The sequence below is a fragment of the Diabrotica virgifera genome, chromosome 6, assembly GCF_917563875.1.
Source record: "Diabrotica virgifera virgifera chromosome 6, PGI_DIABVI_V3a".
NCBI lineage: Eukaryota > Metazoa > Arthropoda > Insecta > Coleoptera > Chrysomelidae > Diabrotica > Diabrotica virgifera.
Genome location: NC_065448.1, coordinates 99651338 through 99795516, shown reverse-complemented (window position 1 = coordinate 99795516; position 144179 = coordinate 99651338). Strand labels below are relative to the sequence as shown.

General features: G+C 33.6%; 1 protein-coding gene and 2 long non-coding RNA genes across 4 annotated transcripts; 2 read left to right on the top strand and 1 right to left on the bottom strand.

Moving 5' to 3' along the window:
* Positions 1-17361: 17361 nt before the first annotated feature.
* Positions 17362-20222, bottom strand: LOC126886659 (uncharacterized). Its single transcript, XR_007698738.1, has 3 exons — positions 20035-20222; positions 19335-19488; positions 17362-17536 (listed from the first exon to the last, which is right to left on the bottom strand). It is a non-coding gene; the product is annotated as an uncharacterized LOC126886659 (long non-coding RNA).
* A 17431-nt stretch (positions 20223-37653) lies between these two features.
* Positions 37654-39056, top strand: LOC126886668 (uncharacterized). The gene is made up of 2 exons (XR_007698746.1): positions 37654-37878; positions 38876-39056. It is a non-coding gene; the product is annotated as an uncharacterized LOC126886668 (long non-coding RNA).
* A 2109-nt stretch (positions 39057-41165) lies between these two features.
* LOC126886653 (zinc finger protein 664-like) lies at positions 41166-117838 on the top strand. 2 transcript variants are annotated; one of them, XM_050653650.1, is made up of 5 exons: positions 41166-41537; positions 42760-42970; positions 75830-75955; positions 103934-104059; positions 115090-117838. In XM_050653650.1, the coding sequence occupies exons 3-5, from the start codon at positions 75832-75834 to the stop codon at positions 116277-116279; spliced, it is 1440 nt and encodes a 479-aa protein (XP_050509607.1). In that variant the 5' UTR covers positions 41166-41537; positions 42760-42970; positions 75830-75831; the 3' UTR covers positions 116280-117838. The 2 variants fall into 2 exon arrangements, with proteins under 2 accessions (XP_050509607.1, XP_050509606.1); XM_050653649.1 differs by lacking the exon at positions 42760-42970 and having other exon boundaries at positions 41169-41537; positions 115090-117837.
* The last annotated feature ends 26341 nt before the right edge of the window (positions 117839-144179 follow it).

Genomic DNA, 144179 nt, shown 5'->3' with positions numbered 1-144179 from the left:
TTTTTAATATAGGTTATCGAAAGATAACACAGCCATTGTAACGGCTACAGAAATGTCACAAACTCTGAAAGTTCCAATTCTCTTTGGGTGACAAATGTTCGTTATCGACAACAAGAAACTTTATGTCGAAATCGAATGTCAATATTGTTCTTGTCTTGGAAACCTATCAAAAGTACAGTTTTCCTTTAAAGTCGAATATCGGAGCAAACGAATAAAAACCCAAGAAGTACTGTAAGAGTATATTTCTATAAATATAAATATGTAACAATCTAAAAAATAATCAAAAAAGTATTATATGAATCGTTACAATTACACCGATTTGTAACATTACATACACTATACATTCAGTATCATTGTAAATCCAGGATGTCCACCGCTATAAAATGGCGGATTACATATTTTTTCACAACTACTTCAACATGGGTATCAAATGAAAGGGTTTGACTATTTATAAAGAGTTCATTATAGAAAATCCAAAATGGCCGCCAAAAAATGGTGGGTTACATATTATTTAATTTCACAACTACTTCAATATGGGTATCAAATGAAAGGGCTTGACTACTAATAAAGAGTTCATTATAGAAAATCCAAAATGGCCGCCAAAAAATGGTGGGTTAGATATTTAATTTCACAACTACCTCAATATGGATATCAAATGAAGGGGCTTGATTAGTAGAAAAGAGTTCATTATAGAAAATCCAAAATAGCTGCCAACAGAATAGTGGATTACATATTTTCGTTGGCATACTGTTATATCCCCATCTACTGTTTTTTTATTTTTATTGACTTCTAAAAGGCATTTGATCGTAGTAAATATTTTATATTGATCGAGGTTTTAAGAATCATTGGCAAGATTTTCCCAATTATCGCCCCAATTATGTCTCCAACAATTTTTAGTTTGAATAGTATTTTGATTTTGTTTGCGTCGTGTAAATCAGAAATTGTCGTGTATAGAACTCTTTATATATTTTTATTTCGTAAAAATAGGATATCTTGGAATGCGATGACACCCGGACAACATCTGTTTTGACCTGGTTGGCCCTTCGGAGACTTGCGTCTGTTATGAAAAATACATGCACTGACACCAAATTTATTATTTTTATTTTGAAATAGGTATCCTTTGGTTGGAAGAGCGAAGTTTAGTTTTTTTATGCATTACGTAGGGGTAATGTATGGAAATGAATCACTTTCTTCATGATTTATTATCAATAATATTTAATCAAGTCAAATTAATACTATTAGATACCTAATAACTAATATGTAAAAATTACAAAGCAATAACAATTACCTGTTATTATTCTTAGGAAATCTAAATAAACTTATTTCTCTTCCTGTCGCAGAGGAACATCCGTGAACCACACACGAGTAACCAGACATTTTAACTATTATAATTATTATATAAATGCTCAAACTTGTTAAATCAAGTATTTACCATACACGCCTACGGACTATCGTAAAACAACCAGAGTGGCAGAATTAGCTGGAATTAGCATGTGTTGGGAACACTTAAAGCAACCAGGTTCGCGCATGCGTCTTCAAAAACGGTACACGTTTTGAGTACGGTCGTGTCATTTCTCTGTGGTTATTGTTCTCTGGTACAACATGCACATAATGTAATAATTCGAGGTAATAGAAATATCACTAATGTATTCCAAATTATTAAAGTATAACATTCCAACCCAACTGGCTAATTTGATTTTCTGCCTTCTAAATGACAGAGAGCTATTTGTCAAAGACAAACTGGGACAAACCCATGGCCCAAGAAAATCAAGTCTGGGACTACCCCAAGGTTCCCCATTAAGCCCTATCCTCTTCAACCTATATTGTCTTTCCCTGTATAACATAATCCCCTCTTCATGCAAACTAATTCAGTATGCAGACGATTTAGTTCTTCTGATTAGAGGGAGTGATATTAATGAATTGGTAATTAATGTAAATAAATTCTTGATTCAGATGGAATCATGGTTGCTAGATCACAATTTAAATATTTTTCAGAACAAATCTTCTGCAATATTATTTACAAAAGGAAACACGAACATCTCTCCCCCCAACGTAGTATTTTGTAACCAGAATATTGGTTGGGTGGATTCAGTCAAATACCTGGGGGTAAATATTAAAAAAAAATTAAAGTGGAATTCATATGTAAACTCAAAAGAACTAAAAGTAAATCGTGGCCTGAATGTGATGAGAGCTCTTTGTGGGACTTATTGGGGAAGTGATCCAAAAACCTTACAAATTGTACACAATGGTCTGATTCAGAGCCATCTGGACTATGGCTGCCAGGTAATTTTCGATTGCCCAACTTCCTTAATTAAAAGATTGGAGAAACTAAAATACAAAAGTATCCGAATTATAACTGGATGCATGAAATCTACCCCAATCCATGCTCTCTTAAGTGAAAGTGGTCAGATCTCGCTTAAATCTAGATGGGAATGGCTTAGCTCTAAATTTATATTAAAAAATTGAATGTTAATTGGCAACCCAATTATTTCCGCTCTCGACCTATTAGACTTGGCAATTCAAAGGAACCAAAATCATTGGAAAAACAGAAATATTCCATTTCTAGTGGTTTAAAAAAACAAATTTAAAAGTACTTATCCCAACTTATATTTAAGTGACTTGTACCCATGCCATAACTTTGAACTAGACCATCAATTATCAACAATTCCAATCATAAATATCCAATCTAATCGTTCAGATGAACTTGCCTCAGTTCAACTCCAAAAAATAATTCTAAGTAAACCTAGTCACATCAAATTCTTCACGGATGGCTCGGTTGATGGTGAAGGATCAGCAGGCTTTGGTGTCTTTAGCCCAGAGATCAACTATTCTTATACCAGTAAACTACCTAAGTATACCCAAATATGTACGTCTGAGATTGTCGCAATTAATCATGCCCTCCAAATTATTTTGAAAAATGGGATTAAACAAGCAATCATCTGCTCGGACTCTAAAAGTGCCATACAGAAAATAGGCTGATCAACCTATTCTATGGAAACAGAACACTCATCGTTCATGACCAAGAGAGGCATCATTGAAGCGAAAGAAAATAACGTTAATATTAGTCTGGCATGGATTCCAGGACACTCGAATATTAAAGGGAACATGGTGGCTAATAAACTAGCTAATATAGGTAGAACCTTAAATGTAGCTGCTGGTATCACTCTTCACTATTCCAACTTTCTACCAGACATCAAGCATTCCATCTGGAATCGGTGGAAGCAAGAATGGCAGGGGAAAAATCGAAATAATTCGACCTACTCTAAAATTGTAGGTCAGCTAGATAAACTCCCCTGGTACCACAATTTTGCATACCAAGACAGAAGACATATAACCACCATTATTAGAATGAGAACAGGTCATTCCTTAATAACACAAAACATTCCAGGAATGTTCCTAGAAGTTACACACAGGACATTGAAAACATTCCTGGAATGTCCCCAAAAGCACACGAACGTCCCTGGAAAGTCCCAAGAAAGTGCTGTCAGCATTTTAAACATTCCTTGAATGTCTTGTTGGAACATTCCATGAATGTCTACGAATGTTCTTTGAACATTCACAGTATATTGTTTAGACTGAATGTCTTGTTGAAACATTCCATGAATGTTCTTAGGACATTCAAAGTATATTTTTTAGACATTCTCTGAAATATATCGTCAGTGATGTGACAATACCTCCTATATGTTTTTTCATGAGTTTTGCAGGAGACGAAAAACATTTTTTACGGTCACCTCCTGTTTTCATACGTAAGTTTTGACTTGTTTTGTAGTAAATAGATAGTTGAATTTGCTACAAAACAAATCAAAAAATATATGAAAACACGAGGTGGCCCAAACAAGTTTTTCATCTCCTACAAAATTCATGAAAAAGCAGATAGGAGGTATTGTCACATCACCGACGATATACCAGAAGTACAGTAGGAAAAATGAAAGAATACCTATGAACGAAGATATAAAACACGCTGTATTTTCCTGTCACCATGTCACACAAAAAACTGGTCAGCACAAGTACATGTAATAATTATTGTTACTTGCACTGGACAATTTTCTTTGTGACACGGTGACAGGAAAATACAGCGTGTTTTATATGTTCATTCATGGGTATTCTTTCATTTTTCCGACTGTATATGTATAGCCATACCAAATAATACATCCTTGATAAATATAAACATTTTTATTGCACAAAATATTTTCATATATTTTTTTCCATAATCATCACTACGATGACGATTCATTGTATTGAATTGTTCATTAGAATTACAATCTGGTCATAACTCTGACCAATGAGCAATTTTAATTTAACCTAAATTACTACTGTTCCTTAAAATGAAGAGCTTACCCATAGCGTCTCTTATCTAATCTAACAGGCACACAAGCAGTATGCTCTGCTTTTCTAACCGCACTATTCTAACATACACATGCGCACAAGCATTATGCTTTGCTTTTCACTATCACTCAAACTAGTTCAAAAGGATTTATCCTCTTTCAATCTTCTAGTTTGCCCAGTAGTATCCAGGAGATGGATTTCCTCAATATTCTTGTAGGTACTTACGAAGTTGTTGCTTGTGACTTCCAACTTTACTCCAACTTTAAAAACAAATCCAGCTGTAAAATATTTATGTGCCTGAAGGCTTTTGTATGCTTTCATCTATAATAGTAATTTGGTGGAATGCACTTTATGGTAAAATCCAATTCGGACTGAATTGTATATGGATCTAAATCCCCAATTATTTTCAGCTTCAATAAATATCTAAAACAATAAAAGAAATAATGCTATTGCTTGCAAAATTCATCAATATTGAGAAATAACAGAGAAAAATGAACATTGATAAAAATTGTTTGCCCTACCTTTCTCCAAACATCTGGTGTCTCCAATAATAATTTCCTTAAATAATCACTTTGCAGTGTGGTAAAGTTTATAAAGTTCACAAAATACAGCAAACGAAATCCAAATGAATCCAAAATATGACGATAAACAGTGAAATGATGAAATGAAATGATATTACAAACATAACCTCTGTAACCTGTATGCCATGCCAACCAGAACCAGAAGTCACGTGGTTTGATTGCCTAAATACATATACACGCGCAGCAAATTTGAAAATGAATGCAAATTGAATAGTAAATGGCCTCTATTAAAATATAGGACATTGGTAGTATGTTCATAGAATGTCTTGTGGTAACATTCCACGAATAACTTAATCAGATACTCACCGAATGTTCCTTGAATGTCCAGTACATTCAAACATTAATAGAACTTTGATAGTACATTCCTGGAATGTTTTGTGTTGTTAGGGTTGTGCTACTCCAGTTCACCTCTTCAGGATAGGAGTAAAAGACAACCCATATTGTGACTGGCCAAGTTGGGTCCTTAAATCATCTGATTTTTGAGTGCCCTACCCTAACAACACAAAACATTCCAGGAATGTACTACCAAAGTTCTATCAATATTTGAATGTCCTGGACTTTTAGGGAACATTCGGTGAACATCTGTTTAAATTATTCCTGGAATGTTACCATAAGACATTCTGTTAACATACTACCAATGTTCCTATATTTTAAGTTGCCAAATAATATATACGTGTAACAGATATTGTCCTTTTCATGAACATTTTTCAGTGCGTAACAAATGATAGGAAAAAGGGTAAGTCCGTGATAATACACATTTATGACATTTATTCTAACATGACATTTTAGTTAAATCTGACAGTTGTCACATTTTATTTTCAATTTGGAATAAAAACAAATCAAATGTGTTGCTTGCATTTATAAAATGGTATTTTCTTTGATTTGTATAGTCTTATAAATTATACAGATTATATTTGTAATATTATTATCTAATTAAAAAAAATATTTTTTTAATTATGGCGCCATCTATCGACAACTAGAATAGCTAGAATAAATGTTGTAAATGTCTGTAATCAGAGACGTACGTTTTTTTCTGTCACATACAATTTAATGCGTTAGAAAGAAATCGAAAAACTGTGACGCACTGAAAGATGATCATGAGAAAAAGAATACAACATTACTTATAACGTACCAGACAAACTAAGTAACATTTTAGGCCTACAGTGCAATAATATGTCAAATTTAAAGAGTTTCCCAAGTTCAATTAACATTTTATACAATATTATAAACATACAAATGTAATAAAAATTATTGTTCGCTAATATCCAATTTGGGATGCGATTTTGTTAATAAAAAAAATACTTATAACTTGTGCAAAACCGAAGAGAGGCATTTATATTTATTTCTTTTGCGTTCATTTTCAAATTCGCCGTGCATATATTTTTGTGCATGGCGCTTGAGAGGGCATCACGTGACTAAAAACGACCAGGACCACAAACCATACATACTTAAGACGTTTCACGACCATGTTAATCTTTCGGATCGAATTAACGCCATCTCTTGATTGGAATGGGAACTAAATTGACAAATTTTAGTTACGTGAGAATTTCAAATTATAAATTTAGCGGGATTTTTGATGAAATTTGGCAGGAAATTAAAACAACAGAAAGACAATTCAATGTTTTATTCCATATTTTACTGAAAACTTCAAATATTCCAATTTGTTTTCAAAATGCTAAACACTACTGCTACCCTAATAGCACACGACGTCCAATGGACGTCCAAAATAGGTCCATTTTTGGTCCTAACGTCCATGGACTATAAATGGACGTCCTTTGGACGTCCCACGTTGGACGTCCTTCGGAAGGAATAAATATGGACGTCCTTTGGACGTCCGACTTTGGACGTCCTTCGGACGGAATAAAAATGGACGTCCTTTGGACGTCCGACTTTGGACGTCCTTCGGAAGAAATAAATATGGACGTCCTTTGGACGTCCGACGTTGGACGTCCTTCGGACGGAATAAAAATGGACGTCCTTTGGACGTCCGACGTTGGACGTCCTTCGGATGGAATAAATATGAACGTCCTTTGGACGTCCATATACTGGACGAAATACGGACGTTTTATGAACGCTTCCCTAATAGCACACGACGTCCAAAATAGGTCCATTTTTGGTCCTAACGTCCATGGACTATAAATAGACTTTCTTTGGACGTCCGGCGTTGGACGTCCTTCGGTGGACTAAATATGTACGTCCTTCGGACGTCCGACGTTGGACGTCCTTCGGTGGACTAAATATGTACGTCCTTCGGACGTCCGATGTTGGACGTCCTTCGGGTGGAATAAATATGAACGTCCTTTGGACGTCCGTACTGGACGAAATACGGACGTTTGCTGATCGTCTATATTGGACATATTATACGAATTACGGGATAAAATAGCAAAATAATTCAATAAAATATTTTATGTTAATAAAATAGTTTACATCGAAAAGATAATTATATTTAATTCAAAATTGCACAGTTTAATATTCTAAACATGTTTTTGTTTTTTTTTTGTAAAGTGTGAAAATCTTATTTGTAAATTATTTGTTACAATGTTTTATTATTCTAGTTACCAAGATCACATAAGTTTGCTAATTAATTCTAGTAAGCAAAAATATAATTTTTATCAATGTATCCGTACTACAAATGAATCTTAAGAGCATCTTTTTGAAGTTGAATATACGTGCTCAAAATAGGTCCAGTCTTAGTCCTAATGTCTATGGACTATAAATGGATGTCCTTTGGACGTCCGACGTTAGACGTACTTCGGGTGGAATAAATATGAATACGGTGGACTAAATATGTACGTCCTTCGGACGTCCGATGGTGGACGTCCGATGGTGGAATAAATACGAACGTCCTTTGGACGTCCGTACTGGACGAAATACGGACTTTTTGTGGACGTCTGAAAATCACCCCCACTACTTGGTTCCTCTGTTGACAAAACTATAACGATAGGCGATAGATTTTCGATTCACCCACCGATATCAGTATCAGTTCGAAGTTGGAGAGTTGATCTCTCAGTCGTTGTCGTCGTTAGGGCTCCGCGTAGAGTTTTATTCATTAACCACTGATTTTCATAATGTAAGAAATTATATTATATACGAATTAAAGTGTAATATACTTATACATATACTATATATTACGTAAAACTATGAAGACGCTGTTTCACAACATAACACAGAGTCCGACCGCCTCATCGGGCCATTTAGAGCATCAATGCATAAGTCCATCCAATGGATTATTATGTGCCCCTTTGACATAGGCGCACAACATTTTAATCTACCACCCTGAGGATTCCTGCTCCTGGAGATTTTCTGAAGTGCCGAAACAGTCTATGTTCCTGATTCCTCGATCAGATGAGAAGTTTTCGGAGCCATCAACCCCAGACAGCTACTGGAGCTCCACGTTGCAGCCAGTCACTTCTTGGTAAGTGAACGCCAAAGAGGAAGCATTCAGACTCTGCTGCTACCACCGTCTGGACATAGCCTATCGATTCCTGATGGCCTAGAGGACAAACTCGCCGAGAATGGTGGACAAAACCACCAGCCAGGACAACTGGTATCCAAACATTGGTATTATTTACGTTTTTTATTACATTTACATATTTTTTCATGCTCTTTGATATATTTCTTATGCTTTCTGGTATATTTTTCATACATTTTTCAATCTTATGGGTGTTTGGTAAAGAATGGGCCATAGCTTAACCTTGGATTACTGAGCTTAAAATAGGTCGATTTAAGCTAACTTACTTTAGTACGAAAGATGATAATAAACCGAAATACAGGGTGTCAAATTTAAACTTTTATTTTATTCTTGATTATTTCCTGGGCAATACATCATTTTTGGTGTTGAATTTAGATTTCTTGTCCCAAAAAACCCCCGCTTACCAAATTTCGTGATATTATCCCATGCTTGTTAGGAAATATTCAAGAATAAATAAAATAAAAGTTTAAATTTGACAACTTGTATTTCGGTTATTATCAACTTTAGTACTAATGTAAGTTAACTTAAATCGACCTATTTTACCCTCCGAAATCTAAGGTTAATCTACCCTAATAGCACACGACGTCCTTTGGACGTCCAAAATAGGTCCATTTTTGGTCCTTACGTCCATGGACTATAAACGGACGTCCTTTGGACGTCCCATGTTGGACGTCCTTCGGAAGGAATAAATATGGACGTCCTTTGGACGTCCCATGTTGGACGTCCTTCGGAAGGAATAAATATGGACGTCCGACGTTGGACGTCCTTCGGACGGAATAAATATGGACGTCCTTTGTACGTCCGACGTTGAACGTCCTTTGGACGTCCATACTGGACGAAATACGGACGTTTTATGAACGCTTATATATTATATTGGACACATTATACCAATTACGGGATCAAATAGCAAAATAATTCAATAAAATATTAACTTGGGCGTTAACTTTACGTTAATGAAATACAGTCAAACCTGTCAGTAACGGCCACTAAAATGAAAGAACTATTGGCCGATATAGAAAGGTGGCCGTTATTGCCAGTTTTTGTAGTCTAGATATACAGTAAAACTTGTGTTACTGGCCACCTGTACTAACGGTCAGTTTAAAAATTCCCCAAACCAATTATATCTAGACTACAAAAACTGGCAATACCGGTCACCTTTCTATATCGGCCAATAGCTTTTTCATTTTTAGTGGCCGTTACTGACAGGTTTTACTGTAATTGGTTTGGGGAATTTTTAAACTGACCGTTAGTACAGGTGGCCGGTGTTTGCAGGGGGCCGGTAACACAGGTTTTACTGTAGTTTAAATCGAAAAGATTAAATCTTAATTCAAAATTGTATATACAATTATTACAATTATAAACTATAGTTTAATATCCAAAACATGTTTTTGATTTTATGTAATGTAATGAAAATCTTATTTGTAAATTATTGGTTACAATGTTTAACAATAGGAAATATTCAAGAATAAATAAAATAAAAGTTTAATCCTAACAACACAAAACATTCCAGGAATGTAGGTACTACCGTTCTATTCCGTGAACATCTATCTGATTAAATTATGGGTGGAAAGTTACCACAAGATATAAATGTCTTCCTGGAGGGGTAAAATTTTCCATTACAAGATTTTAAGAGAGGCCATTTACTGTTCAATTTGCGTTCATTTTCAAATTTGCCGCGCGAATATCTATGTAGCGTCGCGTGGTCATTGGTCATCACATTTCATATATTTCTTCTTCTTCTTCTTCCTTTATTGGGTTATATCCCTCGGGATAATTCGCCCAGCTTACACCAGGGAAATACTCTTGTCTTGCTCTGGGCAGTCGAATATTTCCAAATATATATGTTAAAGCCTCAATTTTTTTTTTTTTTTAAATATATATTAGCAGGAACATCTTCGTATAGGGCCAGACAGTCCCTACAGGAAAGGCAATATTATACCATAAGGGTTAAGGCTTTTATCATTTGGAGGTCCAATATCTTTTTATATCTTTATCTTCTTAATTTTTTTAATTCAAATTTGGGAATTGATTAATTTATAAATTAAGTTTGGCTAAGTTAAGGAATTTAAGGATCAGGTTAATCCTACGTGGATTAAGGTTGGACATAAGTAAGCAAATTTCAATGGGAGTAGGGATATTTGTCTTGGCTAATTCTTTATATAGGTCAAAATTGGGTGACATATTTATAGGGCACTCAAAAATCAGATGATTTAAGGACCCAACTCGGCCACAGTCACAATATGGGTCATCTTTTACTCCTATCCTGAATAGGTGAACTGGAGTAGCACAATGACCTGTCCTCATTCTAATAATGGTGGTTATATGTCTTCTGTCTTGGTATGCAAAATTGTGGTACCAGGGGAGTTTATCTATCTGACCTACAATTTTAGAGTAAAATGAATTATTTCGATTTTTCCCCTGCCATTCTTGCTTCCACCGATTCCAGATGGAATGCTTGATGTCTGGTAGAAAGTTGGAATAGTGAAGAGTGATACCAGCAGCTACATTTAAGGTTCTACCTATATTAGCTAGTTTATCAGCCACCATGTTCCCTTTAATATTCGAGTGTCCTGGAATCCATGCCAGACTAATATTAACGTTATTTTCTTTCGCTTCAATGATGCCTCTCTTGGTCATGAACGATGAATGTTCTGTTTCCATAGAATAGGTTGTACTGCCTATTTTCTGTAAGGCACTTTTAGAGTCCCAGCAGATGATTGCTTGTTTAATCCCATTTTTCAAAATAATTTGGAGGGCATGATTAATTGCGACAATCTCAGCCGTACATATTTGGGTATACTTAGGTAGTTTACTGGTATAAGAATAGTTGATCTCTCGGCTAAAGACACCAAAGCCTGCTGATCCTTCATCATCAACCGAGCCGTCCGTGAAGAATTTGGTGTGACTAGGTTTATTTAGAATTATTTTTTGGAGTTGAACTGAGGCAAATTCATCTGAACGATTAGATTGGATATTTATGATTGGAATTGTTGATAATTGATGGTCTAGTTCAAAGTTATGGCATGGGTATAAGTCACTTAAATATAAGTTGGGATAAATACTTTTAAATTTGTTTTTTAAAAGCACTAGAAATGGAATACTTCTGTTTTTCCAATGATTTTGGTTCCTTTGAATTGCCAAGTCTAACAGGTCGAGAGCGGAAATAATTGGGTTGCCAATTAACATTAAATTTTTTAATATAAATTTAGAGCTAAGCCATTCCCATCTAGATTTAAGCGAGATCTGACCACTTTCACTTAAGAGAGCATGAATTGGGGTAGATTTCATGCATCCAGTTATAATTCGGATACTTTTGTATTTTAGTTTCTCCAATCTTTTAATTAAGGAAGTTGGACAATCGAAAATTACCTGGCAGCCAAAGTCCAGATGGCTCTGAATCAGACCATTGTGTACAATTTGTAAGGTTTTTGGATCACTTCCCCAATAAGTCCCACAAAGAGCTCTCATCACATTCAGGCCACGATTTACTTTTAGTTCTATTGAGTTTACATATGAATTCCACTTTAAGTTTTTTTGAATATTTACCCCCAGGTATTTGACTGAATCCACCCAACCAATATTCTGGTTACAAAATATTACGTTAGGGGGAGAGATTTTCGTGTTTCCTTTTGTAAATAATATTGCAGAAGATTTGTTCTCAGACAGATTTAAATTGTGGTCTAGCAACCATGATTCCATCTGAATCAATAATTTATTTACATTAATTACCAATTCATTAATATCACTCCCTCTAATCAGAAGAACCAAATCGTCTGCATACTGAATTAGTTTGCATGAAGAGGGGATTAAATTATACAGGGAAAGACAATATAGGTTGAAGAGGATAGGGCTTAATGGGGAACCTTGGGGTAGTCCCAGACTTGATTTTCTTGGGCCATGGGTTTGTCCCAGTTTGTCTTTGACAAATAGCTCTCTATCATTTAGAAGGCAGAAAATCAAATTAGCCAGTTGGGTTGGAATGTTATACTTTAATAATTTGGAATACAAGAGTGATATATTGACATTATCATAAGCAGAAGAGATATCTAGAAATATGCCAACAGTGTATTGATTTTGAGCGAAGCCTATTTGAATTGTTGAGGTGAGGTATGTAAGGCATTCCGTACAACCTCTACCCCTTCTAAATCCTAGTTGTAGTGGATTAAAAATCTTATTATGTTCCACAATCCACTCTATTCTATTCTTTATAAGAGTTTCGAGCATTTTGCCTACACATGAAGAAAGAGCTATTGGTCTAAAGTTTAACGGATTATTACAATCTTTATCTTTTTTGATTATAGGTAAAATTACTGATTGTTTCCACTGAACAGGAACTATACCCGTTCTAAGACTTTCATTGAAAAGTTGAATTAATAACAAAGATCCAACAACGGGAAGATTTTTTAACATTGAGTAGGAAATCTGATCCAAACCAGGAGCCGAGTCAGATTTAATTGAGAGGGAGTTCTGATACTCGTCGAGAGCAAATGGCGGTTCTAGGGCTTGAGGAGATCTAACCAATACTTTATTGACAGCGGAAAGGGGGGTTAAGCAACATAGAATTTCGTGGGATATAGGAGTAGAGGGCAATTGTGTATATATTGAAGGTTTCGAAGCCGATACCTTATTAATTTTCTCCCACACAACTTTTAGAGGAGTGTTTCTATTTAATTTACTGCAAAATAGTCTGAAACTATTTTTACGTTTTGATTTTAGGAATTTTCTTGATTTGGCTATATTCTTTTTAGCCTCGATATAGTTTTCCATTGAGGGGATATTTTTAAATTTTTTTAAGGCAGACACTCTCGCAGAGACGACTTCAGCACATGAGTCATCCCACCATGGAATGTGGTATTTGGAATTATTAGGAGGGTGAAGCCAAGGTATTGTTTCATCAGCTACCGATGATATGGAGTTAGTAAAAAATTCGTAATCTTCCCTGGGAGAAGCTAAGAAAATGCTGTTTAAATTGTTATGATAAGTAGACCAATCAGCTTTCTTTAGATTTCTTCTTTTACATGAATGCGGGGGAGATTGAGGACATACACCTATCTGACATATTATGGGGAAGTGGTCACTAGTTCCAGTATCTGAAATAGTGGACCACTTGCCCACACTGGCTGCCACATCGACTGATGCCATTGTTAGATCTACTACCGACTTACTGCCTCCTGGGGCCACCAGTCTAGTTGGGGACCCATCATTGAGAAATACTAGCTCAAGTTCCTCCAAAGAATCAAAAATAATCCTACCATTGTGACTGTCTCTAGAACTACCCCATGCCTTATGATTACAATTTAGATCACCCATGATTAAAAATGGCTTATTAAGTAATTTAACAAGGGAAAACCAGTTGGATTTGGAGATAGAGTTGTCTTGTGGACAGTATATATTAAGAATATTCAAATTAAAGTTAGGGAGAAATGTGAGTTGGAATTGGACATCATGATTGAAGCCTGGATTGGCAATTTGAATTTCCCTATAATCAATATTATTTTTGATAAGAGTAATTAATCCGCCATAGCCATCCTCTCGATCTTTTCTGATTATTTGATACCCTCTACATCTTATAACATGTTGGTTTGAGAGCCAAGATTCGCTAATAAGGATTATATCTGGGTTAAGGTTTTTTATAAGGATTTTTAGATTGTCAGAATTAGTGTTATACGAACGTATATTCCACTGAATAATAGTTATCGGAGTGTTAGGATTCATTATAAAGAGTATGTTTGCTAGACCAAGGAGTCAAAAGATCTCGAATCCTCAGGCTCGAGATCCTCTATTCCCCTCCGACCCTGGTTTACATTTGTATTGAAAGGTGATTAGTGTTGCCACGAGACGAGACGAGACGAGACTTTCACTTAGTCTCGTCTCGTCTCGTTAACTCGAGACGAGACTAAGTTAAAGTCTCGTCTCGACCTAATGCAGTCTCGTCTCGTCTCGTCTCGTATGGTCTCGTATGGTCTCGTCTAGTCTCGTCTAGTCTCGCCCAGTCTCGACTAATGATTTTTATTTCATTCCCACATTTCCACGTATGAAGTACAAATTGTCATATTCTCCGAAAACCCGCACAATCTGTTTCTATGCTTTATGGCGGAAGCACCCGCTAGAGACCGTCTTAAATTGCATCAATAATGCAAAGTATATTGTAAATTCTTCTCAACCTTCCTAATGCGACTGGCCTGTACTTGCAATTACTCACTGGTCTGGCCCTTTGGCGGTAGGTCATAAACCACACCAGCTTGCAGATGTTGCAGATGGGAATTTCCCAGGATAGTTTATGTTTCTGTTTCCTGTGTTTCGTCTACCTGATAATTCGATGACTAACCGCATGGGTCCTTCTCTCTTAGCTACTTCTTATCTTTTGGGTTCAAGTCTCAGTCTGTTTTTAGCTCTTGCAATCGCAACAATTTTTCAATCAGCGAATGCGAGTGCGAATACGTCGAATACGCGTGTTACATATTGATTGTAAGCATTTTTAATGTGTTTTACAACTACGGTATATATATTGTATTGTGTAGAGTGAATTACAACAATGAAACGAAGTGCCAGGATTGAATCAACCACTGTAAAACGTGCAAAACCACTAGTTGGAGACGAAGCTGCAGACGAGATTCTCGAAGAACAAGATCCATATTGTGCTAGTGATGACAGTGACAAAGACAAAGATTTTGTCCCAGAGGAATGTGAAACCACGAGCATGTCGTCCAGTTCTCAGTCATCAGTTTTTCCGGAAGATGAATCTTACTCCAGTGCTTCTACATCACGTGTTAATGCCAACTCGCAATCAGAAAAATTTAAAAATCTCTTCGCCTATTTGCACAACAATTTGAACCAAAAATATGCAGAGTGTAAATTATGTAAACTGCAGGGCAAAAATGTTCAGTTAAAAATGAAACAATCAAACACGAGTGGATTAAAGAAGCATTTACGAGCTCGACACAAGAAGGAATTTTCTCAACTATATCCTGCCGACAACACACATGGAAGAGGCATAAATGCAGCAGCATCGACATCGGCTATCAAACAGCAAACAATCTCCAATATGTTTCGGAGTTCTCAGCATCAGGTAAGCCAATGTTGCCTTTCTTTTTTTTTCGTATCCTTACTATTTGATTTTCTAATTAACGGTAACTAGTCACGGCCTCATCGTCTCTGCATAAAAATTCAAAAATTATTAAAAATACATAATATCAATTGCCACGTAAGTCTGTAAATTCAAAAAGTCAACAAATTTTATTATTTTATTTTACGTTTATCGATTATTCAGAATGTTCGGTTTAGGCACTTGGCAACTTCGATATTTTAAAAAGAACACCATGTACTTACATATATTGGGTAATTCCGGGGGAGATGACCACATTTTCAAAAGTGCCAATATTTTCTTTAATACGCTTAATTAATTAAGTTATAAAATAGCAAACTACGCAAACTTTATTGCACATTTCATAAACAAAATCAGAATTCTAAAAAACAACACATAGTATTCAATAAAAAAACATAAACAAAACGTTCTAATGGTCCAACTAACCCAACCGTTAAGGGTTACATGAACCACCATATACGGTCTAGTTGGACCACCTAGGGTGAGACGGACCCCAAACAGTTTTTGGTAAAACAGGGTAGACACTTTTTTCTCAAAATAATTTTCCCTGACTTTTCCAGACTCTCTCTTCCAGACGATTTTTCAACTTTTCCCTGACTCAATGATAATATTTTTACAAGGGTTGGCAAATATAATGATATTTATATAAACATCGATATAACATTATACATACTTAAAGAATATTTTTGATAAATATCTGACATTTTATATCCAAACTAATATGATTGTGTACGCAGTGTAACGTAACAAAAAAAATTCAAGAAATAAAGCAAATTTAAGACTTAACCTTAACTTAACTTAAGCACGTAAGAATCTAAAGCAAAAATTTCTAGTTTACCTTAAAAACAGAAATTTGATAGAAGTTTAACAAGTAAAAATTTATAATTTTGAAGTATAAATTTCCAGTTTAGTTTAAAAGTGTATAATAGTTTAGTTGTTGAAAAGTTATTAAAAGTTCCGACTTTAAAAGTAGAAATTTCGTCTTTAAAACTGAAATTTCTAATTGAGTTTAATGACAGGAAATACTAGTTGTTTAAAAACAGAAATTTGTATTTTAGTTAACTTTAAAAAGTCATTATCAGATGTTTAGAAATGAAGTGTGTAGTTTAAGTTTAAATGTAAACATTGCTAGTTGTTTTAAAATGGCAATACCCCTAATAACACAAAACATTCCATGAATGTTCCTAGAATGTACTCACAGGACATTCCAAACATTCCTGGAATGTCCCCAAATGCACACGAATGTCCCTGGAAAGTCCCTGGAATGTGCTGTGTCAGCATTTTAAATATTCTTAGAATGTTCTGTTGGAACATTCCATGAATGTCTACGAATGTTCTTTGGACATTCACAGTATATGTTTTAGACTGAATGTCTTGTTGGAACATTCCATGAATGTTCTTTGGACATTCACAGTATATTTTTTAGACTGAATGTCTTGTTGGGACATTCCATGAATGTTGGAACATTCCATGAATGTTCTTTGGACATTCACAGTATATTTTTTAGACTAAATGTCTTGTTGGAACATTCCATGAATGTCTACGAACGTTCTTTGAACATTCACAGTATATTTTTTAGACATTCTCTGAAATATATCGTCAGTGCTGTGACAATACCTCCTATATCTTTTTTCATGAGGTTTGCAGGAGACGAAAAACATTTTTTAAGGTCACCTCCTGTTTGCATACGTAAGTTCTGGCTTGTTTTGTAGTAAATAGATAGTTAAATTTACTGCAAAACAAGTCAAAAAATATATGAAAACAGGAGGTGGCCCAAACAAGTTTTTAGTCTATCTTACAAATCTCATGAAAAAACAGATAGGAGGTATTGTCACATCACTGACGATATGTGGCCATACCAAATAATGCATCCTTGATAAATATAAACATTTTTATTGCAAAAAATCTTTTCATACATTTTTTTAATGTAATTTACTGATATTCCTATAAAAAAATGTGTCACATTTGCTTTGTAAACCTTTCTTTTGCCTTTCATAGCCACATATTCCATTTCCTTCCTGGTTTTTTGTAGACCACTTCTCTCAGCTGATTCTAAAAGAAAATAAAATAAATGGTAATTTTTCTATCCTTTACAATTAACAATCAGAAGAAATATTTACAGGTAATAATATGCATATAATAATAATAATAAAATAAATAATAAATTAAATAATATTTAAATAAATAATAAATAATATTTAATAAAGAAAATAATAAAACATTTTGTATTTTGACAACGACGTCCGATGTGGAAGTAGAAACCATAATAAAGTTATTTTTTCAAGTAAATTCTGGCTTATTTCCCCATTAAAATAGTTACAATAATTACAAAAATGCCACAAAGAAATAGCTTTTTCACAAACTAATAAGTATTTTGTTTTATTATATTTATTGTTTTTATTATTTACTTTAACTTAAGATTATAACTTAATTGTTGTTTTCTATTTCTGATGTTTTTATTTATTTGCATTCAATATTAATCTGTTTTCTTGTATAATCTACTTCGCAATAATTATGTGATATATTGGACTTAAAATGAATTCAAAAATTTTTTGTAATTGGGCAACAATGTCAACTTAGATCTCTGATGTAGATAATGAAGAACAACGGTATCTACAGTTGGAAAAATGAAAGAATAGGGCTTTTCATCAATTGTCATTTGTTTCGAGCTTCTGTCATGTGTCACATAATATTAATATATCTACGTCATATGTCTTTGGTTTGTATCTATTATTGTATATACCAATAACGTATGTAGTAGATATATTAATATTATATGACACATGACAAAAGCTCGAAACAAATGACTGTGAATGAAAAGCCCTATAGGGCTTTTCCTAGGGGGTTTCGAGCTTCTGTCATGTGTCACATAATATTAATATATCTACGTCATACGTTATTGGCATATACCCATGATACACACCAAAGACGTATGACGTAGATATATTAATATTATGTGACACATGACAGAAGCTCGAAACAAATGACAATCGATGAAAAGCCCTATACCCATGAACGATCACATCAATCACTTATTTTGTATTTGCTATCTTTTTCTATTTTAGAACAAATAGAAAATGATATAAAAACATTAAAAATAAAAAACTGGAGAAAAAAAGCACGAAACAGATCAGAGTGGAGAAGAATCCTGGAACAGGCCAAGACCCAGAAAGGGCTGTCGAGCCAATGATGATGATGATCTTTTTCTATAGGTAACAAACGTTTGTGATTTATAGAAAAAGACAGCAAATAGGGCTTTTCATCAACTGTCATTTGTTTCGAGCTTCGGTCATGTGTCACATAATATTAATATATCTACGTCATACGTCTTTGGTTTGTATCATTGGTATATGCCAATAACTTATGACATAGATATAGTAATATTGTGTGACACATGACAGAAGCTCGAAACAAATGACTGTGAATGAAAAGCCCTATACAAAATAAGTGATTGATGTGATCGTTCATCGTTATAGGGTTTTTCATTCAGTCATTTGTTTCGAGCTTCTGTCATGTGTCACATAATATTAATATATCTACGTCATACGTTATTTATATAATCAATGATACAAACCAAAGACGTATGACGTAGATATATTAATATATGTGACACATGACAGAAGCTCGAAACAAATGACAATGAACAAAGCCCTATATTGCTTTTCATCGATTGTCATTTGTTTCGAGCTTCTGTCATATGTTATATAATCTGTGTATAATATTAATACAACATGGATTATACGACATATGACAGTAGCTCGAAACAAATGACTGTAAATGAAAAGCCCTATTCTTTAATTTTTCCAACTGTATATTGTAATTGTATTCTTAATTGGGTTAAGCATATTACCTGTGTGATATAAGCTATTGGAACAGCACAGTCTCTCAAACGGTTGAAAGTGAAGTTCTGTCAATATCTTTTTCTAAAAAATGTTTTGAACATACTGCTCTATTAACAAATCTGATCAATACTTCATGCCTTCTTTGCAGGATCTTCTGGAAAGCTAAAAATACAAAATATATGCATTACTGAGCATTATTAACAAATTTTAGTTTTAAATAAAAAATATGATTAATGAACTCACAAAATATTATAAAAAGCAGCTTAGAAATTGTTTATTAGTATAGTCGTTTCCCTAGCCACAACTGGCTAGTGATTTTAGTAGGTAATTTTTTTGTTTTTGGCCATTTTTGCCAAAATTACTAACTATTTAGTTATTTTTTTGCCAATTTTACCAAATTGTCAAAATTATTTACTAAAATCACTAGCCAGTTGTGTCTGAGACTAAGTTTAGCGAACCGACTGTACTATTCATACTGTGTATTCATTAGTTGGTACTATTATAGTGTGTGGTCTACCATCCTGTTTATAAACGCATACATTAGCAAAAACGCAAAAAAAAATTTAATTTTACAAATAATCCGTTTGTTATTAACTCTATTTACTATTTTAGTTAGGAATAAGCAAGTTTGTGGCTTATTCGCAATTATTAAAATAATAAATGGATATTTTCTGAAATAGGGGCATGCCTTTGTTTACATATACTAACCTTTGAAACATTATTCCTGCAGATTTTTTATCTACATTGCTTCTGCTACTCCAACTGATTTTATGCACTATATTAATAATACTATTAAAGTTATTATAAAAGTATCCGAATTAAAAAATATTCTTAAAAAGCACAAATAAAAACAAACAACGATCACGCACGGCAAGGTGGCCAAGGCCAAGATGCATGTCAAGTCAAGATGGCCGAAGCACCGAAGTCTGAAGTGAGGTCATTGGTCGTTTTTAGTCACGTGATGCCCTCTCTAAGCACCATGCACAAATACATGCGCCGTGAATTTGAAAATGAACATATAGGAACATTGGTAGTATGTTCACAGAATGTCTTATGGTAACATTCCACGAATAATTTAATCAGATGTTCACCGAATGTTCCCTAAATGTCCAGGACATTCAAATATTGATAGAACTTTGGTAGTCCATTCCTGGAATGTTGTGTGTTGTTAGGGACCTAGTTTAGTTTAAACCAAAAAATTCTAGTTCAAAGGCAAAGTAGAAACTTCTATTTATTTTTACAAGTAATGTAGTAACTACTCTTCTTGCATATTTCATACACGAAGCTTCCTTAATTATTGTTCAAGGTACACTATACATGACGCAATTTTTTGATGCTAGTTTCATCAAACTGCATGTAGCCGTTTCGTCGGAAAAAAATCGAGAACCTAATGCATTGGCACCTAATGCATTGAACGAAATGCATTGGCGCCTATATGGGCCATTCGATCTTTGTCAGGTCGTAACTCCGTTTGAAGTGCGGCGAAAATTAATTCGGTCTGCCGGATTTTGTCACTTATCACTCGATATCTCGAAAACGAGGACTCAAATGAAAAACTTCGTCCCTTACAAAATTGTAGCCCGAAGGCTTCCGATGACAACGGTGCATTATTTACATTTTTTGTACAAGTAATAACCTAGGTACCCACCTAAGTTAGAGGTACCTACCCATTTACTAGTAAATGGCAATTAATAGATGTACGTTATAGTAGCAAATGCGTTCGCAAACCCTTATTCGCACACCTGTATTCACTTTTCAATTAGTTTGGATTTTATAAATGGAAACAGAACCATTGTCAAACGCTTTAAAGTTCCTTATCACTCTAAAAGTTGGCCGCTATAACAAACATCACTGCTGTTATTCATAGGAATTTTTCATTCAAATATTTATAACCGTTGCTACGACTAATTTGCAATAGTAATTATGTTGGTAACTATTACTACAATAGATCCTAACCAGTACTATCCAAATTGCGCTCACAACAACAAGCAATTAGCATCATTTACTGCAACGTAATGCACTGAAGTAATGTAGTACCTTCTCTTCTTTGGTATTTCATTCTGTAATACACGAAACTTCCTAAATTATTGTATATTCCACTCCACCACTTTAATAGGAAGGCAGTTTTTATACAAAAACAGTAGAAACAAATTACAATTTGCTTGCTACAAATTTGCGCCACAAATTTCTCACACATTTTTTTCCGTGTAGTTTTAATAATAATTCTTAATTTGCAATACCCAACTGTATGACTGTAAAATGAAAGCAACATTTATGCTCTGTGCAACGCTGATGTGCTCACTTTTTAACGTTTCTTCATTCATTTCCAAGGTGTTTCGATGTTACAATTAGGAAGGGTCTGTAAGCGTAATTTTTCCCAAAAAAACCGGTAAAACGGTAAAAGTTAGTAGACCCTATCTTCCACGTATGCTTATCAGAGCCTGAATAAAATTCAACGAGCAACTGAAAACTGAAATAACATGTAGGGTGCACAGCCCCAACCCGAAATTCTGTACAGTCAAAAATACAGGGTGTCCCTGAAATAAGCGGCATAAATTTAACCACAGATTCTATGGACCAAAATAAGTCGATTGAAGCCAATTTATCTGTATACAAAGTTGCTTCGTTTGGCCGTGAGAGGGCGCCAAAGTTTATTTTTGTTTTTAGTTTTTCTGTAATAATTCATACGCGGATCGTTAGATTTAGATGAAAATGAAACTAGATACCTGGATACTGCTTAAGATGCTCTAACATCTGATATGCATATCAAGGTCATTTCGATGCGATAAGGGTATAAACCACCCCCACCCTAACAGAAACCGTGGTATAACTTTTTTATGGATTGGACATTCCAGTCAATATTTTTTCTGGTAAAATAGCAACCTATTCTGCATGTTTTTTGTCTCCTACAAAAAATTAATATCTGCAGCCGTTTTCGAGATAAAAAATATTTTAGTAATCGCAACCCCAAATTTTGTAGTATCAAAAATTTTTTTTTGCTCATTTGAAAAAAGGGAAACGCAGGTTTAGATTCCTTGGACCAAAATAAGTACATTTTACTTATAAGAATTTTGTCTTAAAATGCTTCGTTTGTCCGTGAGAGGGCACAAAACTTAGAAATTTTCGTTATAAATTCCAATAGGTCTCACAGAAAAACCAAGCATTTTTCGACAAAAATTTATTGAATGAAATCAACTTATTTTAGTCCAAGGAATTTGTGTCTGCGTTTTCCTATTTCGAAATGAGCCAAAAAAAAAAATTTTAGGTACTGCCAAATTCGGGGTTGCGATTACTAAAATATTTTTTATCTCGAAAACGGCTGCAGATATTCATTTTTTGTAAGAGACAAAAAACATGCGGAATAGGTTGGTATTTTACCAGAAAAAATAATGACTGGAATGTCCAATCCATAAAAAAGTTACACCACGGTTTCTGTTACGGTGGGGGTGGTTTATATCCTTATCGCATCGAAATGACCTTGATATGCATATCAGATATTAGAGCATCTTAAGCAGTATCCAGGTACCTAGTTTCATCTAAATCTAACGATCCGCGTATGAATTATTACAGAAAAACTAAAAATAAAAATAAACTTTGGCGCCCTCTCACGGCCAAACGAAGCAACTTTGTATATAGATAAATTGGCTTCAATCGACTTATTTTGGTCCATAGAATCTGTGGTTAAATTTATGCCGCTTATTTCAGGGACACCCTGTATATCTATTCTTTAAAATATGAACAATTTGATTCGGTGTAACTTTCGTTTGAAGCTTTTTTATTTTTTTTACGGGAACGCAGTTTTAGCACGATCCGTCTTAAGTGCCCCAACCTGTATGTTTGTCATGTTTGAACTCCAAAAAATTGGTCTTTAACATATTTATTTGGTTTATTGTTTACAGTTTGGTAGCGCGTGCGCACCCATCAGTCAACCTGAATTTGATGAGCTGGTTGTAGAGTGGATAGCTGTCAAATACCTTCCTTTTAATTTTTTTGAAGACGATTTCTCCCAAAAGCTTTTTGGCTACTTAAATAAACAACTGGTGTATCCCAAACGTACGAGCCTTAAGATAAAAGCTATGGATCGATTTAATAAAATGCAAGAGAGTGTAATAAGGATTATGAATGCCAATAGTTCAAAAGTCTCTTTCACAATAGACGGATGGACATCTGTAGCCAATAAATCGTTCTACGGGATAACCGCTCACTATGTAGACGATAATTATACGCTCCAGTCTCTGGTGATTGACTTTGTACCATCACACGGACACCACACAGGACGGGATATAGCTCAGTTCTTTTATTCAACTTTAAAAAAGTACAACATTGTTGAAAAGCTTCAAGGCATTACAGTCGATAACGCCGCCTCTAATACCCGATTTATGCACGAATTATCTCAAATAATGGCCGACGATGTTAATGTGAAATTTGATCCTGTTGATCAACATTTCAGATGTTTCGCTCACATATTAAATCTTGCTGTCCAAGACATACTGAAGTTAATACGAGACGAGCCCAAAAATGATTATGACGATTATGGGGAAGATGGTGGATCTGAGTCTGATCAAGAAGAAGATGCGGGTGAAAAACAAAAACCGTTGAGTAAGTTGCGAACATTATTCCTAAAAATAAAACGAAGTGAACAGTGGCAAAACAAATTTAAAAGTTGTTGCGACGTAACGAACATTAAATGTTTAGCAACAAATGTGGATGTTTCCACTAGGTGGAATTCCACCAATGACATGTTGGCTGTTGCAATTAAACTGAAACCGGCATTAAATGCCCTATGCGAGAACAATGCCGAATTAAGTTCGTTAAAAATACGTGAGGATGACTGGGCAATATTTTCCCAAATCCAGAAAATATTGAAATATTTTAAATCACTGTCTGTGTTACTGAGTGCAGAAGAATATGTCACGCTGCCGTTGGTGGTAATTGGTTTCAATATGTTACTTGACAAACTAGAAGAAGAAATTTTCGCTCTAGACTCCAAAGAAAATAGAACATCAGTGGATGAAATGATACTGCTCGCTTTCCAGGCAGCTCGTAATAAATTAATTAAGCACTATACCAAAGCCAATTGGATATATTGCGTGGTATTACTGTTAGATCCTCGACACAAAAAAGAAACTTTCTATTTGACAGATTGGGGCAAGGAATTACTTAATTCGTCGATGCAGAAATTTGAAGAAATTTATAAGAATGAATATTATGCACCAGAGTTTAAAAGTAATTCCACTCAGACTACCGAACATTCCACTAGAGAAGAGGATGAAGATTTTGATTTATGTTGTCTTTTTGAAATGAAAAATCAAAAATCTGCGGAGAGCACATGGCGTAACGAAATAGATGCGTATTTCAATAGCCCGAGAGCCCCCAGAGATGCGAACATTTTGCAATGGTGGAATCAAAATGCTTCTACATATCCAACGTTGTCGAAAATGGCTCGAGATTATTTTAGTATTACTGCTACAAGTGTGCCAGCGGAGAGACTTTTTTCGCGAGCCGGATTAACTATTCGAAAACATAGAAATAGATTGAGTGCGGACTCGGCTAGATGCCTTTTATGTATTAATTCATGGTGCAACAATAAGTTGTACAAGTCTATTAAAGAAAATGAATAACTTTTTATAACCAGAATTGTTCCTTTTATAGGTAGATGTAGGCATTATTAATAAGTACTTAATTATGTTAATTACTCATTATACTACTTATAAATTTATTTTTTTGAGATTAATGTTACTTTTTTTAGAATGTGTGATTCTGTTGTTTCATCGGCCATTTTGTACAAAATAAAATTTTCGTCTTTATTGTATTGTTTCGTTTTAAGTACAAAGCCATACCTAACACAAATAAAAGAATGTGTGACAACTGTAAATGCAAGCCTCTGCGGAGGATTTTTTCTTGCAGCGCAAATAAACTTTAACCGGAAAAATAATTTTTTCTGCGATCAGTATGATAAATCACTCATTCCGTGGTTGCTAATAAATCAGAAATTATAGGCTGTGCAATATCAACGCAATAAAGAAATAGGCGCAACGCGCAAACGTGCAGAAAAGTGCTTCGTATAGGTAAGTGCAGCATTATGTACTGAAGCACACCTTGACCTTGAGCAAGGAGTCATTTTGACGTACGAATCCATGTTTGGAAAACGATGCGTTTTCCTCGACTTTCCCGAAGGACTAGTGCGCCAAAATGACTCCTTATTCAAGGTGTGCTTTATAAAATTTTTATCTATTTTGCATATTTACAGTTCACCTTAGTTGAATTTTATTTATCCGCCACGCCACACTTGATTTTTCAATCATAATGCTACATTCAATTGTTGTTACAGTGCAGATCTTGATTGAGTTGAAGAGATACACGTATTTATTGAAAACTTCAAGACTAAATTGAGAGTCTCGTCGATACTCTCGTTTGGTCTCGTCGAGACTCTCGTTTGGTCTCGTCGAGCCTCTCGTTTGGTCTCGTCGAGACTCTCGTTTGGTCTCGTCGAGACTCTCATTTGGTCTCGTCTCGCCGAGACGAGACTTTCGTTGGGTCTCGTCTCGTCGAGACTAGGCGAGACGAGACTGAACCACGGTCTCGTCTCGAAAAGTCGAGACGAGACGAGACGAGACGAGACTAGTCTCGGTCTCGACGGCATCACTAAAGGTGATACACTTTTGTTTATGCTAGTCTTTAGATCTGCCATATTGTAAGGAATGGAGTATGATTTTGAGTTTATTAAGTCCCCAATGAAGGTCATGACGAGCTCCCTGTGAGATTGGTTCAGCATAGACATGGCCTGATTGAAATCCAAATGAAGTTGGGATAAAGATTGTGAGTTAGTGATTTGAGAATCAGAGTGAGCAGGATTGAATTTTGAAGTCGAAGGCTCATTTATTCTTCTACCTGATGGATTAATAAGTAGTCTTTGGTGGGAGATTTTATCATAACCTGTATTTTCTTGTATTGAAGGTCTTCTTCTTTTTGGTGGAGATTGAGTGACTTGACTAAAAGGTTTTGAATATTGAGCTGAGGCTGCAGACCTCCTCTCCTGTGGTAAGATGCCATTAGAATTATTCTGATCGCTATGTAAGGGGGGGAAATCGTTTATGTTTAAAGATGAAATATTATGGATCCTAGGAACCTGCTGACTTGCCTCATAGAAAGATAGATTAGAAAAGGACATTAGATCCTTAATATCTTTTTGTCTGACTCTCTCTCTACAATTACGACTATTTGATTCATGGTCAGAAGATTTGCAGAAAATGCAATATTTTGTACACGTATTAGATGAAGAATCCTCATGAGAAGTTCCGCATCTAGCACATTTCTTTTTTCCTCTACATTGGTTCGTAGAATGGCCATAAAGTAAGCAATTTCCACATTGAAGAACAGGGCTGATGAATGGTGTGACCCTCATTGGTAGTTGATATATGGAAATTTCTTTAGGAATAGTTTTTCCTGAAAAAGTTATGCTAATAGTTCCCGTGGAGACAAATTCAACCTTTGAATCCACTTGTACTCTCCGGTTCATTCGCTTTACACTTAATATCTTACATAAAGCCAAGTTGGTTTCTGATGCCTCCTTTATTTCTTCCTCTGTGAATCTTTTGTTAACTCCCCTTACTATACCCCTACAAGAAATCTGATGAAATGGAATGAACACGTCATACCCTAGGGCTTCCCAATCTTTCCTCACAACGAAATCGTTGGCTGCTTTTCTAGTGGCAAATAATACCCCTATCCTGTTTTTACCTTTTCTACTGATTTTCGTGATGTCTTTAATTTTTAAAACAGAAATAGATTTAGCTATACTTAACACGTGGTAATCTCCAATATTTTTATCCTGACCCTGTACAAATACTTCATAAGGACCTATGTCGGTCTCCGAAAATAGTATTTGTTTTTTTCCTTTAAGACTTTTCTGAATAATTGGAGGTTGAGATTGACATTCATGTTGGTTGATTTTATTAGGAGGGTCAGGTGGTGGAGGAGGATCGGGAGGAACTTCTTCCTCCATCTTATGCGGCAGATTGACGAATTTAAAATCTATGCCAGTCGATGCAAATTAGAAATTAACAGGGAAATATAGATAGTTTTGGCCCTTACCCTTTGGATGAGTCGTCCGTTCACCTCGAACGATAATCACAGATTTGTCTATTTTAAGTTTTCTTCCAAAAAATCAAATGTCTAACACAACAAAATTCACAACAGATATTCACTGCGAAAAGAAGCCGAGGCTGTTCATCCCAGCGGACCTCGACTTCTTATCAACGATAAATAAAAAATTAACAAGAATTAACAACTGTTTTCACACTAAATTAGGTTTGATGAGGTTTTTTTAGCAAAAATTAAAAACTGTCAACTGTGACGTTTTCTAAATTACTAATTCTCTCTTTCATATATTTCATTTTCGTTATAACCGATAACCTAAAAATTTAGTAAAAATTTTGATTGGAAAAAAATGCATCGATAAGGGGGTATGGGAAATGGAAGAAATTAGTGGCTTTTTTGCTGTACTGTCTACTAGTTTTTGCTCTGGGCTCTGGCTGGATCTCTTGTTTAAACAATTTTGTAAGTATTATAAAATCCGTTTTCAATTTTCTTTATTCTTTATGAAACGAATCATTTATGCATGCATATTATTACCTGTAAATAGTATCTATATCTTTTGATTTTTAATTGTAAAGAATAGAAAAATTACCGTTCATTTTAATTTTTTTTAGAATCAGCTGAAAGTGGTCTACAAAAAAAACCAAGAAGGAAATGTATAGCCTTGTGGCTATGAAAGACAAAAGAGAGATATAAAAAGTGTATTGGCTAGTTGGAAGAAAGTCCACATTGTCCATGCATAATAAGTTATTACTTTATCAACAAATATCAAGAAGATAGCAGGAAGTCACGAGCAACACGAGCAATTGAACAACTTCATAAGTTCAAGAATATCGAGGAAATCCAGCTCCTCGATACTACTGGGCAAACTAGAAGATTGAAGAGGACAAAGCCTTTTGAACTAGTTTGAGTGATAGGTGATAGTGAAAAACGGAGCATAGTGCTTGTGTGCTGTGCCTGTGTATGTTAGAATAGTGCACGATCTTGTTAGATTAGATAAGAGACGCTATGGGGTAAGCTCTTCATTTTAAGAAACAGTAGTAATTTAGGTTAAATTAAAATTGCTCATTGGTCAGTTATGACCAGATTGTTTTTTTATGTTTGGCAAAAAGGACTTAAGTCAGAATTGCACATTGATAATGTTTTGATGATTTCTGGACCAGAAAAAAACTGTTGTAGATGTAAACTGTATGTACAGTAGAATCTACTACAGTACTGTAGAAATCATCAAAACATTATCGATGTGCAATTCTGACTTAAGCCCTTTTTCCCAAACATCAGAGAATTGTAATGTACAATAATTCTCCTATCTGCTTTTTCATGAATTTTGTAGGAGACGAAAAACCATTTTTAGGATCATCTGCTTTCACATGTAAATTTTGACATGTTTTGTAGTAAATAGATAGTTGAATTTACTACAAAACATGTCAAAAAATATATGAAAACAGGAGGTGACTATAAAAAAAGTTTTTAGTCTCTCTTACAAGACTCATGAAAAAACAAATCGGAGGTATGTCACATCTGTGACTATATCCAGGGAATGTCTAAAAAATATACTTTGATGTCCCAAGAACCAAATATAACCTACAGTCCATCTAATTTACTTACTGTTGCACGTCATTATCTACGCCAGAGATCTAAGTTGACATAGTTGCCAAAGTATAAAAAGATCCTGAACCCATTTTAAATAAAATATATCACATAATTATTGTAAACGTGGATTATACAACAAAACAAATTAATATTCAATGTAAATAAGTAAAAACTTAAGAAATAGAGAACAAGAATTAAGTTATAATCTTTTAAGATTTGCAGTGCAAGCGTTTTTGCACTGCATTGTTAATAATTAAAAAACGGCTCCGAACTCTTGGCAAAAAGCCGGTAGGTTTCTTTGTATAAGTATGTCTACAATAACAACTAAAAAAGTTGTCAGATACCTCGATGATTATTCCAAGTCGTTATAAAATTAGGTGAAATTTATATTTTTATAGTAGAGGATCTTTTTATAGTAAAGTAAATAATAAAGACAGTAAATATAATAAATAAAACAGATACTCATAGTAAAGAATATAAACAAATATGAAGTGTCATCACCACAACTGTCAAATAAATGATACCAATTTATTCTAAAATGTCACCTCCGTTCGATTACAGTTACAGTGTGATCCGAACAAATCTGCTTCATAAAAACGCTTTATAATCCATTTATACAAATTAAATGAAACATATTATTGTGTATTTCTTTAGGTTAACATTAATAGAAATCTTCAAATATTATTTCTACGCGTATATAATAAAATATGTCTAGAGTCTGTATTTCCAGTGTACTCAGCAAAGTGATTCTAAAAAAGAACACACCTACCGCCTAAATATGTCGTGTTGGTATCATGCGACCTCACAGACTATGACGCGGATGACGCACAACAGTTAGTAAATTAGACGAAGTATGTAGATATATACAGGGTGTAACAAAAATACAGGTCATAAATTTAATCACATATTCTGGGACCAAAAATAGTTTGATTGGACCTAACTTACCTTAGTACAAATGTACACACAAGAAAAGTTGCAGGCCTTTGGCTGCAACTATCTTACGAAAAAACTATAGTAAAATTTGGACACACCATAAAATTTTTATGGGGGTTTTGTTCCTTTAAACCCCCCCAAACTTTCGAAAAGTCAATTTTTATCGAAATATTTTGAATATTTGTCAAATCCACCACATATTTGTATATGGTTACGTACGATTATGGAGACTTGGTAATAATATGCAGACTTATTTATGCTTTACATTTTTAGGTATATTTTGAACCATATTAAAAAAGAAGCCAGATCTCGATAAAATGTGCCTTATCGAAAAAATACAAAGAGGCAAAAAAGTTTTAAAAACATTCTGTTTAACTAATGGTACCTCAGTAATAGTTTAATTGGAACGTACACAAACATTTGGGGGGTTTAAAGGAACAAAACCCCCATAAAATTTTTATGTAGACATGTTAAAAAAGAAGTCGCAACTCGATAAAAACTTCCTTATCTGAAAAATACTAAGAAACAAAAATATTGAATTTAACTAATGGTAACTACCACAATAATAAAATTGAATTGGAACGTACACAAAAGTTTGGGAGGATCTAAGGGATCAAAACCCCCATAAAATTTTTATGGGGTGCACAAATTTCACCATAATTTTTGTTTAAGATATTCCTGCCATAATACTGCCACATGTCCATTTTCAATAAAAAATCGCTAATAGTTTTCGATATAATCGAAAAAATCGATTTTCATTTTGTAATTTCAAAGGGCTGTAACTTTTTTTATGTGCATATTTGTACTAAGGTAAGTTAGGTTCATTCGAACTATTTTTGGTCCCAGAATATGTGATTTAATTTATGACCTGTATTTTTGTTACACCCTGTATATACAGCCGATTACGCACCACCTTAAAAATTGGGCATTTTTGATGTCTCGAATTTCCTAAACCTGTTGTTGCATCTAAGTGATTTTTTTATAATATTCTAGCCTAGGCCCTAGGCTATAGGTTAAGTACCTCCTTATGCTTGTCATGCACGGGGAGCTATACTGTAATATATATTATATCACATCGCTCTCTATAGTAATGAGTGAGCCTGTACATACGGAACCATTTGTTTAAGGTTTAATACCCCATATTTAAGGTGGTGCGTTAATTTCTTGGAGAAGTGTATTGTAATTTAATGTAAATAATGTAATATCCAATAATTGTAATTTAATATAAGATGTAATATAAGTTCCTTAAAAAATATATTTTTTATTTCCCACGACATTAGATGGATGTTCGGCAGCAAGACATTGGACCAAACTGGGACGTCCTATGAAGGCCCAATTGACGTCCACCGAACGTCCCTTCGGATGTTAAGTGGACCTCCATTGGACGTTTGGCAACGTGGCATTTGGACCAAAATTGGACGTCCTGTTAATGTCCAATTCACGTCCCCTAGGACGTCCGGTTAAGGTCCAATTTACTTCCGATTAAGGTCCAATTTACGTCCGATTAAGGTCCCATTTACGTCCGATTAAGGTCCAATTTACGTCCTATTAAGGTCCAATTTACGTCCGATTAAGGTTCAATTTACGTCCGATTAAGGTCCAATTTACGTCCGATTAAGGTTCCATTTACGTCCGATTAAGGTCCAATTTACGTCCTATTAAGGTCCAATTTACGTCCGGTTAAGGTCCAATTTACGTCCGATTAAGGTCCCATTTACGTCCCATTAAGGTCCAATTTACGTCCTATTAAGGTCCAATTTACGTCCGATTAAGGTCCAATTTACGTCCGATTAAGGTCCAATTTATGTCCTATTAAGGTCCAATTTACGTCTGATTAAGGTCCAATTTACGTCCGATTAAGGTCCAATTTACGTCCCCTAGGACGTCCGATCAAGGTCCAAATTACGTCCGATTAAGGTCCAATATACGTCCCCTCGGACCTTAGATGGACGTCCAATGGACGTTCGGTAGCGCGACATTTGGACCAAAATAGGATGTATAAAGGACGTTCCTCGGACGAAAACGGACGTCCAATGGACGTCCCTAAAGTCCGTGAAGGACGTCCAATGGACGTCCATTGGACGTCCTTGTGCTATTAGGGTATGGCCTATTCTTTACCAAACACTCTGTATAAGTACATAATTGCATTCTAGCCAATCTTTTTGATTTTCTATAAAGTATAGACTTCCTTGAATTTTTACTGCAATGCAACTTCTTGGATTTGAATTTAAAATTTATTGTTAAAGGAAATTTCCGCTAGCTCGGTGGCCCCTTTGTTTGTCTTACTACTTACCTCTACCCAACGGTTCTTTTGTCAAACAGATTGGGTTGGTATGTACCTGGTAAGCAAAAGGTATTTATCTCAGTATTTTATAATCTATTTATAATATTGAAATATCTAAGCGAAGGCGGATGAAAAAAAATTAGACAAAAGTTGAATGATTATTATAATATTATAATATAGTATTACACTATATAATAAGTATACATAGATAGAATATTTTCTTTTTAAGAAATTGTCCATTATCTCCAAATGAGCAAGGTGTCGATTTGAAATATATGTATAATATACAGCCCATTACGCACCACCTTAAAAATTGAGCATTTTTGATGTCTCGAATTTCCTAAACCAGTTGTCCCATCTAGGTGATTTTTTTTATAATATCCTCCTTAAGGTGATACAGTAGCGATCAACAGGTAGCAAAAACGCGTTCCAAGATTGCGGCTGTAATTTTGAATATTTTTTCGAGATATTTGGCACACGTATTCGTAATATAATAAAGAATGGCGGTACAGAGCCCAATTTGAAAAATATATTAATATGTGGAAATTACTCTGTAATTAAATACAATATTAAAAAAACAAGCCTGTACCGCCATTAAGAAGAACAAAAAATACACTTTCTTCAAATAAAGTTTTTTATGCGATGCCTAGATTTTGTGTCATTTTGGAACTACTAAAATTTTTTATTTCATTAGTAGTTCCAAAATGACACAACATCTAGGCATTGGATAAAAAAGTTTATTTGAAGAAAGTGTATTTTTTTGTTCTTCTTAATGGCGGTACAGGCTCGTTTTTTTAATATTGTATTTAATTACAGAGTAATTTTCACATATTATTATATTTTTCAAATTGGGCTCTGTACCGCCATTCTTTATTATATTACGAATGCGTGTGCCAAATATCTCAAAAAAATATTCAAAATTACAGCCGCAATCTTGGAACGCGTTTTCGCTACCTGTTGCTCGCTACTGTTTCCTCTTAAGCTTGTCATGCACGGGGAGCTATATACTGTAATATATATTATATCACATCGCTCTCTATAGTAATGAGTGAGCCTGCACACACGGAACCATTAGTTCCGTGTGCCACATCAATGAGGGTTGTTTGTCTCGTTAATTTATTGACTAATACGAGATCTGGTCTATTATGCGCCACTGTTTGGTCTGTGAGAACAGTGGGGTCCCAGTATAGCTTGTAGTTGCCATCCTCAAGCATACTCTCAGGGACGTATTGATAATATGGGAGATGGTCGGTTTGGAGATATGGTTTTATTATTATTATTATTATTATTAATTATTATTGTAGTACCATTTAAACACAACGTTTTAAAAACTTTTTTGCCTGTTATTGCTTTTTCGAAAAGTTAATTTTTATCGAAATATTTTGAATATTTGTCAAATCCACCACATATTTGTATATGGTTAAGTACCATTATGGAGACTTGGTAATATTATGCAAACTTATTTATGCTTTACATTTTTAGGTATATTTTGAACCATATTAAAAAAGAAGCCAGATCTCGATAAAACGTGCCTTATCGAAAAAAATACAAAGAGGCAAAAAAGTTTTAAAAACATTCTGTTTAACTAATGGTACCTCAGTAATAGTTTAATTGGAACGTACACATTCAAAATTACTGAATAGAGAATTGAAAACCCTTTCAACTGAGGTGCCACACAACCCCTATTCACATTTAAAAAAATCATTGATTACGTCATCACGCTCAGATGGATGACATCACTAGTATGAAATATATGTCAAAAAGTTGTAATTTAAACACCAAAAATCGACCTGTTTCCGGATTTTTCTCTATAGTCGTCCATTTTAGAGAAAATTAATTTATTCCATAATTTAGGCCCTCTCTGTATATATTATATCACATCGCTCTCTATAGTAATGAGTGAGCCTGCACATACGGAACCATTTGTTTCCTGTCTGCAGGCTCACTCATTACTATAGAGAGCGATATGATATAATATACATATATTACAGCATAGCTCCCTGTGCATGACAAGCTTAAGGAGGTAACCTATAGCCTAGGCTATAATATTATAAAAAAATCACTTAGATGGGACAACAGGTTTAGGAAATACGAGACATCAAAAATACCCCATATTTAAGGTGGTGCGTTAATTTCTTGGAGAAGTGTATTGTAATTTAATGTAAATAATGTAATATCCAATAATTGTAATTTAATATAAGATGTAATATAAGTTTCTTAAAAAATATATTTTTTATTTCCCACAATACATTCTTCACAGGTCTAAATATCAACTATAGACGTCCACCGAACGTCCTCCCAGGACGTTAGATGGATGTTCGGCAGCAAGACATTGGACCAAACTGAGACGCCCTATGAAGGCCCAATTGACGTCCACCGAACGTCCCCTTGGACGTTAGGTGGACCTCCATTGGACGTTTGGCAAAGTGGAATTTGGACCAAAATTGGACGTCCTGTTAAGGTCCAATTCACGTCCCCTAGGACGTCCGATTAAGGTCCGATTTACGTCCGATTAAGGTCCAATTTACGTCCAATTAAGGTCCCATTTACGTCCGATTAAGGTCCAATTTACGTCCGATTAAAGTCCAATTTACGTCCGATTAAGGTCCAACTTACGTCCGATTAAGGTCCAATTTACGTCCGATTAAGGTCCAACTTACGTCCGATTAAGGTCCAATTTACGTCCGATTAAGGTCCAAGTTACGTCCGATTAAGGTCCAATTTACGTCCGATTAAGGTCCAATTTACGTCCGATTAAGGTCTAATTTACGTCCGATTAAAGTCCAATTTACGTCCGATTAAGGTCCAATTTACGTCCGATTAAGGTCCAATTTACGTCCGATTAAGGTCCAATTTACGTCCGATTGAGGTCCAATTTACGTCCGATTAAGGTCCAATTTACGTCCGGTTAAGGTACAATTTACGTCCGATTAAGGTCCAATTTACGTCCCCTAGGACGTCCGATTAAGGTCCAATTTACGTCCGATTAAGGTCCAATATACGTCCCCTCGGACCTTAGATGGACGTCCAATGGACGTTCGGTAGCGCGACATTTGGACCAAAATAGGACGTATAAAGGACGTTCCTCGGACGAAAACGGACGTCCAATGGACGTCCCTAAAGTACGTGAAGGACGTCCAATGGACGTCCATTGGACGTCCTTGTGCTATTAGGGTATGTGTCACGTGAAAGCACAGATGTGTACCGAGTTGAATGAAAATTTTTGAAAGAATCTTGTACATAGGATGATTGTTTAGATAAATATTACCTTATAATCTTTTACAAACTTCCAAAAATATATAGTTCCGAAATGTTGATGACACACTTGTCTATTGGAATAAACTGTTTCAGGATCTATTATATTGTTTTTTTTAATGTGGAGAAACACAACACGGGATGATCAATGTAAACTAAAAATTCTACTCATAAAAATGGAAAGGAGGTTAATACACTTATTAAAATTGTGATTAAATCTAATTAAAAACGTAACACCACTATAATAAAATAATTAAGCCACAAACTGTAAAATAACAAATAAATTTAATTGTCAACTGTCAGTTGTTAAATATGACAAGATAATTGACTGACAGCGACATCTCTGGATTGGAATGGTAACTAATTTGCTGTCTTGACCTTGACAATTTACGTGAAACGTCTATGAGTATGTATGGTTTGTGACCAGGACCAACCAACGACCTCGCTTCGGCCATCTTGGCCACCTTGCCCGGCCTTGCCAAGGATCGTTGTTTATGTTATTTGTGCTTTTTAAGAATATTTTTTTAATTCGGATACTTTTATAATAGCTTTAATAGTATTATTAACATAGTGCATAAAATGGTGTCCTGTTTTTAACGCAGTTGGAGTAGCAGAAACAAATGTAGATAAAAAAATCTGCAGGAATAACAAAGGTTAGTATGCAAATATGTGAACAAAGGCATGCCCTGTATTTTAGAAAATAAATTAATACTATTAATAGCCTAATAATACTATTCATAAAAAATCTTTTAAGTAACGTAGATATAACAAAGTGAATAAAAGGCATAAATCAGAAGAATTATTTTATTTTATAAGACCCGTTTGCCATTATACTAATTTCAGTACTGATTTCAGTACTAAAAATATTGGTTAGTTGCGCGAGTCGATTTAGTATGAAAAAGTCAGTTTGTGCCAAGTTTGTGTTTGCAACTATCCGAATTGTAATCAGCATATAGGCATGCGCTCTACCTACTAAATTTACATGAGCTTTACTCAAGGTTCATAGATAGGAGCTTTACTAATTGAGATTGCAAGTTGCAAGCCATTAACTTATTAACAATAAAAGATGGGAAGAAGTATTTTTGCAAAACTGGCAAACTTGGCTTTTATTTCTGCTATTAGAGATATATCCACACCTAGTTTGGCTAATTCTGCCTTTATTTCTTCCAAAACTTTAATTCGTGCGTTCCTATTCTATAGAGAGGGTGCTTTGGCACATACAAACATTGATCATTGATTCGATTTGTAAAACTCTATTAATGTTTCAATCTGCCTTTTTCTCCACATGTTGAAAGTTGAAATCACTATTATTATGTACCTATAAAAAAAACAAAAGTACCTAATATCCAATACAACCTCACTTTTTAATATTGTGTCAATTTCAGTACAAGAAATTAGAACATGTTTTAATTTTTAGTACTAAATCGGCGCGCGCATCTAATTTGTAGATACAATATTTTTAGTACTAATTTCAGTACTAAATTTAGCATAGTGGCAAGCGGACCTAAGTTAATAATTGGTCATATACATTTATTATTTTAATAATAATTGTGAATAAGCTCAAACTACAAACTTCGCTTATTCCTAACTAAAATAGTAAATAGAGATAATAACAAAAGGATTTGTAAAACTAAAATAATTCTTTTTGCGTTTTTGCTAATGTATGTGTTTATAAACAGGATGGTAGACCACACACTATTGTAGTACCAACTAATGAATACACAGAATATTATAGTCGATTTGCTAAACTCAGTCTCAGTACTACTGAGTCTCGGACACAACTGGCTAGTGATTTTAGTAAATAATTTTGCCAATTTGGTAAAATTGGCAAAAAAAATAATAACTAAATAGTTAATAATTACTAAATAGTTAGTAATTTTGGCAAAATGGGCCAAAAACAAAAAAAAATACCTACTAAAATCACTAGCCAGTTGTGTCTGAGTTTGGGGAACCGACTATACTAATAAACAATTTCTAAGCTGTTTTATAATATTTTGTGAGTTCATTAATCATGTTCTGAAGCTATTTCCTTGTGGCATTTTTATAATTACGTATTTTTTATGGGAAATAAGCCACAATTTTACTAAAAACTGAATTTATTAACGTTTCGAAGCCCAAATCGGGTTTCGTTGTCAAAATACAAAATACTATTAATATTCATTAATCATATTTTTTATTTAAAACTAAAATTTGTTAATAATGCTTAGTAATGCATATATTTTGTATTTTTAGCTTTCCAGAAGATCCTGCGAAGAAGGCATGAAGTATAGATCAGATTTGTTAATAGAGGAGTATGTTCAAAACACTTTTTAGAAAAAGATATTGACAGAACTTCACTTTCATCTGTTCGTTTGAGAGACTGTGCTGTTCCAATAGCTTATGTCACACAGGTAATATGCATAACCTAATTAATAATATAGTCCGTACAATATAGATACTGTTGTAATTCATTATCTACATCTGAGATCTAAGTTGACATTGTTGCCCAATTACAAAAAATTTTTTAATTCATTTTAAGTCAAATATATCACATAATTATTGCGAAGTAGATTATACAACAAAACAGATTAATATTCAATGTAAATAAATAAAAACATCAGAAATAGAAAACAAGAATTAAGGTATAATCTTATGTTATAGTTATTAAGGTACCAAGGGTATCATAGGGATAATAACGCTTGAGGTCAATGGTGTTTTTAACAAGGGCCTTCGGCCTGAGGGATATACATTGACCGAAAGCTTTATTATTATAATACCCGTGGTGCCTTCAACGTTTAATGTCCGACTAAATTATTCTTTATATGCGAAAAATTTGAATGAATTTTGAATTAATTAGTTTTTAAATAAGTACATTTACCAGTAACAATAGTAACGTAATTGTGGTAACCATAGTTTTACTTAGGTTAATATTTGTCAACTTGACAGTATCTAAGTCGTTATTTAAATTTAATGCCCAAGGGCGTTATATCGTACTTAACAGACTTCGAAATGTCATTATTTGTCAAATAATATACCAGTCGGACATTAAAGTAAATAATAAAAACAATAAATATAATGAATACTAAATACTTATTTATTTGTGAAAAAGCTATTTCTTTGTGGCTTTTTTTGTAATTAACTATTCTAATGGGGAAATAAGCCACAATTTACTTGAAACAATAATTTTATTAAGGTTTCTACTTCCACATCGGATGTCGTTGTCAAAATACAAAATGTTCATTATTATTATTTTATTTATTAAATATTATTTATTATTTATTTAAATATTATTTAATATTTATTTTTTTATTATTATTATTTATGCGTATTATTACCTGTAAATAATATTTCTTCTGATTGTTAATTGTAAAGGATAGAAAAATTACCTTTTATTTTATTTTCTTTTAGAATCAGCTGAGAGAAGTGGTCTACAAAAAACCAGGAAGGAAATGGAATATGTGGCTACGAAAAGCAAAAGAAAGGTTTACAAAGCAAATGTGACACATTTTTTTATAATATTTAGGAATGTCAGTAAATTACATTAAAAAATGTATGTAAAGATTTTTTGCAATAAAAATGTTTATATTTATCAAGGATGTATTATTTGGTATGGCCACATATCGTCAGTGACGTGACAATACCTCGTATCTGTTTTTTCAAGAGATTTGTAAGATAGACTAAAAACTTGTTTGGGCCACCTCCTGTTTTCATATATTTTTTGACTTGTTTTGCAGTAAATTCAACTATCTATTTACTACAAAAAAAGTCAGAATACGTACGAAAACAGAAAGTGACCTTAAAAAATGTTTTTCGTCTCCTGCAATAAACCTCATGAAAAAACATATAGGAGGTATTGTCACATCACTGACGTTATATTACAGTGAATGTCTAAAAAATATACTGTGAATGTTCAAAAAACGTTCGTAGACATTCATGGAATGTTCCAACAAGACATTCAGTCTAAAAAATATACTGTGAATGTCCAAAGAACATTCATGGAATGTTCCAACAAGACATTCAGTCTAAAAAATATACTGTGAATGTCCAAAGAACATTCGTAGACATTCATGGAATGTTCCAACAGAACATTCTAAGAATATTTAAAATGCTGACACAGCACTTTCCTGGGACTTTCCAGGGACATTCGTGTGCATTTGGGGACATTCCAGGAATGTTTTCAATGTCCTGTGTGTACCTTCTAGGAACATTCCTGGAATGTTTTGTGTTATTAGGGTATAAATATGTCACCCAGTTTTGACCTATATAAAGAATTAGCTAAAACAAATATCCCTACCCCCATTGAAATTTGCCTACTTATGCCCAACCTTAATCCACGTAGGATTAACTTGATCCTTAAATTCCGTAACTTAGCTAAACTTAACTTATAAATTAATCAATTCCCAACTTTGAATTAAAAAAATTAAGAAGATAAAGATATAAAAAGATATTAGACCTCCAAACGATAAAAGTTTTAACCCTTATGTTATAATATTGCCTTTCCTGTAGGGACTGTCTGGCCCTATAAGAAGATGTTCCTACTAATATATATTTAAAAAAATTGAGGCTTTAGCATACAGCGTGTCTACTTGAGTTGGAAACATATGGGAAACTTTTTTATTATTAATTTTACGAAAAAAAGTTATTCTTTATAAAAAGTTCTGCATGCCCCAAAACCTAAGATTCAATTATCAGATATCAAATTTGCTCAAAATTATACGAGGTATGTCAAAAAATATGAATTTCGGCTAAGGGTAAAGTACCTTTATTTCTCTCAATATCGAAAATTCTTATTATGAAAAGTTGTTTGGAAATAAAAACCAAGCTCAAATATGTAATTACATGCTTCTAATTGGAAAAAAATATTTTCGAAATTTTTCTCAAATTTATTGATACTAACTTCGTTTTTATTCATTACACATACGATAACTCTTTTATTATTACTTTTACGAAAAAAAGGTATTCTTTGTAAAAATCTCTGTATGTCCTAAGACCGAAGATTCAACCAACAGATATGACATTTTATTAATTTTATACGAGTTATGTCAAAAAATATGAATTTCACTCAAGAGTAAAGTACCTTTATTTTTCACAATATTGAAAACGGTTATTAAAAAAGTTGTTTAGAATTAAAAACTATGTGTCAATATGCAATTACATCCTTCTAATTGAAATACTGTGAAATATAAAGGTGCTATAATATTGAGCGAATTTCATATTTTTTGACACACCTCGTATAAAATTAATAAAAGTTGATATATCATGGTTGTGTCTTAGATTTTAGACCATGCAAAGTTTTTTATGAAGAATAACTTTTTTTCGTAAAATGAATAATAAACGAGTTATGATATTTGTAATAATTAAAAACGATGTTGGGTATCCATAAATTTGAGAAAAATATTTTTTTTTCAATAAGAAGCATGTAATTGCATATTTCATCTTAGTTTTTAATTCCAAACAACTTTATCATAAGAATTTTCGATATTGAGAGAAATAAAGGTACTTTACCCTTAGCCGAAATTCATAATTTTTGACATACCTCGTATAATATTGAGAAAATTTGATATCTGATAATTGAATCTTAGGTTTTGGGGCATGCAGAACTTTTTATAAAGAATAACTTTTTTTCGTAAAATTAATAATAAAAAAGTTTCCCATATGTTTCCAACTCAAGTAGACACGCTGTATATATTTGGAAATATTCGATTGCCCAGAGCAAGACAAGAGTATTTCCCTGGTGTAAGCTGGGCGAATGATCCCGAGGGATATAACTAACCCAATAAAGGAAGAAGAAGAAGAAGTTTATTGACATTGACGTTGACGTTATTTATCGTGATTTATCGTTTATTTATCCATTTTTCACAGTTTTGTTTGTTTTGTTGCCTAAAGTTGGTTTTGTTTTCTGAATTAAAAATTAAACATATATTTTTTATTCAGTTGATTTTTGATTTATTAGTCATGGAGTTTAATACTGAAATTGATGAAAAGTTTGTTGAATATAACCAAAAATATATTCTTACTCAGCTATCCACATCAAGGGATTTGAAGAATGAACCAGAAAAATATAAGTCAGGTATAACAAGTAATAATTAGTGTTAAACAATGTAATTTAGCTCATATATATTTCGTTTTAATAAATATTTAGAGAGTGGCATTTTTCCTATGGAATAAAAGAGTTCCTATATTAAACCTCTATTAAAATCTGGATTATCACTTATTTGGAATTATAGATCTATTGCCACTCTATCTGCTATTCCTAAAATTTTTGAAAGTATTGTGTGTGATTATTTGAGCAGGGAGTTATCTGGTGTGATTACTACTTACTACTAAACAGCATGGTTTTTATGGGGGTAGATCGATTTTTACAATCTTGCAGCGTGCAAGAGAAATCAACTTGAGGGCCTTCGAACTGCAGCAGGTTAACATATGCACAGATAGCCAAGCAGCCATTGGGGCTCTTGTTAGGTGAACTCTAAGCTAGTGTGGAAATGTCGACAAGAACTGGCACAACATAATAGTGTTATACACGTATGGGTTCCAGGGACAACGAAAGCACTGATGCACTTGCCAGGGGAGCATTAGCTACAAAATACCTGGGTCTGGAGCTGGCCGTGGTAGTGCCAAAAAGCACCGTCCACAAACGTAAAAAAGGCTGGATCCCAAGCCAACACAACCCACACTGGGAGGGTATACCAGGTCAAACACATGGCAAGATGCATATTGGACGGATATGTGCTAGTAGGGCTGAATTACTGCTGAAAACAAGCAGGAATCAGCTCTGAGTCAAAACAGGTTTCCTCACTGGGCATGCGCCAATTAAGGGTCACCTGCATACAATGGGGCTCTATAACAGAGAACCTGAAACAGTCAACCATATCTTGCATGACTGCGAGGCATTGGATCAAAGGGGGCAAGCACTTTTTGGAGACATCGAAGTGACTCAAAATATATCGCACCCACCCACTAGATCTGTATAAGCTGGTACAGGGTTCCAGAATTCCAGAATGCGTTTCATAAAGAATGGAAGATGTACAATAAGAATAAGCCGAGTGGCTGCAGTACGACTGGTTTACAACAGACGGCTTCCAGGTAAAAAATGGGGGTAGATCTACTGCAACTTCTCTGTTGATTTTTACTGATAAAAATGGTTACCAAATCGACACAATCTATACAAATCTCACTAAGGCCTTTGATCAGTTCCATCACAGCTTGTTATAGCAAATGTTATGTTCATTAGGATTCGACAGCAGTGTTTTTAACTGGCTTGTTTCTTATTTTTCTCATTGCTGTTGTAGGGTGAAATTAAGAGGTACTACATCTGATGAATCATGTCTAGATCTATCCAGTATGCCACAGGGTTCCCACCTGGGACCTTTACTCTTCATCTTATTTATAAATATTGTAGTACAATGTATTAAAGACTGTGAAATACTAATTTATGCTGATGATGTTAACTCTTTGTGGAACGAGATTTTCTAGACCCTTCCAGCACGGAATCATTCAATTGTACGTGTAAAATTACCTCACTTTTCAAGAAACAACTGATAACGATTTGCATTTGGCTGGTAACTAAACCGTGCGAAGTTTACAAATTAATGATTATAGGGTCACCTAGGGTTAGTGTGATGTAAAATATGCAAATTTGATTTTAAAATAAAAAAAAATATTTGCTTTTAATTGAATGGTTTCAGATTTTTAATGAATACCTACTTTCTAGCTAATTGTCACAATCATTGCACAGTGAATAGGCATGTTGCATTTTTAAAATTCCTTCTACATTATGTTTTATTTAAGAGGGTAAGGTGTCACACTATCCCTTCATTATGGGGTTACTGTGACTAGGATTAGGGATAGTGTGACAACTAGCTTTTTTTGCCATTTAAAAGCACCTAGGATTGAATGTGCCTTGGTGTGACAAAGAAAGACTACAAAAATATTGTAATTTTGGCACTTAAAAATTCGACAATTTTAGAAAAAAAAAATGTGAAATTTCTTATTTAAAACACCAATTTTTTTATTAAACGTAGGTATTTTATTGAGAACCTTTTCTTATTTTACAAATTCAGTAACATCTAACATTCAAAAACATCGACTTTTCCATTAAAAGTATACCGAATTCTTTCACCATTCTTTCATCAATATTCTTATAATCTGAGACATTCTTATAAATGAACTGTATTGTTCATTAACAACAAAACACTTAATCCTTATCAACATTTCTTAATCCTACCACTTCTATTTCATCTTTAGTGTCATCAAAGATTTCAATTAGATACACACACATACCTAAAAGCAGTTCTACCACGCTTCCCACCCATAAAAGTTGCAACTGCCTTGTTTAATATCTTCCTCGTTTACAGGTTTTAGTGTCGCAGTTTCCTCTAAGAATTCCTCTTCTGCTTCGTCACTTTCCCCTAAAGACATATCTTCGAATTCCTCTTCTGCTTCGTCACTTTCCCCTAAAGACATATCTTCTATCTCCTCATCACTATCTGATTCATATTTCTTTGACTTTTTCTTGATTGTTTTTGGACAGGTTTCCTGTTTTCCTTTACTCAGCCTTTTTGTTTTTAAAGAACTGATGTACATATTCTTCTTTTGTTATTATTTCTGCAGTATCAAATCTTCGTTTAACTTTCTTTTTTACGCTAGTTTGAACTATCTTTTCCAGAAGCATATGCTCAAACACTTTCCCTGGTGTTTCTTGCGCAACAGAAAGTTCGGTGATTCAGTGACACCTTTGTAATGGACTGGAGGATTGGCCAGTGATTTGATGCTCTTTTAATAGAGTGATAGATGATGAACCAGCAATCCCTTGCTCTTCTGATGAACAGTTGCAAGTTACTGTCAACCATACCCTGATCAAACTAAGGTAGTAAGTGGTGATAGTGTCACATGTCACACTATACCCATGTTTCACTGTCACAAAAACCCCACATTGTGAAAATCTGTGGGGTTACTGTGACATGCCTAAAAAAATAATAGATAAAGACAATTAGGCCTTTAACCTTTAACTACCCGTGCATCAAGTTATAACATAACTACACGCGTGGCATACTTTGTACGCCACAAGAAAATACACTTAAAAACAGCGGATTTGTTTAATTTTTTTTTTTTAAATACACTTAGTTGTTTGTTATAAATCTTATTCGGCATCAGTGAATACTTGGAGTTCCTTTTCAGTAAGCCAATTGGGATTTATAACTGGAATCATGGAATAACTGGATTCCATGATAAATAAAATTACTAATAAAAAATTTTTTTAAATGTAATTTTTTACAGGAGAAAAAGTATTGTTTACAAAGAAAAATATATTTTTTGCCATAATGACTAAAAAACAATTAAAATATGTACTTATATTACGACTTATAGTAATATAATCCTGAAACAACAAATAATAAAATGTAAATTACGATCTTTCCAGAACGCCGATTATAACAAAACTAAAGCACCATAAACTAAACCAAATTGTAAAGCACATTCCAGTGATAGGCTAGAAAAATAAGCAAGGTCAAAAATTAAATTTTTAAATATATTTCCAGTAGAATTCTTATATCTGGCGTACAAAGTACGCCAGCGCGTGTAGTTAAATGTTAAAATAAGTTTAAATGTTTAAAATAAGTTATGCAATACTATGCAGACAAAAAATCATAATTAAATACAAATAATTTTGAAGAAATCCAAAATTTGGACTAAGTAATATATCAGAATTTCAAATTTGAATTAAAATACATACATAAATAAATACTATGGTTTTAACCTAAAAACAGAAGGGACTGAAACAATTTTTTTTTAATAATCTGTTGAAATGCAATAAAAGTGTAATATAACATCATATGTAAAATAAAAGCACAATATAAATTAGTATTTAATGTTGTCACACTAACACCGCTGTCACACTAATCCTAGGTGACCCTACTTAGTAGAGACAGAGGGAATAAGTAATACAAACCTCTTGTGTAGGTGTAACTTGATAAAAATAGATTAGTAAGTAGTTCATTTTGTGGACCACTGTGCAACATGTAGCAAAAATTTGGTGGTTCAAAATTCAATGCGGTGTGCCGAAAAGAGTTAAATTGTTTCTAATAATTGAGAAGCCACCTGACTGTATTTGATTGCAGGATGCATTAACATGTTTGCAAGACTATTGTTCTTATCTCAAATTAAATTTGAATCCCTCTAAATGTAATATACTATTTTTGTAAAACTTTTCATAAAAATGATTTTTCTTATGTTAATCGGCACTCATATACAAAAAAGTATCTGGTTATAAAGATCTTGGTGTTATATTTCAGTGTGATTTATCTTTTGGTGAGCATGTAGAATATATCTCTGCTAAACACTGAAACAGCTTGGATTTGTTAAAAGACACTCATCTGATTTTAATAACTTGCAGACATTGAAGTTGCTGTTTAATTCTCTGGTTAGGACACATCTAGAGTACTGTTCTGTTGTTTGGTCACCTTACACTTTGGTCAATACTGAAATACTTGAGAGAGTTCAGTGTAGGTTCCTCATGTATTCTTCTTTCAAGATTTCCATTCCTTATTCTTACACAGGTATGCTTTTGTTAACTGATTAGTTATTTGTCTTCTAGTAGAGAGATATTAGATTTTCTGTTTGTATTTAAACTTTTTAAAAACTTAATGGATTGTCCTAAACTCCTTCAAGATTTAATGATTTATGTTCCACCTAGATCTCTTAGAGCTCATTCCACTTTTGCTTTACAAGCAGACTGAACCAATTATGGATCTGGTATTGGCTTGGTCAGATTGCTTAGGAACACTAACAGCTTACCAGCGAGGTGTACCTAATGTTGATATTTTCAATTCTTCCTTAGATCAAGTAAGGTTAACAGTTAGGAAGTTATAATGTCCTTGATTGTTTGTGTAACTTGTATTTTTTATATCTTGTATCTCTTTATTCTAATTTGTATTTGAATGTTTTGATTTTTTTTGTAAATGGTTGTAACTGTTAGCCCAGTAAATGAATGGGAAATATGGCGATACCGTGTAATTTTCAGGGCAAACTCTGAATTGCATGAACATTTGGCTTAAAGTTCTCCTACACTTCAAAATTGAGCTTGTGCCATTGGTTGCTTTTACTTGATGGGTGACAGTCGCCCCTTATCAAGGGTAAAAAAGCGCGTGTTTAAAATAAGCCCGGAAATGGATAAACTGACTAATTCTAAGTAAGTTTCGTTCTATAGAGTTTTTTAAGTAAGGGAGCGTTCAAGTATTACGTAACGCAGTTTGGGGGGAGAGGGGGGTTTTGTAAAACGTTACGGCGCGTTACATGGGGGGGAGGGGGGTTCGAACAGAGCGTTACGTAACATTATTTTTTAACTTAAATAAAAAAAAACTACATAATTTCTTTATGTTTTAATTGATCTGTAATTAAATTGAGTTGATCTGGAGTGGATTTGGATCCCACGTGTTGGGAAACCTGTATACCTTACCTTAGGGCATTATCCTGTTTGCCATGTGACCATCACAGGCCTTTTTATTGAAGTATGTACTTTTAAGGCATCTATATTTTATGTAAAGGGTTTTTACCCAGATATTTTTCTTTTGTGGCTCAGCTAGCATCCAGTTTGTAAGTATAACCAACTTGCTCTAACCTTTGTCAAAATTTAAATAATAACTTTATATTCATTAAATCGGTTATACTTATTTATAGATTGAACACTGATGATGATTTTTTATAAAAATCGAAAACGTTTTGTTATGATGTAGCCCTTTTAAGGGATTTTTAATTAAAAAAATTTTATACCTTTTACAAAGGATTTCTTTCCAATTTTATTATTATTGTAAGTTTTGAACATATTTCATGTCATGGGACATGAAATTACGAGTGGCAGGGATAACCAGACACATGAACTGAATAGAAGAATCGTTCTTGGGTGGGCAGCATTTGGAAAACTGAGAGAAACTTTTAAAAGTGAGTTGCCCACATGCCTAAAGAGAAAAGTATTTGATCAGTGCGTCCTCCCAGTCTTGACGTACGGATCAGAAACACTTACCTTAACTAAAGCCTCGGCTACCAAACTAAGAGTAACGCAGAGAAGAATGGAGCGCTCAATGTTAGGAATAACTCTGCAAGACAAAATCAAAAACGAAGAAATCAGGAGAAGAACAAAGGTGACTGACGTCATCGAAAGGCTAGCCAGGTTGAAGTGGAGATGGGCAGGACACATTGCCAGAATGACAGATGGGAGATGGACAAAAAGGTTATTGGAATGGAGGTCAAGCGAAGACAAGAGAAACGTCGGTCGACCGCCTACAAGATGGACTGACGACTTAAGAAAGCTAAATAAAAACTGGATGAGAACGGCGCAGGATAGACGTGGTTGGAAACGAGGGGAGGAGGCCTATGTTCAGCAGTGGACATTTAAGGCTGAATGATGATTGCAAGTTTTTATTATTACCTCAAATGCCATTAAAATAATAACAAAGTTCTTGTACCGAGTTTCTGGTACTTTTCGCAACCTCGTTTTCCATTTAATTTCAAATGGCCACTTGGGTGTTACGTAACGTTTAGGTAGGGGGAGGGGGTACAGAAAAACGTTACGGTGCGTTACATGGGGGGGAGGGGGGGTCGAAAATTCTCAAAAATTGCGTTACGTAATACTTGAACGCTCCCTAAGTCAATACTTTTCGAATTATTTGTGGATGAAAATGTTTATTTTTCGACAAAAAACCACGTTTTCAGGCGGGTTTTCGCAAATAACTCAAAAAATAAGATTTTATCGGAAAAAATATTTTTAGCAAAAATATTGCATAGAAAAAAAACTAAAAAAATTGTTGATGGATTCGACCGTTACTTGATGGAAGTTCATTTTATCTAACAATAAAACACTGAAAACGTTTGTTTTCTATACTTCCACAAAATTTATTATAACTAAGTGACTACAGCTGTTTCGGCGGAGTGCCTTTCTCAAGTGATATAGTTTACAATGTGTTTGCCTTTTTAAGTCTTCAACTGAAGAGGTTGAGGAGTGGGGAGCTGTTTGTCTCGAGTTGGTCATTCAGAATTATATCTGTATTTTTCAGTTTATTAATTTCCATAGATTCTAAAAAAGATAGCTTAAGGCCTTTATTTTGAATATGTAGAATTTGAAACTCTTCATTGAAAGAATGATTATGATCTAGAAGGTGAAGTGCGTATGTAGAAGTGTCTGTTTTTCTATTGTTGAATGCCCTTTTGTGTTCTGCTATCCGTTTGTCAAAAGTTCTGCCAGTTTGACCGATGTACGTTTTCGGACAGTCACCACAAGTTAGTTTGTACACACCACTCTGTAGTTGCTTTCTCTTTCGGCTTTTATTGTTCTTAATATATTTGCTTAAGTTGTTGTTAGTTCTGAAAGCTGGTGTTATTCCTTTCTTTTTTATGTATCTGGCTATCTTTGTTGTTATCTTGCCAGTATATGTGAGAGAGCAGAAGGTACTGGGTTCTTTCTGTGGTGGTGGATACACTAATTTTTAGAATCTATGGAAATTAATAAACTGAAAAATACAGATATAATTCTGAATGACCAACTCGAGACAAACAGCTCCCCACTCCTCAACCTCTTCAGTTGAAGACTTAAAAAGGCAAACACATTGTAAACTATATCACTTGAGAAAGGCACTCCGCCGAAACAGCTGTAGTCACTTAGTTATAATAAATTTTGTGGAAGTATAGAAAACAAACGTTTTCAGTGTTTTATTGTTAGATAAAAAAATTGTGTAAGTCTATAGACCCAGCAAAAGCAAAGTTACAGCTCATGAAAAATACGTTTTTATTCGTCAAATTCCAAATCGAAAATTTCAACGTTAAATAACCAAAAAATGGAGCACTTTTCGGGAAAAACCCATTAAAAGTTTTTTAGTGTTTAAAAAAAGCTTTATTCTAATTTTTTGTTAAAGTTTCTGTTTCTAGCTTAATATTACGCGAATTACGCTCAAAATAAAGTTGGCCCCCTTTTTTTTTGGTAAAACAATCGTGAAAATCTCCCCCTGCTTAGCACCTCAAATGAAATTAATTATTGTTACCGCTTTGCAAACAATTTATTTTAGGGCAGGCAGGGGAAAAACGAGGCTCGGGGCAGAACGGGAAATGCATCGGTGTGCATAACTTATAGTCGTCATAATATCGGCAATAGCGCCATTGGAACGAATGTGGGTTGACTCACTTCAGTCATTAGAAAGAAACTTCTAGTCACGTAGTGTGCTTTTTTACAGACATAAAATCCGTTTTGTTTTGTTAAAAAGTTTGGTGATATTTATAGAAGTGCTATAAGGCGAGTAAGCAAGTTTTATCACGTTTTTCATTCAAATATGATAGATATGTTACTGATTTTTAATATTGCGTGCTCTGAACCATTTTATACCTTTTACGTTAGAAATTACTAATTTTATTTGAAATGATGTCTGTTGGGGCAAAGCGGTCTGGGCAAGACGGGATATTATCCCATCTTGCCCCGCTCTTCTATATTGCCACTACTTTACAGCATTTAAACTTTGTAAGAAGAATCTGACTAAAACTTAAACTAATAAAAAAAATCAAAGACAACTAAAGAAGAAAACGAGATGGACTCTGATTCATCAGAAGATGATGAATATTGTCGTTGCATCTACTGTGGATATTGCAGATGAACTGAAGGATAGGTAGTGTGTAGTTTCTGCCATGGATGGGCTCATAATTCCTGTGCAGTTGTTGAGGATGAAGTTGCCCCGTAACCGGGGCAAAATGGGATTTTCGGACTGATAAGTTAAGTTCTTTATAACCAAATAACTAAGCAATTTTAATTATAAATAAAGTCAGATACAGGAAGTTTAATAGCAAGTGATCATGTCTGACTTTGTTATTTTTTAATACACAGTTTAGTTTTCTTTCTTAAGTGTCCCGTTTTGCCCCGGTCTCCCCTACTTATGGATTTTTTATATGCTCTGTCAGTGTCACCAGTTTATAGCGCTTATTTTTGAAAGGGATATAGTTGAAAGGACTTGAACAAGTCACTAATCACGAGTGTATGCAAACTTAACAGCCATATCTTAACCAATTTTTGGTTAAAAATGAAACTAGCAGATTTATAAAAGCAAAACCTACACTTTTTTACTCTTTGAGATTTCTCGTATCACTAATACTTGTTAAGTTATTTTGAAAAAAGAGCATTTTCCCAAAAATTTTTTTACTATAAAAGCAAATTTTTAAAAAATAAGCACTTTGAACCTGTCAAACTTACAGATCGTATAAACAATACACATACATTATCACGTAAATGGTAAAGCAGTAACGATTAATTTTATTTAGGGTGCTAAATAGGGGGAGATTTTCATGATTTTTTTTCTCAAAGGGAGCCAAATTTATTTTGAGTGTAACTCATTTAGTTTTAATGCTAGAAACTTTTATGAAAAATAAAAATGAAGCTTTCTTTAAACACTTTAAAAGATTTTAATAAGTTTTTCCTGAAAATGGTTTAATTTTTTGGTTATTTCACGTTGAAATATTAGATTTGGAATTTAAAGAATAAGAACGTATTTTTGATAAGCTAAACTTTGTTTTTTCTGCGCTTATAGATTTCATTAATACACAATTTTTTTAGTTTTTTTATAAGCTACATTTTTGCTAAGAATATTTTTTTTGATAAAATATTTACTTCTTAATTTATTTGCGAAAACCCGTCCAAAAACGTGATTTTCTTGACGAAAAATAAACATTTTCAATTGCAAATAAATTGAAACGTATTGACTTGTATAAAAAACCCTTCAGAACGAAAGTTTCTTAGAATTAGTTAATACATATTTCTGGACTTATTTTAAACGCGCGTCTTTTCACCCCTGAGAGAAGAGGAGTGTCTTCCCCCAAGTAAAAGCAACCAACGGCACAAGCTCACTTTGAAGTGGAAGGTAAGTAAAACCTAAATCCAAATTTGCATGGAATTCGGAGTTGACCCTGAAAATTGGTTCCATGACATCTCGTAACGCGACAGTTCGTAACCCGACAATTGTTAACGGACAATTCGTAACGGTGACACTTCGTAACGGCGACAGTTCGTAACTATACATATTCGTAACGGACAATTCGTAACCCCAACATTAATTTTTTTTAGCAAACTTAGTATTACTGAATTTATACTAAATGCATTTTGCGTACATCCCTATATACTAAAAGTAATCGTATTTTTAAGGCCACTTCTTTTTAAATACAGGTGTTTGGTAAAGAATGGGCCATAGCTTAACCTTAAATTCCTGAGGTTAAAATAGGTCGAATTAAGCTAACTTACCTTAGTACGAAAGTTGATAATAACCGAAATGCAGGGTGTCAAAGTTAAACTTTTATTTTATTTATTACCTATTCTTGAATATTTCCTAACAGACATGGGATAATAACACAAAATTTGGTAAGCGGGAGTTTTTTGGGACGAGAAATCTAAATTCGCCACCGAAAAAGATGTATTACCCAGAGGGCGCCACATACGCCTTTAAGCGCTCATTTAATAGGTTCAATTTTTTTTATTACCCACTCTACATTTTTTTTTAAATCAAAACTGGTATTCTCTTAATATTTTTACAAAAAAAAAATGTATACTACATTCATCTCGATAAATTCGACCGTTTTCGAGATAAACGCATTTTAAATCTGTGAGGCAACATAATTTTTTGCATATCATTGTAGTCACACCCGAAAAATAACTTTAAACCATAAAAATTTACAAAAATGTATCGCAAATTTCTCCAAATGGAATTTGCGATGCAATGACATAAATATGAGAACTGGCACAATTATTATGGTTTAAAGTTTATTTTTCGGGTCTAACTACAATGATATTGTAACAAAATAATTATTGACCTACCCTCGTATACCAGCTCCCGTCTTAGCACAGGCAGAACACTATCGATGTTTCGAGATACGCCGATGCAGCGCCGATGACGTGCAAGCGGTCACATGGACATAGCTGGAGATATATAGATATTTCTGGAATATCTGTATCGCATATATAAATAGGACATATTTGTAAATAGAGTTAGTCTTAAGCTAAAGTTTGTAAAGTAAACTTGTATAAATAAAAATAAAGTCGTATATAAATTACGAACCGCTAGTCTTATTGTAATTAGAAGTAATTACACTAATAACCGCTACAGTGGTGTTAACGGTGTGGAGTGTAAATAAATGAAAAGTGAAAAAAAAAAAGACTTTTGAACTTTATTCGTCGAGAATAATCGGAGTGCGTTAATTGTTCGGTATTCGGAAAGACTTTTAAAAGACTTTTGAACTTTATTCGTCGTTAATAATTGAAGTGCGTTGATTGTTCGGTATTCGGAAAGACTTAGACATTTTGAAAAGTACGTGTGTGCCGACCAAAGATGTTGCTACAAGAACTGACCATAAAACAGCTCCGTGAACAATTAGAAGAGTACGAATTAGACAGCAGTGGGTGCAAGATAGTCCTACAAGCACGACTCAAGGATGTTCTCACGAAGAACGGAGATGACCCAGAGACGTTCCACTTCCAGTCAGCAGAGCAAGTAATCTTATCGAAATTAAAAACTGTTTCTGAAACGATCGATGAAACTTCTAGAAAAAACAACGAAAAACTTGAAGAAGTTAGTAGAAAAAGCGGCGATAAATTCGAAAATGTTGCTAAAAGATTTGACGAGACTTCTCAAGTAATTAAAGAAGTTTATAGACAGAGCAACGAGAAATTTGAAAGTGTTTCTCAAGTAATTAAAGACGTTTGTAGACAGAACGACGAGAAATTTGAAGAGGTTTCTAGAACATTCGATAAGATACAGAAAAGCGTAGACGACAGTAAAGAAATGTTAGAAGATAAGATCAAACAACTAGAGACTATGGTAACCAATACGAAAGTGCTACCTTCAGTTAATGCAGTAGTTTTGGCCGTAGAAGAGAAGATCAAAGAATTAGAGAGCATGATAACCGATACAAAAGTGCAACCGTCAGTTCATGCAGTAGCTTTAGATCCTGTAGTGAAAGATGAACTACCGAGAGAAGAAATGTCGCATAATATGAGATTCAAATTACCACCATTTGATGGAAAGTCCTCTTGGTCCATATATCTTAGACAGTTTGAAGCTATTGCGACCGCCAATCATTGGACCGAACAAGAAAAGGCTGTTTCCTTGACTGCTGCTTTACGAGGTGATGCTGCAGATATATTAAGGTCAATTCCCAAGGGTCAAGAAAATTGTTACCAGACCTTGTTCACTCGTCTAGAAAAACGCTATGGAGATGCCCATCTACAACAAGTATACAAAGCACAACTGCGAAGTAGAAGTCAACGAGCAAGTGAGAATCTGCAAGAATTTGAAGCAGATGTGGCTCGTGTGGTGCGGTTGGCTTATCCAGAGGTGCCAGACAGCGTTTTAGAAGAAATTGCAGTAGATACCTTCGTCAATGGGCTGAAAGATAATGAACTACAGAAAGCTTTACGACTAGCAAGACCGAAAGTTTTAGATGAAGCACTTGCTATTGCATTGGAACACGAAACGGCTAGTCAAACTTCACGAGGCCATAGAGTAAGAACCATTGAAGAAAGTGACGAACACAACGATGAACGTCTGGAGGAAATGATACGGAGAGTATTAAGTAATCAGATGCCAAAGAGACGCGAGCCTAGATGTTGGAATTGTGGAGACGTAGGCCACATTCGTCGTAATTGTAAGAAGATCGTACAGCCGTCGGAAAACTAGAGCGGGTCGACACCAAGGGGCAACTGCCGACCTCGAGAACTAGAGCCCCCATAGTAACTGTCAACCTTACGTCCTCCGGTGGAATCCACAACTTATACATCGAAGGTCGTATCAGTAATAGATGTAGATCATTTTTGGTGGATACAGGTGCAACGAGAACTATCGCACGTCCAGATGTAGTACGAGACCATAATAAATTATCACCTGCAACAGTAAAGCTTAGAACAGCGACTGGTGAGCTAATTAATACATATGGCGAGGCTAATATGTCAGTATCCATTGGCCAGACCACAGTTGAACATCAAGTATTAATTGCCGAGATCTCCGACGAGTTCATATTGGGGATGGACGTACTACGAAAAGTGGGGGCAATATTGGATGTTCAAAATGGAGTTCTCAGGATCAATGGTGAAGAGTTGCCCTTTCACGACGACAAAGAAGATGCCATTCGCCTACTAACTAGATGCGACGTAACCATACCCGGTAATAGTGAGAAAATTCTGATGACCATGCTTGATGGACACTGCCGAGAGGGAAGTTTAAGGATGGTCGAAGATGTAGAAAATGTCGAGTTCCTAACGGCGAAAACTTTGGTAAAAGTTCGAGATGTCATCCCTGTAAGAGTTATGAATTTAAGGGAAACTGCTATTAAGTTAAGTAGAGGAGCTTTGATCGGACAGTGTGTTCCCGTGGCTTCAATTTGCTCTATGAATACCAATGAGAAATCATCAAAGTCAAAGTATCCAAAAGACCTTGTCGAGATGATCATTGAAAGATGCCAAGACCTTGACTATGAACGAACGGAAAAAGTAAGGTCTATGCTGATAGAGTATCAAGATGTTTTTGCTATTGATAAGAAGGATAAGGGCAAAACAAGCATAGTAACGCATAAAATAAATACCGGAGACGCTCAGCCAATCAGACAACGGCCTAGACGACTTCCATTTGCGAAAAGAGATGAAGCCGAAGAGATTATCAAGGATATGGACAAACAAGGGGTAATTGAACCATCGAACAGTCCATGGACATCACCAGTAGTTCTGGTAAAGAAGAAAGATGGTTCAACGCGTTTTTGTATCGACTACCGCCAGCTCAATGCGGTAACAAAAAAAGATAGTTATCCTTTGCCCAGAATAGACGATACATTGGATACTCTCTCCGGTTCTCGTTGGTTTTCCACACTCGATTTAAAAAGTGGATATTGGCAAGTAGACATGGAGCCAGCCGATCGGGAGAAAACCGCATTTTCGATAGGATCAGGGCTTTGGCAGTTTACGGCTATGCCGTTTGGTTTATGTAATGCCCCTGCCACATTTGAAAGATTAATGGAGGCAGTTTTAAGAGGTCTAACATGGAAAACATGCCTGGTTTACTTGGATGATGTAATTGTGGTTGGAAGGTCCTTTGATGAACATGCCAAGAATCTAATAGAAGTCTTTCAACGATTGAGGGCAGCGAACTTGAAGTTAAGTCCGAAGAAATGTCACATGTTTCGACGAGAAGTTAAGTATTTGGGACATATTGTATCGAGTAATGGTGTAACAGCTGATCCCGAAAAGATTGAAGCAATTAAAGATTGGCCAGTACCAAAAGATAAACATGAAATTAGAAGTTTCCTTGGCCTATGTACATATTACCGACGATTTGTCAAAGGATTTGCCAATATCTCCAAGCCCCTAACAAAGTTGACGGAGGAGGGCAAAGAATATACATGGAGTGAAGAGTGCCAAAAAGCTTTCGAACAACTACAAATGGCTCTGATCAGTGCACCGATATTAAGCTACCCGGGACAGGCAGGAAAATTTGTTTTGGATACCGATGCTAGCAACAGTGCTATAGGAGCTGTTCTCTCCCAAATCCAGGACGGACAGGAAAAAGTCATCGCTTATTTCAGCAAAGTCCTGTCGAAACCGGAAAGAAACTATTGCGTTACCAGAAGAGAACTGCTGGGTGTAGTGAAGGCTTGCGAACATTTCCATAAATACTTGTATGGCAGAAAGTTCCTTCTTCGCACCGATCACGCTGCTCTAAAATGGCTCATACAATTCCGTAATCCAGAGGGCCAGATGGCAAGATGGTTAGAACGATTACAAGAATATGATTACGAGATAGAACACAGGGCCGGAAGAGTTCACTCAAATGCTGATGCCCTTTCGAGACGACCATGCAGTGCGAATTGTAATCACTGTGCCAAATTAGAGGAACGATTTTGCCCCGTGAGACGAACCACCGTAGTTAATGAACAATGGCAGCCCCAACAGTTACAACACGCCCAAGAAGATGATCCATGTATAAAAAGAGTATTGGATTGGATGCGGCAAGGTGAGAGACCTAGTTGGCAGAACATTAGTGCATGTAGTCCAGAAGTCAAGGCCTACTGGAGCCAATGGAATTGCCTGGTACTAAAAGATGATCTTCTGTACAGAACCTTTGAGAACGATGATGGTACAGAATCTAAGCTTCAGTTAATTGTACCTAAAAGTAAAGTGTCAGAAGTATTGCGTCAGTTGCATGACGGTACATCAGGTGGACACTTTGGTATTACGAAGACTCTGCAAAAGGTTCGAGAACGGTTCTATTGGGTGAACTGTAAAGATGATGTAAGAAGATGGTGCCGAAAATGTGAACCGTGTGCATCTGGTAATGGTCCGGTTGGTAAAAAGAGAGCACCCATGAGACAGTACAATGTTGGAAGTCCTATGGAAAGAGTAGCTATCGACATTGCAGGTCCATTTCCAGAAACCGATGCTGGAAATAAATACATCCTGGTAGCCATGGATTATTTTACAAAATGGACTGAGGCCTATGCATTACCAAATCAAGAAGCTGCTACCGTTGCAGAGGTACTTGTTAAAGAATTCTTTAGCCGATTTGGTGTTCCCTTGGAGATCCACTCCGACCAAGGGCGAAACTTTGAGTCAGCTCTTTTCCAAAACGTTTGTAAATTGATTGGTGCCAATAAGACCAGAACAACACCCCTGCATCCTCAATCAGATGGGATGGTCGAGAGGATGAACCGAACGATGGGTAAACACTTGTCCAAAGTTGTATCTGAACATCAGCGAGATTGGGACCAACACATTCATTTATTCCTGATGGCCTACCGCTCGGCCGTAAATGAAACTACAGGTCAAACACCAACCTGCCTGATGTTGGGTCGTGAAGTTCGGTTGCCCTGCGACCTAGAGTTTGGCTGCGGACCTTCCGAGGAACATGTTGCAGGCGAAGACTACGTTGACCGCCTGAAATTACGAATGAACAACATTCATGAACTTGCCCGACAACACATCCAGATAGCCAGTGACAGAATGAAAGATCAATATGATTCTCGATGCAAGAATGAAAGCTTCTAAGTAGGTGATCTTGTCTGGCTTTATAATCCGCAACGTCGTCGAGGCTTGTGTCCTAAACTGCAAAGACAATGGGAAGGTCCGTATGAAGTTAAGAAGAAAATAAATGACGTAATATATAGAATTAAGAAGTTGCCAAACGGTAAACCAAAAGTTATTCACATAAATCGTCTTGCACCATATGCTGGCTCAAATGAAACAGAAGAAGCACGAGTCCTCCAACAGGAGATGAAAGATGTCGCACAGCCAAGTTTTAATCAATTTATGTCAAATTACGCAGAAAGAAAGAGTGCTAGATTCAGCGTGACCACAGAAGTTCAGCAAGATCTGTTTGGTGTTCCAGAAAACGTCTCTCTAGCCCACTGTGTTGCACAAGACCTCGAGATGACTAAAGGAATCTCGTCCGTATTCAATAGAAAGTTCGGCCGCCTGGACGAGTTAAGGAATCAACAACCTAAAATTGGAAGAGTATTGCGATTGGAAGATGGTCCTCGATCTTTGCTGTATATAGTGACCAGGAAGTCTTATACGGACACGCCAAGCTACGAGAACATATGGCGTGCTCTAACTAATTTAAAGAAAATGGTCTGTAATTATGACATCAAAGATTTGGCTTTACCAAAAATTGGCCATGCAGTAGAAAATCTGGATTGGAAGATTGTGAGAAGCATGCTGGAAGTGATCTTCAGAGAAACTGGCGTACGGATTACTGTGTGTTGCATGAACCCGAAGATGTCATACCCTTCAAAGACAGTAGACTGTTACTTCTTTTCTAGGGGTGTATGCAGAGCTGGAGAATCCTGTAGATTCCGCCATCCTGGGCCATCTAGAGTTGCTGATCGGGACGCTCAGATCTTAAGAGGGGAGCAGTGTAACAAAATAATTATTGACCTACCCTCGTATACCAGCTCCCGTCTTAGCACAGGCAGAACACTATCGATGTTTCGAGATACGCCGATGCAGCGCCGATGACGTGCAAGCGGTCACATGGACATAGCTGGAGATATATAGATATTTCTGGAATATCTGTATCGCATATATAAATAGGACATATTTGTAAATAGAGTTAGTCTTAAGCTAAAGTTTGTAAAGTAAACTTGTATAAATAAAAATAAAGTCGTATATAAATTACGAACCGCTAGTCTTATTGTAATTAGAAGTAATTACACTAATAACCGCTACAATATTATGCAAAAAATTATGTTGCATCGCAGATTTAAAATGCGTTTATCTCGAAAACAGTTGAGTTTGGCGAGATAAATGTAGTATACCTTTTTTAAGTAAAAATATTAAAAGAATAAAAATGTTGATTCAAAAAGTACGTGGAGTGGGGGATAAAAAAAAATTGAACGTATTAAATGAGCGTTGAAAGACGTATGTAGCGCCCTCTGGGCAATACATCATTTTTGGTGGCGAATTTAGATTTTTCATCCCAAAAAACACCCGCTTACCAAATTTCGTGTTGTTATCTCATGTCTAGGAAATATTCAAGAATAAATAAAATAAAAGTTTGACTTTGACACCATGTATGTCGGTTATTATCAACTTTGGTACTAAGGTAAGTTAGCTTAAATCGACCTATTTTAAGCTCAGGAATCTAAGGTTAAGCTATGGCCCATTCTTTACCAAACACCCTGTATATTTCACACACATTTTTGCATATTTAAATTGTTTTTAATATTATTACAAATAGAGAATTTTTTAACTTTTCACAATCAACTTTAAGTTGTCACTTTAAAGCAGTAAAACTAAGTGTAGGAAATAATGCAACAAATAAAAACAGTTTAGTAATAATGTATTTACTATAATAATTATTAACCCATTCATGCCCAGCGTTGCGTTTTCGCAACAGTTGACATAGCCCACTATGGCGTCATCTTTTGGAAAATGACATGACTTATTCGGGCGGTCAAGGTTCAGATTTATTTCACAACAGTTTCCTATGTATGTTTTAGTGAAAATTGGTCGCAAAATTTAGGTTTCTATTAACAGATGGCGTATTGAAAGTGGTAGGTTAACTTTGACTTCTGTAAACACGTGTTTTTAGTTAGTAGTAAGTCGTTTGTGTATAAATTAACTGGATAAAAATTTGGGTTTTGATAGCAACGTATTGTTAAATCATTGAAGAAGATATATCTATCAAGTAAGTGCTATTATTTTTTCTGTGTTAGTTGGTACAACTGCCCAATTATCAGTGTTGCGTTTTCGCGACTCTGGGCACAAGGCATATTATTAGTACAAAAAATCATTTTTGTTCTAGAAGGTGGAAATAAGATGTCAAATCAACTTGGCTCGACCAGTTTTGGTCGTACTAGTAATAATAGTCGTCCTAAAAAAATTTTATACGAATCAAGAGCACATAAAATTATGTCCATGCTGGAAGAATCGAATCTTATGGAGTCGGCTTCCAATGCAGATGTTTTCCTAGCACCTCCTGACCCCACTGAATTGACTGATGAAGACTGTGGAGGAACATTCAATAACCTAAACAAAAATATGTTGGATGCGGAATCAGAAGCGGTAATTCATCAAGAAGAAGAAAGAAGGATCGATGAAGCAAATATAAATCTATATGAAAAAGAGGCCGATCTTCAAAGCGTGACGCAAGTTCAGGAAGAAGAAGATACGGAAGAGATTGAGATGGAAACAGAAATAGAGACGCAAAATGAAGAAAATCAAGACATTCAAGTGGCATCTATTCGTGCAAAAAGTGTAACTCTCCTACCACGGAAATGGATTCAGGGAGATTTACCAGATGAAAATTCCCTTTATTTGGACATTGAAAATAAAAAAAACTGAATGGAACACATACGCTCCTTCATTTTATTCACGACCACTCACTCCTTTACAGATCTTTGATTTTTTTTTTCAATGAAGAGCTTTTAACAAATATTGTAAAGGAGACAGTTCGTTATGCTCTTCAAAAAGGTACTGCTTTAGAATTTGGAGTAGACGAGTTAAATTTTACTAGTTAGTGGGTACTGCACGAATCCAAGAAGACGCATGTACTGGGAAGAATCTGATGACGTTAAAAATATACTAATTTCAAGTAATATGCGTCGTAACCGATTTGAAACCATTATAAGATTCCTCCATTTTAACGATAACCTAAACATAGATCGTTCAGACAAAACATACAAAATTTCTCCGTATCTTGAAAGCCTCCGCAAATCATTTACTGAATACACTGTATGAGAAACCGAATCTAGCGTGGACGAGGCCATGATACTATACTATGGGCGTCATGGTATGAAACAACACATAAAAGGCAAGCCCATACGCTTTGGATATAAATCGTGGTGTTGGAATCAGAAATCTGGTTACCTCATAGATTTCAATATTTATCAAGGAGCCAAGGGAAAACCCAATGAATACAAAAAAGAATTTGGCCTTGGAAGTGGAATAATATTGCAGTTTGCTCAACTTATTCCTAAAATACAATGCGATAGGGTTATGCCTCATTGCTTATATGCTGATAATTATTTTACCTCTATGAAACTAATTGATTTTTTAACATCGAAGGGAATAGGTTACGTAGGAACCATACGATCAAATAGAACAGAAAAAGTGTCCATTCAGTGAAACGTTCAAAAAATCTATACGTGGAATTTACGAAAATTGGTACGACGAGAAAAATAAGGTGCTTTTATGGAGGTGGAATGACAACAGCATAGTTACTTTGGCATATAATTACCATAAAACGACGCCAGTTTATCAAGCGAACAGATACTCCTTTGCCCAAAGCAAAAAAATCAAAGTAACACAACCACATCTTATTCGGGCTTATAACGAAAATATGGGAGGACCTGATCGGATGGATCAAAATGTTGCCTATTACAGAACAAATATAAGATCCAAGAAATGGTATTGGCCTTTATTTATCTGGGGTCTTGATGTCTCCACACAAAATGCTTGTTTAATTTACCGTAGAATGAGACAAATTATTATCCCTGAACAACCCGAAATGGATTTGCTGCAGTTTCGTCGAAATATAGCCAAAACCTTGTTGACGATGTTCGGAACTCCTCCAAGAAGACCTGGTCCATCTCAATCTTCCATAAACAACATTACACAAGATGTTCGATTCGACAACATCGGCCATCTTATTTCTACCCAAGAAAAACGAACCCGATGCGTCTTTTGTCACTCAACAACCAATAAAAAATGTATTAAATGTAAGATTGCATTAAATGAAAAATGTTTTATTAAATTTCATAGCAATACGCAATAATTTTTTTATATTATTTTCATGTCAGTTTATTTAAAACGCTTTTATATGATTTAATAAAATATTCCAAACAACGTATTATTAAAAAAAAATTTACATCCTAACTGCCCAGTGTTGCGTTTTCGCAACAGCCAATTGTCAAGAAAGAAGTTTTTCATTTTTTAAACATATATTTTTGTTAATTTTGTGACTTTTAGAACATAAATTTTTCAAAAATTAAAAAAAATAAGCATAAATAGTTCTGGGCATTAATGGGTTAATACAATTTACATTACTAGATTATACACTAACCAGCACAAAATTCCGCCACTAAAAATTTTTGATTAAGTTCGAATCACTTTATTATTTTGTACTCCGATTTTAAAGATTCTTGCATCAGTTTGTAGGTACATGGTACATGTATTGATATCGTTGTTATTATTCCGGTAACAAAAATTTTTTGCTTAGATGGCATTATACGGGGGTGAATGGAAGCGTTGTATTTTCTCCTAACTTTAAAAAATTCAGTGGAAAAATAATTGAAGGACTGATTTTGTTTCATACTCCTAGTACGATGGCGAATAGCTATTTTCAATTCATCTCATAAATGCTCGATAGGATTGAGATCTGGACTGCATGTGGGCCATTCTAATCTTATCGATCCAACCTCTATTTAAACTATTTATGTTTACGAGTCAATCAGTGTTTTTATTTACAAAAAATTGCACAGCTCTTTCAAGAGAAGAGATATTCGGATAATTCCAAAACCAACATCTTATCGATCCCTCTGGAATAATACGAAAGGACTGTGAAACAAAATCAGCTTTTCAATTTTTCCACAGAATTTTTTAAAATTAGGAGGAAATACAACCGTTCAGCCCGGTAATGCCATTTAACCAAAATTTTTTTGTTACCGGAATAATAACAAATGATATCAATACATGTACATACCTACAAACTGATGCAAGAATCTTGAAAATCGGAGTACAAATAATAAAGTTGAAAGTTGTCAAACCTAATCGAAAATTTTTAGTGGCGGAATTTTGTGCCGGTGAGTCTATTTATTTTAAAACATAATTTTAAAAGTGTATCCTGATGCTGGTTCGTTAAATTGATAAATATAATTTCAATCTTAACTGTAATTAGTTTTGGAAAATTCTCGAGAATGAAAAATCAGAATATTCTCGAGTATATTCTCGATATGGAGAATTTTCTGAGAATGAACCCTATGACGCGCTTAGGGATATTGTGAAAGATGAAATAGGGTATTAAAAATCATGAAATTATATACACAATTATGATGAACTATTTTAAATGGGAAATAAGCCACAATTTTATCAAAAAAATGAATTTATTAATGTTTCGACGCCCAAGTCGGGTGTCGTTGTCAAAATACAAAATAATACTAAATAAACAAAAATGTTGTTGCTTAGTAAAAATTCTTCTAATAATTTATTTAATCTGACTCATTTATATCGGCAATTCAGGCATGTATATTATACATTTTAAAGTAGAAGACTTTAAAATGATATTGCCAATATTGATAAGTTGCGTTCCTGGGACGACTTTACTAAAAGATAGTTCATTCGATTACATGAAATCAACCCCAACTCAAGAATATCCGCCACAAAAATCATAGCATGTGATCTGTCTTTAAAAAGACAACAAATGCAACGATGACAGTAAAATTCTCGCGCTAGAGATTCCATAGTAAATCACGAGGGAAAACCAGGAAAAAACCTCGTGATACTATCCCGACATCGTAAGTATTTGGGCTTACATTTAGTTTACTCTCAAAACTAATACCAAATTCTGACTTTAATGTATGTATGCTATTTTAAATTATAAATAATATTAATAATACATATATATTATATAAATAAAACTAAAATATAAAATATGTACTAACTCGATATGTTAATGACTTACTAATCGTGGTATTTTCTTTCTATCGACTTCCTCTTTTAGTATGGGTAACCACATCCTACTGCATTCTACCGAGGAATTTGCGACACAATTGTTTTCATTTAGCATAATTAGAGCCGCTTCTTTGATTTTTCTCTTTTTACTATCTGTTTCTTTCAGGACTATACTTGAATCTCTCCACTGAACTCTATGTTCATTATCCCATGCGTGTTGACATATTTGAGATCTATCAAATTCTCTATTTTTAATATAAGACTGATGTTCACTTATTCTAACGTCTAATGGTCTTGATGTTTCACCTAAATAAAATTGTTCTCATTCACAAGGTATTTTATAAACACAATTCTTTCTTCTTTCTTGTTCATTGTTAGGTTTAGTTTTAGATAGAATAGATCTGAATGTGTTTGTTGTTTTGAATGTTGTTGAAATGTTGAATTTATTTCCTATTGTTTTAAGTTTCTCGGATAGTCATTTTATATATGGTATTGATATTTTCCTCGTATTATTTCTTGTGGATGTTATAGGATTCCGTTCTACGTTGTTCTGTTCCATTCGATCCAATCTTGACAATTCCTTATTTATAAACGATAAAGGATAATCATTTTTTAATAACACAGATGTTAACAAATGTTTTTCTTCTAAAAATGAATTTTCGTTAGAACAAGTAATTTTGGCTCTATCATATAAGGATTTAATAATTCCATTTTTAACGTTGATGTTGTGATTTGATTTGTAATTGATATATCTGTTAGTGTGTGTTGGTTTCCTATACACTTGAGTCTCATATCCAGTATCGTTCTTTGAGACTAAAACATCGAGGAAAGGTAGAGTGTTATTACATTCCTTTTCCATTGTAAATTTTATTGTCTCTTCTTGATCGTTTATAATATTTAGAAATGTATCTAACAATTCTGATCTATGAGGCTGTATTGAAAACACATCATCTACATATCTCCACCATACTGTGGGTTTTAAATTTTGTTTAGAAATGATATTAGTTTCGAAATCCTCCATAAATATATTAGCCAATAATGGAGATAAAGAAGAGCCCATTGCTAGACCAAAATTTTGTTTATAGAATTCATTATTTAGTTGAAAATAGGTATTATTAGTACATAATGTCAATAACTCCATTATAGCTGATACATTTAGTATTGTCCTAGTTGTCAATGTATTATCATTCTCTAATTTCGTTTTGATTATGTTTAAAGTTTTATCTAATGGCACATTTGTAAATAAACAAGAGACAATAAAATTTACAATGGAAAAGGAATGTAATAACACTCTACCTTTCCTCGATGTTTTAGTCTCAAAGAACGATACTGGATATGAGACTCAAGTGTATAGGAAACCAACACACACTAACAGATATCTCAATTACAAATCAAATAACAACATCAACGTTAAAAAGGGAATTATTAAATCCTTATATGATAGAGCCAAAATTACTTGTTCTAACGAAAATTCATTTTTAGAAGAAAAACATTTGTTAACATCTGTTTTATTAAAAAATGATTATCCTTTATCGTTTATAAATAAGGAATTGTCAAGATTAGATCGAATGGAACAGAACAACGTAGAACGGGATCCTATAACATCCACAAGAAATACTATGAGGAAAATATCAATACCATATATAAAAGGACTATCCGAGAAACTTAAATCAATAGGAAATAAATTCAGCATTTCAACAACATTCAAAACAACAAACACATTGAGATCTATTCTAACTAAAACTAAACCTAACAATGAACAAGAAAGAAGAAAGAATTGTGTTTATAAAATACCTTGTGAATGCGAACAATTTTATTTAGGTGAAACATCAAGACCATTAGACGTTAGAATAAGTGAACATCAGTCTTATATTAAAAATAGAGAATTTGATAGATCTCAAATATGTCAACACGCATGGGATAATGAACATAGAAGTTCAGTGGAGAGATTTAAGTATAGTCCTGAAAGAAACAGATAGTAAAAAGAGAAAAATCAAAGAAGCGGCTCTAATTATGCTAAATGAAAACAATTGTGTCGCAAATTCCTCGGTAGAATGCAGTAGGATGTGGTTACCCATACTAAAAGAGGAAGTCAATAGAAAGAAAATACCACGATTAGTAAGTCATTAACATATTAACTAGTTAGTACATATTTTATATTTTAGTTTTATTTATATAATATCTATGTATTATTAATATTATTTATAATTTAAAATAGCATACATACATTAAAGTCAGAATTTGGTATTAGTTTTGAGAGTAAACTAAATGTAAGCTCAAATACTTACGATGTCGGGATAGTATCACGAGGTTTTTTCCTGGCTTTCCCTCGTGATTTACTATGGAATCTCACATGCCATGATTTTTTGTGGCGGATATTCTTGAGTTGGGGTTGATTTCATGTAATCGAATGAACTATCTTTTAGTAAAGTCGTCCCAGGAACGCAACTCATCAATATTGGCAATATCATTTTAAAGTCTTCTACTTTAAAATGTATAATACATGCCTGAATTGCCGATATAAATGAGTCACATTAATAAATTATTAGAAGAATTTTTACTAAGCAACAACATTTTTGTTTATTTAGTATTATTTTGTATTTTGACAACGACACCCGACTTGGGCGTCGAAACGGTAATAAATTCATTTTTTTGGTAAAATTGTGGCTTATTTCTCATTTAAAATAGTTTATTATAAAAATGCCACAAGGAAATAGCTTCAGAACAACACAAAATTATGAGGCGAAACAACAGTGTTCTTTATATATATATATATATATATATATATATATATATATATATATATATATATATATATATATATATATATATATATATATATATATATTGCATTTGCGTCCCTCGTGGCTTCTGTATAGTTTTGACTCTTCGTGACTTCCGATCAATATACAGCGTGTATATTAACAAGAATTATTTCATACAGTTAGCGCTCGCTTTGGCATCCGTTATACTGGCAACAATGTACTTATGGTATGAAGTAAAATATTTAACCTTGGTCGTGTTTATGTGAGAATTTAGTTGAAGAACCCAGACAAATTCTATTTATAACTTTTGCCAACTAGGTGGTTTTGCTCGGATATACGATAAGGATTTGCTGTAAATTGTTTGTTTTCGTTTTTATACTCTTAAATCAGGTTAGAAAAACTTATTTCTTGGGTGTAGTTATGGATATTGTATTTTCTAAACTTTTAAATTTTCTATTTTATTTCGATGGAAGAAGATTATGGATCTCGGAAGATTCGATGGAATAAGTTATAATGTAATATACTTAACAATACCACTATATACCCTTGACAAATGTTTATTTTTTAAAGTTAAATTGTTTGATGAGCCTTTCGATAGGTTAGGTTTATTATTAAATTTTATTTTTTTATTTTGATAAATAATCGGTATTGTTTCTCTCTCTCTCTCTCTCTCTCTCTCTCTCTCTCCTCAGCGCATCCTTTTCTGTTTTATTCTTTCGAAATTTGCTATACAAGTATTTCCATTGCTCTCTGTTTCTCGCTCTCTGTTTGACTTCTCTCCATCTCAACGCCAATTCTTTCATGATCTCTTGTTACAGTTCTTCTCCAGCTATTATCAGGTCTTCCTCTTCTTCTTCTTTCGTCTGGTTGGTATTCGAGTGCTTGTTTGGTTATATTATTTCGATCCTTCCTCAGAGTATGTATAATCCATTTTCATTTCCTTATTTTAACCGTGACTGTTATTTTCTCTTGTTTTGTTCTTCTCCGTAGATCTATGTTTTTTATTTTATCTGGCCAGTATATTTTTAGGATTTTCCTCAACTATTTATTTATAAAGGTTTGTAATTTTTTGCTAGTTGTCTCTTCCTCTCTCTAAGATTCTGCGCCATACAACAATATAGTCTTAAAACAGCTGTTAAAGATTTTGATTTTGGTTAATTCTGATATATCGCGTGTGTTCCAGATTTTCCTTAATGCATTATATGATTATATAATGAGTGCATATTGTGCCTTTACTATCATTTTTTCTACATCTGATCTACTAGCGCCTTTTTTTCCATAATTGATCCCAGATATGTAAGGTTATCTACCTCCCGTATTTGTCTTCCTTTTATTTTAATTTTAGTTTATTGGTTACTGTTTTTTTAAGTTTTGTTTTTTTGTCTTTATCTTCAGGCCCATTACTCATTACCTTGGAGTATTTTGCAAGCGTGTCGATCTATTTTTGCTTATGGCTGCTATGTTCGGTTAGGGGACAAATGTCATCTGCGAACTACAAATCCTCCAACTAGTTATGCAATTTCCATCTAATACCTGTTTTATTATCGCTTACTTTCTGCATGATCCAGTCCGTTATTATTAGAAATAATGTCGGGGATAGCACACATCCTTGTTTAACTCCGCTTTGTATAGCTATATCTACATACTACCATTTTTCCCGCATGTTCTAGTCTGGCTCTATATTTCTTGTAAAGTAGTTTGATTAAGTTGATGTATTTTATCGGTAGTCCATATAGTTTTAGAATCTTCCACATTTGTTTTCTGTTTATACTATCGAAGACCTTTTCAAACTCAAAGTCAAAGTAAACATGTTTATATTTTTTTGCCATTCACTAGCTTGTTCCAAGATAATTGTAGAGTACAAGAGATACAGCGGTACAGGTACAAGATACAGAGGTACAGATAGAGTACAAATGTGGTCGATAGTGGAGCGTTTTGCGCGAAAACCTTCTTGGTTGTTTCTTAGTCTTAGTTTCTTGTCTAGTTCTGGCTTCAGTATATTCAATATGATATTTGACATTATTTTGAATGTGGCACTTAGCAGTGTTATTGCTCGCCAATTCTAGCATTTATTTAAATCGCCCTTTTTTGGTATCTTAATGGTTACACCCTCGTTCCATTTCTGTGGGAGCTCCTGGTCGGCCCATATCTTGTTAAAGAGTTTGTGTAATATTTCTACTGATTCGTTTGCGTCCGCCTTTATTAAATCTATCGGTACGTTGTAGCTTTCAGCGGCTTTGCCATTTTTTAGTTGATTCAGTGTGTTTTGTATTTCTTCTTTCGTAATTTCAACTGTTCTAATGTTTATTTCCTGTATTACATTATCTTCGTTTATATCTGATGTTTGGAGTATATTTCCTCGCAGTGTTCTTTTCAGCTTTGTATTATTTTATGTTCTGATGTAATTATATTTCCTTGTTTAACTTTGATTTGTTTATTAATGTTTAGTGTTTTTGCCCTGTCAAATTTCGGATGATATTGTACTGTATTTTCAGGTCGTTTTCTTGCGCAGCTTTTTCTGACGTTTTTACCATATGATTTGCATAGTATCTTGTCTTTTCTGGGTCGCTTTTTAACCGCTATATCTTTTCTTTGTATTTCCTTTCTACTGCTTTTCCTTCTTCGGTTGCTTCTTTTTGTAACATTTCTTCTTTAAGTTTCTTTCTTTCTTCTCTTAGTTATAACATTATAACATTACTACTATTACATTATAAATATAACAATGCCCGTCAGAGTTCGGACGAGAATTTTAGTTATTAACAAATAAGGGTCAAATATGACAGTTTTTTCGTTTAAATCGCTACAGGTAAAAATAAGGTAATTAAATATCTTATTTAGATTATTCATCTCTTAGTAGATGAGCAAAGGTTTAAAATGGAAGTTTTTAAATTATGATCCGATTATTTGTTACTTGAAACCGCAAGGTAGAAGAAGAAGAGGTAGAAAGAGGAAAAGTTGACAGGCAGGAATAAACAAAGTCATGGATGAAAGAGGTCTGAAAGTAGATCAGTGTGCGGACGGAGAGGAGTGGCGAACGGGTATCGGAAGACGGAGAACGTTATAAACCGATAATACAATAATAATGTAAAAGTACCAGCCTTTTAAATCCTAAAGTCTAGGGATGGCGGTTGTTGAACAAAAAACCGGTTTTCGGTTATACCGTTTTTTTTTACTTACGGCTTAACCTGGCGGTTAAAACCGGTCAAAAACCCGGTTGTTCCAAAAACCGGTTTTCGTTTTTTTCATCAAAAGCAAATACTCAATAGGTTATAATGTTACATTTATATTGCACTTTAGTTTGCTCAATTTTCCTCCCGAAAAATTCCCCAACCAATTCAACCTATAAAAATTTTCCCAGGCGCTTTCAAATTACCCTAAAAATGGGCGAAAGTACCCCAATCTCTGATTCGTCGCTCGTTGTAGACGGCGTCGGCGTATATTGCGTTGTCAATAATTGGGATATTCCCAAAAGTGATGATCCTACCGATCTACCGAAATGTCCCTTGGATCTATCAGGTTTAAAAAATATCCAAATGACATATTTTACTTAAAAATAAATTCGATAAACCAATTCATTATTTACTTCTCTATTGCCATCAAAAAATTTCAGTAGGTAATATTTTTTAATACGTTCGTATAATACCTCCTTTTTATATCATAAGAATTATTTATTGTTTAAAAATTACATAATGGAGGTTCCTAATCGGTTTTCGGTATTCAAATTTCTTACAAACAAGAGTCTCAAGTCTCAAGTACTCAAGTATAAACAATTTTTTAGATGATGGTTGGAATATCAATTTCAAGCAGATCACTTACTTTTTATGTAAATATATTATCATCTAAATCTAAAAATAACTATTCCCAAAATTGTTTCATAAAAGCTGATGTGACACTTTCGTCCAGTTCTCTATTAGCAAATAAAAGTTGAATTATGGTTGTTTGGGTTAATTACTTCGCATATTATTTATAATACATATGATTGAGATCGAAAATAGATAGAAATTTTTTCATTTTTCTCTAAATAAATTTTTTTTCCACAGGTAACTTTTTCGGTTTTTCACCGGTAATTACTTTAAAAAGAAAAAACCGGTTATAACCGGGACAAAAAAACAACCGGTAAAACCGGTTGTTTCGAATTAAAAAAACCGGTTTTAGGTTATAACCGGTAGGTCTTTAGCATCCTTAAGTGGATTAATTTAGTTTGCAGTCAATACTAACAAAGTTATTCAAATTGTTTATAAGCCAAAAATGACTCTATTTTACTAAAATATTTTCGGAATGATAAAAATGACTTTTTATTATTTTTTTAAAAACTTTGAAAACATAAGTATTCTGTTTTCATGTGGTTTCCACAAAATTGCTGTATCATTATTATTTTATGAAGAAAAGTATGCTTCATCATTGCAAAGAAAAGGCTTTTTTTTATAAACAAATTGAATAAAATGTAAACTAATCGACGAATCGCCTTGAAATTTTTTGTATATTATCTGGACTGGACATGGACTGTTCGACCCAATATTTCATGTAATATCAGTCTTAAGTTTATTTTTGCAAAAGCTATAGCAAATTTTTTATTTTCGAAATTTAAGTTTTATTTTGCAATTACCGAAGCAACAAATAATCGTACGAAAATTCAAAAACTGCCATTTTAAACCTCTGTTCATCTACTAAAAATGAATACTTACTCTATCTGATATAAGATATTTAATTACTTATTTTTACCTGTAGCGATTTAAACGAAAAAACTGCCATTTTTGACCCTTATTTGTTAATAACTAAAATTATCGTCCGAACTGTAACGGACATTTTTGTATTTATAATGTAATAAGTATATAGTGTCCAAAAAATCCATTTGAAACCTGGCCGGTCAAGTGTTCCGAACGTATATTTTTGATATATTTCTCTGGAGTACAATGTGTTTCCGGTTATCCATTTCTTTTCTCTTTTTTTCATCCCTATAATTTCGTTTGCAGTTTTTGCATAATGTCCTTGAAGTTCTTCCATATTTCTTCCACTGTTTCCTCATGTTGGGACAGTGCTGTTCGGTTTAATTTCAGTCTTTTTGTGAATTCGATTCTTGTGTTTTCTTGTTTAAGAGCTTCGACATTGTATCTTCTTCTTGTGTTTACTTTCCGGTTTTTGTCTTTGACTAATTTCATCTATATTTTGGCCCTTACTCGCATGTAATATTTAGTATTCGCCATAAGTGTCTCCACTTGACCTTGTCGAACGCTTTACGATAATCTATAAAGCATATATACAGTGGAATATTGAATTCCCTAGATTTTTCGATTATCTGTCTTATATTCAACAGGTGTTCTCGAATACCTCTACCTTTGGTAAATCCAGTTTGCTCTTATGGAATTTCTCTTTGAAAACATGTTTTTATTCTCTCATTGATTATATGTAGCATTATTTTAATTTTAATGGCATGTGATATAAGAGAAATAGTTCTATAATTGTCGCATTTATGGAAGCTGCCTTTTTTATGAATCGTTGTTATTGTAGATTTTGTCCAGTCTTTAGGCCATTGTTTAGAATGCCGTATTTGGTTACAGAGTCGATGAAGTAATTTTACGCCAGTTTCTTCTGTGGCTTTGAGTATTTCTGGTGTTATCATATCTGGACCTGGTGCTTTATTATATTTGAGCTAAATGATCGCTAGTCTTACTTCATTTTCAAGTATATCAGGTTCTTCTTCTACCTCGTCAAAGATTTGGTTAACAGGTTCTTGGCGTTGATCATCTTTATATAGGTCCCTGCAATACGATCTCCATGTATCTGCTATATCTTCTCTGATTGTTCTCAGAGTTCCAGTGTTGTCTTCAATGGCCCAAGTTCTGGCTTTGAAGTATCTTGTTAAGTAGCGTATTTTTCTAAATAGATCTCTCGGCTGATTATTCTGATCATGTCTCTCAATTTCTTTGCATATATTTTGATAGTAGAGTTTTTTATCTGCCTTGAATCTTCGCTTTACTTCTTTATTGAGGTTTCTTAAACTAGCTTTTTCCCTTTCACTATGCATACCACTTTGACAAAGATTTCTTCTATTCTCAATGATTTGAAAGGTTTCATCTGTTATCCAGTGTTTCCGTTGCACAGGATTATTTATCTTTGGATGATCAATTGGTGTTGTTACACAATGTTTAAAAGTCTCCCATATTTCTTGTGATGTTCCGTAACGAATAGAGGGCATTATTTTATGTACTTCCTGGAGAAGGTCGTCCTGCTTTCTTAGTTGTATCTAATGATCTATCTGATTCTATCTATGATAAAGGTGGTGACATCATAATTGATATATTATTATTATAGTATGAGAATAGAAAAATTATATAATTAAAAATATTGTAATAAAGAATTATATCTATATATCTATAAGCGAGGTTCCTATAGCCTCTGCTACTTCTCGCATTTCGACCGCCATCTTTTTCTGTCCATCCATTCGTCTTCTTTGATGGCTCTATCTTTTATGATGTGCTGTACATGTTCTTCCCAGGTAACTCAAGGCCTTCCCCTTCTTCTTCTTTGTTGTGGTATATACTTTAAAGCTTTCTTTGGCCATCTATCTTCATTCATTCGTTTGACGTGACCATACCACACTAGTTGTCTCGTTTCAATTCTATCTACTCTGGAATATACAGTTTTTGTCCTCCTAATATCTTCATTCCTGATGCGATCTTTTTTGGATATACCACACGCTCTCCTTAGATAATCCATTTCTACTACCTACTTCTACTCTCTTTCTATCTTTTTTCGTGATCTGCCAAACTTCTGCCCCATAAGTCATAATAGGCTCTACCAAGGTACTATAGATTGTCGTTTTTTGTCTTATCTTTTTAGACCATAGCTGAGAGCTTAGAATGTTTACCGCTATTTTGCCCTGCTGTGTTCTGTTTTCGATGTCTCTTTTGCCTTCTTTAGATATTATAGATCCGAGATATTTATATTCTTTAAATGTTTTTGTGGTTCTAATTTCTAAATCTGGATTTTCTAATCAAGAATTAAGAACTAAATTCTAACACTTCTATAATATGTTACAATTGAGCAATTAGACCACCAGTTTCGGCAACTGGTTATGATAAATTCATCAATTTTAATGAACATACTTTTTAATTTTTTTTATTTTTGTAATAAAAAAATACATTGTTAATTATACAAAGAGAACATCATTAATCTGTCACAACAATAATTGTTTTAACATACTACAATAATCATTTATAAAAATATCCGAAGTCTAAATACCAACATTTGAGGTGGCAACAGCGTAGTAGAAGCCATGAGGACATAAACTGAAATATACGGATTCCGCGACAACCTTAAACTGAATAAATATATATTTGGACGTCACCAAAACCGTTAAAGTGATTTTAGATATACAGCAAGCGAACGTGGCGCGCCTGATGGCAACTGCTCCAAGTAATGTGTATATTATTATACAGATAACGTGTCTGAGGACATCCGGCCAATATTTTGTTCAGGCATTGTAGGAAGTGGTACCTTTCACCGGCGATAAATTTTAGAGAAAATCCTCGTGGCAACCGTATATCGGAGTCCACGAAGATCTGGACGCCACGAGAGACTACAGTTTAACATGGGGGGGACGTCATGAGAGGCTAAAAATAAATATATATATATATATATATATATATATATATATATATATATATATATATATATATATATATATAAATACAAACACAACAGACAACACAAAATTTATTTATTAAAAATTTTTCTTCTTTGTCTTTCTTTGAACAGCAAATAATGGTTATGGTAATCCAATCTGAATAAGATGAGGTCTCAGATTCAGAATCTATTTCCATCATTAGCTCATCCTCGTCACCTACATTCTGCATTTCAATGTACTAATAAGTTGTGGGATTTTGTTTTTCACGAGTCGCCAGCTCAGTCATTGATTGATATGTCTAACAATTTTAAATTGTGAGCAATAAAAGTTATCTTACCGGCCCGTTCAGCAGTAAGCCGGTTTCTTTTAAAGGAGTGGATAAAAACATAAGTACTGAAACTTCTTTCAGTAGCTGCACTGGATGAAGGCATGCATTACTTCGATCGATTCTAAATATTTGCACGTTAATATAGCACCAAAACAATAAATACTGACACTGTAAACACCCAGCTAGTGGTTCATGTGATTTCCCAGCTCCGGCTACTTCGATTTTTGGGATTTTATCTAAAATCGCGTGATTCCTCGGCCAGCCAAAGCAAAAAAGCATTTCGTAAGCGGAGCGGCAAGTAGGTGTTTGGGCTTCTAGAATAATAATGTTTGGAATGCAAATAATATACTAGATGAATTGGCAAAACCAATATACATTTTTTTTTAATTATAATAATTTGACCCCTAAGTATCTAATTTTTATTTTTATTTCGGTTTTTGTAAATACGAATAGAACAGAAATATTAGCTGACAGTTTAGAAAATTCTCGCCGAGAATATTCACTTCTTATATCACTACCTGTAATAAAAGTTAGTTTCCACGTTAAAAAAATAAACAGAATACAGTGGAACCTCGATTATCCGTCTCTCCATTAACCGTCACCTCTGTTAACCGTCAGGGTCCATACATAAGTTGTATTGACTACATAAGAAAAAATTTGAGTCATCAATTCATTTTTTTTAGCATTGCGATAAGCCAAACGAAATTCGCTGAAATGTACACTGCGGTAACAAATGAAGTTATGGCTGAATCAACTGTTTTGTTTTCGTTGTCTAAAAATGACATAAACGAATGGTTAATTTGTGATGAGGACGCAAACGGCTATCGATTGCTAACAGATGATGAAACCGTTGAAATGGCAAAACAGAGACTGACGAAACAGGCTCAGAAGCTGAGACAAACTTGAAATTTGACGGTGGCGATGTCGTTGATGCTTTTGCAACTGACAAAGATTTGCCTAAAGAAGCTAGAGAAGCTGCATCGTACATGCAACCATTCATCGAGTGGTATTCTCGACAAGAAGAATCCAATAAAATAGATTGCATGATCTTACGCCGATTAAGAAATTCAGCCCTTGCAAAATACGAAGCATCAGTAAAACAAAGATTTCAGAATATTTTAAACCAAATTCGACAATATTAGCACGAACACAAATTCCTCTTATATTATCAAACAAATTATAGAAATAAAATTTGAGAGTTGTATTATCAACTTTTAACTTTTTTTAATGGTCTGTTAACCATCTTTTCGATTACCGTCATACCTTTGGTCCGGTGCCCTGACGGATAATCGAGGTTCTACTGTAATTCAATTTTGACCTTACGAATTGTACCGTTACGAACTGTCGCCGTTACGAATTGTCCGTTACCATTTGTGCGGTTACGAACTGTCGCGTTACGAAATGTCTGGTCATGCTGAAAATTACACTCCAAAACGGTCATTTACTGGGCTGATAAATAAAATATATTTATTAGCAATGGAACTAAAACTCAAAATTAAGGAAGAGTCTGTTGAAAGTGGCCAAAGATATGTAGAGAGTCAGCCATGCACATCTCTAGATCATAAAGAGTTGAAGAACGAACCAGAAGAAAATAGCTCAGGTAAGACAAATAAAAAAAGTATATGGGTGATTTCATTTCAAACCACTCAATTTTGGACCCAAACAACTTTTGGATCTCCGATTTGTCTGAAAGTTGGTGTATAGCTTCTGCGGAACATAAAAATAAGCTCAAGCTGAAGCATTTAAGCCCGAACAGTCTTTTTCTTTTTTTTTTTTTCAAAATATCATTTTTAGCGATTTTACAGTAATTAAGTATTTATTTAAACAAAGTTGTATATTTTATCATGAAGTGTCAGTGGAAAAAACAATTTTTTAAGTAATAGAAGGAACTCAAAAATGTCATAAGGCAATATAACAAGTTATTTTGATTCAAAAACAAGTTTTTGATCAAATTTTAGTGTAGAAAACGTTTAAATTTTCCTCCATTCCCAAAATACGTAATCTTAGATTTGGCTGAAAATTTGCCCACATATAGCCAAATAACATGACTTTAACTGGTTAAAAGGATTTTTATAGTTTTACAATACAAAAAAATTTATATGCAATAATGTGAGAGTCAAAAATATAGGCGTCTACTATAAGTACAATTAACTCGGAAAATATCGACAGCAAGATAAAAATTGTTAAAAAGAGATTGTAATAATTGTAAATATGATTTATTTGGAACAATTTCAGTTCCTACCATTTTTTTAGAAAAGTTGAAAATGTCGGAGATATTGAACAAAAACAACTGCTATAAAACCAGGTCTTATGCTAGCGCCTTTACCGCATACGTACTACCTTAAATATTGGTTTTAACAAAAAAATGATAGAGGTTAAAATTGTATAAAATTTAATTCTCTTCATTTTTGTATAGGTACCTACATTTTTATTGTAAAACTAATAATAAACGAGATAGTTCAGTAATTACGCTCTGACTGTCACTATTTCGCCCTTAACTCGGAAAATATCGACATAAAATATCGACAGCACAAAAAAATTGTAATAAAAGAAATTATAGGAAATCGTATTTTCAACAATTTCAGTCCTTACACTTTTTATCGAAAAGTTGAAAATGGCGGAGATATTGAGCAAAAACGGTTCTCCTTTATAATCAAGATGGCGGCTAACGTAACGGCGGAATTCACTCGCGATTTCAAATTTAGACTACTATTGACACCCCTAAAGATTAGAAAAATAAAATTTTGGGCAGCTCGGCACGCAAGGTCAAATGCTATCCTGCAGTGGCGTACCGATAGATCAGCGGGCGCTGGTTCCAGTTGGGGGATGCGGGCCCACCCGCCCAATAAAAACTCACATTGTATAACACGAGTATCGAGGATATCTCAGTTTCCGAATTTCTGCAACTTTGTAGTTTACCTACAACTTATTCATGGATCGTGCTAATATAAATAATACAAGTGTTTGAGTTAGCACGTGTAGGCAGGCACCGGCGGTTAGTCTTTAAACAAGGACTTCGGCAAGCAGGTAAAACGAGCAAGGAGCCTTACAAAAGCGTTCACTGTGTTTCTTAATAAATTTTGATTTCAAATATTTTGATGAATAGTTATTCTTTGTTTTTATTAATAAGTATCTACACAAAAATTAAAATTTATTAAGCAGTTACATTTCGTAGTGTGTACTTGTGTAGTTCAAAATATCCCCATCAAATTAGAAACAAATGAAGCAAAAAGCGCTTTAAAGCGGACCCCTGCGGGGCCCGCGGAACCATGCTCAGTACGTCACTGCTATCCCGACTGGCTATGTATATGTTACGGTCAATGTGATAAGTCCGGTCTGTATTAAGGCCGGCCGTTGTATGAAAGAGAGGTCCCCAAGTCGCAGTGCAACAGAGAGAAAAGATTCTTTCCCGAGAGATGCTGCCTCTATCGGAGAAATAACGCAATAGATATCTAAGCGAAGCCGCGGACTCCAGACTTTATAGTCAACTGATAGTTTAGTTTCAGTACAGATTGGTATGCATAGGCGTAACCAGGATGATCCTAAGGGGGGGGGGGGTTACAACTACCTGAAAGGGGGGGGTTACAACTACTGGAAGGTCTCTGAGGGCTATGGTGTTAAGCGTATAGAGCTCAAAGTACATCCCAATGGGGGGGGTTACAACCCCCAAAACCCCCCCCTGGTTACGCCTATGTTGGTATGCAGGTGCGGTCTCGCTAAGATGACTCGAAATCGTTTTATATATGAGGTGCGAACTTTTCATTTTCTAGGAGGTTTAAGGACGGGGTCTCGCTGAAAATTTTACTCGGATAAATACTGTGCTCGTATCTCGTGGTAAAATCTAAACCAAAAGTATTGGAAAAATCTATTTCGCATATTGGTTCATCATAGTTTGTTACCTACTTCTCATGTCCCAATATTATAAAATTATACCAGGGAAGAACAATTATATCACTCAAATTTGTCTAATTGTCTAATTTAGAATGAAAATGTAATTAATGTTTAGAACATTTAATGAAAGCTTATAACCAAGGATGGTACTAAAGATGAGCAATTTGGTCCGTCGGTCTGCCTGACCGCGAATATAACTCCTCCGTCACTGTACCAGGTAGAATAGCGAATGAGGTGTCGAATGAAAGCCTATAATCCAAGGATGGTACTAAAGCTGATAAATTTGACCAAGGCTGTCTGTCCATCTGTCCGCCCGACCGCGAATGTAACTACTCCGTCATTATGCCAGGTAGAATGACAAATGAGGTGTCGAATGAATGGTTATAATCCAACGATGGTACTAAAGATAAGCAATTTGGTCCGTCGGTCTGCCTGACCGCGAATATAACTCCTCCGTCACTGTACCAGGTAGAATGACAAATAAGGTTTCGAATGAAAGCTTATAACCGAGGATGGTACTAAAGATGAAAAATTTGACCAAGGCTGTCGGTCCATTTGTCCGTCCGACCGCGAATGTAACTTCTCCGTCATTATGCCAGGGAAAATGACAAATGAGGTTTCAAATGAACGATTATAATCCAACGATGGTACTAAAGTTGAGCAATTTGGTCCGTCGGTCTGCCTGACCGCGAATATAACTCCTCCGTCACTGTACCAGGTAGAATGACCAATAAGGTGTCGAATGAAAGCTTATAACCAAGGATGGTACTAAAGATGAGAAATTTGACCAAGGCTGCCTGTCCATCTGTCCGTCCGACCGCAAATGTAACTTCTCTCCGTCATTATGCCAGGGAAAATGACAAATGAGGTTTCGAATGAACGATTATAATCTAACGATGGTACTAAAGATGAGCAATTTGGTCCGTCGGTCTGCCTGATCGCGAATATAACTCCTCCGTTACTGTACCAGGTAGAATGACAAATGAGGTGTCGAATGAAAGCTTATAATCCAAGGATGGTACTAAAGATGAGCAATTTGACCAAGGCTGTCTGTCCGTCGGTCCGTCCGACCGCGAATATAACTCTTCCGTCACTATACCAGGTTGAATGACAAATGAGGTGTCGAATGAAAGCTTATAATCCAAGGATGGTACTAAAGGTGAGAAATTTGACCAAGGACTTCCGGTTTTACAAATGGGACCGGAAATACCTACTGTTTTAAAGTCACCGGAATAGTAAAAGTGATATATTATTCGACGAACCTTCGCAAGGCGAGAACAAATATATACTTCCGGTTTCATGAGTGTCTTTCCGTCTGTCCTCCTACATACAACTCCTCCGTATTAATACAGATATAATGACAAATAATGAGGTTTCGAATAAAAGATTATAACACAAGGATGGTATTAAAGATGAGTAATTTAACATCGGACTTCAGTTTTAGAGTTGCAACCGCAAGTATCTGTTTTAAAGTGACTCAAAGTATGATATGAATGTAAATGAATATGATCCAAAATTAGTAAAATCGTATATGAATCGACGCAAAGTTACACGAAGAGTTAAAATATCGACTTCCAGTTCTACTTTCGATTACTTTGGATGAAAACCTAGGACTTACGAAGTCCAATTACTTGTTAACACATGCTCTTGTGAACATGAACGGAAAGAAATAACACGAGTAGCGTTCATCAGCAAATCATCAACGGCTGATAGCAAAACTCTACGAAACTATATATACGTTATAGTCTAAGATCCGAATATAGGTCGACCTGCACCCATCTGCTTTCCGGATGAGACATTTTTTTTATTAAATTTCATACATAGACAAAAACGACTTCATGGCTTGCCTATCAAATTCGTGTCATAGCTATCCTTAAGGTGGGGTGAGCTTAGAGTTTGAAATAAATATTTCAAGCATATTTTTTTGAATTTTTTTTGAACTTATAATAGAATTCTTAAAATCCCATGGACTGATCGGGTCACAAATGAGGAGGTCCTTACAGAAGAATGGGGAAAAACCGAGAAGTATTAACCACCATCAAATCTCAAAAGTTGGAATACTTTGGACACATTATGCGAAATGAATCCAGATATGCCCTCCTACAAGCCATTCTGCAAGGAAAAATATTTGGAAAGCGAGGTCCAGGAAGAAGAAGAACATCCTGGTTAAAGAACCTCAGAACCTGGTTCAACTCAACATATGTGAAGCTTTCCTGCATTGCTGCAGATAAAATAAAGATGCCATGCCATGGTGATCGCCAACATTCGTCACGGACAGGCACAGCAAGAAGAAGAGGATAGAATTATTTTATTTTTAAATTAAATAAGCATATTCACTATAATCGTTGATTGATATATTGGACGGCCTCTAATATCTCAATCAACGCTATAATTCAATGAATTAAAAAAAAAATAAGGAAAAATATTAAAAAATAAGCCAACGCTCAGTGAATCATGTGAAACGAAAAGATCAAAAATATTTTATTAGCTTTATGAGTATTATGAGTTTATCGAGCATAACTCTGTCGAGTTTTTTCAGTTATAACGATTTTTGACTTTTTGGTATTACTCAGAAGTCAAAACAACCAAATTTTTGCTCACGAATGGGTGAAAATCAACATATTTATTATAATAAAAAATAAGCATAAACAAAAAAAATTGTATGTGCAATTTGTATGCACGTTAAAAATTCGGTTAAAATTCACATTCTTATTCCAGTCAAAACACAATAATTAACAAGTCGCTGATGTGGCATTTCGATCATCGACCGAGAAACACATTAAATTTTTATTACTGGTGTTGATAACGTGAACGGTATCAAATTCACATCGTGGGCAGCTGTATTGATTTTAAATAATAAAAAATGTGGCAGAGTCTCGAAGAGTTATAACGCCATTGATGATGATGATGACCAAATACTTTTGAAATTACAAAAATGAATAGGTTTTTTTGTATTACAATCAAGATTATCGTTTTCAGGACAAGCAATTATCATCACAAATAGGATGTTTTGAACAGGGTTATTCAAAGCAGAGTGCTGCATGCACGATTTTTGAAAGAACTCACAATTGGAATTCGATATTTGGTAATCGAAATTACAATTCATGCTTAAATTTAATTGCTAATCACTATTTTCGTACCAAAAACCGGTTTAATGGCGATTGCTATAATAGCCCTATCTATACCTATAACCCATCTGCACACTAATGGAACGCAGATTCAGATAGAGCGCGTTAAACAGTCTTGCTACCTGGGAACTATTATAAATAATGAGCAGTAGAGCAAAAAAGTTGAAAATGGTGGAGGTATTTAGCATCAACGGTTCTCCTTTAAAATCAATATGACGGCTAACCCTTCAGCGGAATTCAGTCGCAATTTTAAATTTACACCACTATTGACCTCCCCTAAAGGTTAGAATTATAAAATTTGGGGCAGCTCGGAAACAAGATTCAATTCAATAATTATGCTCCCCACCCCTTTTTAATATATTCCCGCTAACTCGGAAAATATCAACCGCACGAAAAAAATTGTCAAAAAGAAATAATTGTAGGAAATCATATTTGAAACAATTTTAAATATTCGTAAAAAAAATGAAAGAGATCAAAATTCAAAATTATGTAAAAGTTAATTCTATCTACTAAGTTCTATTTTTGTATTATAGGTACCTACATTTTTGTCGTAAAACTCATAATTAACGAGACAATTCAATAGTTATGCTCTAACTCTAACCTCTAACTGTCACTATTTCCCCCCATAACTTGGAAAATATCGACATCATAAAATAGTTATTTTCCTAACTACTGCGGAAAGTGATAATTTCACGCACGAGACGCCGTTGACCCGAACGACGCGATAGCGGAGTTCGGGCAGGCATTCGAGTGCGAGGAACACACTTTCCGCACGAGTTAGGAATAATATTTATTCTAGGGCCGTACGTTTGGAAAAAGCCACAAAAAATAGAGTTATATCAATTTTTATTTAGAAGTGAAAATACACAAATCAATTATTTGACAAGGTTGTCAAAAACAAACTTTCAATATTAGTTTATTGCATGTATTATAATATATTATAATGCAATATTACAAGGTATTTTACTTTCCCGCACGTCGTGCGTGAAAGTGGAACTTTCGGAAAGGAAATGCGTGCGTGAATCTTTAGTACCATGGTTGGATTATAACCGTTCACTGTACACTCGTCACCTCATCTGTCATTCTGCCTGGCATAATGACGGGGTAGTTACATTCGCGGTCGGACGGACCGATGGACAGACAGCCTTGGTCTAATTTCTCATCTTTAGTACCATCCTTGGATTATAAGCTTTCATTTGACACCTCATTTGTCATTCTACCTGGTACAGTGACGGAGGAGTTATATTCGCGGTCAGGCACACCGACGGATCAAATTTCTCATCTTTAGTACCATCGTTGGATTATAACCATTCATTCGACACCTCATTTGTCATTCTACCTGGCATATGACCTTGGTGTAACAATTACTGAAAATTTGAGTTGGTCGGAGCATATTTCAAACGTTACTAAAAAAGCGAATAGTAAGTTATACCTTCTTAGTAAGACTTTTACAAAAATATCATTTTCGGGTTCTATCCGTTTGTATAAAACTTATGTCCGACCCCTACTGGAGTACTGTGGAACGGTTTGGTGCCCAGAATTAGTGCGCGATAGAACTCTTCTCGAAAATATCCAAAAGAAGGCCACCAGACTATCTTTCAAACGAAGAAGGCCAGATTACCAACAAAGACTTTCTTTAGCAGGGTTACCAACTTTTGAAGCTCGTCGACTCCGTGGTGACTTAATTATCACCTTTCGAATTTTAAAGTATGGATATGGAGATTTGCAAAACTTGTTTATTTTAGATGATCACGGCAGACTACGTGGACATAGTTTGAAATTGAAGAAGGAACCCTTTTCATCGATAAGGCGCCAACATTTTCTGTGTAATCGTATTTTTAGTATATGGAACAGTCTCCCAACGGAAATTATAAATTCTCCATCTATAAATGTTTTCAAAAATCAACTAGACAGTTATCTGTTTGTAAACTGATTAGTGTTGTGCACAATCTATTAGTCTATAGTTTATTTGCGAAACTAATTTTTGTAATGTAGGTACTATTTCATTTATCTTGTAAATGGGCTTATGGGTCTCCATGACCCCAGCCCTTATTTCTATGTAATAATAATAATAATAATAATAATAATATTGACGGAGTAGTTACATTCGCGGTCGGACGGACCGATGGACAGACAGCCTTGGTCTAATTTCTCATCTTTAGTACCATCCTTGGATTATAAGCTTTCATTCGACACCTTATTTGTCATTCTACCTGGTACAGTGATGGAGGAGTTATATTCGTGGTCAAGCAGACCGACGGACCAAATTGCTCATCTGTAGTACCATTGTTGGATTATAACCGTTCATTCGACCCCTCATGTGTCATTCTACCTGGCATAATGACGGAGTAGTTATATGCGCGGTCGGACGTACCGAATATTTGTCAAGTACCGAAATTTCCTAAGGAAAGTTTCAAACGGGCCATTACGCTCCTGAATTTTTGATGTTTATTTAATTTTTTTCGTAGCGCCATCTTATACATAATTGCTACATTAACAGAGCTTAGATTCTTACAGATTCCTATACTTTTTGTGTATTATATGTACAAGATTTACGTTTCACATGCCAATTTCTATTAATTCCAGAAATTTATTTTAAAAGTACACCACGCAAAAAGTACTTTATTAATTCACATTTTTTTAACGTTACATCCTTCCGTTACATATAGGCTAGTGCTAAACGGACTTTTATCATGAAATTCATTTAAATACTTGAGTAATTTAGATATAAACGCTCTTATATTTATTGAGAAAAAAGCAAAACTTTCACATTTTTTTATAAACAATACACAACAGGTAGGGTAGCAAAAATATGGCTGTAATTAGCGAGATATATTGTTAGTAGGTTAAGCATTTTTCGGTATACATATTATATGCTCTAGATTATGAGTGGTGTACTTTATAAAGGTGATGGGATCGCCTATACTTGTAACATTACCAATGGCCGGCCTTAATAATAACAGGTCTGTATTAATAATAACCTTAGCAGTTGGTCAATGTGATTAATAATGCCTTTATAATTAGATTAACCGGTTATTATTAATACTATCCTAACAGCTCTGGTAAATGTAATAAAAACGCATTTTGGGCTTCGCTACGGTTTATTTATGAAACTTGGTAATAAAGTTAAACACTTAAACAGAACTTATTAATCAGAAGCCTAACTAGACATGTAATAAGTAAAAACAGACTCGAATTTGGTAATAAAGTTAAACGCCTAAACATAATTTATCAATCAAAAAACCTAACTAGACTTATATTTGGTAACAAACAAGTAATAATAGACTTGTATTTGGTAACAAAATTAAAACACTCAAACAACATTTATCAACAAAAAAAAAATATTTAACTAGACTTGTATTTGGTAACAAAGTTAAAACACTTAAACAACATTTATCAATAAAAAAACATAACTAGACATTTAATAAGTAAAAATAGTTAAACACTTAAGGGGAAAGGCGCAAAATGTAGCCTGTTAAATAGTGTTAAAATTTTCAATGTGTTTTAAATGTATTCATTTTTTTGGAATCATGAGAAAAGTAATAAGTATTTTTAAAAAATTTAAACGCAGAATGAAAGATTACGTTATTGCCGAGGGCCTCAAGTCCATCAGAATAAAAAATTTCTTTTGAATGAAATATTTGCAATTAAAAATAACTGTAACTTATTAAAATAAAAATTATAGAAGTTTTCAGGGACTTTCGGCCCTCGGTAATCATGAAGTCTTTCATTCTGCCTTTAAATTTTTCAAAAATATTTGTTAGTTTTCTTAGGATTCGAAAAAAATAAATACATTTATGGAATATTGAACATTTTGTCAGACGACATTTTGCGCCTAGGCCCTTAAACAAAATTATCAATCAAAAATCCTAACTAGACATTGTAATAAGTATGTATTAACAAACTCGTATTTTGGCAATACATTTAGACAGTTAAACAGAACTTATCAATCAAAAAACCGAACTATACTAAATTTGCAATCAAGATGCAGTAGAAATTTACAAACCAAGACATGTTAAATACTACTAGGAGCACTCCCGAATCATAATTTACAATGTATAAACTTTGGAAATCATGATTTAGGATTTACAATGTATATGGGTACATTGTAAATTATGATTCAGGAGTACTCCTAGTAGCATTTAACGTGTCTTGGTTTGTTTATTTCTACTGCATCTTGATTGTAAATTTAGTATAGACATGTAATAAGTAAACCCTCCTCCCCACAAGCTTCTAAGAACTTATTGGTATTCAACATTTATCACGTTTACCGTTTGCATCTAAACATTCCGTATATATATTTGGACCATAGGAGTTTTCTATTGGTTCGCTGCAGCACGCGGTAATATTTTAACCAATAGGCGGCGAGGTCCCAAACGCATATACTGAATGTTAGTCGGTCCCAAATTCATATACGGAATGTTAAATATCGTACACCGAAAAAGATAAGTTTTTTTAGAGTCTTTTAAAAGGAGATTGATTTTAAAATACTTGTTACTGTATTATTAAATAAAAATAAAACAATTATAGCATTTCGAATGTTATTTGGTGCGAAATTCATATGCGGAATGTTAATATTATTCGTAGACCAAAAAATGGGACTTTTTATTAATCAGTTAAAGGAGACTGATTTTAGAATACCTATTTTATTAATGTATTAAAGAAAAATAAAACAAAATATAAAGGAAAAGATTCCTCTCATTGGCTGTATACCATAATAAAAACTTACTAATGAAGTAAAAACCTCACATGTAGGTAGGTGGTGTGATAAATGTATAGTAAAAAGTAGAGGAAGGTCTTGCTTGTTGAATATAACAAAGCTAATAGAAAGCAAAATGAAAATGTTTGTGGTCAACAAACTGACAAGAGACAAACATGCCTAAACCTACCTCCACAAAGGATAAGAGACCTGTAAAGGCACACACATATCTGCCAGTCCAATGATCACAAACACTAATATCAACAATTTAACTTAGATGAACTGAAGGATTGTATATTAGAGGTGTCCAATAACCACCAGCAACCGAACCACAACCAAAAAACCTGTGTATAAGAATAAAAGGTAAATAGTTCAGAAAAATATATTGTAAATGGATGGAGGGTTTGTGAAATGTATATTAAGTAACATGTAGTTAGAATCCACATCTTTACCTAACTACATGTTACTTAATATACATTTCACAAACCCTCCATCCATTTACAATATATTTTTCTGAACTATTTACCTTTTATTCCTATACACAGGTTTTTTGGTTGTGGTTCGGTTGCTGGTGGTTATTGGACACCTCTAATATACAATCCTTCAGTTCATCTAAGTTAAATTGTTGATATTAGTGTTTGTGATCATTGGACTGGCAGATATGTGTGTGCCTTTACAGGTCTCTTATCCTTTGTGGAGGTAGGTTTAGGCATGTTTGTCTCTTGTCAGTTTGTTGACCACAAACATTTTCATTTTGCTTTCTATTAGCTTTGTTATATTCAACAAGCAAGACCTTCCTCTACTTTTTACTATACATTTATCACACCATTACCTACAATGTTAATCTGAGAACTATTTTGCCAATTTGTCATGATTATTATGTGATCATTGAGCTGACGGATATGTGTGTGCCTTTGCGTGTCTCCTATCCTTTGTGGAGTTAGGCTTAGGTTTTCATGTCTCTGTTGGTCCAGTAACCACATAAAATGTTCATTTTCTTTTTAACTTTAATTTAATTTCTTTAGGGGAAGTATGCCTGAGACGGCATACTGGCTGAGATGGCATATCATGCGTTTTTCGTAAACTATTCCAAATTTGGTGCCTAGTGTGACAGTTTTCAGTTCCTCAAGTTAAAATTTGTCAACATTGTTGAACTTATGAATGTTAGTTTTATTTTGACAGCAGTAGCCTTTGGAATATTAATTAAGTAGGACAAAATATTTATTGACTTTTTTTGTATCACATTATAATTCGCGAGTCTTTACACCTGAGTTAAGTTTTTAAATTTTGTGATGTTCCTTTACCTTATGCCTATCACGCGTGTATCGATTTATATCTTAAAAAGGTGCTTAAGAAAAATTAGGTTAAAAAAACGGTATGATTGCAATGTTGCCTGAGATGGCATAGTAAGCAGGTGGATAAGATGGCATAGGTATGCCATCTCACCCTTATGCGTTTTTACACTGCATTAATTTTGTTATATGATTGAAGTTTGTCGTTACAGTTATGGATCGTTTTAAGAGGAATTCGAACCGACAAAATCGATTCCGTCGATATTGAGACAAGTGACGAGGAAGATGCTGCTTACATTTTTTGTAATGGCCTCTTTTCATTATCTCGTTCTCGAAAAACCTGACTAAGATGTGCCAAATGACTAACCTTGCCAAATTTGTGGCAAGTGGTCATATTCCGAATGTGCCGGTGTACCCAAGACTACAAAAAAAATTATTTGTGCCTTATGAGTCGAGATTAGTGCCTTTATTTCAAGGGTATGCCATCTTACCCACATGTATGTGGGTGAGATGGCACATGTAATACTTTACAATTTATTTTCTCAGAAAAAAACTTTAATATGTACCTTGTTAAAAATTAATGTTTTATTTATGTAAATGTTCCTAGCACTGACTTTGATTTTTATTACATGTCTAACTCTATCGATTATCGATTACAAAACATTTAAAAAAAAGTATGCCGTCTCAGGCATATCTCCCCTACCTAATTTTATTTTCAATCTCTCTTCAAGTTAGACAACCATTAATTAAAGGCCTACAATTTTTGTTTTATTTTATAATGCATCATTTCTACCTTATTTTCACCCTCGTTTTATTCCCTCTATATTTTTATTTTTAATTTTAATTTTATTTTCACATAATTTTCAAACAATAATTTGGCATCATATCATTATTTACTTCACACCATATTAACTTTCACTTATCGTTTTCTTATTTACAGTTCACAGTACTTTCTCTTAAATAATACATCCATTTAGTACTTTAATCTCAATTCCGTTAAACCATAGTATTTTACTTATTTTCTTTTTATTTTATTTTTATTTTTCTTCAGTTTATTTTTCTTTTTGTTCTTCTTTTTACCAAGTGACGTCATTACCTGTTGGCAAAATTTTCGCTTTCACCGCCATGAAATTTTCATAAATAATTTCATGTGACTATTAATTTAAATTGTTTATTCTTACTCATTTATTTAATATCTAATTAAATTCATTCAGTTAAGTAAAAATATTTTTTATATTTTTTGCATTTCTAAAATACAATATAACTACATACACATAAAATTCCCTAGAAGGTCTTGTCAATATCCGTTCAATGTCATATTTTAGTCTGTCAGTTTGAGGCCAAGATGAAGACCACTTTGTAATACCGTTGCAATTTAATTTCTTGTGACATCGACTTATTGTCGACATTTTTGTAGCCTAAATGGCATAATTATTATTACATTAAGGTCTTTTGACCTAAATATGTAGCTAGTTCCAACTACTTTGGATCTGAAGTAAGTAACCACATGTTGTAATTTTCCTAACTTTCAGACAGTCAAATTTCATCTTGGCTTTTTTAATGCAGTGGTTTGCTTATTTTAGGTTTCTACCACCTGATGATGGACTGATTGGTCCGAAAACGTTTGTGATTTTATCCATCTTGGATCATTTTTAGAAAAAATTTTTTAATAAATTATATACCACCTACCTACATGTGAGGCTTTTACTTCATTAGTAAAAATAAAACAATGATTAGGTACCTATTTGGTGCGAAATTCATAAATGGGATGGTATAGATTTGAGAGACATATTTCTTTATTTGACTAAGGTTTCGCTTTCTCAGAATTTTTAATGACTTGCACGTGTTGTTAAGTATGTTTAGATCTGTTTTGGCTGTGTTATAATAGGTCTGGATCCCGCGTATGAAAAAAAAGTTGATTAATAGCAAGCTGAAAATTTGTTAATAGCTTAAGGGTGTCTAGTCGGATAAACTTTGATATATGGGAACACTGGAACAGGGGCAGTTTTAATTGTGGAACAGGTTAAAAATTTGGAACGGTCACACCACGAAAACGGCGCATTTATTTTGTCCGACAAAACAGACTTAAACTCTCCGAACAGAGATTTAACTCTCATGCAAAAATCAGACTGCTATTTATCACCTGTCATAATTCCTGTCATTTGACATATTCTACATGTTTCACTCATTAAAACGCCCATTTGGTGATAAATAGCACTCTGATTTTTGCATGAGAGTTTAATCTCTGTTCGAAGAGTTTAAGTCTGTTTTGTCGGACAAAATAAATATGCCGTTTTCGTGGTGTGACCGTTCCAAATTTTTAACCTGTTCCACAATTAAAACTGCCCCTGTTCCAGTGTTCCCATATATCAAAGTTTATCCTACTAGACACCCTTAAACTATTAACAAATTTTCAGCTTGCTATTAATCAACTTTTTTTTCATACGCGGGATCCAGACCTATAAGTGTGTGTGATTATATTCAGATGAATATAATCTTATAAAATGGTGCAAAGGTTTTAAAATTTTGATTACGGTTAAAAAAAGTTGTAGGTTATACTCACGTGATCTTACATGCTAACCAACAAAATATTTGTAATTATGTAATATATGTAAATAAAATTTGTAATATTAGGTATATTTTGATGGTTAGCATGGTAAGGTCACGTGAGTATAACCTACAACTTTTTTTAACCGTAGTCAAAATTTTAAAACCTTTGGATCATTGTATCATTTTAGGAAGGCACTGATAATGATTGGTCAAGGTCAACCAATCGAAAACTAGTTCTGTGATATAGCCCTTTAGGGATTTTAAATAAATACCTTTTATAAAGGACTTTATTCGTTTTTTTGTATTATTCAATAATTAAAGAGAAATAACACAATGCAATAGGAAATAAAACAAAATATATTTACAGAAATAATACAGTAACAAGTATTTTAAAATCAATCTCCTTTTAAAAGACTCTAAAAAAACTTATCTTTTTCGGTGTACGATATTTAACATTCCGTATATGAATTTGGGACCGACAAACATTCCGTATATGCGTTTGGGACCTCGCCGCCTATTGGTTAAAATATTACCGCGTGCTGCAACGAACCAATAGAAAACTCCTATGGTCCAAATACATATACGGAATGTTTAGATGCTTACCGTTTGAATACGGGATTTATTAATAATAACCGGTCAATGTGATTATTTCTGGTATATTTATTACTTTTACCTAGCTATTCGGGTTGTATTAATAGTAACCGATAATTATTAATAATTCCCATTTAATCACATTTACCGTAACATATATACTTTTGAGTCTGATATTATTGCATGTAACTTTTTTTGTATTGTAAAACTATAAAAATCCTTTTAACCATTTACAGTCCTGTGTTTTGGCTATATGTGGGCAAATTTTCAGCCAAATCAAAGATGATATATTTTGGGAATGGAGGGAAATTAAGAAAACTGTATTTTAACGTTTTCTGCACTAAAATTTGATCAAAAACCTGTTTTTGAATCAAAATAACTTGTTATAATGACATTTTTGAGTCCCTTCTATTAATTTTTTTTATTGATACTTTATAGTATAACCCACATATTTGTTTAAATAAATACCAAATAATCCCTGTAAAATCGCTAAAAATTATATTTTGAGAAAAAAAAGAAGACAGGTCAGGCTTAAATGCTTCAGCTTGAGCTTATTTTTACGTTCCGCAGAAGCTATAAACCAAGTTTCAGACAAATCGGAGATCCACAAGTTTTTGTCTGAATGATTTGCCATGGAATGTAATACCATATTAAGAGGAAACAGTAGCGATCAACAGGTAGCAAAAACGAGTTCCAAGATTGTGGCTGTAATTTTGAATATTTTTTCGAGATATTTGGTACACGTATTCGTAATATAATAAAGAATGGCGGTACAGAGCCCAATTTGAAAAATATATTAATATGTGGAAATTACTCTGTAATTAAATACAATATTAAAAAAACGAGCCTGTACCGCCATTAAGAAGAACAAAAAAATACACTTTCTTCAAATAAACTTTTTTATCCGATGCCTAGATTTTGTGTCATTTTGGAACTACTAAAATTTTTTATTTCATTAGTAGTTCCAAAATGACACAAAATCTAGGCATTGGATAAAAAAGTTTATTTGAAGAAAGTGTATTTTTTTGTTCTTCTTAATGGCGGTACAGGCTCGTTTTTTTAATATTGTATTTAATTACAGAGTAACTTCCACATATTAATATATTTTTCAAATTGGGCTCTGTACCGCCATTCTTTATTATATTACGAATACGTGTGCCAAATATCTCGAAAAAATATTCAAAATTACAGCCGCAATCTTGGAACTCGTTTTCGCTACCTGTTGATCGCTACTGTTTCCTCTTAATACGCCAGTCAATGAGAGCAAGAACAGGATATTACCTCCGAATTCTATCCTACTGCATGGATTTTAATGAAATTTTGGGAATAGCCTCTACTTATCTCATAATTCGAAGTCTATCCTATATACTATGACGCTTTTATCTTGGGGGCGGTTCCCACCCCTTCTCGGGGGTGGAAATTTTTTTGGTTAAAATAACCACGAAGTGACTAAAGAACCTAATTCTAAGCAAAATCTGTTCTATATATATTTTTTTTAAACTCAATACTTTTTGAGTTATTCGTGGTAAATTATAAGAGATGCAGTAATGAAAACCAAAAACAAAAGTTTTATCTAAAAAACCCTACATTTTCGAGCTACATGGAGAAAAAGGAAGATTTTCAAGAAAATTTAAAAATGCGCTGTATAATTTGACCTTGTTTTTCTCAAAAACCATTAATTTTAAACCCGTCCAACTTTTCAATACAGGGTGATTGATTAGTAGGGTAAAGCTCAATAGCTCCGCTATAGTAATAGATAGCACTAAAAGTTAATAACAAAAATTTTAGCCACCTTTGAGCTTCACATTACAAAATTAGTTAGAATGTTACAGGGTGTTCGATAACACAGTGGCAGACCTAACTTATGTTTTTTTAAATGGAACACCCTATATTTTATTTTATATTCGAAATCCTGTTAACTTCTCCATCACAAAAATATAAAGGTTTGTAATGTTATACAGGGTATTTACAAAGTTATAACCAATTTTGTATGAAAATCGTAACAAGTTCAACTCCCTGTATAAATAAAAATAAGCACAAGAGCAATGGTCTATTAATGCCATATTTTTTAATTTATTGTCAAAATTTTTAAGAATTATTGATATTGCTAATTTTCTTTATATCAAATACAGGGTGAGTCAAAACGCAAGTACATTATTTTCTCAGTAATGTTAAATGGAACACCCTGTATTTTATATCATTATTGAAAAGTAACATTAACGTACTTTATTTTTATATAACATTCCCTATGCCCAAATTTATTAGTTTTCGAGATATTTTCATTTTTCAGAGCAAATTATTTTAGGTGTAAATTTATCTAAAGTTTAAGTAAGCCATGACTGAATTGACAATTGAAGATTACCTATTATCAATCCGGTAATCAATGTAACACTGTAGAATAGAATAGAAATATGCTTTATTGTCATGAAAAATTTAACAGTTTTATAGACAAAGCTTACAATAATCATAAATAAAAACAATAACAAATACAATTTACTAAAATTATACAAATCGTCAATATAAATAAAACATGATAAAGTGAAATAAAAAACAATCAGTAATAATCTATTGCAAAATAAAAAACATTTTTGAAAATTGCGTAATCTACCTTAAGAAATTTAATAAGTAATTTAATAAGTTATGCTGCTGCATATGACACTCAAATATAGATTAAGATTCTACTTGTACATAAGAATACTGTAATTTCTTAGTTATTGGTTAAGAAACTCTGCTATTGAATAATATGGTCTTTCAGATAAATAAGCTTTTGTCATTTTACGGAACTTGGGGAATACTCTGGGCTAATTAGCAAAATTCATGGAAAAGTTATTTACCAGCAATTTTATTGCTGGAATCGAATAATAAGATCCTATATATTAATAATATAGGTATGCAAAGTCCGCAGATAGTGTGCTACTTTTTTTATAAACAAAATGGCGCCGACAAATCGTATTTTTTTCAATTATTGCTCTATAACTCCGAAGATTTTAACTTTACGACAAAAACACCCAAATAAAAATTCACCGCAATTAAATTCTGCATAGAGATATGTTTTTCACGATTTGCTCCGACGAAAATTTTCCTCGGAAAATGCGGGTTTTCCTAACAAAAACTATAATTTTCAAATAAAGTTTTAGGTAAGTAATTATTAATCAATAATTAAATAACTTAGTGACATCAAAGACTTCTTGGTATAGATTTTAATTCCAGAAGCCGGTGAAAATTAAACGAACATTTTAGCAACAATTCAATTGTTAATTAACAATTTACGATCGCAATAATAACCAAAATAATCATGATACATTGATCAAACTTATAAAGATTATAAAGATGAGATGCTTGTTCAATATTTTACCGACAAAATATAAATTTTTCTTTTTTTTGCATAATCTTTAAATTTTGAAAAAAAAAATTGTTATAATACGTTGGTCTAATTAGTAAAGTACAAAGAAAGTTTATTTACCAGCAATTTTATTGCTGGAATCGAATAATAAGATCCTATATATTAATAATATAGGTATGCAAAGTCCACAGATAGTGTGCTACTTTCTTTATAAACAAAATGGCGCCGACAAATCCTATTTTTTTCAATTATTGCTGTATAACTCCGAAGATTCTAACTTTAACCAAAAATACTCAAATAAAAATTCACCTCAATTTAATTCTACATAGAGGCATGTTTTTCCCGATTTGCTCCGACGAAAATTTTCCTCGGAAAATGTGGGGTTTCCCAACAAAATCTCGAATTTTCAAATAATTTTTTTGGGCCAGTAATTATTTATCAATAATTATATAGCTTGGTGAAATAAAAGCTTTCTTGGTATAGATTATAAATTCAGAATCCAGTTAAAATGAAACGAATATTTTAGCAACAATTCAATTGTTGATTAACAATTTACAGTCGCAATAACAACCAAAATAATCATGAGACATTGATCAAACTTAGAAAGATTGTAAAGGTGTGATGCCTATTTAATATTTTGTCGACAAAATATAAATTTTTCATTTTTTTGCATAATCTTTAAATGTTTAAAAAAAATTGTTATAAACAAATTAACATTTCTTAGAAATTGTTTATTATATTCTGATTTTAAAAAATACTTAAATGCGTATTTCATAGGTCTTGAAAATGAATGCTTTAAAAAAATTTTCCAACCATTTGCAAAAAAGTTATGAAACAGCAAAATAAATATACGATATCTCCAATGTTTATAATTTGTTTTAATTGTTTCAAAGCTCAAAAGTGAGTCTATGGTACAATCTCATTACTCACAAAGAATGTCAAAAATTAGTGCAATGGTTATATTTTAATCAAAGATTAAAAATACTTTCTTTTGTAATTTTTAGCGCGAAAGTAGGTTTGATACAGAGCCGGAGATAAAATGTTCACTCGAAGCGACTGACACGCTTAAACTCGCGCGAGTTGTGTATGTGGGCGGGTAGCTACGGTACTGTATTATTCTACTTTCGCGCATGTAAATTACAAAAAAATATATTTATAATCTTTAATTAAAATATAACCATTAAGCTGATAATCGATATTGTTTTATAAATAATTAGCTTGTACTTTAAACTCACTTCTACGCTTTGAAAGAATTTAAAAAAATTATTAACACCGTAGTAATCGTATGTTTACTTTGCTGTTTCATAACTTTTTTGCAAATGGTTGCAAAAAAGTTTTAAAGCATTCATTTTCAAGATATTTGAAATGCACATTTTAGCTATTTTTTTAAATTATAATATAATAAAAACTTTCTGAGAAACGTTAATTTGTTTATAACTATTTTTTTTAAACATTTAAAGATTATGCAAAAAATAAAAAATTTATATTTTGTCGACAAAATGTTAAATAGGCATCTCATCTTTAAAAGATTTTAAAGTTTGATCAGTGTATCATAATTATTTTGGTTATTATTGTGACCGTAAATTATTAATTAACAATTGAATTGTTGCTAAAATATTCGTTTAATTTTCACCAGCTTCTGGAACTATAATCTAAACCAAGAAGGCTTTTAAGTCACCAGATTATTTAATTATTGGTAAATAATTACTTATCTTAATCTTTATTTGAAAACTAAAGATTTTGTTGGGAAAACCCGCATTTTCTGAGGAAAATTTTCGTCGGAGCAGATCGGAAAAAACACGTCTCTATGCAGAATTTAATCACGGTGAATTTTTATTTGAGTGTTTTTGTCGTAAAGTTAAAATCTTCGGAGTTCTAGAGCAATAATTGAAAAAAACACGATTTTCGGGCGCCATTTTGTTTATAAAAAAAGTAGCACACTATCTGAGGACTTTGCATACCTATATTATTAATATATAGGATCTTATATTTCGATTCCAGCAATAAAATTGCTGGTAAATAACTTTTCCCAAAAATGGCCTATTCTCCGATAATCAGCCCAGACTAGAAAGATGATGCAGATTTAAGTTGTAGAGGGAGATGGTTGTATAGTTTTTTTGCAGAATATAATATAGATTTCTTTACTAACTCACTGGACGGGATCGGTAAATAGATGTCAAAGGTAGAATTTCTGGTGGAATAGTCATGTCTAGGTCTTGCTGGAAAGACATGTAGATGTTTACGAATTAAGCAAACAGTTTCTAAAATATATAAAGAAGGTAATGTTAGAATCCTGTGATCTTTGAAGTAGCTTCTGCAATGTGTTGTTCTTCTGAGGCCAAACATATGTCTTATTGCTCTTTTTTGTAATTTAAAAATAACATCGGATTGGGCAGCTGTACCAGAACCCCAAAAAGGCAGACCATATCGAAGATGGGACTCGAACAATGAAAAGTATGTTATTTTGGAAGAGGCTAAATTCATTTCCTTCGAAACAGATCTTATTGCAAAGCAAGCTGAGGATAGTTTCTTGCTTAACACATCGATATGAAGGGACCATTTAAGGTTGCTATCTAAAAAATACCAAGAAACTTTACAGAATCAACGATACTGATCTGGCTGTTATGAAGAGGTAAGGGTTGAAGAGTTCCTTTATAGGGTAATGCTACTGTTTTATCTACGTTAAAAGAGAGTAAATTAGAATCGGACCAGGATTTTATTGTGAGTAGATCAGAAGTTATAGTAGCATGAAGAGTTGCGATATTTGAGTTGCTCCAAGTGATACTGGTATCGTCAGCAAAAAGAAAAACTTTTCCATCGATTTTTAAACTAGTGATGTCATTAATAAAGATAAGGAAAAGTAGAGGACCCAATACTGAACCTTGTGGTACCCCGCATACAACATTTTTGAGACTAGAGTCTGTATCATTTGCTTTAACCAGGTGTTTCCTATTATCCAAGTAAAATTGAAACCAGTTCAAAGAAATACCTCGAATTCCATAGAAATCTAGTTTTTTTATCAAAATGTCGTGATTTACACAATCAAAAGCTTTGGCATAATCACAAAAAACAGTGGCAGTGTGCAGATTATTGTTTAAGGCTTGATAAACCTCATGTAGTACAGAAAACATGGCATCGGTGGTACATTTATTATTTAAAAAGCCGAACTGATGTTGTGATAAAATCTTGTTATCAACGAGAAAGGACATAAGTCGGGCTTTTATGAGTCTCTCAATACTTTTGGAGAGTACCGGTAGTAATGCAATAGGTCTATAATTGCAGGCATTAGATTTTTCACCACCCTTATGAAGAGGAATAATGATGGCCGTCTTTAGGCACTCTGGAAATTTACCTTTCTCAAAAGAATCATTAATTAGAGAGATGAGGACTCCCAACACATTGTCTGGGAGATTTGAGAAAATTTTTATGGATAGTCCATCGGTACTACAGGAAGATTTGCTTTTGATACTATTGATTGTTTGGATCAGTTCGGATTTATCAACCGGTCTTAAAAAGAATGAATTCGAAACCTTTCTTGAATTAGGGAGATAGGAAATGGGATCTTGTTGTGACACAATGTTGATGTTATATTTTTACTCACATTAACAAAGTATTCATTTAGATTTTCTGGGTCTGGAAGGGAAAATGTTTGAGCTGTCTGAGTTTTATTTCGAAGATCGTTTATTATGGACCAAGTTTCTTTTGCAACACTTTTAGAGCTTCTGAGACGATTTTGATAGTACAATTTTTTAGCTGATTTTATAAGTTTTAAATAGATCGCCCGGTACTTGGTGATATATTCAGTAACAGAGACGTTGGTAGTAAATTTCTTGATATACAGTAGTAGCAAATAGGCAATGTAGCAAATAAAGAAATAAAAATAATTTATTAGTAATACATTTTACAAACAAAAACACAACTACTACATGCAACATTTTTGAAACAATTAAAAACTATCTTTTTATGTAAATGCAACAAATAAACAAAGAAAACTAGTAATAAATTTTACAAAAAAACACAAAATGCAATATTTTGTGAAGACAATTAAACACTACTTTTGTATGTAAATGTAACAATGTAACAAATAAAGAACGAAACATAATTTATCAGTAATACATTTTGCAAAAAACATGTTTGAAAAAATTAGAAGCTACTTTTAATAAAATATTTTTAATATTTAATTACATAAGGTGTTCAAAATTATCTCCTAACGCATTTATGTACGCCTAAAAACGATCATTGAATGAGCTACTTACTGTACGGAGCATTTGTAAATTAACACATCGAAATACACTTTGTATTCTATTTTTCATCTCATCCCTTGTTGTTGGAGGTATTTTATAAACTTCATTATTAACGTAACCCCAAAAAAATCAGTCCAGTTTATTAAATCCTGGTGATTTGGGTGGCCACGTTACTGGTCCATTGAAAAATGAAAATATCTCGAAAACTTTAGAAGAATTTAGACATGGGGAATGTTATCTAAAAGTTAAAGTACGGTAATGGTACTTTTCAATAGTGATATAGAATACAGGGTGTTCCATTTAAAATTACTGAGAAAATAATGTACTTGCGTTTTGACTCACCCTGTATTTGATATAAAGAAAATTAGCAATATCGACCATTCTTGAAAATTTTGACAATACGTTAAAAATATGGCATTAATAAACCATTGTTGTTTTGCTTATTTTTATTTATACAGGGAGTTGAACTTGGTACGATTTTCATATAAAATTGGTTATAACTTTGTAAATACCCTGTATAACATAACAAACCTTTATATTTTTGTGATGGAGAAGTTAACAGGATTTCGAATTTAAAATAAAATATAGGGTGTTCCATTAAAAAAAAACAAGTTTGGTCTGCCACTGTGTTATCGAACACCCTGTAACATTCTAACTAATATTGTAATGTGAAGCTCAAAGGTGGCTAAAATTTTTGTTATTAACTTTTATTGCTATCTATTACTATAGCGGAGCTATTGAGCTTTACCCTACTAATCAATCACCCTGTATAGAAATAACACTAATAAAATGTGTTGTAGAAGGTAGGGGGAAAACTGCGGGGTTGTGCCACTAATTTCCTACTAGAGCGTCAAACCCTCGTGACCACCTGTCGAATTTGAGTATGTATAAGTATCGTACCTACTTACAGTTTACAGGATTTTGCGGTGTGTAGGCGACTGGTTCAGTTTCCTATTTTTTATGGAGGTGATTTTTAATTTGAAGTACTAATTTATTTTTAAACATGAAAACTATGAATAACATTTAACTTGATAAAACTGCTTTGCTCTTGTAATATTTTAAATGAGAGAGAATGAAAAATTTACTTTTAGACGAGAACTTAACTTACAAAAACGGTGAAAATGCTGAGAGTGAGAGAGCTGCGTGGAGTCACTTGCTTCCAACTTTTTGGAGAGGCCGGAAGTGGAAGTGATTTTTCGGAAGTAAGTGGAAATGCTATTTTTTGAGGGACCGGAAGTTTTGGAAGTGGCCTTTGACAATATAAATATTTAGACATTTATAATTCTATGGTTGGTTTTCCAACATACTGCCGGGCCTTGAAGCATTGCTTCAAAAAGAGAGAAAAAAATATATGTATATTCATGTAGAGATATAAACGATAAAGCAAGAGCAAAGAAGCTAACTAAACAAACACGTATGCTAATATATTGGTGATTCTATAGTGCTATTAACCTAGGACAATTACCTAAACATAAAACAACTATTGATATATAACATTTCTTACATAGTGATGCAAAAGCTAAACCTAACAAAATTTATATAATATAAAAACATAGCACTATAAAACATTTAAGGTGATCTTTACAGCATATTTACAAAGAATGCTCGTTTTAGTGATAGGACGAGTGAAAATTCCATCCCTGTTTTAATTTTAACAATTCGGACCTTGTCATTTTTGCCATGGAAGACCTCTAGCACTCTAGCAAGTGGCCAATATAAAGGCGGTGTGTTATCTCCCTTCAAAAGAACAAGATCATCTACCTGAATGTTCTTATTTGATACGAGCCATTTGGGACGGTTTTGTAACCTATTCAAACAATCTGTACTCCATCTTCGCCAGAAAACTTGTCGGATTTTCGTACAGTTTTCCCAGAGGTTTAATCTAGATGATGGTATTTTACTTATATCGATCTCCGGAAAACAAGTAAGGGGTTTGCCTATCAAAAAATGACCAGGTGTAAGGGCTGACAGATCTCCAGGCTGATTGGACATGACACAGAGGGGACGAGAATTGAGCACAGCCTCTATTTGGGTTAATACCGTGGAGAATTCTTCAAAAGTGAGCGTTAGGTTGCCAATAAGCCTGTGGAGATGGTACTTTGCACTTTTAATTGCACTTTCCCAGATTCCACCATGGTGAGGGGCGTGAGGACAAATAAATTTCCAAGTGATCTCTGAAGAGGCCAAAAAATCCTTTATTGAAGATTGTGTAGCCTTATCCTTTAAAAATTGTGCAACTTCCTTCAACTGATTTTTTGAGCCAAGAAAGTTGGTGGCATTATCAGAAAATATGACAGAGGGATTGCCACGTCTACTGATGAAACGTTTGAGAATGAGGAGAAAAGACTCTGTACTGAGACTTAAGACAAGTTCAAGGTGACAGGCTCTAGTGACCATGCAGATAAACACAACGATATAACATTTGGTTGTGGGGGCCTTACGAAGTTTGGAAGTTTTGAGATTGTATGGTCCACTTAGGTCTGTTCCTACATTTGTGAATGGTTGAGAACACACTAGACGCTCTTTCGGCAAGTCTGCCATTAATTGAGAAGCTGGTTTAGCCTTAAATCTAAAGCACGTTTTACAGTTATGGATCTGATCCTCTTGATATCACGCAGAGCATCAAGTGGTCAATATTTCAACCTGAAGTTGGAGAGTGTACATTGTGGACCAGCATGACACAATCTAATATGCTCTCTTTTTAACATGAGTTTCACTAGAAAGTCTTTCGAGGGCAAAAGGAGAGGGTACTTTTGGTCAAATGGTACGGAGGCATACTTTAACCTACCACCGACTCTTAACAATCCATGCTTGTCCAGAAAGGGGTTCATGGATAACATAGATCTTGTTGGAGTCATTGGAGTTTTAGCCTTGAGAAGAGATATTTCTTGAGAAAATGAATTGGCTTGAATACGTTTAACAATCATGAGTTCAGCTGACTTAAGTTCAGTCACCGAAAGGTTACTTGAGAATTTTTCTGATGGGTTTCTAGCATTATGAGCAAATCGTAAACAATAGGAAATTACTCGTAGTAGGGTTGTGAATGAAGAGAATCGTTGAATAAGCTTGTCTAGAAATAAGGGAGAGGCTTGAGTATGATGGACAATCTGAGATTTTCTCTCTTCTGGAACATGAGTAATTTTGTTTTTCAAGTTGAGGAGAGAAAGATCTAAATTAATTTCAGAAAGAAATTTTGGACCATTAAACCACAGAGTGGAGTTTGGGAGTTCTGACAGTGATATACCTCGAGACAAAATGTCTGCAAGATTTTCCTTGGATTTAACATATCTCCAAATAAATTCTGAGTTTTGTTGTATAGTTGCAACTCTATTGGCAACAAAGGGAGTCCAACGGGACGGAGGTGATCTCAGCCAAACAAGAACAATCTCTGAATCACTCCATAAATTTATGGAATCAATGTGAGGAATTCTAATTTTAAGAGTGGTAACAATTCGTTCACTAAGTTTTGAGCATATAACAGCACCCATAAGTTCGAGTCTGGGAAGGCTAACAGTTTTGAGTGGTGACACCCTACTTTTGGAGGCTATAAGAGCACAAGAGGAGGTGTTGGAGTCATAAATAACACGATGGTACACACATGCAGCATATGCATGAATACTAGCATCTGAGAAGGCATGGATTTCAATTTTTCAAGTATTCTTATTTTTAAATAGGCATCTAGGTATTTTTAGAGACTGCAAGTATGACAGACCATGAATGAATTTGAGCCATTCTTTCAAAATGTCTGAGTAAAGATAGTCATCCCAACCAATTTTTGAAACCCAAATTTTTCTCATTAATAATTTTGCAACAACTACCAACTACTACTGGAGCAATCAGACCTTTAGGGTCAAAAACTTGAGCAATTAGTGAGAGTACTTCTCTTTTGGTATATGTGGTTTTGATGAGAGATTCTGGTGAGAGTTGAGGTAGAGAGATTGAGAATTCATCTGAGTTGGCATTCCAATAGAGGCCTAATACCTTACTCTTACCATTTTCAGGGGCTATGACATAGTTTGAGTCATGAGAACGGGAAGAGTCATTCTATAAGAAACTTTGAGAATTAGAAAACCATTTGTGGGCTGATATACCTACCTTGTCCAATAATTCCGTTATTTCAAGGTAAACCCTTGAGAGAGTTGTTGGGTCATCAGCGCCATACATGTCGTCCACGCATGGAGGAGGGCATCAATTGCTAGAGGATGCGAAGCCTGATGAGTACGAGCTAATTCTACTAAGCACCTACCACTGAGAAAATTACCACAATTAGTACCATATGTCACAGTATTTAACTGGATGCATTGCAAATCCTCTTGGGGGGAGTTTCGCCAAAGAATGTTTAGTAAATATCTTTGAGAGTGATTTATGAGGATTTGCCTGTACATGTGTCTTAAATCAGAGGTAAAAACATACAAAAACGTTCTAAAATTTATTAGAGTATCAATAAGTTCATGTTGAGTTTTATACCCTTTTAACATTATATCATTTAGTGAGACACCTGAGCTGGTTTTCATAGAGCAGTCAAACACAACACGTAGTTTATTCGTGAGCTTTTCCTCACGAATAATGCAGTGGTGTGGAATAAAGTATTGATTATCAGACAATGGGTTTGTAAGAGTGACGGGTACGATAGTTGCATGGCCAAGAGGGAGATATTCTTATTTGGTCAGAGTGGGGGACGAGGGTAGTTATAAGGGGTGAAAGTCGCGGTTTTTATTATTTTTTTTGTGACGCTCATGATCGAGATAATGCATCAAAATTTGGGAATAAGTAGGTCATGACGTAACTAAGTAAAATCCCCAGGGGTGGAACGCTGCGTGGCCGACAAAGGGGTGGGACAGGGGTGAATATAAAAAATATAAGGGGGTTTTTGCGACGTTCGTGATTAAGATAGTGCACCAAAATTTGGGAATAAGTAGACCATGACATTACTAAGTAAAATCTCCAGGGGCGGAACGCTGCGTGGGGACCAAATGTGCTGCGTCACAAAAAAATAAAACCAACTGCGACTTTGACCCCTTAAAACTACCCTCATCCCCAACTCTGGTTTCCGCCCCTGGAGATTTTACTTGGTTACGGCATGATCTACTTACTCCCAAATTTTAGTTCACTATCTCGATCACGAACGTCACAAAAAATCCCTTATAATTTTTATATTCACCCCCTTTCCCCACCCCTTTGTCGGCCACGCTGCGTTCCGCCCCTGGAGATTTTACTTACGTCATGACCTTATTACCAAATTTTGGTGCACTACCTCGATCATGAGCGTCACAAAAAAAATAATAAAAACCGCGACTTTGACCCCTTATAACTACCCTCGTCTTCCACTTTGGTTTCCGGCTCTGGGGATTTTGCTTAGTTATGTCATGGTCTACTTATTCCCAAATTTTGGTGCACTATCTAAATCACGAACGTCGCAAAAAACCCCTTATATTTTTTATATTCACTCCTACCCCCACCCCTTTGTCGGCCACGCAGCGTTCCGCCACTGGTGATTTTACTTAGTTACGTCATGACCTACTTATTCCCAAATTTTGCTGCACTATCTCGATCATGAGCGTCACAAAAAAATAATAAAAACCGCGACTTTGACCCCTTATAACTACCCTCGTCCCCCACTCTGGTTTTCGGCCGTTGCGTTGGGGAAAGTCATGTACACAACTAATTCAACATATCCCCGTATAGTTTTTCCATATTACTTATCACGCACAAAATCCGCTTCTATCTCTCCGACTATTACTGTGAAAATATCAAGTAAATCGATGTAGTAGGATGTAATTCGGAGCCAAATACCCTCATTGACCGCCCTATAAACAGTGTGATGTAATAAGTACTTTTAGATATGGGAGTCAAACTTAAAATTAAGGAAGAGTTCGCTGAAGATGACCAAGGATATGTTGAGAGTCTGCTAATTACACCTCAAGAGCTTAGAGACTTAAAGAATGAACCATGTGAAGATAAATTAGGTAAGGGAAGTAATAGTAATTTTGGACAACATTTAGTTATGAGGTCCAAGAAGTTTATTTATTTATTAAGCTCAACAGGCCTTGTAGGCCTAAAAACGTTTACATTTCTGATTACATTTTATTTTAGTCTTGTGTGTGTACTTTGTTTTCTTGACTGTGGACGTAATCCATTAGCCGAATATACCAGTCTTATGATAGTTATTTATCGCCAACCGTCACTAAAGTCATTCATTATTGTACTCATTTGACGCCATTTGCGACAGTAAAGTAACACTTTATTGTACTAAAAGAAGAATTTTACTTTACCTGCCGAGGTTAATCAAAATAAACTGAGATTGAATGTAAGTGGTCGATGGCAGTAATCGATTATTTATTTGAGTGAACTTAAAATTTATTTACTTTAATTATTAAAAATATTGTACAAAATTTACGTTATTATTAATTAAATTTATGTCAGAAAGTGAACTTCTGTAGTATTTTGGAATTATATTCATAAAACATAAATCAAAACTTTACAGATTTAGTAATTAGGTACTTATTCAATTTTGATAACAACTATCGATTAAGCATCGAAATCGGCCATCATGCAAAAGCTTTCTGTCACTGTCATCGTCATTACTGTCATACGAAATTTTTATTTCGTCTAAAATTAATAAAATTCTTAAATCTTTAAGTTTTGTATTAATGCAAATACAAATTGTATATTATGAAATGGTGTTTTTGTTAATTCGATTATATGTATATGTACGACGGTGACAGATATTAATGAAAATTTGTTAGCAAATATATTTATTTAGGTTTTCTACTATTCATCAAGGGAAAAGCAACTGCGCTGCGGGAGGCTACACTTCATAAACATAACGTAACTATTAACGGTATTTGTAATTTTTGGTATTTTATTTTAAGTGTTAAAATTGGTTTAATATTTAAATAAAAATACGATTAACTGTTTAAAATATATTTATTTCGTTGAAATCATAATAATAGAAGTATAACGTCTTACGTGTGTACCAAGTACACACACTCTTTTTTCATTAGGATGTAATTAAGTAAGTGTTAATGTTTTTTATGATTGGCGATAAAATTGTGTATGCACCACGTCAGTAAAGACTCTTTATCGAACTTGTCTGTTATTCGCCTCGCTCGCTAGGCTTGCTCGGCTCATAATATCAGACTCGTTCGATAAAGAGTCACTTTACTGACTTGGTACATAAATAACTATTATGTACCAAGTCAGTAAAGTTACTCTTTATCGAACTAGTCTGATATTACGAGCAGAGGGAGCGAGGCGAGTAACAGACGAGTTCGATAAGAGTCTTTACTGACAAAATTTTATCGCCAATCATAAAAAAATTAACACTTACATATTTACAATTTAAGAATTTTTTTAATTTTAGACGAAATATAAATTTCGTATGACAGTAATGACAGATGACAGGTAAAGTAAAATTCTTCTTTCAGTACAATAAAGTGTTACTTAACTGCCGCAAATGAGTACAATAATGAATGACTTTAGTGACGGTTGGCGATAAATTTTATTTAAGTAATTACACTTCAGTCTTTTTATACACTCCTTCACCACCCCCCTCAATTTCCTTCTGTCCAATGTTATTTTTTAATGTCTTTCCATCTCTCAATGTTACTTTTCTTCAGGTCTTTCTAGACACTGTCCTTCCTTTTTTTTTGGCCTGCCTTTCCTTCGCTTTTGTATTGGTCTTCGCGAGAGTACCATTTTTGGCATTCTTTTACTTCCCATTCTTTCAATGTGCTCTAAATATCGTATTCTCTGTGCTTTGATCGTCGTCATTATCGTTGGCTCGTTATACAGCTCTTCCAATTCTTTATTGGTTCTTCTTCTCCACTGACCTTCTATTTTTACACCTCCATATTTTGCTCTGTGCATTTTTCTCTCCCATCTTTCTAAAAGGTATGTTTCTGACTTTCATTTCATTAATGATTTCATTAATGTTCTTAATGCTTATTACTTTTTATTTCCTTTAGCTATTCTTGCATTTATTTACCCTTCTTCAAGACCATTGTCATCTATTTTGGCTCCCAGGTGATATATTTTTTTGACTCTTTTGAACGAGTATGTTTTTTCTCCATATATTTGTAATATTATGTTTTTTTCTTTTTGGATCTCTCCCATTATATATTTTGTCTTTTCTTCATTTATTTTAAATCCCAATTTTTTGGCTTGTGTTATTATGTTTTTCATTAACTTTTGTAGTTCTTTCTTGCTTGTTGCTAATAGTGTCAGATCATCTGCAAATGCTATGTATTGGTGGCCTTTTTTAAATATCGTTTCTTGCATGTTTATTCTGCTTTTCCTGATTATTCCTTCGAATGTCAGATTGAATGCAGTTGTTCATAGTGGGTCTTCTTGTCGTAATTGTTCCTTGGTTTCAAATTTTTTGGATGTATGCCCTTTCCATGCTATTTCGTTTGTTGTGTTTTCCATCGTAATCTTTACCATCCTGACAATTTTACTTGGTATCCCTTTATCAACTCTCATGTATGGGTTGTTTTTCTGATACCGTTTTTCCATTTTTTTTTTGCTTCCTGGTAGAATGATCTTATTTCTTCTTTTTTGGAATTTTGCTTCTATTTCTTTCAGTTTGTTCTCGTTTTATTTTCTTTTTTTTGCTTCTACATTTTCTTTTCATTATTTTTCTCAATTCTCTGTAGTCTTGTCTATTGCTATCTTCGTCATCTGTGAGATTTTTAAGTCTACTTTTCTTATTGCTTCTGCTACTTCTTGACATTCTTCGTCATACCATTCTTTTGTTTTGTGTTTTCTCTTGGTTTTTTGCTTAGGGTTACCAATTATGACGAAATAGCAAGATTTCAGTATCAATAATAAAGTTAAAAAGTGCAAAATAAGTGACATTCTGCTGTTTTAAGATTTTACTATAGTATATTTTTACACCTAGAGGTGGGGTGGGGGTAACTTTTAAATATTCATTTTTTTGAATTGTTGATAAATCGTCTTTTTCCAGTTATAATGCCATCTATCAACAATTCTAAAAAATGTTTCGAATCAATGTTGCTTAATTTTTCATGACGAATCCAAATCTGTAATAAAAAATGAAGGTTGCTATTCAAGCTTTTAAAGTTACCCCCACCCCACCTCTAGGGAGTGGGATGGAGGGTCATGTTTAGTGTTGTTCGATAGGTTTTTGAAAAGTATTAAACACGTATTTTCTGGTTTTTCATTTGGAAGTGTATTTCTCGAGATATTAGACCGTTTCTATGATTTACCTATGGTATCACGATAAAAGTTTTTTTTTCCGATTATAGCGCCATCTATCCATAATTCGAAAAAATGTCTCGAATAAAAGTTGCTTACTTATACACAATGAATCCAAATCTATAATGAAAACTGGGGGTTTCTATTTAAGATTTTAAAGTTGCCCCCCACCCCACGTCCAAGGGGTGGAGGGGTCTTATTTAATGTCATTGAATAGATTTTTAAAAATGGTTGAAAACGTGTATTTCAGTTTTTCGGTCCGATGTTTAGTTCGCGAAATATTCGACCGTTCCCCTACTTTTGGGACACCTTGTATATTTATATGTAAATACACATAATATACAGGGTGTCCCGAAAAGATTGGTCATAAATTATACTACAGATTGTGGGGTCAAAACTAGGTTGATTGATCTCACTTACCTATATACTGGGTTGGGCTAAAGAATGGAACCAAGCAAATATCTTCGAAACGAAAAGAACAATCTTTTTGAAACTTTGCATGCAAGTACAGTGACGCAAAACGCATCTGTTGCTATACTTTTTGTTACTAGTTCACTTCCGGTTTCACCGGAAATATCCTTAGCTTATTTATTTTAAATGGGAAACCCTGTATATTTTTGCAGATTTTGAAAGAACTTATTTTTTTTAATTCATACATACCAAATTTGGAAGAAAAAAATAGTTAAAAAGTGTCTGTAGATAATTTTTTGTATTAAAAATAAACGAGTACTACCATCCATACTATAGACTAAAACTATTGTTGTATTTATTTGAATTTAGCATAGTAGGTAACTGTTACTGAACTAATTGACAGAAATAAGTTTTATTCAAAATGGTTCATTTAAGTGAAAGAGATCGCATTGAAATATTAATGATAATCGGTCATGGTGATCGTGTTAGAACTCATGACGAGGTGTGTAATATTTTTAATGAATTGCATCCTGAAAGAAATCCTATATCACGTTCAACGGTTACTAAAACATTGAAACGTTTTAATGCAGCTGGGATAGTCAAAAATTTGCCAAAAACTGGAAGACCACGGACTGCAACGAACGAAGTTATTAAACAAAATATTGCAATTGATTTAGAGGAATCACCTCAAACTTCCACAACAAATTTGGCACTAAACCATGGAATAAGTCAACGATCTGTAAGGAGAATATTGAAAATGGAAAAATATCATCCGTATAAGATACAATTGGTTCAAGAATTGTCAGATGATGATTTTGACCGACGGCTAGAGTTTTGCGAACGAATGATGGACATTTGTAACAATGACGAACATTTTGCAAGTAATGTAGTGTTTTCCGATGAGGCAACTTTTTGCTTAAATGGAACCGTTAACCGCCATAACTGTAGGTATTGGTCGAATGAGAATCCTCGTTGGATTATTGAAGCACATACCCAACATCCACAAAAGTTAAATGTTTGGATGGGAATTGTTCAAAATAGACTAATAGGCCCTTTTTTTATAGACGGAAATTTGAATGGTGACAAATATTTAAATTTACTAAATAACCAAATTATTCCTGCACTTCAACAGAATGGCCAGTTACCACAAAATTTTTGGTTTCAACAAGATGGAGCGCCTCCCCACTATGATCGACGGGTTAGGGATTTTTTGGATATGAATTTTCCAAATCAATGGATTGGACGTAGAGGATTCCTAGAGTGGCCAGCTCGTTCTCCCGACCTCAACCCGTTAGATTTTTTTCTTTGGGGTTATCTAAAATCACGGGTTTACGTTAATAGACCAACATACTTGCAGGATTTGAGACAGAGAATAATTCATGAATGTGATCTAATACGTGGAGAAATTCTGGAAAGAGTGACTCAAGAATTTATTTATAGGCTTGCACGTTGTCAAGAGGTGAATGGCGGGCATTTTCAACATTTGAAATGATTTTTTTTTATTTTTGTTATCATTGGTCTAACGTAAATAAATTAACCTATTTTTTAACTGTAAAGAGATTTATTTCTTGTTTTAATAGTTTTTTCTTCCAAACTTGGTATTTATGAATTACAAATAATAAGTTATTTCAAAATCTGCAAAAATATACAGGGTGTCCCATTTAAAATAAATAAGTTAAGGGTATTTCCGGTGAAACCGGAAGTGAACTAGTAACAAAAAGTATAGCAACAGATGCGTTTTGCGTCACTGTACTTGTATGCAAAGTTTCAAAAATATTGTTCTTTTCGTTTCAAAGATATTTGCTTGGTTCCATTCTTTAGCCCAACTCTGTATAATTGTGTACACAAAAAAAGTTACAGCTTTTTGAAGTTACAAAATGAAAATAGGTTTTTTTCATATATCGAAAACTTTTAGAGATTTTTTATTGAAAATGAACATGTGGCATTCTTATGACAGAATCATGTTAAAAAACAACAGTGAAATTTGTACACCCATAAAAAATTTATGGGGATTTGTTCCCTTGAACCCCCCAAACTTTTATGTACGTTCCAATTGAATTATTATTGTGGTACCATTAGTTAAACACAATATTTTTAAAACTTTTTTGGCTCTTAGTATTTTTCGATAAGCCAGTTTTTATCGAGATGCGGCTTCTTTTTTAATATGTTTACATAAAAAATTTATGGGGGTTTAGTTCCTTTAACCCTAGAAGGACCAAGGAGGGTTAAAAAGTATCCTCAACATTGCATTACATCCGATTTTCTAAATACCTTTGTTCCTAAAAATCTCAAATAATTAGTAGTTGTCGGCGTACTACTGCCCTATTAAAGGGCATAATTAGCATTTCTATAATTTAATTCATTTCCTCATATTTTTTATAAAAACTTGACAGTGGACTATAAATAATCCCCTTGAATACCTTCAACACCATCCCAAAATGGAAAGGGACGATATCATGCATGTGTCAAATTAGCAAAATCTAAATGAAATAAGGCCAATAAGTGGACAAAAACAACCATAGTTTGTTCAAAATGCAAGTATGTATGGGGTAAGCACAGCAAGAAGTCAAAAATGTTTCTGTATCCTACGATGATGCCAATTCCACTGAAGCCGAAGACACCGGGTAAATTATAAATTGGTATCTTCTAACTGTTCCATTAACGTCTTGGAATAATATAAAGGTGTTATTTTTAAATTAGTTTAAATAAAGAAGCACGTTTTTGATTAATACATGTGTGGACATTTATTGACCCTCCTTGGTCCTCGCTGTTTCTACTAAAATGTTGGTCCTGCGAGGGTTAAACCCCCCAAATGTTTGTGTACGTTCCAATTAAACTTTTATTGCGGTACCATTAGTTAAACACAATGTTTTTAAATTTTTTTTCCTCTTAGTATTTTTTCATATTATAAAAATGTAAATTATAATTTTTTCGTATTATTACCAGGTCTATATAATCGTACTTAACCATATAGAAATATGTGGTGGATTTGACAAATATTCAAAATATCTCGATAAAAACTGGCTTTTCGAGAAAGTACTAAGAGGCAAAAAAGTTTTAAAAACATTATGTTTAAATAATAGTACTACAATAATAATATTGTCCTTTTCATGAGCATTTTTCAGTGCGTAACAAATGATATAAAAAAGGGCAAGTCCGTGATAATACACATTTATGACATTTATTCTAACATGACATTTTAGTTAAATCTGACAGTTGTCACATTTTATTTTCAATTTGAAATAAAAACAAATCAAATGTGTTTCTTGCATTTATAAAATGGTATTTTCTTTGATTTGTACAGTATAAATTATACAGATTATATTTGTAATATTATTATCTAATTAAAAAAAAATATTTTTTTTATTATGGCGCCATCTATCGACAACTAGAATAACTAGAATAAATGTTGTAAATGTCTGTAATCACGGACGTGCCTTTTTTCTGTCACATACAATTTAATGCGTTAGAAAGAAATCGAAAAACTGTGACGCACTGAAAGATGATCATGAGAAAAAGAATATAATAGGAACATACACAAAAGTTTAGGGAGGTTTAAGGGAACAAAACTCCATAATATTTTTATGGGGTGCACAAATTTCACTATAACTTTTTTTTAAGATACTCCTACCATAAGACTGCCACATGTCCATTTTCAGTAAAAGATCTTTAATAGTTTTCGATATATTGGAAAAAATGTATTTTCTTTTTGTAACTTCAAAGGGCTGTAACTTTTTGTATGTGCACATTTGTACTAAGGTAAGTAAGGTTCAATCAACCTATTTTTGAACCCAGAATCTGTGATATAATTTATCGCCCATCTTTTCGGGTCACCCTGTATACATGTACGTACATAATTTTTGTCGACGAAGCGATGGACCGATGGACCGTCGCTAATTTAATACTTTTTTCCCATCCAAAAAGTGCACAACGTCCCTAAAGAAGTTTTCACTTCAAAAAACATTCAAAATTAAACTTGTAATTGCCAATATTAGTGTGTGCTTTTATGTGGTGTCATTAAATATTCTCTGTTTGGATATTACAGGTCATAACGTATATCGACAAGTTTTTTTAATGGCATCTTTTCTTCTTTACGTGCCATCTCCGCGACGAAGGTTGGCAATCACCATTGCTATTCTAACTTTTGACACTACAGCCCGAAATAGTTCAGGGGAGCTGCATCCAAACCATTCTTTGAGGTTTCTCAGCCAGGACATTTTTCTTCTACCTATGCCGCGCGTTTCTTGAATCTTTCCCTGTATTATTCATTTTAGGAGTTCATATCTGTCACCACGTGTTGCAGTTCTCTTATTTTGATAGAATCCATTATCTCTCTGCTGTTCTCTATTCTTCGTAGTACTTAGGTACTTAGATTAAATTTTTATAGAGGGACTTTGAATGTTGTTGAAACTTAGTACATTCAAAAAAGATATGGTCAAGATCACCCAGTTTTCCGCAATACATATTTGCAGTTATCGTCTTCAATCGCATTTATTTTAAATAAATGTCTTTAATAGCACACTTGTCCCAAGCATAGTCGATTTAAAGGCTGATATATGTTAGAAAGGGACGTGCACGATACGTGCCGTACAACAATAGAAAGCGCACCTCCCAGCTCCGTTGCCGCCCCGCCATGTTGTCGCTCCGTCCCGTTGTAGCATAAATTAGCCAATGCTTTTCATACGAGACGATCTTCAACGTGCTCCGTAAGACAGCCGTCCCGTCCACGTCCCCGTTGTTAGATAAATCCGGTTTAAGGCTGGTTTATCTTAGGACGGGACGTGGACGGCACGGCTGTTTCGCGTGGCACGTTGAAGAATCGTGTGACATGAGAGGCATTGCGTAGTTTGCAGTACAACAGGAAGGGGCGACAACAGTGACGTGCGCCGTCGATTGTTCTACGCCCCGTGCCGTTCACGTCCCATCCTAAGATAAATCAGCTTTTATGGTGGTTATACAGTGATGAACGCGATAATAACCGGCAAAATAACGCAAAAGATGGAAAACATATTAAGTTTTGTGATAAAAAGAAATGAAACTAATGGATGTTGTTCTGAAGCTATTTTCTTGTGGCATTTTTATAATAAATTACTTTTAATGGGAAATAAGCCATGTATATAATTTACTTTCAAAAAAGTAATACCAAATTCTGACTTTAATATGTTTAAATAATATTAATAATACATAGATATATAATAAGTAATACTAAAATATAAAATTTGTACTCAATACGTAACTCGATATGTTATTGACTTACTAATCGTGGTATTTTCTTTCTATTGACTTCCTCTTTCAGTATGGGTATGGGTAACCACATCTTACTGCATTCCACCGAGGAATTTGCGACAGAATTGGTTTCATTTAGCATAATAATTATGCTAAATTATTCGCTCTAATTATTAGAGCCGCTTCTTTGATTTTTCTCTTTTTACTATCTGATTCTTTCAGGACTATACTTGAATCTCTCCACTGAACTCTATGTTCATTATCCCATGAATGTTGACATATTTGAGATCTATAAAATTCTCTATTTTTAATATAAGACTGATGTTCACTTATTCTAACGTTTAATGGTCTTGATGTTTCACCTAAATAAAATTGTTCGCATTCACAAGGTATTTTATAAATACAATTCTTTGTTCTTTCTTGTTCACTGTTAGAACAGAACAACGTAGAACGGGATCCTATAACAACCACAAGAAATAATACGAGGAAAATATCAATAGCATATATAAAAGGACTATCCGAGAAACAATAGGAAATAAATTCAACATTTCAACAACATTCAAAACAACAAACACATTGAGATCTATTCTATCGAAAACTAAACCTAACAGTGAACAAGAAAGAACAAAGAATTATATTTATAAAATACCTTGTGAATGCGAACAAGTTTATTTAGGTAAAACATTCAAGACCATTAAACGTTAGAATAAGTGAACATCAGTCTTATATTAAAAATAGAGAATTTGATAGATCTCAAATATGTCAAACATGCATGGGATAATGAACATAGAATTCAGTGGAGAGATTCAAGTAAAGTCCTGAAAGAATCAGATAGTAAAAAGAGAAAAATCAAAGAAGCGGCTTTTATTATGCTAAATGAAACCAATTGTGTCGCAAATTCCTCGGTGGAATGCAGTAAGATGTGGTTACCCATACTGAAAGAGGAAGTCAATCCAAAGGAAAATACCACGATTAGTAAGTCAATAACATATCGAGTTAGTACAAATTTTATATTTTAGTATTACTTATTATATATCTATGTATTATTAATATTATTTAAACATATTAAAGTCAGAATTTGGTATTAGTTTTTTGAAAGTAAATTAAATGTAAGACCAAATACTTACGATGTCGGGATAGTATCACGAGGTTTTTTCCTGGTTTTCCCTCGTGATTTACTATGGAATCTCTAATGCGAGAATTTTACTGTCATCGTTGCATTTGGTCGTCTTTTTAAAGACAGATCACATGCTATGATTTTTTTTGTGACGGATATTCTTGAGTTGGGATTGATTTCATGTAATCGAATGAACTATCTTTTAGTAAAGTCGTCCCAGGAACGCAACTCATAAATATTGGCGATATCATTTTAAAGTCTTCTACTTTAAAATGTATAATATACGTCTGAATTGCCAATATAAATGAGTCAGATTAAATAAATTATTAGAAGAATTTTTTTACTTAGCAACAACATTTTTGTTTATTTTAGTAGTATTTTGTATTTTGACAACGAAACCCGATTTGGGCTTCGAAACGTTAATAAAATCATTTTTTTGGTAAAATTGTGGCTTATTTCCCATTGAAACTAATGGAGGTGGGAAATTTAGCGATAATAACATATAAATTTATATTATATTTATTGTTTCCCTCAGTGACAGTTTTAGTTGACATACTCCTCTGATACGTCTAAAGATAGGAAACAATAAGTAGAATGTAAATTTATAGGTTTTTATCGCTAAATTTCCCACCATCACTAGTTTCATTTCTTTTTATCTCACAACTTAATATGTTTTTCACCTTTTGCGTTATTTTGCCGGTTATTAGCGCGCTCATCACTTTGGAATGGAGCTTTAAAATTCTTAAACCAAGTAGTTTGGAATAACTGGTTGTAAAGTGGTGTATCTTGTGGCGTTTGTTAAACAGTAAATATTCGATTGATCTTTCCGTATCGATAGTTGTTTTGTAATCGTGACGGCATATGATACCCATAAAGAATATGACAATAAAATACCTAAAAGTCTACAAGTTACATAATGAGGTTGAAGTAGCTAATTTTTCTGATTTACATAATATGTACTTAACTACAAATCTAGGTAAATAAAGCATTCTCTAAAATTCACTGGACATTTCGTTTTTATTTTAGGTCTGTCTTACAAGAAGAACCGAACGGAAATTGTGGAGACGTTACCTGAGGATTCATTCAATAAAAAACAAATAAGTCTGAACTTTGAAGAAGTAACAATAAATAATTCTATTTGTTCTAAAGATGTTAGTTCCAAAAATAATTTAGATGAACATATGAACATCGAGACCGGAGAAGGACTTCACAAATGTGAAATTTGTTTTAAGAAATTTACTAGAATAGCTAGTTTGAAAAAGCATTTGAGAGAACACACTGGTGAAACACCTAGCAAGTGTGAAATTTGTTTCAAACAATTTACTAGAACAGCTAGTTTGAAGATTCATTTAAGAGTACACACTGGTGAAACACCTTACAAGTGTGAAATTTGTTTTAAGCAATTTAATAGAATAGCTAGTTTGAAGCTTCATTTGAGAGTACACAATGGTGAAACACCTTTTAAGTGTGAAATTTGTTTTAAGCAGCTTCGTGATTCGCATAGTTTAAAAAGACATATGAGAGTCCATACTGGAGAAAAACCATATCAGTGTGAAATTTGTTTCAAATCATATACTGAAGCGTCGGATTTGAAAAAGCATTTGAAAGTACACACTGAAGAAACACCTCACAAGTGTGAAATTTGTTTTGAGCTGTTTTCTCAAGCATCCGATTTGAAAAAGCATTTGAGAGTGCACACTGGAGAACCTTTTAAGTGTGAAATCTGTTTTAAGCACTTTCGTGATTCACATAATTTGAAAAGACATATGAGAGTGCATACTGGGGAAAAACCGTACCAGTGTGAAATTTGTTTCAAATCATATTCTGAAGCATCCGATTTGAAGAAGCATTTGAAAGTGCACACTGGAGAAACAGCTTACCCTTACAAATGTGAAATTTGTTTTAAGCCGTTTTCTCAAGAATCCGATTTGAAAAAGCATTTGAGAGTGCACACTGGAGAAACACCTTACAAGTGTGAAATTTGTTTAAAACAATTGCGAGATTCACATAATTTGAAAAGACATATGAGAGTGCATACTGGAGAAAAACCGTACCAGTGTGAAATTTGTTTTAAGTCGTATACTCAAGCATCCGATTTAAAAAAGCATTTGAAAGTGCACACTGGAGAAACGCCTTACAAGTGTGAAATTTGTTTTAAGACGTTGACTACAGCAAGTACCTTGAAAAGTCATATGATTTTGCATACTGGAAAATAACCGTACCAATGTGAAATTTTAAAACATATTAGAGTACACACTGGGGAAAACCGTACTAGTGTGAAATTTGTTTCAAATCTTATAATGAAGCATCCGATTTCAAAATGCACATTGGAGGAACACCTTACAAGTGTGAAATTTGTTTTGAGCCGTTTTCTGAAGCATCCGGTTTGAAAATGCATTTGTGTGTGCATACTGCAGAAACACCTTACAAGTGTGAACTTTGTTTTAAGCAATATTGTGATTCACAAGACATATGAGGATGCATACTGGAGAAAAACCGTACCATTGTAACATTTGTTTCAAATCGTATACTCAAGCATCCGATTTGAAAAAGCGTTTGAGAGTGCACACTAGATAAACGCCTTAAGGTGCGGTCTCTTATTGTCGCATGCGTTCGACGCAAGCAGCAGTCGCATGCAATTAACGCAGTGGTTGGGGTGGTCTCTCTTGTGCACTTAGGACCCGTATTTCCAACCTCACTTAAGCCAAAGCTTACTTTAAACCTTAGCTTAAGCTTAGATGCCTGTATTTCCACTTCAATTTGAGGCTTAAGCCTAGGCTTAAACCAAATAATTTTAAGCTAGCGCGGGAGTTGGTTTAAGCATTTGCTTAATATTTGTTTTCTGTTTTTTGAGGTTATTTCTATAGATTATTAATTATAGAGTTGTTTTGAAAACCAACTTTTAAGTAATAACGTTATTATTGGATTATTAAATAGTAATCTATTAATTTATTAATCGTAATAACGATTATTAAAATTCTTACTACTTTTGGAAGGTGTAGGCACATGAAAATTGTTTATTTCTACAATGCTTGGTAGGTATATTTATTTTACAAAAATAAACTTACATTCCAGTTTGACATTTTAAGGAATATATCCAATAAACAAAATTACAAAGACGGATCTATTGCTTATGCAAAATAACAATAAAAATATAACCAGAGAAAATATAGACAATAAACTAAAAACACATGTACCATGTACACAAAATTAAGTGAAGTAAAAATAACATTGATACAGATGACAAGATAAAATTAAATGTCAACAGTAGTGGTTTTTACCTCAGAACAGTTAGCTCTTGCAATTTGACGTATTCATAGGTACCAAACCAATTAACTTTACAGCTGAGCATCAGTTTAGTTAAGAGAATGATGGAAATACGGCACCCAGCTTAAGCTTCTCCTTAACTTTTGACGCAGGCTTAGCTAAGCAAAAGCTTAAGTTGCTATTGAAATACTGGCCCTTAGACTCATGCGATAGAACAGCTGATATTGACCTGAACAGCGGGAATTTTAAAATGATTCAGCATAGAGAGAGGTTTACTATCTTCGTAAATACAGTGATAGAGCAATTTTGAAAATTATGGTAGATAACTTCGAAAATAATAAAATTCATGAATTTTATGTGAGTAGAGTTGAAATTTACAATAGATCATTTATGATCTACAATATTTTATACTCAGTATTTTTATTTTTTGCGTGGATCAATAAATATGTAAATAAATAATATAAATATAAATAGAAACTTATTGTTAGCTGTTTACGTAAATTATATTTATAATTTATGTAAAAGCTGTTTTATTGTCTTCAAAGCTGGCTGTTATTATTCCCCACACGTTGTATCTCTTATTTATATCTCTATAATAATTATATACTGGAATATAATACAGATCGGTTTCTCAGAAATTAGCTCTATGAGTCAAGCATCGTTGTTAGCTTGCATATTTTAAATAATAAAAACAAAAATATAAATTAAAAACTTTATACTATACACAAAACACCACGTTCTTCATAGAATACGTGATGATAACCTACAAACAGCGAACAGCTGTTCGGGTTCGGTGCTACAACCTACAAATTCTCAATTTTTAAGTGTTTTGTGAATTGAACGCATGCACTTGCTGCAGAGCACTACTATCATATGGAGTCGATGAAGCAGGTGCATGCAATTCCACGCGTCGGACGCACAAGGCAGACCACTTGTATAAAGTTACCATTTAACGAGTGGACAGCACATCGCTTGCATCGAATGAGAGGTTGAAACAGGTTTTGGAAAACCGAAATCGGTTAAGACCAATAGTTGAATGTATAAAATTATTCTGGTAGACAAAAATTATCTTTTCGAGATCATCATGACTATGGACAATTAAACATGAATTCTATTACTAGATATACTAGCCCTATCAACGAAGGAAACTTTAGAGAGTTACTAAAGTTTCGAATTCAAAGTGGAGATTGAAACAATCTTGAGCAACTTTTAAGTAAGGCCTCACAGAACGAGATTATTAATAGCTTTGGAGAAGAAATATTAGGTGTAATAACAAAGAAGATAATTTTATAGCATAATATTTTATGAGGCTACACGTATTGCTCATATCTTTCAAATGTCTCTCTATAATATGTGTTTACAAAATGTGAATCTAACCTAAAAGTTTTAGAGGACCGTTAAAAGTTAAATTTTAGAGGCCTCTTAAATTTAACGGAAATGTTACAGAATACATCCCTGTATAAGTAATATTTTCTAGTTATAATTATGTAGATATTTTAAAAAATATGCAGATACTTTTGATAAAAAATACCTAGGTAACTTCATGATAAAATCAAATCTAGGTAGAATAGAAAAATAAAAATCGCTATTCTAGTAGCGATATTTTTTCGAGAATTTGCTGTTGCAAGTTTATTAATTACATTGCTAAAATTTATTCCATCAAAAATTTCGTGTTCAATTTCGTGATCTTAAATAATTTTTAATGATTGTTAACTTTGAAAATGATCGCTCGCCAAAAGCTACATATATACAGGCAATGTCAAAAGAATTCTTAGTGAAATGCTTACCTTTGGTAGGGTGGAGATTAAATTGTCTTCAAATATATATTGTAAAATACTTAAGGACTCAGTATCATCAGTTGTTCTGATGCTATTTCCTTGTGGCATTTTTATGATTAACTATTTAGATGGGAAATAAGCCACAATTAAATTGAAAAAATAATTTTATATAATTTTAATAGGTGTAGACGTACGTTAACTGAATGAGTGACAGTTCGAGTTCGGCAGCTAACTTCGGGGAGAGAGATTATGAAGATGCTTGGTCACGCCCACGGTTCTTAGACATTACTACGGTTGCCTAAATCGACTAACCAATGAACATTAAGGATGAGATTACGTCACGAGAGTTTACTGTCATTTGAATCGTAATATGATTTTTTTCGAATCTTGAGAAAACCAAGTATTTTAGAAAAATTTTTAACGCAGGATGCAAGATTACATTATTACCGAGGGCGGAAAGCCCCTTAGAATAAACAAGCAGATTCTATTGAATGAAATATTTGAAATTAAATATCACACTTCTCTTTTATTTTCAGCCCTGTAACTTATTAAAATAAACATTATAGAAGTTTTCAGGGACTTTCAGCCCTCGGTAATAATGTAGTCTTTCATTCTGAGTTTAAATTTTTCAAAAATATTTATTAGTTTTCTCAGGATTCGAAAAAAATGAATACAATTAAAACACATTGAGAATTTTGACATGCGTCAAAATTTTGCATTAACTTAATGTAAAATTCTGAACTGTTGAATTCCAGCTTCCCTAATAATTAATGTACATCAAAAGACATTAGAAACTATTTGTAGAGGATTGAAATCTGTATTGGAAATAACTGTTAAAATTGGTCTACGTAATTAAACATATCCCAAAATTTTGTAAAAATGTAATACATTTTAGTTTTCAGCCCAAACTTAGGCCACACACAATGCAATAATGTTCACATTTTTGAACTGTCAATATTTTTATTTTATCATCTATTGTTTAAAAACAATACAGTTGATAAGATACCCTCAGTTGCGGAGAAAGGATTAATAATAAAGATTTTTTATTCAGTCAATGGTGTGAGCACTGTCAGTTAAATAGTAACGTGGCCTTACTTTTACACGCATACCTATTGTGGCAAATGTATCATATTTTTCAAAATTTTGGAATGCATTTAAATCGTAGAACAATTTTAACTTTTGATTTTAATACAGATTTTAATTCTCTACAAGTATTCTCTCATGAATTTTGATGTAAAATAATTAGGGAAGCAGGAATTCAACAATTCAGAATTTTACATTGAGTTTCCTATGGCCCTTTTTACGATTCACCACCCGGTATAAGATAAAATGTGTACTATTTGTCTAATTATTTCATAATAACACAAATAATACACATATATACACAATAACACACATTCAATGATCGAAAATCATTTAAAAATATGGGAATGTAAACTCGTGTGACGTAAAGTCAAAAATATAACTCTCCCCACCACTGTCGGACAAGACAACCGTAATAAAGTCTAATAACCGTGGGTCACGCCCACGGTTCTTAGACATTACCATGGTTGCCTAGATCGACTAACCAATGAACATTAAGGGTGCGATTACGTCACGAGAGTGTACTGTCATTTGAATCGTAATAAGATTTTTTTCGAATCCTGAGAAAACCAAGTATTTTAGAAAAATTTAAACGCAGGATGAAAGATTACATTATTACCGAGGGCGGAAAGCCCCTTAGAATAAACAAGCAGTTTCTATTGAGTGAAATATTTGAAATTAAATATCACACTTCTCTTTTATTTTCAGCCCTGTAACTTATTAAAATAAACATAGAAGTTTTCAGGGACTTTCGGCCCTCGGTAATAATGTAGTCTTTCATTTTGAGTTCAAATTTTTCAAAAATATTTATTAGTTTTCTCAGGCTTCGAAAAAAATTAATACAATTAAAACACATTGAGAATTTTGACATGCGTCAAAATTTTGCATTAACTCAATGTAAAATGCTAAACTGTTGAATTCCACCTTCCCTAATTATTTTACATCAAAAGACATTAGAAACTATTTGTAGAGGATTGAAATCTGTATTGAAAACAACTGTTAAAATTGGTCTACGTAATTAAACATATTCCAAAATTTTGTAAAAATGTAATACATTTTAGTTTTCAGCCCAAACTTAGGCCACACACAATGCAATAATGTTCACATTTTTGAACTGTCAATATTTTTATTTTATCATCTATTGTTTAAAAACAATACAGTTGATAAGATACCCTCAGTAGTCCAGAGAAATAAGATTTTTCTCGTGACACATCCCCCTCCAGGCCGATACCAAATTTTTTGAGTAGTATGGACGTCTATATTAATAACCTATATGTTTCCTGCAGCCGATTTTGATGATATACATAGTTATAAACAAATGAAAATCAAAAAACGCCAGAGGGGATACTAAATCAGCCAGAGGGGATAGGAATAAAATAGTATACTATATAACCGGCAAAATAACGGAAAAGACGGAAAACATAGTACGTTGTGCAATAAAAAAAGATGAAACTAGAAGAGGTGGAAAATTATCAATAGAAACCTATCAATTTACATTATATTGATAGTTTCCCACCTTTAGACGTATCGGAGAGTCAAACTGTCACGGAAGAACTTTATAAAATTTTGAAAAAAAATATCGTGAAAATCTTCCCCGTTTAGCCCCCCAATAGTTCAGAGAAATAAGGAAGAAAATATCCTGTTTGTGACACATGCCCTCCAGGCCGAAATTAAATTTTTTGGGTAGTATGGACATATTATATTAATATATTAGGTACATTATATAATATATATGTTATTAATATATTACATTATATTATTAACATATATGTTTCCTGCAGCCGATTTTTATGATTTATATCGTTATAAACAAATGAAGATCAAAAAACGGTAAATTTTCGTTTTTTGGTCTATTACTAAAAAGGGAGCGTTCAAGTATTACGTAACACGATTTTTGAAGATTTTTAACCCCCCCCCCTACTTCCGTAACGCAATTTTTGAAGATTTTTGATCCCCTCCCCAACCTGAGTTACGTAATACTTGAACGGTCCAAAAGTGAAGCATTTTAAACAAATTTGAGAGTAAGAAACTAATAAATCATATAAAAAACTTCAATATGGCGTTCGCTGCATATCTATATCCCGGAATGGGACGTTTCGATGCCGCCGGTTTATCGCCGGCCGTTTCGATGCCGCCGGTTCATCGCCAGTCCATTTCATCGCCGTCATATCTCGCATTTCCTAGAATTCCTAATTAATACTAAAAATAACTAATAATTGTAGCTGTCGAAAATTCGGAAATATATCAGATAGCGATTAATTGACTGGCGATGAATCGGCCGGCATCGAAACGGCGGCGATGAAACGTCCTAGACCCTCTATATCCTTATTTGTTGCTTAGAAAATTGCAGAATAAGTCATAAATTTTGAGATTATATAAATGTTCATAATTTATGTAAAAATTAAGTTAGAACTTTCTTATTTCACAGAATGCTGAGACTTCTTGTGCTTAAATTATATTCTAAATTTCAAAGCAATTGGTCAAATAGTTTAAAAGTTATTTAATTTGTTTATCCCAAATTAATGTTTTTTGCGACACTATAAGTCAGAAAACGATGAGGTTATAGTAATACTTCCGACAGTTTATGGAAGAAAATTTATGCTATTAACTTAATTTTAAAAAAAATGACAAAAATAATTCTAAATAGCGTAAAATTATTTTGCAAAAACATGTCGATTTTTTGCTTATAAACAATTAGAATAACTTTTTAACCGTTACCTGTAGAAAAATTATTTTTCCATATTTAGAAAGACTGAATTTTTATACATATTTGTAAAGAAAAAAATTGTCCTAGCACAATTAGGGACGAAGTTAGCACCCTTCTTTTTTTAATTCACAGCAGCTTTGTTTATAACAATTAAGAAATAAAATTAGCCGCATTTGAAAGATCATACTTCAAAGTTTTAACTTACCAAGTATACAAAAGATTTCCTTTCAAGGAAATCGTCCACAAAGTTTAAAAATGTGGCCCTTAAAATCGGCCAGCGTTGAAACTTGGGATAGCGATGAGAGGGGGGAAGGAGCTGTTAACTGTATCTCTGGTTCTCGATTATTTATTTCGTTGTTTCTTTTTTTAATTTGTATGTACTTTTTACGTACATTACGAATAGTCGTTATTTAAATAAACTAATTGTTATATACACCATCAAATTTGTTTAAACAATTTTTTTTCAATTTTTTAAATAATATTTGATGTAACTTTTATTGTAAAATGTACATATTAGTTATACAGGGCGTAACAAAAATACAGGCCATAAATTAAATCACATATTCTGGGACCGAAAATAGATCGATTAGACCTAACTTACCTTAACCCTTAAACGCCCAACCTTTTTTAGGTTCCATGTACGCCCAAGGGTGGGTAAAAAATGTCCACCTCGAAAATAGCTAATATATTTATTGAGAGTTGTTGAAAATGGATTAAACTTAAGAATCTTATGCTTAATAAACACAGCATCTTCTAAAATATTAATATAAACAATTTACAAACCTTACAACAAAATTACAATGTACATCAAAATTAACATACCAGTAATTCAGATTTGTCGATTTTTTCCATATTCTTTCTTTCAGCCTCCTCATTGGCGGATAATTATGTAGATTATGTAATTATACATCGATAATTATATGGATAATCTTCCTACCAACGAGAAATTATATAGAAACCTTTAGTAACAAGTTTTGTTAAGGGTGTACTTTTTATGCCCATCCATATTTAACTCAAGATGCTGCTTTTATTTTCAAAAATATTGGTAGAACCAAATTAACATTCGATAATGGGCTGTCTTTTTAACAATAAATAATTAAAAAAAAAATAAACACGTAATAAATATGTTACAAGGGAATACGCATTAGGTGGACATTTTTACCCACCCTTCGGCGTTTAAGGGTTAATACAAATGTGCACATAAAAAAAGTTATAGCCCTTTGAAGTTACAAAATGAAAATCGATTTTTTCCAATATATCGAAAACTATTAGAGATTTTTTATTGAAAATTGACATGTATCATTCTTATGACAGGAAGATCTTAAAGAAAAACTATAGTGCAATTTGTGCATCCCATAAAAATTTTATAGGGGTTTTGTTCCCTTAAACCCCCCAAACTTTTGTGTACGTTCCAATTAAATTATTATTGTGGTACCATTACTTAAACTCACTGTTTTAAAACTTTTTTTGCTTCTTAGTATTTTTTCGATAAGGCAGTTTTTATCGAGTTGCGGCTTCTTTTTTAATATGTTTACATAAAAATTTAATGGGGGTTTTATTCCTTTACACCCCCCAAATGTTTGTGTACGTTCCAATTAAACTATTATTGCGGTACCATTAGTTAAACACAATGTTTCTAAAACTTTTTTGTCTCTTAGTATTTTTTCGATAAGGCACCTTTTATCAAGATGTGGCTTCTTTTTTAATATGGTTCAAAATATGCCTAAAAATGTAAATTATAAATAAATTTTCATACGATTACCAAGTCTCCATAATCGTACTTAACCATATTTACAAATATGTGGTGGATTTGACTAATATTCAAAATATCTCAATAAAACTGACTTTTCGAAAAAGTACTGAGAGGCAAAAAAGTTTTAAAACATTGTGTTTAACTAATGGTACACCACAAAAATAATTTAATTGGAACGTACACAAAAGTTTGAACGTACACAAAACGACACCCCATAAAATTTTTATGGGGTGTCAAAATTTTACTATATTTTTTTTGTAAGATGCTCCTGCCATAAAAATACCACATGTCTATTTTCAATAAAAAATCTCGCGGAATTTTCGATATATTGGACAAAATCGATTTTCATTTTGTAACGTCAAAGGGCTGTAACTTTTTTTATGTGCATATTTATACTAAGGTAAGTTAGGTTCAATCGAAGTATTTTTGGTCCCAGAATATGCGATTAAATTTATGACCTGTATTTTTGTTACGCCCCGTAATTATTATATACTAATCCTATTCAATTATTCCTAAATCTAACATTGGCTTATAATATTGAATGGAAAATAAAAAATCTCAAATAAACTAAGTTTTATTTCTTGATAAACATGCTACTAGAAAACGAAAAATGAAATGTAACAAAATTAGAGAGAGGATAAAAAGAACAAAATTATTTTCAGAAATTTTCTACAACATTGTAATAATTGTATCTTACAAGATTGAAAGTTAAAATTTTAAGATTGCAAAAAAGCAAAAATTAAGATCATACATTTTGGTATTATAACAAGACTATTAAAATAAAATTAAAGGAGATTTATTAGGAATACTTATATTTTTATGAAAAACGTAACAATTATCAGTTACCTATTTATTATAAGTTATTGTAAAGTCAAGTGCATATGATCCAATCCTATGATTGCCAACAAAGTCATTCTAAAAATATCGTAAAAGAATTTCCAAAAATTGTTTACACAATTTACATAGTTACTTAAATAACCACTTTATTAACAAAAAGCATATCCGTAACGTACGCAAAGAGTACATACAGATTAAAAAAAGAAACTCCAAAATAGATAATAGAGAAAGATAGAGGTTTTGGTTATTGAAGTCCATAAACTATTTATATCTCTGTACTAAAAAGTACTCGGTGCAACCAGTTTTGCAAGAGCAGATAGTTTATTTTAATAAAATATCTGGTATAAAGATATGCCATGGGCAGGGGGGGGGCGTGGCCCCCCTAGCTTTTCGGGTGCTGTTAACTATTCATCCAAAGTATACAAAATATAATGTGCAACATCTTCACGTCTGCCCCCCCTGAAAATTTTTATATGGGCGCCCGTGTATAAAGAAGATCTGTTGATCGGATTGATACTAACGGTTCTTAGCTTCATTTCCAACCCCAATCAATTACGTTTATCTCTTGTTTGGTGGTTCTGTAACTTCAGTTTTTCATTCATCTAATAGCATGTTTACCAGTAAATAGTGTATCAAAATCTTATTTGAGATTTTCTGATTTCCATAGACCAATATTATTTTTAGAAACAATTGAATGGGATAATTTGTTTTTTCATACTTTAAATTATTACTAAGTTTAATAAAAAACTATGTATTATTATATTATTCATAAATATTCATGTTTTGTGATTAAAATTACTTAAAATATTATAAAAAAAATTATAATTATAAAAAAATATAATTAAAAAAAGAAACGTCGAAATCCATAGGCGAGCACAAGAGATACAGCTAATAGTTCCTTCCCCCTTCTCATCGATCTCCCAAGTTTCAAAACCGGCCGATTTTAAGGCTCACATTTTGAAGCTTTGTGTAAGATTTGTTTGTAAGTATATATTTTTTATATTTGGTACATTAAAGCTCTGAAGTATGTTCTTTCAAATGTGACTGATTTGATTTCGTAATTGTTATTTTTTATTGTAAGAAAGCTGCTGTGACTTAAAAAAAGGGGAGGGGGCAACTTCATCCCTAATTGTCCTAGGACATTTTTTTCTTTTTTTAAATTTGTATAAAAATTCAGTCATTCTAAATATGAAAAAATAATTTTTCTACGGTTAATGGTTAAAAAGTTATTCTAATTGTTTATAAGCAAAAAATCGACATGTTCTTGCAAAATAATTTTGCGATACTTAGAATTATTTTTTGTCATTTTTTTAATTAAATTATTAGCATAAATCATCTTCTTTCATAAACTATCCAAAGTATTACTGTAATTTCATCATTTTCTGACTTACAGTGTTGCAAAAAAAATTAATTTGGGATAAACAAATTAAATAACTTTTAAACTATTTGACCAATTGTTATGAAATATAGTTTATAATTTAAGCACCAGAAGTCCCAGCATTCCGTGTAATAAGAAGGTTCTAAGTTAATTTTTACATAACTTATTAATATTTATAAAAACTCAAAATTTATGAATTGTTTTGCAATTTTCTAAGCAACCAATAAGGATAGACATATTCAGCGGACGCCATATTGAAGTTTTTTATACGGTTTATGAGTTTCTCACTCTCAAATTTCTTTAAAGTACTTAACTTTTTGGTTATAGACGAAAAAACGAAAATTTACCGTTTTTTGATCTTCATTTGTTTATAACTATGTATATCATCAAAATCGGCTGCAGGAAACATATAGGTTATTAATATAGATGTCCATACTACTCAAAAAATTTGGTTTCAGCCTGGAGGGGGTTGTGTCACCAACATGATATTTTTTTTTTCCTTATTTCTCTGAACTACAGTTGCGGAGAAAATATTAATAATAAAGATTTTTTATTCAGTCAATGGTGTGAGCACTGTCAGTTAAATAGTAACGTGTGGCCTAACTTTTACACGCATACCTATTGTGGCAAATGTATCATATTTTTAAAAATTTTGGAATGCATTTAAATCATAGAACAATTTTAACTTTTGATTTTAATACAGATTTTAATTCTCTACAAGTATTCTCTCATGACTTTTGATGTAAAATAATTAAGGAAGCAGGAATTCAACAATTTAGAATTTTACATTGACTTTCCTATGGCCCTTTTTACGATTCACCACCAGGTATAAGATAAAATGTGTACTATTTGTCTTATTATTTCATAAGAACACAAATAATACACATATACAAGGTGTCCCAGACTAATTTAGCCAGGCTATATCTCTTAAACGAATAGAGATTTTCAAATGGGACAAAAACTGATCTATTCCATTTGTAATAAACTGTAATATGGCGTAGAAAAATTCATCCCCTAAATATTCATCCCTTAGTTACAACCCCTAACTTGAATTTTTTTAATAGCACCCTGTACATTTTTTTTATAGTTTTGGATGTGGTCTTCGATCGTCTATTCAACACATTTTTCAAAAATAAAATAGGTCAGTAAATAATCAAGAAAATATCAGTTGATTTTTGTTAATTATGTGTCCCAGACTAATTTATCCAGGCTATAATTCTTAAACGTATAAAGATTTTCGAATGGGACAAAAACTGATCTATTCCATTTGTAATACACTTTAATATGGTGTAGAAAAAAAATCATCCTCTACATATTCATCCCTTAGTTACAAGGTGCTATTAAAAAAAATAAAGTTAGGGGTTGTAACTAAGGGATTAATATTTAGGGATGATTTTTTTTCTACGCAATATTAAAGTGTATTACAAATGGAATAGATTAGTTTTTGTCCCATTCGAAAATCTTTATTCGTTTAAGAAATATTTTTTTTTTTTTGAAACGTTTATTCAGCAATCTGTTAGTTATAAAAATTCTAACAATAAGCGTCTTTAGGGTTTGAAATAAAAAAGAATTGACGTTAGAGAGGTCAGTCCAATGACTGGACCTCTAGTATGGAACAAACATGACATTCCGATAATATGCTACATACAAACATACATTTTACATTTACAAACAATACATATATCTAAAATATAAACACAATTACGGTGAGGTATAAAACTTATTTATAAATAAGGTCCAGTGGATTTTTACGTTTTAGTCTGTGAGTTTGTTGACTATTATCAAGCAAGTTTATTGCCAGGGCATTTGGATGGCTTTCTAGGTTTAAGAAATATAGCCTGGATAAATTAGTCTGGGACACATAATTATCAAAAATAAACTGATATTTTTCTTGATTACTTACTAACCGATTTTATTTTTAAAAAATGTGTTGAATATACGATCGAAGACCACATCCAAAACTATAAAAAAATGTACAGGGTGCTATTAAAAAAAATTAAAGTTAGGGGTTGTAACTAAGGGATGAATATTTAGGGGATCATTTTTTCTACGCCATATTATAGTGTATTACAAATGGAATAGATTAGTTTTTGTCCCATTCGAAAATCTCTATTCGTTTAAGAGATATAGCCTGGCTAAATTAGTCTGGGACACCCTGTATACACAATAACACACATTCAATGATTGAAAATCATTTAAAAATATGGGAACGTGTACTCTTGTGACGTAAAGTCAAAAATATAAGTCTCCCCACCACCGTCGGTCAAGGCAACCGTAATAAAGTCTAATAACCGTGGGTCACGCCTAGACTGTTTTTAAATATTACTTGTTACTTTTACAATAGTTGTTAGACACAAATCAACACGTCTCATACAAATATATTAAACCTAAAATAAACTGTTTGCACGTTAATTTCCCAGGCAACCCTACAAGAATGGCGACCCAACGTTAGGCCCTTTTCAACACAAGAAGTGAACCAATACCTTTTGTGCGAAGGAAAAGAACCAACAAAAAGGCTTTGTGAGACTGTTATTTGCGAATATAAGTTCTTAAAGGTAACTTACAGTGACCAGATTCAAGAGTGTGTATACTCTTTGCTGTTGAATATCCTTTTAAACTGCATTGTTGTGCTAAAATACCAACGCTTTGGTTTAATTGTGCTGTATGCCTGTATGAATGTCAGTTTGGACTATCCTATGATTTGGATATCGTCTAATGAGCAACTATAACCTCAGAAGTGCTTCTAAGTTCACAGAAATTTCAGAACTTAGCTCAGAATCCAAAAACTGCTTACTTGATCGTGAATCATCTGTTTCCATGCAACAAGACGAGTCTGCTGTTCCCGCTACCATGCAACAAGACGAGTCTGCTGTTCCCCCTGCTCCTATAATGATGACCAATGAACAATTTCAAAGTTTAATTGCTAGTATGACAAAAGTAGTTGTCCAAAATCAGGCCCAAAGCATTACTAAACGTGGAAACTTTTCAAGTTGTTCTTCCAGATTTTCTGGTAATAAAAATGAAGATGTAGAATCATTTATAAGTGCCATAACCATTTTTAAAGACTGTGTTAACATTTCAGATGAAAATGCAATAAAAGGTTTGCCGATGTTATTAGATCATCATGCTGCAACTTGGTGGCAAGGTATCCAATCCACAATCCTTAGTTGGAATGATGTGTTAAAGGCGTTAAGACACTCTTATGGTTTGAACATGCCACCATATAAAATTTTCAAACTGTTTTCCGGTGATCAAGGTGAGAGAGAACCGACAGATATCTTTGTTAATTCTTGTCGTGCACTCATTGCTAGGTTGCTAAAACCACCTGAGCTACACATAACTCATCAAATTGACATGGTATATGCTTTACTCAATCGTAGAATTAGAAATAGACTTCCGAGAGATCAAATTAAATCTTTTGCTGATCTTATTGAAAAATCAAGAGCGATTGAAGACAGTTTTGAAGAAAAGCCTAAAGATAAAGGTAATACACTGGTTGGAAACAAACCCTCTGGAAACAATGACAGCAAATCTACCAGATCAAGACCAAAATGTCAGTTTTGTAATAATTTTGGGCATGTGCAAGAAAATTGTCGTAAATTTGCTGCAACTCAACAAAGAAGTCAATCCAGCACTTCTCAAGTTTCAAATGGATCTAGAGTTATATGCTATGGATGCGGAGCACCTGGTTATATAAGGTCCCAGTCCCAATGTCCTACTTGTCGCAGTTCGAGCAATCAGCCTACCTCTCCAAATTCAGCTACTACCACTCACACTTCAAGTCTAGATGTGCTTTACACAGATGTATGTGCAGTATCCTTGATGTCTAGACCGTTGATCGAAGTTATTATTGTTGGAAGACATGGGTTAGTATACAGTGAGCACGTAAAGGTTGGAATAAATTCAATATTTCGTAAACCGGTGACTTTAAGAGGATCGGAACGTATTTCCGGCTGCAATGCTATTCAAATGGGGATTCATTTTTTTCAAATCCTGAGAAAACTAATAAATATTTTTGAAAAATTTAAACGCAGAATAAAAGATTACGTTATTAGCGAGGGCCGAAAGTCCCTGAGAACTTCTATAATGTTTATTTTAATAAGTTACAGGGATGAAAAACTAAGAGAAAATGTAGTGTGATTTTTAATTTCAAATATCTCATTCGAAAGAAACTTCTTATATATTCTAAGGGACTTTCGGCCCTCGATAACAATTTAGTCTTTCATTTTGTGTTTAAATTTTTTAAGAATATTTATTAGTTTTTTCAGGATTCGAAAAAAATGTACACCATGTCCGTGGAAATCGAACATTCGCTATCTTTGTCATACAATGCAATCATTCGAATATAATGTTATGACAAGACTAAAGACAGTGACAAGTAGAGATGTGTCCGACCCGCTGTTTTGATATAGCAGTTCATTCTGCTACTGCTTTTTAACGCTTTTACGATGAGAATAAAATCAATCAAAGAGTTGTTTATTAAATATAGTATTGATAGTGTATTTGAAAAATAAGAATTGATTTAAGGCGTACAATTAATAAAAAGTTATTTATTGTTTATATATTATTTATGGAAAATCCAAGTATTTCAAGTCATTAAAGTTCAAATAAAGAGTTTGTTCCGATAAACGTAAATAGGTACGAGTTTAGCTATAAAGTAAAGTGCCCATGGTGGCATAAAATGTAGTAAATGGTAATGCTTCAAGTGCGTACTACATTTTTGAAGATTTCACTACACCTAAAAAGCATTTGCTTTTCTCCGTAGTATTTGCTACTATTTACCAGCCTACATAGAAGAATGTACTACGCATTTGAAGTATGTGCTTGTGTAGTAGTACCTATTTTGCTTCAGTTTAAGTGAAATTGGTGGGTGGACGTCTTCGGCGTAGGTATTTTTTTGTTACAATACGGCAGCATTTATGAATGTGTGTCATAGAAAAATTTACAAACTAAGAAGATTCTTAATTTTTGGGGTCATTCTTTTATCACATAAAATTTAATAATTGTGAAGAAGATTAACAAATACCAATTGTTCATTTTTATCCTTACGTAACTCGTTTGTCACTTCGGAATCTGAGTCACTCGTTTTTACTCATGTACAATTCTAATAATTTGATACGTAAAAATGTGAATTCAGAAATCACAAACACATGGAAAACTAATTCCATCACGATTGGTGTAATGCAGGCACGGCTGGCGCTACGGTTTGTAGTAGATACTTCTGGTCAGTAGTAGGTACTTCTGCTGTGTAGTAAGTTCTTCTCAACAAAAGCACCTACTTTTATGTAAAAGAAAATGCTACAAAATAGTGACTATTTGCTGAAGCAATAGCATCTACTACGTTTTATGCATTCCACCGATTTTCTTGAGTGAATTATTAAATGTTGACTTCATATTTTAATAAAGATGATTTTAAGATTTTATAATTAAAGGCTTCGCTTTTTACGGTAAGTTTTAACGCTTTTTTTCTCGAAGAAAAATAATAAAATGATATTTTCGACTCCTTTTCCTAAGTGACTTCTCTATTGAGGTTGGCGGTCAATATGGCAAATTTCTCTCTATTCTGGGCTTGATGAATTAAGTCATTTCCTGTTGTGTGGGTCCAATCTCTAATGTCTCGGAGCCAAGACTTTTTCTTTCTTCTTTAATCCCTTTTACCTTCGATCTTGCCATCTAATATTACCTGGAACTGCTCAAATTCCCTATGGCGTATTATGTGTCCTAGATGACGTCTATCTAATTTTGATAGTTTTGACCAGATGAGGACGTGTGTTTATTATTTTCAGTAATTTTTCATTCGTGGTTCTGCTGGCCCAGCTTATTCTTAACATTCGGCGATTCATCTACATTTCGAATAAATTCAATTTGTTAACATCATACTGTTTTAAAGTTCAGGCCTCGCAACTATATAGTAATATAGAGACCACGCACATTCACACATAACACTTTACCAGCAAACAGGTTTGAGCCCAGTTACGTGATGATTACGTTAAATTTACGGCAAATTTCAACGAATACGTAACTCGGTGATTCATGACGGGAAAAAAACGTATTTCAGTTCCAAATCATTCACCTATATATTAGGGCTTCTTTTATACATTTTTGACATTAGAAATAATATAAAATCATAATGACGAATATAGTACATGTTTTTTATAATAGGTGTGAATGTCGGTTACATCGCAAAGATACGTTTATTTCACGTAATAATCACGAAACAGAAATAACTTCCTTTGGTTAAATTTTGAGAAATATTTTGGAAAACAAAATTTTACAACGGTGTTGGTTAAATACGTATCGCTTGAATTTTACTCACTGTATTTTATGGACGTCGAAAAATTAGATGTATTTCACGTAAAAGTAATGTAAATAATACCAATATTTAAACAAAAAGTTTATGATTTCGCTTTTAAAATCATTTAGCATAACTATTTCAATCCAACCTTGATTTGAAGCTATTTTTTTCTTTAAAAGTATCACAGGAGCTAAAATGATGAAAGTATCACAGTTGAGTCTAATTTTCAAATCGCGCGCGGTGATGACATACTACCAAGCCTTTCTCCTCCTTTAAATACTATCATGTGACCAAGGTACATGATTAACATAGTTGGTTCGAAAACTAAATTAATCGATTTATCGAATAATAGATACGTTTCGATAGGATTATGTATTTTTTATATTATTCTGGTATTGAAATAGATTTTTAGTAAGACCAATTAGTTAATAGTAGAAGAAATTTTAAAACAAAAAGAAAATACGTAATACTAATTTAAAGTAAGTAGAATATAGTTAAACTGTAATTTAAAAATAATCGATTTTTAAAATCGATGATCATAACCACTAATATCAGCTTCTCACTGTTCTCACAACAAAAAGTGAAAGTGAAACGTGAAGAGCTTTATTTCCCTCGTTTTATTTTAAGCGGGTTTATTTATAATAATGTCTTTCGTATTAACGTTTACCTCAGTGCTCGAGGGTTGAAGTGCCGATGATGCAATTAGAAAAAACAAGAAAGTGTCCTCCTTCCTCCTCGAAATAAAAAGTGACCTGTGTTGTGATGGCAAATTTTTTCATGTGTCTTTAGGTCGGTACCATTTTTGGTTCATTTTTTTGTATAATAATTATACAAGACAAATGTTTTAAAGTCTCTAAATTCTACTAAATAAATACATTGTTAATACTTTATATTATGCTTGTTTTATTTATATCCTATGATAATAATTACGTGATTCATAAGTTAATTAAGGTCGAATTATTTACGTGAACCTAGGACGTATCTTTCACGTGAATACTAATATACACATTCCCTAAAAGATACGTTAATCAACACGTATTTGCAACGTGAATTTCCCGAAACATTTTATTGCTGTTTAAGGTAAATAACACGTCTATTGAAGACGAGTTATTCACGTAATTTAAAGACGTATTTTCAATGTGACATTCCAACCAAATTTTCACGTGAAATTTACGTAAGCAATTTACGTATATTGGTGACAAATGTACCCAAAATTCACGTAATTAACACGTCGGTCTGTTTGCTGGGATAGTGTTCTCAATCTTATTGTGACTGCTAGCTTGGGGTTACAGAACATTTACGCATGTTCATGAAACCAGACCTTGCTATTTCAATGCGTCTTATGATTTCTTTTCAGTGGTCTAGTTGAGTAGGTATTTAGCTCTCTCCCCAAGTATATGAAGCTTCGGGAAATCTAAAGAATGACTTTAACAGCCGGGACTTTCTTCTGATAATATGTCCATCCATATCTTAAGTTGGTCTTCTGTTTCTGCTAATAATACAGTTCCATCGGCATATCTTACTTTGTTAACGATGATTCCATTAACTTTGACACCTTCAGGGCAATCTTCAAGAGAAGGTCTGATTATATGTTCAGCATTTACATTAAATAATAGGAGGGACAAAAATGCATCTTTGACGCACTCCTCGTTCTATATTTATGTAATTGGTGTTTCAGTTCTTTCTTCGAACGCATTCTGTGTGGTTCCAGTATGTATTACTTATGACAGCTATGTCGTGTCTATCCATCCCTACTTCTTTTAGCACCTCAATGAATGTTCCGTGTTTTATGCGATCGAAGGCCTTTTAAAAATCAACAAAGCACATATACAGCCGTTTTTGAACCTCAAGATACCTTTCTGTCATTAGTGTCAATACCATACTTGCTTCTCTGGTGCCTGTACCTTTTCGGCTACACGTCTACATATTTTTTGTTTATTTTTTAGATTGTAAGGAATAAAACACTGAGTTCGATATAAGTTCATTATTTATTTACAATATTTATATTGGACTATATCAATGATACATTTAAGACTTAACACTAAACTTATACAATGTAGGGTCTATTTATACAGAAGGGAGTTGTTACATCGGCGTAGAGGTTTAAAATTTCCGGAAAAACTGAGTGCCGAAAAAAATTTGTTTTCCGCAAATCGCCAGGAAATTTTGACATTCCTGTCAAAATTTCTTGAAGAAAAAGTCAGGACTTCCTTACTGTAAGGAAATGTCATTTCCTTACTGTAAGGAAATGATATTTCCGTACAGTTGTTAGTGTTCTACATAAATGATAGAAAACATTGTCAAGTTTGACAATTCAACCTCAATACGTTTCCATAGTAACCCAAGTAATTTTATTAGGAATTTCAAAGCACCATTTATTTGGGAATAAAATTATCGCGTTTTTTTTAAATCAATCAATATCTGTCGAATTTTAAACGATTTGCGGAAAAATAGTATGTTTACCTCGTAGGAAAAGCCACATTCCTGGACTCTGTGTTGCTAAGTCTCGGCTTGCGCCTCGACTTAGCAATCTTCACAGTCGTCCAGGAATGTTAAGCTTTTCCTACCCGGTAAACAATGTACTATTTTTCCGGAAAAAAACAGAGATAATACGGAAAAATTTAAATTTGTTATATACATGATAACCTTGCTTTGGTTACTGATTTTTTTTAATATAACTGAAAAACTGTGGATTCGCTTTTAAGAAATAAGGAAGCTCTGTAATTTACCGTAGTAGTGGAAAACCTGAATGTAAAACATAATATTAAAAAATTGTATTACATGATGCGTTCTGGCAAAACTTAAATGCTCTAAAAAAATTCTGCATCCCGTATCAAAATCGATAAATTTAGTAGAATCGGATAGATCTATATTACCATAAGTGTCTTTTGTCTTTAAGTATACAAAAACCCAATATTAAAAATATTCCCCAACAAGGTTACCAGACTAGTTCTCTTCTCGAAAGATTGCTACACTATGTTGAGAACACTACGAATTTTGTTCTAAGCCGATTCACTTTCCAGCCAATCTGCGAGAACAATTGAATTAAGACCAACTAATGGAACGCATAGACTTCATTTCTGACATGGCTCGGTCACTAAATCTAGATGTAGGGAAGGTGGTGGCAATTCTAGCCCAATTCATAACAAAAACTGGATTTTTTAATCGAAATTCTTTATGGGATAGTGCAAAAACTACTCATTCCCACCTTGCCGGTGGCAAGGTTTGTGTACATCACAGCTACAGCCAATTGCCCCCCGAATTTTAACTCGACCTCGATCTTTCGCCTCTTCAGAAAAAACTGGTTTTTACAGGGCCTCATACATACAAGCAAAAGAAATAGATTATCACAATATAAAATTCAAAAGCTGGTTGCTGTTCATTAAAATTTGGTTATAAACGAAAAACAGACATTTATTTACGATGCTAGATTAGACTTTTATAAGAGTCTCAGCGAGAAGAAGAGCAGAATGATGAAGCGGAGATCAAGTCTGGATCAGATGTTGGGTCTGAAGAAATGGGTCTGGGTCTCAGATGAAAATATACCACTGAGCGCTTTGGTTAAATAATGTGTTTTCTACCTTTGAAGTTTCAGTTTTGATACTTTTAATTTGTTATTATATATTCTTTAATTAGAAATAATACATTTAATTAGAACAGTTGCTGGTTTGTATGATAGTTTGAAAAAATGGGTTAAATCAAAATTAATCAATTAAAATGTGTGTGATGTATATAATGTACGGTACCTTTATGTGCTGTCTTCTTCTTCTTCTTAGTCGACTAAGGCTGGGGGCGGTTTGGCACAGGTTTTGCTTTAAAACTAGATAAAACTGTGATTTCGCACTGAACTCTATGTCATGTCATAAAGAATGTCTATACGATTCTGAGGGATGCGTGTATATGCATCGCAAGCCAAGCTATTTCTTAAGTGGCTATTAGCTTGGGGGTAGTGCAGGACCGTATTAGTACGTAGCATACACACACATGATTAAACAATAAAAAAAATGAATAAAAATAAAACTTAGAATATTAATTACTAATTATATATATAAAAAGAAAAATATGTGGAGGGACGGAACATTCCCACCCACCAAAATGCATATTTGCATTTTAATCAATATATGGTAGAGGGCATAGCTTCACTGAAGGTCGCCTAAGTTCACCTTTCGCGTTTTGTACAATAGCGACGCGAGCAACACTATCTTTGCCGAAAATTAAAGTTTTAATTCGACCAATTTGCCATTGTAAGGGAGGCTTGGTCTCATTACGAATTAATACGAGTGTACCTAGATTAGGATTACCCTCATTTTTATGCCACTTTGTGCGTTGATGAAGAGTATGTAAATATTCTCTACTCCATCTTCGCCAAAAGTCTGCATGTAATCGTTGCAGTAATTGCCAACGATTTAATCGATTTAAATTAACATCACTGTAATCGTGATCGGGAATGATCTTTAAAGTTTCCAATGTCAGGAAATGCCCAGGTGTTAATATTGAAAAATCATTTGGATCATTACTGACAGGACATAAAGGACGACTATTTAAGACAGCCTCTATTTGAATTAGTAACGTATTAAATTCTTCATACGTTAAAACTTGCTCGCCTATGACCCTATACAAATGAGTTTTTACGCTTTTTATACCTGCTTCAAACAATCCACCAAAATGGGAAGCTGCAGGGGGATTTAAATGCCATGTAATGAAGTTGTCTTTATCAAACCGTGACTTAATGTCCTCTAGATATGATTTTGCGCCTACAAAATTTGTTCCACAATCGGAATATACAACAGAGCAACGTCCTCGACGTGCTATAAAACGTCTGAATGCGGCTAAAAATGCCTCTGTACTAAGCTCAGATACCAATTCCAAGTGCAAGGCCTTAGTGGCAAAGCATACAAAGAGACAAATATAGGCTTTGGTGCGTTTAGCATTTTTGATTTTATTGGCCCGTATCAGAAAAGGGCCGCCAAAATCGACGCCAACGCAAGAAAATGGTTTCACTTTGGATATCCGTAGGTCGGGAAGAGCCCCCATGGGTGGCTGATAATTCGAAGGTTTTAGTCTCCAACAGGAAATACATTTTGAAAGGACACTACGAATAACACGTTTGGACGAAATTATCCAAAAGTTTTGTAACAAGGCGAAGTGCGTACCTTGAATGCCTGCATGAAGATGTACAACATGAATTTCCGAGATGAGGAGTTTGACAAAGTTACCTTTGGAAGGCAAAAGAAGAGGAAAGCGCTTGTCATATGCTAATTCTGATTGGCTAAGTCTTCCACCCACTCTTAGAAGATCATGTGAGTCAAAGAAAGGATTCAATTTTTTCAAATATTTGAATTTGACAGCATTACCTTTAACCTGTTCTATTTCCTCCTTTAGATATCTCTGTTGCACTAATCTAATTAATTTATTAGTGGCATTACTTTGCTCTTGAATAGTAAGCATTCCACCGGCTCGTTGATTGGCTGATTTTAGATTACCAATGAATCGGAGAACATATGAGAAGATGCGTTTCAATTTTGAAAAGGAAGAAAATCGATTACAGAGATTATCGACGAATCCATCTGTAGGAAAAGATAAAAGACAACTTTTCGGTTTTAATTCCACATCATGTTCGATAGAATCGGGCAAAGAGAATGACCAATTATCTTCAGTAGTGCGAAGGAACTCCGGACCCACCCACCAAGCAGGAGTATTTAAGAAATCCTCAGGGAAAAGTCCACGGGATCCGTGATCAGCACTATTTAATGACGAAGGAATATATCGCCAGTGTTTCGAAGCAATCCTATCCTGAATATAAGAAATTCTGTTACTTACGAAAGTTTTCCATTTATACGGTTGTGAATTAATCCAATGAAGGACGACAGTCGAATCTGACCATGCATAAATTCTACTAAACGAGATAGTAAGAGTTTGCAGTAAATAAGACATTAATTTACTAAGAATCACGGCTGCATTGAGCTCGAGACGAGGAATAGTTTGAACTCTGGTGGGAGACACCTTTGTTCGAGCTAAGAGAAAATAGGTTTTGATGACTCCTGTGTCATAACAAACACGAAGGTATGTAACCGCAGAAGATCCACGTAAAGAAGCGTCGCAGAACCCATGAAGCTCACAGAAAACAATTCCATTTAACGGAATATAGCGAGGTATAGAAAACTTTGAGAGTAAAGGCAATTGAAATTTAAATTGCTCCCACTTTGAAGTAATTTCCAAAGGTGGAGTTGCGTCCCAATCTAAATTAAGTAACCAAAGACGCTGAATAATAGTTTTTACTATCAAAGTGACAGGATTAAGAATCCCATAAGGATCGAATATGCGAGCTATTTGGCTTAAGAGGTTTCGTTTTGTAAAGGAAGCTTGGAGAGGTAGAATTTTGTAAAAGAAATTATCAGTTGTTGGATTCCATCCAAGCCCTAATACCTTCAACGATAATTGATCTAAGTCGAATGAAAAAGACTGCTGCAGAATACTATCCAAAGGAATATCAGCAAGAGAGAATAATTGAGGAGCATTACTTGCCCATTTGTGTAGCTCAAATCCACCACGATTTAATAAAGATATCAATTCTTTTATAGCGACAACACTATCTTGTAAAGAATCTCTTCCTGTCACCACATCATCCACGTAAGTATCATTCAGAAGTATAGACGAGGCCACAGTAGGTAAGTCTGGTTCATCCAGTGCTAGCTGCTGTAGAGTACGAATTGCAAGATATGGTGAGCTAGACACACCGAAAGTAACCCGAGTGAGTTCGTATTCAGCAATAGATTCCTGTTCTGAAAAACGCCAAAGTATTCGTTGAAACCTTTGTTGATCGGGAGCAATAAGAATCTGAGTAAACATGGATTTAATATCCGCGGTGAATACGTATTTATGAAACCTGAATTTAAGTAACAACTTTACGAGATCGTTTTGTAATTTTGGACCCGGAAATAAAGCGTCATTTAAGGACGGAAATGTGGGAGCATGTGCGGAAGCATCAAATACAACGCGCAGGGGCGTAGTACTGGACTCCTTGTAAATGCAATGATGCGGTAGATAATAAGCATTATTTATTGCCGCACTTGGCTGAATAGGATTTAGAAACTTATTGTCTATGAATCCTCTAATAAAGTTTGAGTACTGAATCTTAAGTGATTCATTCTTGGCAAATCTGCGCTCTAAAGAGCTAAATCTTTGTAAGGCTAAACGTTTTGTGTCGCCGAAAGAAGGTATATCATTTTTAAAAGGGAGACTTACAATAAATCTGCCCTCTGAATTTCTAGAAGTGGATTCAGAATATAATTTCTCGCAGAACGTGTCGTCCGGAGAACAAGATTTAATTTCTGGCACTTCCTCGACTGCCCAGAATTGTTTTAACGTTACGTCCAACTGATCTGCGTCATCAGTTGAGAATGCAGTAAGAAACGAATGGATGTTTGTAATGTTTGTGGGTGGAATATTTCCCATCAAAACATACCCGAAACTAGTTTCAAGGGCTGAGATCTGATCATTACGGGTTTTAATGATTCCCCCTGTTAAGATATACGGAAAAATGTTGGCTCCTAATAGGACGTCCACTCTGCCGGGAATATGTGCCATTTTATCAGCTAACCTCAAATGTTGCAGATGTGACAAGTTGTCCAAGGAAATGGGAGCAGTTGGCATGTTTTGGCAAATCTGAGGGAGAATTATTGCATCTAGCTCGCAATGGAAGCTTATGTCATAAGAAGAAGAAATGTTTAGTTTTACGCCTGATTTGGCTGGAGTACACATCCTGTCAAGACCTTGTATCGATAAAGCCGCATTAAATTTAGGGAGACTTAATTTGTCTGCACACTCTTTACTAATGAAGTTAGCTTGAGACGCACTGTCTAACAAGGCTCTAACTTCCAGGGCTTTACCAAAACGATCAAGAACATGGATTGTAGCTGTAGCTAGCAAGACATTATTTGTCAAAGTATTTGATAAGGCGGAAACAGAAGGCACATGGTCGTTAGATGAACTTGCAACTTCGTTATGAGTTAAAGAAGAATGATCATGGGGATTCTCAAAATGTAGAGAGCTATGATGCATTTTGCTGCACCGGGCACACCTTCTGGACGAAAGGCATTTGACTGTGGCATGAGTATTAGACAAGCAATTTACACAAAATTTATTCTGTTTAACAAATTCGAAGCGTTTTTGAGGTGTTTCAGCAAGAAATTTATTACATTTAAATATAGGATGGTCGGAATCACAAAAGAGACATTTATTATTGACAGAACTGGTCAGAAATGTAGAAGTTTGACGAGACGAATGTTTTACCTTATTAGAATTATCTGAACTGGAAGATTTATTTTTGCTCACTTGTCTTTTATATGACTCCAATGAAGTGCAACGCTGCAATGCGAACTTATAAACTTCCTCATACGTAGGTATATTTTTTGAAGCAAAGTATATTTCGAAAGCCCTAACTGTCTCTTCGTCCAATTTATCCATGAGTAAATTCATTAGAATGAAGTCCCATTGAGCGGGAGAAAAAAGTAATTTTTCTAGAGAAGCTAAGTTTTCATTGAAAATATCTAGCAATTTTCTAAGTGAAACAGGATCATCAGTTTTAACCGCACTGGCATTCTGAATATTTTTCCATAATGCTCTAGATAAGTCTCTTTTACCTTCATAGCGATCAATTAGGGTATTGTATGCAATCATATAGTTTGAATCTTGCAACTTGATATTTTTAATTAAATTGTAAGGTGCTCCCCTAAGTGATTGCAGAAGATAACTAAACTTCTCTATATTAGAAAGATCTGAATTATTATGTACAAGAGCATTATATAAATCAATATAGGTAGGAAAATCGGTAATCTCTCCATTATATATACTCAAATTCAGTCTGGGGAGACTTACATTAGGTTTAGATCTAATCGGTGGATCAGAGGATATGCATTCTGATTTCCACTAGAAGCAATGTTTAATGCTGAATGATGTTTAAAATAAAGTGAAGCTATTTTATTAATAGAATTAGCGAATTCGAACCTAATTAATTCTTCCCCATCTAAATCAGCATTTTCCTCAACAGCGATTAAATTAATTAACTCAGTATGTTGATCATTAAAACTAGTATTAATATTTTCGTAATCTTTTGCAGCAAATAGAAATCCTGGAACTAGAGATTCATCTACTAAAAGTTCATCTGCAAGCTTTTCAATTTGTTTAATTTTACAGATTTCAATATTACGAAGGGCACGTAGTCTTGTGACTCGATTTTGCGTTCTAGCTGCCATGATAAAATGTTTTTATTAAAATTATTTGTTAACTAAACCTTTAAAGATACGCTCTCAATAAGTTTAATCGTTAATAGTATGTACTTTTAAAGTGAAAACTCAATAAGTATCAATAATGTTTAATATTTATTATATTTGAGAATGTATAGCCGGAAATTAACACAGAATTATTAGACAAACAACAATATATTTATTTATATTTCCTTGTAACTAGAAAATCTACGCATAAAATATTTTTAAAATAAAGTATTCAATAAATACTGCGCTTTTAATTTCTTACGTTATTTAAAATATAAACAAATAATAATAATGTACCAAAATATGAATTAATAATAAAATATATTTTTCTTTATTCAACATTCAAAACTATAAAAACGCCACCCCTGTATATACATTTGCCTTAAAAGAATGCGTATATTTATGTTTGTATCTGAAATGACTCTGAAATCTGAAATGACCTCCCAAACATATGAATTTTAAAAACCTGCAGCCCTTAATGGCATGAAACTAAACACATGTTATGAATAGCCCCGTCGGCGTCCATGCGATGCGACTTCGGCTGAAAGTAGGCGAAAGCTTTTGTGAAGAATAATGCACTGAATAATTTGAAATTTTATAATTTTATTATTTTAACTGAATTAATTACTTTAATAGTTTAATTAATTTCTCTATTCGTTCTCGAAGGACCATTAATGTTATTATATATTCTTTAATTAGAAATAATACATTTAGTTAGAACAGGTGCTGGTTTATATGATAATTTGAAAAAATGGGTTAAATCAAAATTAATCAATTAAAATGTGTGTGATGTATATAATGTACGGTACCTTTATGTGCTGTCTTCTTCTTCTTCTTAGTCGACTAAGGCTGGGGGCGGTTTGGCACAGGTTTTGCTTTAAAACTAGATAAAACTGTGATTTCGCACTGAACTCTATGTCATGTCATAAAGAATGTCTATACGATTCTGAGGGATGCGTGTATATGCATCGCAAGCCAAGCTATTTCTTAAGTGGCTATTAGCTTGGGGTAGTGCAGGACCGTATTAGTACGTAGCATACACACACATGATTAAACAATAAAAAAAATGAATAAAAATAAAACTTAGAATATTAATTACTAATTATATATATAAAAAGAAAAATATGTGGAGGGACGGAACATAATTAGTAGATGATAATAATTATAATTTTGTATATAACCCTATACATAAGCATGTATATAAGACCCTATATACATGTATGTACTTATATTATATATTAATAGCTTAGATATTGATAGTAGGTAGGTATGTTCCTGTATTTATTTTTACAAATATAATTTTTTTATTGAGTTTAATGCCTCGACAACTAATGGCCATCGGCATGGTAAAGTTGATTTTGCAATCAGATACCTATACTACATTCACAATCAAGATGCAGTAGAAGTAAACAAACCGAGACCCGTTAACTAGTGCAAGGAGCACTCCTGAATCATGATTTACAATGTATATGCATTTAAAATCACAAATGATGATTTAAAAATTTTATTCATTGTAAATCATGATTCAAGAGTGCTCCTTGTACTAGTTAACGGGTCTCGGTTTGTTTACTTCTACTGCATCTTCATTGCGATTTTAGTATAGTGTTGTGTGTAGCAGTGTCGGCGCTAGGGTATAAGGTGCCCGCCTGCAAAACTAGCACAGGCGCCCCCCCCCCCACACACACATAAATACACACACATACTCTTATACAACCCGGCCCAGCTTCGGGGACATTATGTGTGTTT

Coding starts and splice junctions, on each gene's coding strand:
- LOC126886653 (XM_050653649.1), top strand. CDS start 41,423: ATGGAGTTTAATACTGAAATTGATGAAAAGTTTGTTGAATATAACCAA. Junction 41,538..75,829: donor ACCAGAAAAATATAAGTCAG/GTATAACAAGTA, acceptor TATATTTATTAG/CAATGGAACTAAAACTCAAA. Junction 75,956..103,933: donor ACCAGAAGAAAATAGCTCAG/GTAAGACAAATA, acceptor AAGTACTTTTAG/ATATGGGAGTCAAACTTAAA.